This window comes from Pagrus pagrus (assembly GCF_965226575.1).
Source record: "Pagrus pagrus genome assembly, chromosome: 18".
NCBI classification, from domain to species: Eukaryota; Metazoa; Chordata; class Actinopteri; order Spariformes; family Sparidae; genus Pagrus; species Pagrus pagrus.
The window spans coordinates 20,960,275-21,063,748 of NC_140202.1; the positions used below are offsets into that span (position 1 = coordinate 20,960,275).

At 43.1% G+C, this 103,474-nt stretch overlaps 8 protein-coding genes across 12 annotated transcripts; 3 read left to right on the forward strand and 5 right to left on the reverse strand.

The window, feature by feature from the left end:
• The first annotated feature begins 9,863 nt into the window (after positions 1 to 9,863).
• On the forward strand, positions 9,864 to 15,421 carry LOC311273877 (solute carrier family 35 member G2-like). Its single transcript, XM_084381166.1, has 2 exons — positions 9,864 to 10,230; positions 13,838 to 15,421. The coding sequence occupies exon 2, from the start codon at positions 13,858 to 13,860 to the stop codon at positions 15,229 to 15,231; it is 1,374 nt and encodes a 457-aa protein (XP_084237292.1). The 5' UTR covers positions 9,864 to 10,230; positions 13,838 to 13,857; the 3' UTR covers positions 15,232 to 15,421.
• Positions 15,422 to 17,862: 2,441 nt separating this feature from the next.
• LOC311274070 (pentraxin-related protein PTX3-like) lies at positions 17,863 to 19,658 on the reverse strand (the record flags this gene model as incomplete). Its single annotated transcript, XM_084381493.1, has 2 exons — positions 17,863 to 18,582; positions 19,523 to 19,658. The coding sequence occupies 2 exons, from the start codon at positions 19,656 to 19,658 to the stop codon at positions 17,978 to 17,980; spliced, it is 741 nt and encodes a 246-aa protein (XP_084237619.1). The 3' UTR covers positions 17,863 to 17,977.
• A 5,032-nt stretch (positions 19,659 to 24,690) lies between these two features.
• On the reverse strand, positions 24,691 to 31,336 carry LOC311274156 (endophilin-B1-like). The gene is made up of 10 exons (XM_084381596.1): positions 30,466 to 31,336; positions 30,204 to 30,345; positions 28,870 to 28,998; positions 28,639 to 28,772; positions 28,355 to 28,447; positions 28,097 to 28,180; positions 27,969 to 27,992; positions 27,587 to 27,676; positions 27,398 to 27,498; positions 24,691 to 26,973 (listed from the first exon to the last, which is right to left on the reverse strand). The coding sequence occupies exons 1-10, from the start codon at positions 30,520 to 30,522 to the stop codon at positions 26,385 to 26,387; spliced, it is 1,443 nt and encodes a 480-aa protein (XP_084237722.1). The 5' UTR covers positions 30,523 to 31,336; the 3' UTR covers positions 24,691 to 26,384.
• A 262-nt stretch (positions 31,337 to 31,598) lies between these two features.
• LOC311273828 (serine/threonine-protein kinase ATR-like) lies at positions 31,599 to 48,141 on the reverse strand. Of its 2 annotated transcripts, none has more exons than XM_084381090.1 (48): positions 47,941 to 48,141; positions 47,699 to 47,790; positions 47,247 to 47,399; positions 46,225 to 47,129; positions 45,989 to 46,128; positions 45,540 to 45,716; positions 45,231 to 45,394; positions 44,810 to 44,962; positions 44,519 to 44,717; positions 44,185 to 44,441; positions 43,878 to 44,074; positions 43,668 to 43,768; positions 43,283 to 43,454; positions 42,967 to 43,122; positions 42,652 to 42,846; positions 42,147 to 42,242; positions 41,950 to 42,039; positions 41,711 to 41,806; positions 41,426 to 41,556; positions 41,099 to 41,242; positions 40,370 to 40,463; positions 40,145 to 40,270; positions 39,815 to 40,021; positions 39,615 to 39,728; positions 39,411 to 39,526; positions 39,193 to 39,313; positions 38,810 to 38,947; positions 38,547 to 38,718; positions 38,155 to 38,321; positions 37,826 to 37,990; positions 37,439 to 37,530; positions 37,159 to 37,250; positions 36,876 to 37,053; positions 36,590 to 36,775; positions 36,225 to 36,384; positions 35,838 to 36,017; positions 35,509 to 35,651; positions 35,316 to 35,413; positions 35,000 to 35,229; positions 34,554 to 34,688; positions 33,937 to 34,137; positions 33,616 to 33,759; positions 33,331 to 33,481; positions 33,080 to 33,236; positions 32,774 to 32,927; positions 32,449 to 32,600; positions 32,174 to 32,279; positions 31,599 to 32,029 (listed from the first exon to the last, which is right to left on the reverse strand). In XM_084381090.1, exons 1-48 carry the CDS (start codon positions 47,991 to 47,993, stop codon positions 31,856 to 31,858), a joined length of 7,824 nt encoding a protein of 2,607 aa, XP_084237216.1. In that variant the 5' UTR covers positions 47,994 to 48,141; the 3' UTR covers positions 31,599 to 31,855. The 2 variants fall into 2 exon arrangements, with proteins under 2 accessions (XP_084237216.1, XP_084237215.1); XM_084381089.1 differs by having other exon boundaries at positions 36,876 to 37,056.
• Positions 48,142 to 49,952: 1,811 nt separating this feature from the next.
• LOC311274149 (plastin-1-like) lies at positions 49,953 to 57,852 on the reverse strand. The gene is made up of 16 exons (XM_084381589.1): positions 57,763 to 57,852; positions 56,664 to 56,755; positions 54,781 to 54,941; positions 54,563 to 54,692; positions 54,281 to 54,413; positions 53,804 to 53,885; positions 52,956 to 53,121; positions 52,480 to 52,622; positions 52,301 to 52,396; positions 51,992 to 52,187; positions 51,626 to 51,704; positions 51,169 to 51,283; positions 50,943 to 51,076; positions 50,737 to 50,860; positions 50,507 to 50,640; positions 49,953 to 50,421 (listed from the first exon to the last, which is right to left on the reverse strand). The coding sequence occupies exons 2-16, from the start codon at positions 56,731 to 56,733 to the stop codon at positions 50,283 to 50,285; spliced, it is 1,902 nt and encodes a 633-aa protein (XP_084237715.1). The 5' UTR covers positions 56,734 to 56,755; positions 57,763 to 57,852; the 3' UTR covers positions 49,953 to 50,282.
• A 3,703-nt stretch (positions 57,853 to 61,555) lies between these two features.
• Positions 61,556 to 71,373, forward strand: LOC311273961 (glycogenin-1-like; the record flags this gene model as incomplete). The annotated part of the gene is made up of 7 exons (XM_084381308.1): positions 61,556 to 61,697; positions 64,614 to 64,749; positions 64,846 to 65,020; positions 65,237 to 65,399; positions 66,435 to 66,561; positions 67,230 to 67,467; positions 69,004 to 71,373. The coding sequence occupies 7 exons, from the start codon at positions 61,556 to 61,558 to the stop codon at positions 69,169 to 69,171; spliced, it is 1,149 nt and encodes a 382-aa protein (XP_084237434.1). The 3' UTR covers positions 69,172 to 71,373.
• A 637-nt stretch (positions 71,374 to 72,010) lies between these two features.
• LOC311273960 (helicase-like transcription factor) lies at positions 72,011 to 81,120 on the reverse strand. Its single transcript, XM_084381307.1, has 25 exons — positions 81,015 to 81,120; positions 80,113 to 80,315; positions 79,856 to 80,022; positions 79,548 to 79,693; positions 79,309 to 79,400; positions 78,902 to 78,973; positions 78,275 to 78,466; positions 77,952 to 78,026; positions 77,724 to 77,784; positions 77,550 to 77,607; positions 77,238 to 77,302; positions 76,866 to 76,913; positions 76,649 to 76,759; positions 76,459 to 76,550; positions 76,134 to 76,283; positions 75,860 to 75,992; positions 75,604 to 75,739; positions 74,726 to 74,905; positions 74,478 to 74,593; positions 73,894 to 74,075; positions 73,673 to 73,795; positions 73,287 to 73,399; positions 73,017 to 73,197; positions 72,617 to 72,697; positions 72,011 to 72,402 (listed from the first exon to the last, which is right to left on the reverse strand). Exons 2-25 carry the CDS (start codon positions 80,308 to 80,310, stop codon positions 72,259 to 72,261), a joined length of 2,916 nt encoding a protein of 971 aa, XP_084237433.1. The 5' UTR covers positions 80,311 to 80,315; positions 81,015 to 81,120; the 3' UTR covers positions 72,011 to 72,258.
• Positions 81,121 to 81,679: 559 nt separating this feature from the next.
• Positions 81,680 to 95,543, forward strand: LOC311273825 (serine/threonine-protein kinase PAK 2-like). 4 transcript variants are annotated; one of them, XM_084381081.1, is made up of 15 exons: positions 81,680 to 81,936; positions 87,223 to 87,416; positions 87,498 to 87,604; positions 88,880 to 89,027; positions 89,120 to 89,136; positions 89,242 to 89,355; positions 89,592 to 89,715; positions 89,814 to 89,877; positions 90,006 to 90,054; positions 90,867 to 90,979; positions 91,066 to 91,183; positions 92,056 to 92,155; positions 92,244 to 92,440; positions 92,572 to 92,709; positions 92,861 to 95,543. In XM_084381081.1, the coding sequence occupies exons 2-15, from the start codon at positions 87,239 to 87,241 to the stop codon at positions 92,945 to 92,947; spliced, it is 1,554 nt and encodes a 517-aa protein (XP_084237207.1). In that variant the 5' UTR covers positions 81,680 to 81,936; positions 87,223 to 87,238; the 3' UTR covers positions 92,948 to 95,543. The 4 variants fall into 4 exon arrangements, with proteins under 4 accessions (XP_084237207.1, XP_084237208.1, XP_084237209.1 ...); XM_084381082.1 differs by lacking the exon at positions 81,680 to 81,936 and adding an exon at positions 83,974 to 84,086; XM_084381083.1 differs by lacking the exon at positions 81,680 to 81,936 and adding an exon at positions 85,187 to 85,405.
• The last annotated feature ends 7,931 nt before the right edge of the window (positions 95,544 to 103,474 follow it).

Here is a 103,474-nt window from a genome sequence, read left to right on the forward strand (position 1 = left end):
ACACCAGAGGAGATTAAAAGATATATTCATGAGATATAATAGAGCCTGTCTAAACTGCAGGGCTGCAAATAATTATGGTTTTTATTCTTTATCTGTGTTAATTTCTCCATTTATCACTGAGTGTTCAAAATGCTATAAAAAAGAAAAATAGAGCCCAATCAATATATATGTTAGCCAATATTATCGACCGACATTGTAATCATCTTTTGCAAAACCACAGGTAAGTTCAAACGTTCCTGTGTTCTTCTGTTTCTTCTCTTTCTTTATGTTGCAACCTTTATTTAGGTTGACTTTTCTCCTTCTCTCGTCGTAACACCTCTTGGTCAGGCTTAGGAAAACATCATGGTTTGGCTGAAAATGCCTGTTTTGTTTGCCGCAGTCACATATAAGCATGGTCCGTCTTCCCATGAAAAACAGCCGCTTTAAACACCGCATAAACAATAACCCCAGGTGTCCTTAAAAATATCCCCCTTGTGTGACTCGGACTGCCGTCTGCCATTTAGCGGCCTTGTTGGAGGTAACGACGCCACCGCCGTCCCCTCCATATCCGGATGTAAAAGTCAGCCGATAAGTATATAATGAGACTGTGATTGATACAAATGTCAACCTTGGATGTATCTGTGTTTTTTGCAGAAAGGTTAATTCCTAACGTTATATCCTGCATGGCGACTGGGCTGGGTATTGGCTTATTACGGATTTATTTGGTATCTGGAAATGTTGCCCGATATGCATCGTTTTTAAAAACTCTTGTAGAGATTATAAATTAGTTATCCCAGTAATTTTGGTGTTTCAGTGCAGGGTTCGATTCCAACCTGTGGCCCTTTATCATATCATCTCCTCTCTCTGTCTCTGCCCAATTTCCTGTGAAACATTTTTTTCTTAAATAAAGCTAAAATATCATCTTTAAAAAACAAAAAGTTTATTGTTATTTGAGGTATCATTGCAAAAAAATGAGTATATAACAGCAAATATATCGATATCTCTTTTTTTGCTACCTAAAATTGGGAGCAGCATCAGCCCCAAAATCTAATATCGGTCGTTCTCTAGTGAAAAACAATAATCACACTTTTACGGAGGCAAAAGCGAGGTCTTCAGATGTCTTGATTTGAGTCCAAAACCCCAAGAAGTTTTATTTATGTCGAAGAAAAGCTGCAAAACTTCACACTGAAGAAGCTGGAAGCAGTAAACGTTTGTTATTTTTAAAGTGACTGAAACAATGAATTATTTATCTAAGTAGATGCAGATCAATTTTAAATTTTCGCTCGACTAATCACTGCAGCTCTAATAAACTCACTGAGCGCATGTCCGCATAGAGATATGAAGGATTTTTCACCCAGCTTGCAGAGCACATCAGTGCATCAATGACCTTTGACCTGAGGTTTATGTTTGATGCTTTCTCCACCTCTCTCTCTCTCTCCGTCTTCTTCCACCTATGTCTCTCAACATTAAATGGAGAGAGGAAAAAGTAAATAGTGAGCGTGTGCCAATGGCCAAACTCCTATGCCATTCGTCTCCATGAGGTCTTTGGGCTGGAATTGGACGCGCATAAACCCAATTACAGAGTCTGGATGTGCGCACATTACTCAGACCCGCTCACGATGGTCTGATACTGCCAGAAAGAGAGAGATAGAGACAGAGAGGCTTCAGTTAATTATATTATTCCCACTTGAGAGTCATTAAGCAGAAATCAAACACCTGCATTATGAATGTGTGTGTGTGTATGTGTGTGTGTGGGTGTGTGTGTGTGTGGGTGAATGAGAAAAAACAAAGGATGACAAAAAGTCTTTTTTATTTCCATGTATCTTTGTAATAGATAAAGCAATGACGCACACACAAACACACGCAAGTGTACCGGGTGGTGCTTCATCTGACGGACGCACTGTTGTTTTGCCATAGCAACAGCACGTCTTCCTCATAAAAGCTGCAGCCAGATCCTCCCCTCAGGGTTATTTCACACACACACACACACACACATACAGAAACACACACACACACACACACACACACGAATATTCAGACATTATTATTGTCTGATATTCTGGGTAATGAGGCATTCCACAGGTGCCGTGCGCATTGAACGATACAAAAAGCAATTATAAAGCTGCTCCTTTCATAATTCTTTTGAATAATCCTTTGATTAACATTTTCCAAAATAATGTGTGTATATTCTGACAAAACAAATGGGAAAAAGATGTTATAAAATATTTATTGTTTATTTTGTTTATTCTGAAAACCCTGCTCATGCATTAAAGAGTATTGCTGAGTCCATTTTTTTTTAAATATATTTTGGTGTCTGAAAAACTAATAGGTGCAAAAGTTTTGTAAAAGTTACCGTGCATTAAAAGGTTAGATCGGAACTAAACTAACCTTTTATAAGACACACAATAACAACAAACTAAAGGTTTCCAGGCAGCGGTAGACCAGCAACTCACATGTTCTGCTTGGTAAAATGCCTGATTTTGTCTACGGAGTCTGGTGGCTTTGAAAAGAACGATATAATAGCTGTTTTCGGGTTGAACAGAAAGGATTTGACTCTTTAGCAAAATGGTCCTGTTGTCAAACACTCAGAATAACAGTTTGAGCCTTTCAGTGGCAAAAACAAACACTGTTAGTGGGCGGACTAAGACGACAATTGCCCCACAACATTATGTTGCAGCCGCTGGATCCTGTTTCACGGCTGCTGTTTGAGGCGCTCCACTGGGCCAATTTCAAATGCTGTTTTTCATTACTTGTTAGACTTACACACCAACCATTTTCAAAAAAAAATAGGGCCAGTGCTTAAAAAATACCAGAGTTAACCTTAACATATATAGTATGTGAATGATATGACACTTTAAATACCTGTTCTGTCTCTGCTGAGTACACATGCTCACTTACAGAAGACCGGTTCACTCACAAGAGCCTGCTGTCTGGAGCTTTATGGACAAGTGCCTCGTGAAAGGCCACTTCAGGGAACGCCTCAGTGATTGATGGCCAACATTTATATCTCCTCAGTTGCTCTGGAGATCCAAACCAGTGGAATAATCCACATGTCTGTTGTCTTGACGTGCTCTGTTGATTCACGTAAAGAAAACAGCACAGCCCTTCCCCTTTCCTCTAATTACTGAGAGGTCAGCGGAGCGTATTTGACTGATTTGTAGTCAATACCATCTCATAGCACTTAATATAAGATGCAATCACCTAGAAAGAAGCACTTCAGTGAGATATATGGGAGCTGTTATTAAACCATTTTCACTTGTTCCATTGGCAGATTTCTTTTTACTTATCACAAACAAGAAATAGCTTGTGTTAATTGTTTATTTCAGTTTTTGATGTGTTGTTTTTCCAGTGTTACGCCGGATCAATTCAGCAGGTCTGAGGCTCAGATGGTGGATGACTTGTTTATCGTTAGCTTGTTTTTATCTTTTTGCAGGTTATATGATCCATAAAAGAAAAAAACATTAATTCTCTAATCCTCAAATCTCAAGGTAGCTGCTCCCGATGAAAGAATATCCCACTCGAGAGCAAATTACATTCTGTTCAACAACCAGAGGAACCAAAGATGCAAGAACTGGGTCAGAACAGGAGAGGTCACCATGATGTCTTTGTCCATGAAAATGAGTTACATCAGTGCCAGAAATTGATGTTTTTCGCCAGGCTGGAGGAGGATCTGGTGCATGTCGGAGTATCAGTGATAAGATGCTAAAATATCTTTGTATCAGCTGTGTTCTGAAACCATCTGCACACAATTTTTATTCAACAATATTTAATCCTCAGCACATGTAGAAGTTGTTTCTTGACCCAGGTTCGAATAATGACATTGTACCTTAAGAAATCTTCAACAATATATCAATTTTGAGACCAGGAGTGTCATTATTGAACACGATCAATATCTGTATGTTCTAAATGTAAAACTACACTTACACATATTGACCCACAGCATCGATGCAGTTTGAACCAACATACATTCATGAACAGATGAATAATTTAGTTGCATATTTATAACCCTGCACATTTAACCTCTTGCTGCATTCTCTCGTTTACGTCTGTGCGATTACACAGTTAATGTCTAACCTATATGCACTACTTGTGCGAGACTGTCTGGCTGAATATCCTCTTGTGCATTTTTTTTTCAACCACGTTCACACAAACCTAGCAAAGGGGGCTGTCTGTGCAGGGTGTTGCAATGTATTGCAGGGTTTATCTTTAGTTATGAGCTTTTCATTGTCCCCTTGGGCCCAAATCCTCAACATTACCTCTTAAACTCATTCTGCCAACACTTGTTAATATCAAGGTTAATCTGATTCACATCCATCCAGTAATGTAGGCGCTAACATTCAGACTACACCTTATCTTTTAAGCATGCATGGCGCGTGTTTATGTGTCGGGGTTACATAACCGGTAGACTTCCACGGTGTCTGCATCCAAACGTCTGGGTTGCGAGAGACAATTTTTGCCATACTCAATCAGAAGCATCCTCCATAATCTACAAAACTTATCCCAGGGCTGTAGCCATGGCAACAGAGGCTGTCTGGTGCGGTGTCAGCGCAGCGAAACCCTTTTAGGCTGTCAAGGTAATCACAGGTTATCACTCCAATAGTCAAGAGGACTGACAAACATCTCAAAACACAGGTGTCCGCGGGGGGAGGTGATGACGCCTGCATGGGCTCTTTATGTATGCAGGAACACTCTCGCTTGACGTAGTGAGAGGTCTGTTTTATCCCCTGCTCTGTCTCATCTCTGCCGAGGCTGTTGACTAACTGAGAGGCTTTACGTGGCCGTTCTACGTCTGTTCTATTTTTAATTTTTTACTCTGACCTTGCTCGCAGCTTTTCCCCCAAGGCTTTTTCTTTTTGTCCGCTGCTTTTCTGACACCCTGTTTCCAACTCCTGTCCTTCTGCCCTCTCTCCTCCTTTCCACCACTGTAGTGATGCAAAATGTATGAGGAGGCTGAGTGCTATATTAGCTGGGAAAAAGCCATTACAGTCTATCACAAACCTCACTTGTGAACCAGGAAGTCACATCCACCTCCCTCACTGGAACACACACACACACTTACAGATGGTCTAGTGGACAGAGCCAAGATTTATTTTTTTTTTGCTGCAGTGTGTGTGTGTGTCATACACCACCAGCCCATAAGGCTCCTAATTTTGCAGAAGATCCTCATCTTAATCTCAACAGGGGTGTTCTGTTCACTTTTCTTTCCTGCTTCCCGTCTTCCTCCCCTCCACCGCGGAGGCTCGTTGATGAATGTGACCTGTCTGCGGCTGCGGTTCGCTTATTTCTGCTCTCATCAGCTCATGCTGTAATGAGAACAAGCGCTCAGACATCCAAGGACCCAAGCTTTGAATAATGGCATCCTGGTTATGCTTCATAAACACCGAACACCCCCAAAACAGGCCCATTTAATCCCCTGTGGCAGTCAGGGCGAGAGGATATTGATTGATACATCAGTGAATAGCTCCTGTTTATTTATTATAGAAAGCATCACTGTTAATTAAACTGTAAATTTAACGTCCATGATATGGGAGCCTATTTCAGCTAGTTAAATTTATATGATCATTTTGACTTTTTATGTCACGATTTCAACTTTTTATCTCGATTATGAATTTTTTATTCCATACTTCCATACTGATATGGTATACATATTTATCACTTTTTTTCCTTTAACTGGCAGGAATGGGCTTCCATACCATGAATATATGACTGACAGTCTGAGAATCATTATGTGGCCAACAAGTGTGAAACTGATAGAGAAACATCCCAGCTTACATGTGCTAATGTGTGAACATAAGTGAGAAACAGACATAGATGATATGTGTTTGTGGTTTCATGCATGAAAACACAGATGAGGTTGCAGCAAAAAAGTGAAAGACACTAAACAAAAAGGCCAAATTTAGCGCAACGAAAGTCGACTTTTCCCCTTCCAGCTGCGGCTCTTTCCTCCACCACACTCTATAATTCATCTCATCCTGAGCAGACATGGAGTAAAGAGAGGCAGAGAGCTTCTTGATTCTGGTTCTCTCAAACTCTCCACCCCTCCCCTCCTCCTCTTGCCTCCCTCATTCTCTCCACTTCCTCCCTGCTGTCAGCTCATCTCTGCTTCACTTAGCATATTCTTATCCCAGCAAGTCACCAACTCCTCCCCGGAGGCTGCACCTCCGAGTTCTGGATATGATGAACCGATTCCCAAAACCTGGCCGCGGAGTAATGGATGGGATTTATACAATGCCCTAAATAGATGTGTCTCTTATTCATCGTAACCATGGAAACACTAGATATTCCTCCTCATCCTCAGAGAAACAGCTGAAAGCAAATGCACGGATGATATGAAGAAAGAAAGAAAGAAAGAAAGAAAGAAAGAAAAATAATTGTTGTCAGTTAAATTCTGGACCACCATGCATCTCTCCGAGGAGCATTGCCGCTATGAAAACAGCCCCAGGACCAGGGCCAGCTCACGAGTACATTAACTTTTTCTACCAGTGCTCCATTTGTCCATATTGAACTCATTTTGAACAGCCAATTTGGGTGGCATTTCCAGGCCAATTATGTGATAACTTCACCCCCGTTGTGTTAAATAAGTAAACAGCACAACTTTAGAGTCTGACGTCCCTGATTTACATAATGCTATTTGTGATTTTTAAGGAGAGCGGGCCTCCTGAGGGTAAGCTCAGATTCTGTATTCTGAATGAGATGACGCACAGTATTCTTGAGCTCCAGCTTAAATTTGTCTTTAAATGATCGCCCATGATCCCTTTTATAATCCAACCAGACAGCAGATCTTTTGAAGGGTTGATAAGATATTCTCGAAGCGTTTTTTGTGATATGTGTATGGCTGCAGACCTCTAAGAAGCCCATACAATCATCTCATTCAGCTTGTATGGAAAGATTGGACAAGGCTGCCTGTCTGTCAGACCACGTACCTTTCTGCCTCCTGGCGCTCTGTACTCAAAATGCATGACTGGAGTCTTCCAGAAGGCTAGGTGGATATTTTTGCAAAAGCTATTAGCAAGCTAGCCGCACAACACTGGCAGAGAAAGAGCAGCAAAAATGTCCAATCACTAACAAGCTAGCTTGACAGCGGTGAATCCTAACAAAAGCCATGTTCGTTCATCACAATAATGTGAGGTGTTTTTTGCCATGTGCGTGACACATGAGGTAGTTGGATATGGTTAGCGATGACAACTATGCGCTGCACTCACAGTACACAGCCGCTGAGCTGGTTGTTCAGCAATCAGTAGCACAAAGCACTCAGCCCCTGAGTCATAGAATGAGTGAGCGACAGTGACAGACTTGTTCAGCGGCTAACATTAGCGCACAACACACAGCCCCTGAGCCAAAGAACAGACCCCCGGCAGCAGCAACAGCATTGTTCAGCGGCTAACGTTAGCACAAAACACACAGCCCCTGAGCATGGCTTACCCTGTAAGCACGAAGCACACACCTTCCTCAGTACATATTAACTGTCGCATCGGGTAGCCTTTTGGACTGAGGTATGTTAATGACAGCTAATTTGCTAACAGAGTTGTTTATTTATGTATTTTTTAGACTTAAAAAGCGTAAAGCGAACTAGCCGCTAACACGCCATCCTGCTGGCCAGCAAGAGCTATACGGCAGTCTCTCTGAAGGATCTTTCAGTTTGATTCATCAAAATTTAGCTTGCTCTTGCTGTTTCTAGAATCCTACCAACCCCAGCTTCAGTCAACAGTAAAAATGTGACCAGCGTTTACAGAGAAAGCTTTAAAGCAGCAGTGCGAAGAGGCTTGCAACGCATGGAAGTGATCTAAAAATGGCATCCTCACACAGTTGAGCAACTTAAAGCTGCACTTATCAATATTTTTAAATCAATAATGGCTCAAGTGACCATGTGTAATTCAGAAGGGGTCGATTGTAGTGACAAACCCACAGAGAATTATCACCTGACTCAGTTCTCCTCAGCTCTAAGGAGCATTTTAGCATCTGTAACATCAGTTCACTGTTTTGCTTCAGTCTCACCCGTCTTGACAAATGCATTTTCAGCTACAACAGGCAGCTGTATTCGGTAAACCCCGACTGTGCACTGCCTGCTCACAACCAAACAGCAGACAGACAAAATTAGCAACTAGCTGGTGAACATAGTAGAGCATTAAGCTGCTAACGAGCCAGACAACTCCCTTAAGGAATTATTAAAGCTCAACCAGAGTTTGAAGGGAAATTAAGATTGGATTTACAGTTGTTGGGGGGGTCAGAGACATGACTCCAAATAACTGCTAACATTGCACTGTGTCTGCTTAATGTGTAATTAGGCAACTGTTTGCTTAGTGGTAAAAGTTGCCTCATTATCTGCAATAGACAATAGCCTGCGGCACAGATTATCCGTTAAGTGTTTGCAAATATAAAGTGACAGTGGTATCTGCACTGGCATCGTCACAGAGTGATGAGCTAATTAGTGAAATCTCCATTAATTGGTTGGCAAAGAAACCTGCAGACTCTCCATGGTGCTCACTTGGACAACACAGAAATAGAAAAAGCACAACATGTAGCGCAGAAACGGTTTGTTCCAACAAATGTTACTGACATTTATTGGCTGTATTATTTGTACAATCCAAATATCTGGGGCAATTAGTCAACAGAAAGATGTCTTTCTTCCCATCATATGCTCATGGGTTCATACTGTATTTGATCTTGTTATTGACTGTTCTGCATCTCCCAGTGGTCCCAGTGGAGGAGTCAGTCTCCCGCGCTAACAGCGAAGCAGCAGCCGGAGGCTTCTCGTTTCACAGTACGATGGTCCAACCTAACAACAGTGAACCCAGGTGTATTTGACAAAGGTTAATACTGCTCGGAATACAGCAGAGCACGCAAGTGTTTTGGCAGCAAAATGTCAAAGCAATTACTGTTAGCTTGCAGAAAGATGAAAGTGTCAGCGATTCTTCTGCGGTTGTGAGTCGAACAGAGGAAAGAAAGTGAAGAAACTGAGCTCCGTTCTCTCTTTATTCAATCTCGTCTCACCACCATTATCGCTATTACATTCAAATCGCCAGGATAAAATCACATCAAGAGATGGTAAGCGATGGTGGAGTGGAGTTACAAATGAGAAGGCTGCCAAGCCAGTGACCACAGTTCAGTACTGTGTTTCAACATTTGTAAGTTTTTTTTAGTCGTCCTTCCAAACTCAACTTGAAAATGTCTCTGTAGAGACCTGGAGACATCTCAAGCTGTGATTGTGGAAACCAAAACAGGTATTTTAAGCCAAACATGATCTTTTCCGAACCCTAACCATGTAATTTTTTACAAGCTTACAAGGTAAAATTGTAAATTCAACCTAAGAAATGTAAAGTTTCTACATAAAAGTGGTTTGCAGACACCTACATTGCCAATATTTAGTCTTTGCTGAACTACATTACGTAGCCAAGGTCAGTGGACAGACACCCAAACATGTTATCTATCTATAATAGTTGACATATTATTCCAAAACCCACTAAGAAGCTGCTGTAACAGCCTCATCTTTTCCATGAAAGGCTTTCCACAAGATTTTGTAACCTGGTAGCACAGGATTAGTAGCCAAGCAGCCATGAGAGCATTAATGAGGTCAGCCAAAGAAGTTGGGCGATGTGGCTGACTGGCTCATTGATCCAGTTCATGCCAAAGGTGTTGGATGGGGTTGAGGTCTGGGCTCTCTGCAGACCAGTGAAGTTCATCCAAACCAAACTGGGATAACATTGGAACAGCTTGTTTATTCAGTTATGGAAACAAATGAATATTTCAAACACACACACACACACATGGGTTGACAGATAACATACAGTGACACAATGATGAGGGGTGTGTAGTGCTGGTGTTAGTGCATGTCACGCATGCTCAGACGTTACGATTAGTCCCCCTCTTCTCGCGCCCTCTCCCTCTCCCTCTCTGTCTGTGTGTCTCTCTCTCTCCGTCTCGCTCTCTGGCCGAGCTGAGGAGGAGCATCTGTATCAGTGCACAGAGGGATGGACGGGCAGCAGGTCGCCATAAAACGCACGGTCTCCTCCCGCAGAGCTGAGTGAGGTGAGGTGACCGCAGGTGTCGCGGTCGGGCCGGGGCTGAGAGGCGCGTCCGTCCGTCGCGGTGCCCTTGAGGAGGAGGAGGAGGAGCAGGAGACTTGCCGCAGGACAGAGAAGAAGACATGGAGAAGAAGAGGTGATGGAGCTCATGGAGATGCTCGGCTGATGACTGAGGCTGACCGAGAGTGAAGTTCAACCCGGCGGGATCCGCTGGTTTGCGGGAAAGCAGGTGAGCTGAGGCTTTCTGTGTCACCATTAACGATCCACCTGGTGGTTTATTGATCGGACTATATTATGTAGATATAACACGAGATTCAGTGGCAGGTGACTGATTTGGATCTGAGGACTCAGTCGGGGTTCATCGATTGAGCCACCGTGTGCCGATCTGCGGGCGCATGCAGAGCGCAAGCGAGTGCGCGCTTGTCTCCATTCAATAATTCGTCATGGGTCACGGGTCTGGCTGTCATTGTAGGCTACAATATTACACACACACACACACACACACACACACATGCTGTTTGATACATGCTGTAAAACACCTTACAGAGTGTGCCAGGGGCGGGGATCGTACCGCGGTCTTTGCAGGCGACCAGCAGAGATATGATGCTATATTTATTTATTTTGTGAAATTTTATTGAATTTGAGTGCGACAACACATGCTGCACAACCCCTCTGTTTGCCTCCGTGTGTGTGTGTGTGTGTATGTCCGTCCCTTGGCGTCACTGGGGCGCATCACTCAGGAACCCAGATAACCTTGAGAATAACATCTCCAGCCAGACACCCACTGACTTAAACACACACACACACACACACACACACACACACACGGGTTTACATAACATTCAGTAACCCTCAGCAAAGAACACACACCCACCCACATAAATATATAATTTTAATGTATATATTTACCTCCACAATAACCTACAGACATAAATAACATATGACAGCTGCATAAAGCTTTCAGGCTGCTCAGGAGCACCAGTGACAAATTGATTAGCCTGTTAATAGTCCATATCAAATATGTTATTGCTCGTAAAAGCATGGGAGTCTTTAGAGGATGTTAGTCAAATGAAATATAGTAGGAGATGGATATAAATACACCAGGAGGACAGTGTACAGTTAGGTTTTTCTGCTGCTGGGCTCACCTTTTCTTTTCTTTTTTTTGGTGTTGGCTCGTAGCCGCTCACTTTAGGGTTGTGTAAGGTGTGAAACAAGCTTTTGAGAGCAGCAGCAGCGGCATTGCAGAGGTAGGCTGCATCATCCACAGCCGTAAATATTACCGACTGAGAAGCAAAGAGTCACACAGGAACGTTCTGATCTCTTCTTTGCTCCTCCCGAGCAGCAGATCAGGCTTCTATCTTTCCGTCTACCTTTGAGAAGTGAATGACTACATCTTCTCAAATGTCACCAGTGCAAACTCAAGCCTGTGGCTATTTTTTACTTCATTCAGCGGGCTGAGAAGTTGTGTAATCGAAGCCACAGTTTCATTCAGTCCAGATTCATCGTTTGAGCGCAGGCACAGATTTACAAGTTTGGGAGATTTAAGAAGAGATTAATTAAAGCTGAAAAGTTCAATTTCCTCAAAACCAATATTTTCAAAGACAAGTATTTATATCCCACTTAAAATAATTGATATTATGATATGATTTAAAACAGCACTCCACACTATGACCCTCCTGTCTGTTTATAATTCAGGCTCATCCGTGGGACTACTCGACACCTCCAGAGAGGGTAAAGGCCTCCTAGCTGGCCACAGATTCACTCGCGTCCTCCTGCTTCCACCGAATCAAACAGACTGCACCACCGAGAGTGTGAGAAACAGCAGCGAGCTGCTGAAACTGCTGCAGTCAGATCGTTCATCCAGACCTTTAGGCTGAGCAGGAAAAAATATAGTGAAACTGAAGAGCTGTTTCACTAGTCTGATAAAACGTGACTTTGTCTGGCATGTATTGGAATTGTCAGAGTTGGGTGATATGAGGAGATGACGTCAGCGAGTAGATGCAGGTTATATTGTAGTGTCCCTGAACAACTCCGGCAGTATGAGGTCAGTGTGGGCAGTCGATGTGCAGGACTGTCATTGTTTTTTTAATGTGACTTTTGCATTAGTGTGATAAAGTACTTTTCAGGTGTTTAATTAGCATGTTAGCACGATGACATTAGCGTGTATCTCTGCCTAAGTAGAGGACAAAGGGGTAAGATGAGCCACTTTTTACATTTGATTATTTTGCTGCAAAATAAAAGTGTAATTGTTTCAAATAATAGTTACTATGTATACCTCAGGTTGTTGTGTACCCATGGAAATTATAACAAGTTATCTAACTATGATGGCTTCATAACAATGACCGATCAAAAAAAAAGTAGTCCTATGGCTGAACCTGCCCCAACATCTGGTACATTTTACCCAACAACCTCCATTTGGAAGAAAATGCTTCACACAATGGCTCAGATCCACAATTATGCTAAGTATATGACCTTGTTTTGCTTACACTGACATAAATTAATTTGCAATAATGTCAAAAACATATCTGTTTTATTTGGTTAGATGTTGATATGACTAGACATACTGTATATGACTTTCAGGTCTATTTTTGTTGAGAACCGCATTCTTGATGCAGAAAAATAGACGATGCTCTGGATGATGCGCACTGTGTGGCTCATGCAGGCTGTTAAGCAGGCGTCAGTCTCGTCATTGAATTATTGCGGACATGTTGTGATAAAAGTGTGAATGGCCACTTCGATTGTGTGTGTAGCTTCAGTATATCAAAAAGTCAAGCGACGATGTGGTTTATTTGCTGTGGTTGTGTCGCATTCAGTTCAAGAAGAAGAACTATTGCAAGAAAAAGCCAATGTTTTTATTTCTGTTCATAGCAATTCTACAGAGTGCAAGCGCTGTCAGTGTCCACAGAGGACATGCTTGTACACTTATTGTACATATATAAGGCTTTTTTAAATTTCAATATAGACAAGAAAAGAGGCCAAATTACTGTTGAGTAATGGCTTACTTTGCAGCTCCTGGGAAATAACTGAGCACTGTGCTCCATATGCCTTTACATGAAAAATAAACATTACACCGTGTGAAAGTATTCCCCGTTCCCAGAGAAACCGGTGGACTGCTGAGAGTTTTACAAGCTGAAATGCAGCAGTGTGCCATACAGCACCTGCATGACCATATCGTTCTGCTGCAGAGGGCTGTTACTACGTCGGTAATAGGTTAGTCATCCGTGGAGCGGGAGGACCTTGAGGGGAAAAGTTGAAGAGACGGAGAGGAGAAAGGAGAAGGAGAGCTAAGATGAGACATGGGATGCACAATTCATAGACTATTATAGTTCTGATTTTCAGTGCTTGAATGTGTAGAGAAAGGGAAGAAGACAGAGGGAGAAAACATAGTTAGACACAGAGATAAAAGACAAATGAGGCAGTCAGCACTTCCTTATGTAACTGTCATTGCCAGCAATCTCTAACCCCCCTTCAAGGTTGCGGTGTCTAAGAAGACTGAAAGGAGCAATAATGGCTTTGCTAATCTGTCGTTCTGGTTCTGTATGATTCTGCTAAAATGAACTCAGTGTGAACTCTCAGCACACAGAAAAAACAATTATACTTGTGATTGCTCAGACGGGCAGCGCTTACGTGCATCCCCTGTCAAACATGCAGGGCACATGGGAAGATGTGAGTCACATCTCCTGCTATTATTATCTGGGATATTAAAGATATATGAGATATCAGGCAACATCCCAGAGAGAGAGAGGCTGCTGGAGGGTGAAAGTAGAGAGAGGTAGCAGTTGTGTAAAATTTATGTTGTATGTGGCTCTAAAAGTGTCCTTTCTCCTCCCTCGCAGGTCTTCATTGAGGTTTAAAAATGGAGTCCACTCACCTCCTGGGCAGCTCTAAGAAGAGAGTAAAGATCCACCCTCACACTGTCACCGCCAAATATGCCACGCACACCCCCTACTCCCCACAACCTGGGGTGCACACACACTTCCCCCAACCCGGGGACGAAGGCTACGATGATGCTCCGTCTTTTGAGGACTTTGGCTCCTTCCTGGAGGAGACGTCAGACAAGAAACAGTTGACGGAGTCCAAGAAGTGGCCTTTGACTCTGTTTGGCTCCAAAGACAAGGACACGAGCAGCAAACCTCAGGCTGCTGCTGCTGCTGCTGCTGCTGGGGGAGGAGATGGAGGCGAGGGGGCAGCCAGAGGGGCAAAGGGGTCAGGGAGAGGGGTAGGGGAACAGCTGGCCAGTTTCGGGGAGGCGTCTGTGTCGGCGTCCCGGCTCACCTGGGTGGGGCTGGTTGGTGCGGCGCTGGCTCACGGCTGTTTGATCGTCCTGACCCGCCTCGCCTCTGAACGCTTCAGCCTGGGCCCCCTGTTTCTGCTTTTGGTTCGATCCATCGTCCAGCTGCTGTCTGTGGCTGTACCACTGCACAAGGGGGAGAACCCTTTTGGACCAGAGGGCTACCGCCTACGTCTCCTCTGCTACGGCATCGCCTATTCTCTCTCCCTTTGCTGCGCCTACTCCTCATTAACCTTCGTCTCTCCTGGAAATGGCACAACGATGTGGCGCCTAGCAACCACGGCGCTGTCGGCGACCCTGGCCTTCCTGCTCCTGGAGGAGAGGCTGGGATTGGCTGATGGGATCACCTTAGCTGCAGGACTGTGCGGTTTGGGGCTTGTGTTGCTTCCCACAGATGACGAGAGCAATTCAGACGCACCGACCGACCCGGTCGTGTTCTGGAGGGGTGCGTTCGGCTGGTCTCTCGCGGCCCTCGCAGGGCTGTGGATGGCTCTGGCGCTGGTCGGGTATCGCTCCCTGAAGGAGAGGGTGGGAGTGGGCACGGCTTTGTTCACAGTCAGCTGGACGGGCTGCCTGCTCGCCCCGGCCTCCTTGGTTCTACTCCAGGAAGGCTGGTCCTGGCCTACGAGTGCCCAAGCCTGGGGTCTCGTCCTTGGCCTGGTCGCCTGCTCGGTTGCCGCCTTCCTGGGTATGACGCACGCCCTCACACGACTCCACCCGGCTTTGGTCTCCGCCTCTCAGAGCCTGGAGATACCGGTCGCCATGCTGCTGCATCTGGCCGTGCTGCCGTTGGCTCCCACTGCGCCGGAGGTCGTCGGGAACGTGATGGTCATACTGAGCGTCGGTTGGCTGGTGGCGATGAAGCTGCTACCCTCCCGCGGGGCAGGGCGCCGCCAGAGGGAGGAGTATGAGGAGATTCTGGACTCACCCATTAAATAGACTTCTCTTCACACCGCCTCCATCTCTTCCCGTCACCTCATGAGATTGTTTCCAGTGTACATAAGAGACTGCTAAATGTTTATTGGAGCTTTATCTATTTTGTATTGTCCTCTTTGCTTTTGGGAAAGTGCCAATATTGTTGTCGTCTGTTCCAGTACCTGTGATGTGATATTAAAATCTCTCAAACACATTCTTGAAGCCACTTGTAATCAGTATCTCGCCTCCGTAAGAGTGAGTGTGCGTCGTGTGTGCGTACATTGGCTACATTTCACAACAGTCACTCTTACCAGCCAGCTGAGGGTTAGCCAAGGATTGATGCCATCTATTCAGCTGCTGGCGAGAGAGAGAGGAAAAACAGGGGATGGGAGGAAGGAGAGAAGAGCAAGACACACAATCAGAGGAAGATAAATGGGGGCAGAGGGAGAGGAGATGATGGGATTGGCATACAGATAAGAAGCAGGGGGAGAAAGGAGAGTGATGGCAGATGACGAAACGGAGATGAAAGAGAAGGAAGCCGGGGCAGAAAGCGAGGCTGATGGCAGCTGGGTGTTGTGCCGCGTCTCGCCAGCTGGCTGGTAAAAACACTGTTCTGTGTGAAGGGAGCAGTCATTACGTCTAATAACTACCTGTCAGACACATAAGTACTGTCACTCTCTGGGTCTCTCCTCTTGTATTTTCCTCATCATTAGCCTCCTGTTTCTCTTTTTCTCAGGTTCAAAAATTAATGAAGCAAAAACAAAATAAAAAAAAAAACGAGATGATACAATAAAGCGCACACAGCACAGATGGAGACTTTTAATGAAAACAAGTACCACCAGCATGTATGTGTGCGTGTGTGCGAGTTTTTTCAGGTGTTGTTGGCAGTCTGGACATGAGCTATAGCTACTATGTTTGTTACTCCATCCTCTAGGCCAGAAAAAATGTAAATATAAAAATCTGATCTTGCATGAAAATCTCCACTACGCTACAGATTTATAAGGAAAGGTGCACACACACACTCACACACACACACACACTTACACAAAGTATGCATTCATGCTTCGGCTGTAAGCCTTTCATTAGTGGGAATACTTGTGTGATGTCAGTGCGCTGGCCTAATTAAACTCACATACGGTTCATATGTTCTTTTGATGCAACACTTTGCTCAGCGGTGGAAAGTCATTACGTACATTTAGTGAAGCGCGTCTTATGACTTTTACCTTACTTCCATTATTGCCGCTCCATATTACATACTACTTTATAACTTTGTAGAGGAAAATGTTGAACTTTTTTAATCCATGGCGTTTATCTGACAGCTATAAATACTGGTTAGGTAACACGATTCTTTATAAGAATAATCATAAGAATAATCACTATCACACCAATTTCTATAATTCTTTATGAACTATATTTTATTAGAATAATATCTGTTTCACGGCATGTTGTCTCAATATATATTTTTTCACTTTACTTAAAGCAAACAATGACCACTTATTGAATATTTATAATTGTTTATAATCAAAAGGCACTCTAAAACACAATATAAGTTTGTTGTTAATGGTTTATAGACATCGGCGTCATAAGGAGTTATGATTATTGATATAAAGAATTAATGTGTTAAAAGTGCATTATTCTGCATTACAAGTATGCTCATAATGTGTCATAAATCATTATAGATATGGACTTCATACAAAGTGTTGCCTTGAGCTACTAATTTAAGATATAAAATGGCCTGGACGATTATCAGAATAAGTGTTTATTTATCCAATTGCAGATTAAATACATTCATTTAATAATGCGCTATTTTGGCTCTGCATGTAGCAAACAATCTGCAAACTAACTAGTTACTAAAGATATCAAATAAATGTAGTGAGTAAAAAGTACAACACTTTGAAAATTTAGTGACTGGAAGTATCAAGTAGCAGGAGGTGGAAATACTCAAGTGAAGTGCAATTATCTCAGAATTATACTTAAGTAGAGTGATTGAGTAAATGTACTAATCACTGATTTTTCTCTCTTTCTCGCTCTTTCTGGTTTCTCATTTGTCGAATTTCCCTTCCAACTCTCACAAAACAAAAATATAAGCACTTTTAAAAATGAATGATGACTGTAAAAGACATGGAAAGTACCTCCAATCAACACCAGCCACTGTGTGGGTTCATAACAATGAATGATTGTGTGTGTGCGGCTGTAGGAGGGATGGGCGGCAGCTTAATGGCTCTGGCAGGGCAGGGTTTCATAAATCATAAACAGTCAGGGGATCGTAAGTCGCTTTCTCTTAGCGTACAGACCCTTAAAGCAGCTAATGAGAGGGCGAGACCTGCCCACAATTAAAACACGCTCCAAAACCTTTCACACACTTTATGCGGTTGTGGGTATTTGCAGACATCACCACAACTACACAAACACTGAGGTAGTGGTGGTGGTGTCAACTCTGGCATGTGCAGGAAAGCATAGTGTCCATGCACATGAGTCAGACAGATGAAAGTGTAGGCATGTGCATGAAAACATTAGCTCTGTAAATGAGTTGATTGCTGTGTAGGAGGAGGGAGGAAACCTTTCCATGAGGCTGATTAGGTTGTTTAATAAGTTTTTATTCATTAAAGTGAACCCACAACATTTACGGTACATCTAAGTTTATTGTCACCAGAAATAAACAAACTCACATATTTTTTTTAAAAAAGGCCCTTAAAAATGAGTATGTGCAAAATCGTTATCACTGGAGTGTCCCCAGCTTATCTTTTATTATTTTTTCCCTGTGGGCAATTCATGTGTCTCCTCTGTCCTTCCTCATTGTTCCTGCCTGCTCGATCACTTTGCTCAGCTGCAGGTGAACCTTCTGCAGCTCTGTTGCTATGGCAACCAGGGCCATTTCCATTGTGGCCATGTCCGTTGGTGAAGTCACCTCCTGTTCCTTCAGGAGAGATGGGAATGACTTCATCCCCCCTAAACCTCCCGGTCTCTGCGTCGGTTGGTGTCCGAACCTGCTGTCTGATGGTCCTGATGTTTCCTCCAGCCGCTTCAGCCGAGCGTTACCTTCATGGCTACTGTGCAGGAGTTGCTGCAAGGTAGTGTTCAAGCTCCTGTCCCTCGCTGCTTCCTCCTGTCTGAGCTCCACCAAGCCTTGCTGCAGCCTGACTCTCGCCTGCTCCGCTTGCGCCCTGCACACTGACTCCAGGCTGGGCAGACACTGGTGGCATGTTCCCTTAGCCAGCCTGTCCACCTGCGTCCTAAGAGAGGACATTCCTCCACAGCATTGCTCAAGAGAGTCCAGCAGCATGTTCTGCCTCATGTGGGAGTTCTCGAGAGCGATGAACAGCTTGTCCCAGCGGGAAAAGTCTGCAGTCTGGCATGGGGTGGTTGGAGTTTCCCCTGTTGACAAAAACCACAGGGGGTATTAATTATACAAGTCCCACTGTCGGTTGAAAAGTTATTATCAAATACCAAATGTTACCAAAAATATTAACAAATCTAAAATATTTTCATAGTTTTATAGGATTACTGACGCTTTGGTATTGTACATCGGGCTGGCTGCCATCCCAAGAAGCCAACTTTTCTTGCAAACGATACCATTAAAACTAGCTTTCCCTAGCTCTTTTTGGCGTTAAAGTTTGAATAACCTGTGACCTGACATTACACTTGTTTTTTCTTACACATTCTGTTTTGATGTTATCTGAAAGCAACTATAGTTTGGGAATTTTTAAGATAAATGAAGTAAAATGCATATCACTTCCATGACAGCTAAAGATGGCATCATCTGCATAAAAATGTACATTACAACGTGGACCGGCACAGATGTATTTTTAAGCCTTGTTTCCACCAATGTATTTTCAGTATAGTAACCCTTGAACAGTACATAACGTGGTAACTGTACCTAAACGTGAGATCCGGTTTGCATTGCTTCACACTCGCTACTTGCAGCTATACGGCGCACAAGTGTGGTTGGTTAATACAACAAGGAAACAAGCTTTTCGTTCTTTTGGTAACATCCACAATTTAAGATAATGGAAAGGCAAAAACAACTGTTCGTATGTTTAACAAAATGTGAACTGAACTGAACCAAACAGTTTGTTGGGAGCAAGGCTCATGTAGTGAATAGAAGTGCACCAAGAATAGACGCCTGCAGGCCACCTTTACTTAACTAAAGGAAACAAACAAATCAGTGTATGCTGGTGAATTTTTAATCAAAACACATAAGACTTATTTTATTGGCTTAGTGAAATCCGGCATGGCAGCTGATTCTTCACAATGAGCCATCTGTTCAAACAAGCAGGGAATAAAAGAGGCAAAAGGATAAATAAACAAAACTCACCCCCCTGCTGGTCCTGAGAGATCTCGTTGTCATAGCTGTCGGCGTAGTTCCCTTCATACTCCACCTCGTTCCCACACAGTGATGCACCCACCAAACCAAGCACACACAGCACATGCCAGACCCCGAACACATGCATGATGTTACGCTGAATGTGTTGCTTTTTAAAAAAAAAAATCACAAATCTCTTCTCCGTGCCCTTCACCACATGCAAGGCTCCTCACACTGAGCCAACTGTTGCGGGTGCTGAGTTTATAACGAGGAAAGAAGGCGGGAGGCAAAGGAGGGTTGGGACAGAGGTGGGGGTTCTGTGGAGGTTTGCTTCAGTGGAGGTAACGTGTCAAAAGTCAAACTGAGTGGGAAATAGGGGCATTATACCGAAGAGGAGCATTACAGGGTTACAAAGCTGGGGTGAAAAGAAAGGGATGGAGGGAGGAGAGGAAAGAGAAAACACGGGAGAAAAGGAAGACCCACCAGGCAGAACATAAACAGTTTAAATGTATTTAGGTTTCAGTTGCTTGAGAAAACTTTCTATTGAAACAAGACTATGTAATATTTGAGAAATGACCATTTCCTGTGTAGCATTACTTGGTCAGGCCCGACCTGTAGCTTATGGTGGCTAAAGTCTGCAAAAGGTATCGAACTTTAATTGTACTTCAAGTAGCTTTTTACTGGTTATGAAACAGTCTCAGTTGAATACCTCTATATGACCTACATAAGCAAACAAGACCATCAGGAAGAACAAGGATAAGTTCACCAAAAAAAAAAAAAGAATACTCATCCTCATGCTGATGGAAAGCTGGATGAAGTTTGAAGTCCACGAAACATTTCTGGAGCTTCACAGCAAAATAGCGTTGGAGAATTATCCGAAACAACTGAAGTAGATGGGGAACTGTTTTAAAACTTAAGTTCAGCTGGTGCACCCACTTCAGACGAGGTATGCATTAAAGTGAAGATTTGGGCTTTTTAAAAAGGTGTAAATAATTCCTTTTTAAATCAGTTTGGGATTTTAGGGCTCCCAAGACCTGGATCACAAGCATTAAAACCAGTAAAGGTTCAGCTTCGTTATTATTATACAGCAGAGAATTGCACTATGAAATGCAGTTGTGCCTTTATGCTTCACAAACAGTAATTGCAAAAATATTACAAAGAAATTAAATCATAACAGGGTAAATATTTATACATTTATGTAGATAGAACATGGAAGGACAATGTTTAAGTAGTTGTAGCACTGAAGGAGAAAAATACTGTACTAGGAAACGTATGTATTGACCTACAAATTTGAATTGTGGTTTTCTTCTTTTCTGACAATGACATAAATCCAATGATCCCTAAAAATATTCATGTTTATGATTAAAAGAAATTGCAGAAATTCATTCTTAAAGCCTCAACAGCCATATTAACATTGTTTCCACAGGACATTTCAGTCCATACTCTTTTCTGGGACCTTTTTAACCTTTTTACTGATGAGTCAGAGTCACACCCTGTTCTGTGCAACAACACCAAATCCCTTAACATAAAAATAAGTTGCAACATTGCAGAAATGGGGTTTTGTTTTAAGCCTTCGATTAGTTTGTTTTTACCACATGAAACTTAATTTTGTTGCCATGTGATTGTGTGAACTTGCTTCTGGCTGCGATTTTATTTTGTTGATGAAACATTCCCCAAGGAAGCATCAAGATTTATTGGACTCCTAGCAAGGCCACATGACCTTATTCTTATAGACTGAGAGCTCTGGTCAACAGGTGTTGGGGTTAAGCAGCAGAAGTAGGACATGTCAAGGTCAAAGGAAAAGCCCCGACCTTTCTTCTCTCTGCAGACCTCCAGACTGAGCTCCCCCTGCACATGTCAGCATGTCTGCCAGTCTTCTCTGTCTGGCAGGCTGTAATGGCAGCAGAGGGACTACTTTTGGTGAGAGTGGACAGGTTTATCTCAGGAAAAGAGAGAATCTGCAGAGGAAGAGATGGACATAAAGAGAGTTGGGAGAGGTGGAGGAAATTTTGATTATTTTTTCCTTTCCTTGTTGCAGCAAAAATACCTCACTGTGAGCTCGAGTGTGTGCACTTCCTTGGCTAATTTCCATAAAAAATGCAAGTAATTAGGATCCCTTCAGGACAGCAATAAATGTATCTGTGTGTATGCATGTCAGAATCCGTTGGTGTCGTCACCTTGTCCTCTTTGGTGCCCATCTGAGGCATTTCCACCATTTACTTCTCGCCGTAGGTCATCTTTCTATTTAGGTCATTGCTCTATAAAAGAGGAGCAACATTTATCAGCAGCCACGAGACGCTGTTTACCACCCCCACCTGCACACCACACCTACAGTTTAGCTGTCATCCAAAACAGTCCAAGCCAGCAGTGAGGGGGAGGAGGAGTGATGACAGATGAAGGATGGACAGAGAGAGGAAGACGGGAAGGGAAAAGAAAGAGGGATAGAGCATAAAAGTTGCATTGAGTTTATTCACAGTAGAGAGAATTGGAAGAGAAATAGATCCTGACGAAACCAGGGATGCGATGGAAAATGGGACAATGGGTGGTGTCAGCACAACTTAAACTGGCTAAAAACAGACGGTTTAAAACAGCAACAGGACTTTACTGATGAACAAACCACATAGTACCACTAACATAGCAACCAAGTCAGCCAACACAGGCCAGTTTTATGAGAACTGGGTGTGTCCCTGTTTTATCCTCAGTATGTAGGACGAGGAGGAAAACATGGAGATATGACTGAAATACCGCATGGGGATAAAACAATGGAGCCATTGTCAGAATATAGCCCACTTATAATGATGTATAATGATGTTAAAATGGATTCATTAGTTGATGATTATGTTATGGCTCAATGTTTTTTCTAAAAATAGCACAGTGAGAGACACAGGATTCAAGATAATTGATATCTGAGCTCGGAAAAAGTCTGATACTGTGGAATATGCCCAGCTGAATAAGGGCACGGTTAGATATATATGGGAAATAAACAGTGACGAATATTCACCTCGGTTTGCTTCCATTCGTTACGAGTGAAGGGGCATATAAAACATTGTTGCAGCCACAACGAATAGCAAATACATGTTTGTGGTTGACCCCTAAAACGGACCACAAACCATCAAACTGAGTTCTGTCTTTCTCACATCTTGCACTGCACACATTCAGCGTCACCAGGCGAAGGTCATTTATCTGCATTTGCATTTGTGTGACTGTACCCTTTTGCTTTATAAGGTAATGTGATCTGGCAGTAGAGTGGTTTATCAATTACCTCTCGGGTATTACTCCATGTGTCAAAGTCAGGGCATGCAGTTCAAAGTGGCTTACTGTATGTTACTAAACGGAGTACCTCAAGGCTCTATACTTGGCCCACTTTTATTTTCTTTTTACATAAATAGTTAAGATGTTAATGAGCATGACGCTAATATTCATTGTTAGAGTTCAACTCATTGATACTCAGTTTTTTGTGGCTGATGCAGATACTGAAATTAGGGGGAATAAAAATCTGATATGAATATATCAGCTGATACACGCATATTTTTTGCAGTGATCCCTCAAATGTGGTTATCAAAAACTATTGACAGATATGTAACAGAGGCAGGAGATTTTATAGTTGAACAATAAATGTATTGTCTTAAATGACATCAGTGGGAATCTGATAATATATGTTATTGGCCAACTGATACATATTGTGTCTACTCCTGTACATTTGCCTATAATAACATTTATTTCTGTATTATAATCTGTAGCTGGTATTTCTTTTACCTTCTGTCTGATTTTGTACATTTTGTCTGCATTTTTCTATGCCATCGTCTTGCCAAGGTCTCCCGTGCAAAAGAGGTTTATATCCTCTGCGGGATTTACCTGGTTATTAAATGACAAATAGAATAACATACTGTACTTATCCATAAAAATATTGTCTGTCTGTGCCCCTCAGCTAGAGGAAAGGACCAAGCCAAAACATAATTAGAAACATCTAAATTCCCTTTATCTGCTTTCATAACTCACTCATGTCAACCAGACCTGCAAAACATCATCCCATCTTCTGCATCCTTCCTGTATCACACATGAGCAGAAAATCACATGAAGACCAGAGACAGAGAGAGAGAGGGAGCTGCTGACAGACAGGGCGCATACAGGAAATTATAAAAATAATTTGGAAACAGAACAGGGACAGACTGAGCAGAATCTATTCTTGTTTTGCTGAGTCACAGGAAATCAACATGAACGAAACACGATTTAATCAGCCTTTAAGCACAGGCCATGTGCCTCCTGTGAGGCCTCTCATAAAACGTAGAGCCGATATAGTGGCGTGATATAAGTCTTTATGGTGTTATTGAACCACGGGCCTCCTCACTGTACTCGAATCGATATCACTCCAACCTGCGCTTAATCCATCTAATCTGTTTGCACAGTCTCAGACAGGAAAGAGGTGAAGAAGAGGGAGCCCATTATGGGACACACACACACACACACACACCATTTCCTTTAGGGTTTTTGAAGTAGCATCTTTAGGATGTGTGCATGTGTTCAGGTTATGGTGGTGAAAGTTAACGATCCTGTTATAATTAATTAGTATAATATATGATGAATATAATTAATAATGCACTGCACTCAGTGAAGATTCATAGTGTGTCAGCATGATTTAAAGCATTTACCGATTTAGCAACATTACGTAACCATTTCACATCAAAATAACAGCTTCAAAATCATTTTAGTGTTGCTTAGGGTGAATAGTGACTCAGCCAATGAGTTTGGTGAAATTGGATCATATTATACTGAAAACATGTTTTCTGTTCTCCAGTTTCTCTGCCTTCCTTTAAGTTTCCTGAAAGCAACCACTGCGTACTGTAGCTATGAGTTAGTTCTGCTCACAGCGGCTTTGGAGGGGGAGGTCTTCAGGTGCGGGGTCAGAATGGGCACCGGGACTTAATTGATTAATTGTTACAGAACCTGAACTTGTTTCAGATTTGTTGGGGGGCGTGTGTCAAAGACGTCTATGCAATGTGTTGCATAAATGTCAATTCTTACATATTGCACCTTTAAAATATTACCAGACTTGGCCTGGGAAGCCTGATCAAAACCTCAGCCTGGAAATGGTTGTTGTTTGTAAATCCAGGTCAGGAGGTTTGGCTGCTATAACAAATGCATCAGCAGCAGAATGAGGAAATAACAAAAACACCTTGACATCACTGTTTGCATATTTATTTCCACATCTTTACATGAATCAAGTGAAAACTCCGACCTCACGCTGACATCGGCTCAATGTACATGTGACTCAGTAATGACTGCATTTAAAGCTGGCAGCAGCTACAACTGTGTATACTGCAGTCATCCATACACACACACCTTTACGTATTGGGACAAAAGCGTAGAGCTTAGAGCTGGTGGGCGATTACATCAGTAGGACCAGCGCTACATTAATATGCGTGTTTCCATCCAGGGTCCCCAGAGTAGACCGGCACCACAGTAGAGCAGGGCTGCCCTCATGAAGGAAAATTAACAACATCTGGACTTGGAAACTTCTACCCATTTCATCTAGTGGGGGCTTTAAGGGGGTAAAAGGGTAAAAGTGAATATGTGATTTGACTGTGTGTTGGTGGGGAGACATATTTTAAAACCCGGCATAAAGGTCCTGTTCAGCTCGGACTTCCCGACACACATAAGTGGCATGTTTCATATGGAAAATGACCTCAGCTTATAGAAACACGTGTCAAGAGGTGGCAGTCACATACATATATATACACACACCTCTCTTTCAAGGTGTCACAGGTTTGGGGGCGCTGTAAACACAGGTGAGTGCACACGGGTCACTGACAGACATGAACACAAACATACAGACGCCCGCACGTGAACGGACGTTTTCACACGGACAAATATACAAACATACAGTTGGCACAAAGCTTTGTTAGTTCTCTCGTTTAGCTAAATGTAAAAATAAAGATTTAGTTTCACGGACTGAAAAACAACTTTTCATAAATCGCACATTGCAAATATAACAGTCAGTCAGGCCTCGTCTCCCAGCCACAGGCTAGGAGATATTACAAGGGTAGACGTCCATTGCCACAAGAGGGGACTGATACTCAACAGTCAGCATTTTCACACAACATGAATAATATATGAATTTGGCTAAAGGCTAAAAGTTATTGTGGCACTATATCACGTTTAGAAAAATAAGCACTTTTACAACCACTTCACATCATCTTCCCTATGGGATTAATTAATGTTTTCTTAATCACACGACATGTTAATAATGATTGTGTATCTGCGCCTTTCTAATACAGTCTGTATTCTCCAATCAAAGTCCATCGCAGCTGACGTGTCTTTGGCTCGATGTCACATCAGCTCTCACTAAAAAACTTGGTATTTCGCCTGGATGGGCGTGGTGACCGTCTCAGCCCGTGCTCGAGGGCACATTTTTCAATCAACTGGTTATTTGACCTCATCCCATCTGTGTTTGGGTGGTCATATGAGAAGTTATCTGCTGGAAAGCCTTTAGGAAAGTATGATATGGTATAAAAGTGGACAAGTAGTGCTGGACGTACAGATCTTGCATACGACTTCCATGCAGCTGGAGTTTGTGTCCCATATGTGGCTAGAGGTTTTTGATTTTTTTAGTTTTCAGTTGCAGTTTGGTTAGGTTTAAGCAACAAAACTAGTGAGAAACATCATGGTTTGGATTAAAATAATAATAAATCTTTAGCTTCTGGGTCATTCGGTACATGATGAGTGATTGATCACAACAAAATAAAAATCATCTCTTTGACAGGTGGCAATATACCCAATCCGAGCAGACAAGAACGCACATCAGGCACTGTTTCAGGTGAAATACAAAGTTTTTATGGAGTGCCATGTCACATCCCCCGCCACCAGACATTAGTCTCTACTGAACCCCAGCCTGACCGTCCATCGATGACTCCTGAACATCTTCTGCATTAATGGTGGGCAGCTCGCTTGTGGTACCATTGGTTGTTTGGGTTTCAGTAGCCGTGCCATTGGTTGTCGAATTCTCCGGATCCATGTCAGCGGTTGTTACGGTCTCACTAGCGGCTGTATCTGCTGTCTGAGACTCGTTTGACGTTCCACTGAGCTCAGAAGGTGGGGAAGCTGTTGTTGTTAGACTATCTGCACCGTTGGTTCTGCTGAGTGTTGAGATCTGATCTGTTGGGTTACCATCCAGGTTTGATGTACAGACATGATGGTCGCTCGCTGAACAGCTGGTGGTTGCCTGACCATCGGTGAAGAGGGTGTTGTTATTGTTGTTATTTGTCTGATTAGCTGGCTGTGTGTTTACAGAGGAATCTGCTGGATTCACGGTCCACGAGTCCTGGTTGAATTCTGGAAGTTGGTGGACGATTACGGGAAGTGGAGTGACTTGATTTAACCCGACGGCCTCATTGGCTACATGGTTGCTTGTTGATGGCTCATTAACTGCTGACTGCCAGTTATTGGAGCAGAGGACTGCTGGAATGCTGCAAGGAGAAAAACAAATTCATAACCAACCAAAAATGTATTTTTGCTTTAAAACTTATTCTCAATAGTCTTGTGTTCTCTGTGAGCACAGATGTCTTGGCTCCTAGAAATGGTAAAAATTGGGCATCTTCTTTGCCAACTGGGTTATAGCGTTGACTGGATGAAAAAAATGGATCCTATGTTGTACTACATTTGCTTTTCAATCTTGTCAGTGTCCAACAAAAGACTCATACCTCAGCTCCGAATTTTAGCTCGGTAATGCTTTGTTGGAAAACTGTGAAAAAACTTCATTCATAATTCATTTAAAATACCTGAGGCATAAAAAAGAAAAAAAAAACAATGTTGGTATTTCCTAAGCAATGAGGGACTTCCTTGCATTAGTTTAGCTCTACTAAAGATTTAGTCTTCAGGTTGTTTACAGACCTGGCCAGCTGTTTCTGAAGGTCCTGAGCATGTTGGTGGCACTGGTCGAAATAACAGGCCTGAGCCTCCACAAAGTCAGTCAGGGTCCGCATGTGGTTGATCTGGAATAAAAAAGACACAACAATAGCATTTTGCTGGGCATTTTAAAGTTCATGTTACAAATTTTATCGCATGCATTTATATACATACGTGAATGTTGCTGATTCCTTCTGCAACTTGTCTTGTCATTTCCGACTGACGATCGAACAAACTCTGACAAATCCTCAGCTCCATCTCAGCCTACAACACACACACACACACACACACACACACACACACACACACACACACACACACACACTAAGCCTTTTATGGGTTTTCCAATTATGCCCAGCTATTTTTCTGAAAGTTTCCCATTAGCAAAACCCATATCCCCGAAGGGCTTAACTCTAAATGAACTAAACAACAGAAAACTATTACTGCAACTAACAGGGCCGTACTCAATTCCACAGTATAACTGCTGGAAGAGTCAACGTAGTCTCACTCTATTACAGCAGAAACAATGTGCAAGCGAAGATAAACATGGACTCACCTGAGAGATTTCTTGAGCCCATATCTGATTGGATGAGAGAGACGGAGAGGGACAAATGACTTGATCAATGACCAAACAGCAAGCTTAAGTGTGCCTGTGGATGTTCATGTCACTTTAGCGTCACTGACCTTCAGCCATTTAACACGCAGGAAGCTGAACATGTAGGAGACATGAGCGATGTAGTCGTCATCCAGGGGGTTTGCATTCAGGTTCTGACAGAGACAGGGAAAAGCATGAAGATGGGATGAGAAGATACTGTATGTACTGCATGATTAAATAAAAAAAAAAAAAAAGAGTGTCAGTTTTTGGATCGATCCCAGTATGAAACAGGTATTAAAAAAAAAACTGTTCTCGTTTCTAAATAAGAAAAGGTTATTGGAACTCACTCGGGCCTCTCTGTCAGCCTCGTGGGCTTTCCTCACTCTGGCAATAGCGATGTCCAAGTCCAAACGCTTATTTACCAACATCCTGCGCTCATCCTATGAAAGAAAACAAAACACACACACACACACACACACTTTTTAATAAACCATGTTTACAAACAATCTGTAAACAACAGACTGGCCCTGAACGAAAAAAATACAGATTAGAAAAGCAGTTACTGAGTGTGGTGCCCAAACATACAATCACAATGGTGGTGTGTACGGGTATGAGTTCAGATGTGTGTCACCTGTATAGCTTTGTACTCCCCCTCAGAGAACCTCCTCAGAGGGTTGAGAAAGTGGATGTTGGTGCTTTGGACGAACTTCTTCTCTGCCTCGCCAAGCTGCTTCTGAGCTTCTCCACATCTGAGCAGAGCCGTTCCTGAACAGAGAACATGCTGCTGTCTCAGAACATTTCAACATGTCCGTACTGGAGAAGAAAAGTGGAATCAACATTATCCATATTCACGTATACTCACCATAGGGTGTATTGGTCCCAAACTCCATCCCAGCCTGGATCATCTGGTCTCCCAGAGCCTCATTTGCACGAGGCCGTGGTGGGACGGTCCAATCCAGATGCCCATACAGCCGGTCCTCTAACCGCGCTCCTGTTCATCAGGGATCAGAAAGCTATATTCAGGTTTAAGGGTTATCCTTTCTAAAAAGCCACTGACAAAACATGGGTGTCAAAGCAGATGTCAGTACAATGCATGCTATTAACACACCACTAATCAAGCTACCTAACTCCCTGTATAGAATCAATATTTCAATCTACAAGGACAAGTGATAAAAACCGACATTTTTATAAAATAATGTGAAAAAAACAGTTTGCAATCCCTCGTCAGAAACCCGTGTGTACAAGAAAACAAAAATGACTCCTCACAGAGATTAAAGACATGATCTGCAAACACATCCTTAATAAATCGACGTATGAGATTATTGCTTCTGGCAGCTGAATGCTCCTCTTATTTGATAGATTACAGACCCCATCCACTCATGAATCCATTAGCTGAGGTAATTGGATTCAAACAGGCAAAAGAATGACCGTTCCTATTCATCACAACAGGCCAATTACAGTCAAAGCAAAACAGAAGAGCACATATATTGTAGGATGGCAAAAAACAGAGCTGAAATACGGGGCTTGGGGAGCCAGAGGTGAAGACTCATGGTCGTCATCATTCAGTGGTTTTAAGGAGACCACAATGACTAGAGCCCACTTGTTGGTGACGTCTACGAGTGGTCGTGGTGTGATGCAAACGTGTCTACGTGTACAATACAACGTCTTGAATGTGCAAGTATTGTTGAAAACATCATGGATTTATAAACTGCATATACTCAGTGATATCACAGCTCCTACCAACACCTTTAATCAGACGATTTATGCACAATTAATATGTAGGACAATTTCTAAAGGGTCGCGAGGATGAATTAAAGGTGCACTATGTAGTTTTAGGGAAAGAAAGATTCTCGTTTAGTGATTTATTAAACAAACTACATAAACAAACTATGTTTTCAGGACTGAATAAACTGAATAGCCAATTTCATACTGTTTCACTTTGTTTATATGTGGCAGACCCTGCCACCTTTCTAAATTCAAACAGTGATCTGGGGACCTTATTTTACCTCTGAGAACAGCTTGTTTATTCACATATGAAAAAATTATTATGTTGTCATTAATATTGTAAACAATAAATCTCTGGGTTTGAATTTCTTCTCCAAATCTACAGACTGCCCCTTTAAGACTTAATAAATGAAGCACTGCAGATGCAGACAACTTCAATGAATAAATACGCACAGATAAACAATATCTCACCGGGGCTGGGCTGCAGTAAAACCTCAGTCTGGGAGACTATCCTGTCCGTCCAGGTCTTGGTTGCGTCTGCCCGGGCCAGGAGCTCCTCCAGCCCGGGGTCCAACTCTGTCTTATCCGCCTGACCAAGACTCTCCCCGGTGTACTGGAGCGGGATTACAGACTGAGATTAACACCATGCAACCACTTAAAAAAAACGACAGTATTGCAGACACTCGACGCGAACTGAATACAATAGTGTGTTTTATATATATTTTTTTTTTACCTGAACAGCACGGTTGATGAACTGACCCGCATCCACAGCCAGCCGCGTCAGGTCCATGTCTGCGTCTGCAAGGTCGCGCTGCGTCCTCCCCGGTGGTCCAGCAGGACGGAGCTTGGCGTCAGCTATAAAAAGCCCGCTAACCCACGACAACTACAGCAACAGCAGCCAGTCGACCTCGTCATGGCCTCTCAGCCTCCCTTCTCTATGAACCTTAGCCAGATTACAGCCCGCTAACGCCGACCAGCCCCGCACATAGACGAAGGCGACGCAAGTGGAGGCACCTGCGTGTGCTGCTCAGTTTATCCTCCGGCCATGCTGGATGCTCCAGACACCAGGGTGTTACACAGCAAAACAGCCGTCAACCTTTAGACTTTGATAGCCGTCTTAAGCTGCATTAAAATACTGACAAAAAGATGAAAAAAATATATATCTTAATGATAGATGAAGCAGAGCATCCCATACTTCCGGCGAAGGCCTTCAAAATAAAAGCATAGCCTGCACTACACAATGACTAAACATAAAAAACAAGATAATCAGATGCAAAAAAATGCAACTAACGTTCAGTAGTTTTCCGTATTGATAATTGTTCTAATAAAAACGCTCCTTCGTCAGTCAAAGCCACATCATTGTACAGCTCACAGGTCATTGTTATCCCAAAGAATAGCTCCAGCATATTGTTGCCATGCTGCATGATGTAAAAACACAGAAGTCAGTCATTCCCAGCCTCCAAAAAATGCATGTAATCCAGTTCCGGTTTGAAAGCTTTCTATCCAAAAGCAACCTGCAAAAGCAGCCATGCATTAACAAGAATGAGAAAAACCATGATGAAAAACACAGCCACTTTTTGTGTGTCGGAGCCCATGACTGGACGCTGTAAAGATATTCAACACCACTAACTTCACCTAGTCTTCAGCCTCATAAGGATTTTCACAAGCAACACTTAGCTCCTATTGGTGGTCCTGTGAAAAAGGTGAGCTGATTGGACCGTTAGGTATGTGCAAGAGGAGAGACACACACACAGACACAGACACACACACACACCGAGAGGAGATTTAAACCTACTGCTTAAGAGAATCTAAGCAGGGTTAAGAGATTAGACGACACAGGTCTCACAGACACATTTACTGGCAAAATCAAATCTGCAAAACACATCCTTTATTATGAGAGAATGAACAGAAATGCAAAACAAGTAACCTTCGTTTCCAGAAAACAGGAAACTGAACAGTGATGAAAGTGCTGTAGCAGAAACTGGCACTCGAAAGAGCCTTCAACAAACATTCATGGGTAAATAAAAGTTTTTGTGTTGTAATTAATTTCTTTCTTTTATCATAGGAAAGCATTTTAAATGACTTTCCTCCCTTTCTTTTTTTTTTTAACTTCAGTGCATGTTTTACAGGTAGGGCCCCCAGCCCAGGTACATCAGGCAGAGCAGTTTATCGTCTGTGGCTTCCTGTATGAGGTAGTGGACGTGTCCCTCTATAGACAGCGGTAGACCCAGCACTTTATTCCTGCTCTTTATTACTCCCTGCAGACGCTGCTCGATGTCGCAAACGTGGGTTTTAGCCTGGCAGAGAAGAAGGGGAAAGATAAGACAATATGGTACTACTTACACTAAAAATATGACATTTAAAGGTTATATTAGACATGCATGCTGCTCTAAATGTATGTAAACATACTTACAGCGGCAAAATCAAAGAAATACACACACCTTTTCGTTAACTATCTCTCCGGTCTCGTTGGCCTGAGCTTTAGAAAGTCCTTTGGCTTGTTTGCTCCACTCCACCAGCGGGTCATGAAGGAAGGTCTTCAGCACACTTGGGAGACAAATCAAAATACAGAGAGTTAATCATTAAGTTTCTGTGACATCATCACATATATATCATGTTTTATGAGTCAAGTAAATTAGAAATCCATTGGTTTTTCAAGCATGGTTTTAGGTTTTAAGGAATATTTGATAATCATGAAATATTAACGTGTGTGTACCTCATGAGTGGTTCTCTCTGATCTCTCATCAGTCTCAGGGTGACCTCACAGGCCTGTCTGAAGAGACCCTCGGTGCCCATGGGCCCCATGGCGTGGACCATATTCTGGGTCAGACGGAAAGGAACCACCTCTGGCACATCAAATGTCTCCCCCTAGTGGAGAGGGAGAGAAGTAGCATTAGAGAAATTTGGAAAAAGGGAGATGAAAAATGGGAGTACATAGAAACAATATATAAAACAATTTTCCTGATTTCTGTTTAAAGATTTATAACATAAATTCCTCATAATTAATCTAGACTTTAAGACGATTCGAGAAAAACACAAACCTTGTTGAAGAGGCAGTTGAAATCGACGTGAACACACTCCCCAGTGAAAGAGTCAAAGAGGATGTTTTCTCCGTGGCGATCTCCCAGACCCAGGATGTAGCCGACCATAGACATCACAGCAGTGGAGCGACAGTACGCAGAGCGACTGCTGTACCTGTAAACACACGCAATGAGTGATTTACATATATACAGTACATCCAGAGTTGAGACTGCTCCTCTCAAATTATTATTATCGACTTTGCTAGTGAAACAGTGGACCTCAAACATGTACAGTAATTGCAGAAAGAATTGTGGGGTGGGTCGTACCATGACGTGGGGTCAGGGAAAGTCCGGAGGAACCACTCGTGGAAGACCGGGATGTGTCGAGCACACAGCACCTCCTTGTGGATTCGAATCTTCTCCTCAAAGGGAGCCGTTTTTGGCAGAATAAGCTTCCTGAGCTCTTTGCCTGACAGGTAGATACCTTGAACACACATACAAATATAATTCAGCACAATGGTTAAGCTGACAGTTTGTTAATCTTCTCTTCTATTTATTATCTTCATGTAGGAAAATACCTCTCTCCTTATAAAGCTTGGTGAGAATGTGTCGAAGTCCGGCGGTGTTGTTGACCCATTCGATGATGCCGCACTCCTCATTGAGAGGAATCACAGCGTAGGTTCGGATGTGTAGCTCCCTCCGCCTGGACTCAGCATCTTTACGTAGGCACTACACACACACATACACACATACAGTAGAATAAAATTAAAATATTGATTTATTAACATATTAATGAATGATAAAACAAAAAGAGTGTACAAGTATCCTTGTGAACCAATAAATCTTATTGAAATATCACCCACCTTGTTGATGAGGCAGTTGAACTCCATGAGTCTGCAGTCCTTCCTCAGGTCATCTTTAGGTTTACACATCATGGTGTAGCTCCGCCCATCTGAACCCTTCAGACTGATCTTCTTAGGCTTCTGTAAGGAAGCCAAGATCTCCACCTACACACACACAGGTCAGGTTTACGAGGCTTGTTCCACCTCAAGATGACTTTCGAGATCTTAAAATCTGATTTTCTGAGATCATGTCATCTTTGTAACCATGGTTGGTGAGATAAAATCATAAAGTATTCTCAGGCACTCTCCAAGCAAACAACATCTTTTCCCCCTTTCTCTTACAATGTCTTCAAAGCCGTCCAGGTACGCCCAGTGTCCGGGAAAGGCATCATGCTGTGTGTTCGCCCCGCTGGTAGAGGGCAGCGTGGGGATGAGGACTGACTGCAGCGGGATCAGGATCTGGCTGAAGGTGGGCTCCTCCACCAGACGTTTCAGCTGCTTGAAGTGAACGCTCATGCTGAGGGTGGTGCTGTTACCGTCCACCTGAAAGACACATTCACGCAAACATCAACCTGGTGCTCCCTTTCTTTTGTTTTATCCGTCTGCAAACACTCCTGTCCCTGAAGGGGATCAATACATGTTTATTTGATCTATGATAATCTAATCTCGTCTAATGTTGGTCCTGAGGATTTGAGGAATAAACAATTCTTAGATGCATCGCCATGCAGAAGTAATTATCAGAAATTTAAAATTGATTGTTGCTTTTTAATCCCATTGTAGGCCTTTAAAACAGGCATTTATCAAAATAGTAGTAACATTAACCGTGCAGAAGAACATAGTGTGAACACATGCTTTATCACTTTTATGATGAACTTACATTTATCAACACTAATCCATATTGAGAATTTTTTATCAATTTGTCATCTTGAGTTAAAAAATGAATTTGTGTGTGTGTGTACCGGCTTGTTGCAGAGCTCCAGCAGCTTGTCCGTCAGCCTGTTGGCATCGCCGATGAATTTCTCCAAAGAATACTTGAGACTGATGGCTTTCTTAAGGATCTGATTACAGCGATTCATGCGCATCGGGTAGGAAGACTGAACAAAACACAACAAAACACACAGTCAGGAGTACATATATGAGGTATTTTCATAAAAACAATTCAGTAGTCTTGCGTGTTTGTGCAGGTGCCACAACATTTGGTCATTCAATCACACAACTTTTTTATGTTTGTACAGGAAATGAATGAAATGTGTTGTTCACACACAGTGACATACATACAATTACATGGTAGTTTAGATTTTGAAAGTTCTTGAACATGCCCTGACAAATGGAAGTGCAAAGATTCAGTACACAAAACCCTGATTGTTTTGAGGAGACAGAAACACACACCGACACACACGCCTACCTTGGAAACAGCAGTCATTAACCACATGGCCTGTTGGGGGTACGCCAGGAAGACTTTGGCCACGATGGTCATGAGGACGCTGAAGACCTCGTCGCTGGAGTGACACACTCTGGAGATGAGCTGGGAGAAGGCGGTCAGGAACTGGTATGGTGCCAAGTTGGCACAGTTCTCGCTCACCGCCGTGTTGATTTTCGCCAGCTCCTGTCGCATCTGTCTGTCAGCCCGCCCGGCTGTGGTGGAGGATAAGGTAGACAACATTTGAATGTGTTTACATATTTTTCTGTCTCAGCTGTTACAATTATTATTCACCACCCACCTTTCTCACACTCGCACACTTTGGCTCCAAAATCCAGCCAGAGAGACAGCATGCGAGGCATGGCCTGGTAGATGTACTGGTTCCCAAACTGCAAAGCTCTGGAAGGGAAACCCAAGTAAATTATTAAGGATGAAACTAATGAGTCTGTGGTCAATTAAAGGGCTGGGTATCAGAAGCGATAACATCAACTTACTTTCCAAAGTATGTGACAATGTATCGGATGAGGTTCCCCTGTTTCTCCAGCTTGTTATCCGTCACCATTGGCATCACTTTGTCATAGTACTTGGCCAAGTAGAAGTTTCCATCTTCCCACTCAGGCAGAAGGTTGGTCACATCCTAAAACACACAACACACTTTTAAAATAGAGCTGCAACTAACATTTTCTGCACTACTGGGTAATTATTTTTATTAAACAATTACTTAACTGGTCTATAAGATGTCAGAACATTTTGAAAAATGACCATCACATTTTTCCACCTGGAGTAATTCAGTCTACTATCATACAAAAATCATAGCTTTTACCTTGTATGCCTTCATGATGGCGTTGGACTCGAAGTTGGCCGTCTCCTCCATGAAGCGTCCCACCAGCAGCATGGCCTTGCCTTTAGTCTGCAGGCTGCGAGGGTCCGTCAGTGGCTGATCGTCAGGGAAACACTGAGCCACGCCCTTCTGCAGCACGATCAGGGCCTGATGCACGTCGCCCTGAAATTAGATCAACACAGTGGTGTTGTTTTGTGTATTTGTATGGTTAAAAATCATATTTCCTTACAAAGTAACTGAATGCATGATGCATACTTATGAGAGTTTACTTAGAAATCAAGAATCCAAAGTATGCAGTGCAAAAAGATATACATAATTTTTTTATCTGCTTCTTGTTGTTAATTGGCTGAATTTACTGGTTGGTTTTACCTTGGACCAAAGCCACTTGGCCTTCTCTGTGACCAGCTCGGCCAGGTGTGTGTTCTCCGCGTTCAGTAGTGCATTGAAGGCAGTCTGGTGATGTCCTGCCTTTCTGGCCACCCGGGCGCTTTGCAGCCAGCACTCCCCTACCAGCTCCGTGCTCATCGGTCTGCAGCGCAAACACAAGGCCCGATTTGTGATTTGGCCTAATTGACACTGGTTTTGTTCAAATGTATATCTTCATCAGGAGCTCAGATGGCTTTTATTCCACAGTACACAAGAAAGACACAGTTGCCTGAAATAACACAACTTAGTTATTTGTGGTTAACTAAGCTAATAGCTGTTTTGGCTGCAGCCATTTTCTACATCCTTACTGTGGTCCCAGGCTGAACAGGGCACGACGGAGGGCCAGGATTGGCTCCTTGGCCCTGAATGAATTCTGGGTCATCTCCAGGCGGTCAGACCAATGAAGAGGCAGCTGGCTGAGACTGGGGGCGGAGCGTTCCCTCTGTTTCTGGAGCTCAGTGAAAGTGTGCTCCAACTCGCTGAGCATGTGGAGCCTTATCAGATATACACACACACACACAGATTTTGGATTCACAAGTTAATGCCTCGGACAAAGTAGGAAACATAACTGAGTCCATGAATACACAGACAGACCTGACGATGTACTCGTATCCTCTCTGGTAGGTCCCACACTCATAACTGGCAGCTGATAGAGGGACGACCTGTTCCTTCCTCACCAGCTTCAGCTTCTCGTAGAAAGTCTCTCCATCCTGCTTCTTAGCCGACAGGAGTAACTGGCCGAGCCGCACACCCCAGGTACTGGACTGACGGTCTGCTGACACAACAGCAGTTTTTGTTTTTTACCAATAGATATCTATTGCTGCCACCAACGGTTCAAGATGTTGCAGCCTTTAAGGACATCTGTGTATTTTATTACCTGAGCTCAAATAATCCTCCAGCAGGTCCCACTGCCCGAGCTTCCAAGCTGCCTCCACTCTGTAGGTGTTCAGCTCCGACTTCCACTGCTGCCTAAATGTGTACAACACAGCTAAATTCAGTGGACCATAACTGACTTACTGTTTAGGTATAAAACAGTCTAGTAAGAAACCATCAAGAAGTCAAGTCACAAGACTAACAATAACAAAAAACAATGTATTCCTCCTATGAATCATAAAGCACCTTAAGTGAGAATGAGATGGTGTTTGTGTGTGTCTCACTTGTTGGCCAGTACTCCATTGACCTGAGTGATGACTGTTGACAGCTGTCCCAGGCCGAGCATAGAGGTCATCACCCCGTGATAGTGACCAATCTATACACAAGAGGCGAAATGGCAATGAAACAGTGAAAGAACTACAGAAAGATTCAACAGCTAATAGCACACAGTTATCTTCCTACACAGAGCTTTCTATGAGCTCTGGCATGCCTTGATAAAACTCACAGGCGTCAATAAAAACAATAAAAGCAATAATGACTCTTAATCACAAAGCTCTGATTCCTGAAGTGGGGAATAGGTGTGGTTTTAAACATTCAAAGTAAAAAAAACACTAAAATATGGTGTTTTTGTGTGTGTGAGCTTGTGTGTGTGTGTGTGTGTGTGTGTGTACCTGGTCTGACTCCAGCTGTATGGCTCGGTCGTAGCAGGCAGTTGCGTCTCGGAGCAGCCCGATGCTCTCGTGCTCCAGTATCTGTTCCCGTAGCGACGGCTCCTCCCGCCTCAGGGCGTTGACCCCCCTTACTCCGTCGGGCTCATGCATCGCAGCGTACAGAGTCTGCAAAATTAAATAAATAAATAAATAACATTTTAGTTTAGTACATATTTAATTGCTTTGAACGTCAGTCTGATTAGTTAATATATGATCCTGCTTGAAAAGAAATGCGCTCACACACGTTATCCAGGAAAGAGATTTAAATGACAGTTAATTTGTTGTCTGACCTGCAGGAAGGTGAGATGGTCCTGGATGTTCTCCTTGTTTTCTAAGATGTAGGCTTCAAAGTGCATGAGGGCACGAGTGTACGCTTTGGAGCGCAGAGAGGCCTTCGCCAGAACGTCCTGTGGGATACCCTTTAGGAAGGCCACCACACGCTGGTAATCCCCACTCTCTGCAATAAAACATGTTTGTTTGTTACTTCAAGCCTTTATTAATCATGAATGTAATCATGCAGATGTGTAAATATTTTCCATATTTTCATCTAAATAATTGTCTGTTCTGTTTTTGCTGACTTATGTAACACAGATGATTTCAGAACAGTCTTCAGATCTCTTTGAATAACACTCAAGATATGAACCAAGGAAGAAAAGAGTGTGTTTTTGTTTTGGTCTCTAACCGTTGTTTTTGGGTTTGGAGTACAGGATGTGGCGACTCCACTGCATCAGGTGGGACAACATGCTGAACACAGTCTGAATGCTGAGCTGCGATAGACTGGAGGCAGTCTCCTGACACCGCCCTCCTCCTCTTCCATCACCGTCCTTCAACACGGCCAGCATCTCCTCCGTTACCTGGAAGCAGGCGTGTTATTATTACTTAAAAACTCAGCCAGATCTGCAGGAACTTCTTGTGCAAGTGCACGTGATGCAGATGTTTCCTCACCTCCCGTTGCTCTGAAGGTGTGCAGCCAAGCAGCATGTAGAGCAGAATATGAGGCAGCAGGTAGATCGTGACCTTGTAGTCGTGTTTGATGATGAAACTACAGCAGGTGAAGACTCTGCTGGCCAGCTCATGTCTCACCTACAAAACAACAAACAAACAACAACAAATGCATAAAAAATGTTAAATTATTTTCCTTAAATGTGTTTATTTTGTTGTTGGTCTTCATCTTCATAATCTGTGAAAAAAGGCCTACAGAAAGCAGGTATAAATCCTATAAAATGTGACAAAACTGCTAAATATCTGACAATTTGTAAGAGATGATACATGATCCCACTGATGTGCATCTGTTTGGCCTTTCAAAAGTGAAGGATAAATCAGCTGACCTTGCTGATGAGGTATCCAGCCCAGGTGGCCGACCAATCAGAGAACTTGCTGCCTGCCTTACTCAAGTACACTGGCTTCTTCAGTTTGGACCAGTTAACCTCCCTCTGGCTGCTCTTATACCTAAAGACAGAGAGGGAAAAGAGAAGAAAAGATAATTCGTATTTGATTTGCTGAATTATGTGTGACAGGATCAGGGTGTGTATGTAAACTCTAGTACCTGCTGTTGAGGTGTGGTTCCAGTATTTCTTGAATCTGCTCTGGGAATCTCCTCCACAGACGGCGCCCTGGTGAGTCGGTTCGACCCTCACGACACTCAAAGATGGACAGCAGCTCCTGCAGTGCACCAACACATGATGTGAGAACAGAAAGGGTAATGGAAGGTGCACACAGTATCAAGTATGAGTGTAGCGTGTGTGTGCACCTGTATTGCATAAGCAGCAGAGTCCTGTGCTCTCACGTCATCAGCGTAAGCCAGAAATGTTCTGGTCAGCTCAGTCAGAAGGTCGTAGGCGAAGTTGGGATCATCAACCCCACTCTGTATAAAGAAAAATAGACTTTTATCCTCAATCAAACAAATGTTTGCCCTATTTGCACGTACAGCTTCGGTCTTGTCTAGCTTACCACGAAGGTGTTGCGGTCACCATGGGTGTGTGTGTGTGACAGGTCCAGACGTCCGGGGTCTACGGCCCCCAGCTCCCCCAGACACTCCCCACAGAGGAGCCGGGCCTCCGGGGCTGAGTCCTGGCAGCCCTTCAGCAGCACTGACACCAGGTTGGAGATGACCGGCTCCACCGCCTCACTCGCACACACCTGCCGCAGCAGCCACTCCTGCACACACGAAAAGGAAAATTTATGGTAGCGGATCAAAGATTGCAAACAAGAAGCTTGAGCTCTTGAGCTCTGGTCCTTTCTGAGGTGGCTGTCTTAAAATGTGTGTTTATGTTTGTGTACCTGCTGGCTGTGCATCATGTCTTTGAGGCTGGTCAGTGCATGAATCCTGACGTCAACGTTTTCATGTTGCACGGCCCTCATGGAGAGCTGCAGCGCTGCGGCCAGGTCACTGCTGCTGGCTGTCAGCTGCAGGGAATCGCATATTATATCTTTAACATCACTGATGATGTCACCATCAGCGTCCTTCATTTACTTCATCGCCATCGCCTTCTTGTCCATACTAACCTTCTTGTAGTTCTGCAGAACAGTGTGGATGTCTTTCAGCTCAGGGTGGTCTGGCAGGAAGTAAATCTCATGGAGGTAGTCGTTCACTTCTTCCCTGTGGGAAAATGACTGAATTAGATCTCTGCTGTCGGAAGTCTTTAATTGTCTGCTCATTTCTAAATCAAAACATGGGCTTTGTTCTCAAATTAATTATATCATTATCTCGGGAAAACAAAGTTTCGTTATCTCGAGATAATTATCTCGTTATCTCGGGAAAACGGCTGTTGAATATCGAGATAATAACTCGAGATCTTGAGGAAACAAATGAAATTAACTCGTTATCACGGGAAAACGGAAGAAATAAAATGTATGAATGCATGGCCCTTTAGAGATTTCGTAGTTTTGTGTTTATTTGATTCATTTTATTTTTCAGTGTAGAAAAACTCAGGTACTATTTTTTGAGGTTATAAAATGTTGCTTTGATGTAAAAAGTAACATTTAAACTAAAGCATGAAAACAATGAAAATTATTTTGGTTCTGAACTTTACAAGTTTTGATGTGTAACATTCTCAACAGGCTTTGTTTGGTAGTTTTTCCACATTCATCTTAATTTTATTTGGGATGCATGATAATATCGGCAATTTGTCGTATCAGTGAACAAAGGCTTTAAAATGAAATATCAGCATCGGCCTGAAATGATCATTTCTGCCGATATGACAGCCGATACATGACGGTGCTTTAGTGTGTTACCTGTTGTCCAGTATCAGGAAGCGGATAATAGCAGCAGTTTCTTTGGGCTGCAGTGGGATCAGGGGCAGGAGTGCAACGATAACATGACTCAGGAGAGGGCCCAAGTGTGTCGGCTCCACGCTCCTCACAAAACACTCCCACGTCCTGTTCAAACAGGAAGACGGATTTAATACACAGAATCAGACACAGGCGTTTGTGTAAATCACAGTATCAGTTAGTTAATCAAGTATTTAACAGTTAAAAGTTAGGAATTGTCAGTCTTTGGTTTTCAATAAACTAAAAAAAGGTAACATGTCAGGTTGAGTGTGTGTGAGTGTGTTCACTGACTGGCAGCAGAGCAGAGGGAAGTCCTCTCTGTATCGAAGGCCCGTGCGGAGCGTCGTCATCATCTTTACTCTGACAGAGCTGATGTGTTTGGAGCCCATCAGTCGCATTAGAGCCATCACACTTGTCAACGCCTGCACACAAAAGAGGTGGACACTTTTACATTACACAAGCTAAACCAACTGTACTAGTACTGGCTTCAAACAGGACCTCTGCGAATCCTCTCACTGAAAGGACATATTTTAAAATACAAGGTATTAAATGAGTTGTCAGCTGTGGATCACACACCAGCTTCTTGCGATCCTTCTCTCCTGCGCTGGAGCTGAGCAGCTGCATGTTGAAGAAGGCGAGAATTCCCAGCAGCTTCGGCTGAAGGTAGTCCGCCTGTCATACGAGGAAAAATACAGATTCCTGATCATTGATCCTTTTTGTTTTAAAACCCTGTTTCCCTGAATACCCCAGTACACGTGGACAAGGCCTTAGTCAAAGCACAAGATGAAGCTGCACCATATCTCACTCACACATACCATGCGTTCTGGTATAGTGATGTCTCTGGGACCTTGATACGGGTCGTCATTGGACGCAAAGGAAGCCAGGATCGCCAGTCCGTTGAACACCTGCAATGGTAAACCACATCAAGATAATTAATTACTGAGAAGAATGCACTCAAGTGCTGCAGGAAGATATGCTGAGAAAGGCTGGATTTGTAGTTGAACTTTCTGACCTGTTGATAGTGTTCTCCCAGGCGCAGCAGCAGCTCATTGTGAAGACCCTGGAAGTCTTGCCTCAGCAGAGAGCCCAGTTCAATCTCTGTCTCACTCTGGCACATCATTAGGAAAACAAACATAAATCAGTCTGCTAAACTTATTCATTACTATGGAGCAAAGCCACTTCAGCACCATTGATTATTTATCAGCCTTGTCACACAGCTGGGACTCACTCCACTGCCAAAGTGTCATTATCTGATTAATGCTCTTGAGAGTTTTGGCCGACCTTAATATTAATTTCTTCCAAAGGTTGCTTTGCCCCCGTGCTTTAAATCATACAAGCTGTTTCATTAATTTTGGTGACAGTGACACTTAATAATGAAATCTGTCTTTCGTTTATATGATTTCTTTCTTCTATTAATATGCAGGTTATTTTCGATGGGGATGAGAGCTGAGAAATGTAGATTCTGTTTACAATTACTTTGCTATAGCGTCAATGTTCAGACAATGACAGATTAATACCTGTAGGTAGTGGAAAGCCCTCTCCAGCTCCTCCTTGGTGCAGGAACAGACCAGATGGCTGAAGATGTACTTGAAGTTGTTGATCAGGATCTCTCTCCTGTTTGCCTTCAGCTCATTGGCCAGGGTACGGATGAGGGCGGAGCCAGTGGAGCTCGCCTTGGCTGCCAGGTAGGGCAGGAGCACCTGCAGGGTCCTCTACATGCACAAGTAGGGATAGAAACGTATTAACTCACGGTCACACATGCACATATACATAAAACAGTCTTATTGTACTATCGCTCAATTTGATTTTGTATAGTTCAGTGTTTGACATACAGTGAGGAAGCGGTGGAGGTCCGGGAAATCAAAAGCATGTGCGATCTGAGCCAGGATGTCCAGGGCCAGCTCTCTCTGATTGGCCGATTCACTGCCCTGATCGGGAGTGCTCCGCAAGGCTGACGCATGACGTGAATGTAGCGACTCCACCAGGAACTAAACACATCGAAGAAAGAACAAATTAAAACCAGTATGTTTATATAATAACTAATTATTATCCATAATATTATGGATTGAGTATTCAGGTGACAAAATGTGTAAATTGAACACTGTCTTATAGCCCAAGTTTACTGAAGCAGCATTAAAGATTTTATACCTGGCAAATTGGGTTCTTGTACTGGCTGAAGAGGGTCTGAAGCTTGAGACCCTTGGCGGTGGCGAGGGCTCTGATCTGAGCGTACGCAGCCACAGACACCGGGGACGACTTGGACAGCAGACAGTGGAGCAGCCGCAGCAGAGAGAACGACACCAAGCTGCCCTGAGACGCTCTAACAGAAGAGGAGAGAGATTAATTCAACCAAAACAATATCTTTTAGATTACTGCATAGTCTGAAGTTTCTTGTTTCTTGTCCCTGCTTTCTTGTTTTGGTCATAAATAAACATACTTTTTATGCTGAGCAAATTAAGGTATATCTGAGTGATGACAACACAGCTGGTGATGCTACTTTTTGCTCTTTGCAAAGACGAAAGGTGACCCGTACCTGCCAATCTCTCCAGTAGTGAGGATGAGAGTGTTACGCAGCTCGTCGTCTCTGTTGAGTTTAGCGTTGTTGAATGCCTCTTTCAGGCGGGCAACCAGGAGCTTGAACAGCGAGAAGACACACAAACACATCATCAAAAAACTATTTTTATAAGTAATAATCCCAATATTGTGAGGTCTTTTAGATGTGTAAAGTACAGGTAACTCTCACCTCGCTCAGAGAGTCCTGCTCGGAGTTCCTGGTGGTCTCTGTCAGCAGAAAACGCACTGATTGGCTGAAGCGTATCCTGACCACTGGATCTGAGTCCTCCATTAGACCAATCAGAGCACAGAGAACTGCCCGGGAGTCGCTGTCTCCACCAGCCAGGTTCACGTGCCGGCAGAGGTGAGGCAGAGCTTCTAGGAAAGCTAAGAAAGCAAAATGAAAAAGTAAGTATACGTTTTTTTTAATGCCTTCTGCAAGATTATAATGGAAGAAAACAACAAACAAACAAACAAACAAACAAACAAAAAAGTACCTTGTTTAACACTACTTGGAGCTTGCCCTCTGAGCAGTGGCAGGAAGGGTTTGACAACATTCGCCCTGAGGGATGGCGAGGTGTTCCCAGCATGCTCTGCTGCTAGGCTGATTTGATGGCAGAGGATCTCAGGAGGACGACTGAACTCTGTGCGGGTGTCACTGAGCTGGGAGAGCCCTGACTGGATACAACTCAGCTGACCAATGATCCTGGCTAGCTCCGTCTTCACCTTCTCTGAACCGTCCTCCAGCCTGGAACTGCAAACGCACACCATGAACATGATGACAAAAGTCTGCGATTGTGCTTGTGATGTTATAACTTTAAATGTGCGTACAGCAGAGTAGTCCCGATGAGGTTGTGGTGTTTCTTTCCCAGGTGGTGAAGAAGAAGAGGAAAGGCCCTGACTGCTGCCGCTCTCACCACCTCATCTGCACTCTGCAACGTCTTGGAAAATACACACACGCGCCACGTGTCACACACACCGGGAAGCAGGAGGGCCAGGAGTGACACACAGTCTGCCTGGATCTCAGATGCTAGAAAGAAACACACAGTTTGACGTCAATTTGGAGTTTTTACAATGGAAATTGACTAGTGAACTGCTGGACCAGTGAAGTCAAATACTCACAATAGCAGAAGCTTAGTCTTTGAGCAAAGGAGGGCAGCCAGGAGGGGAATCCTGAACTCTTATAGGCTGACACAGACTTGTTCTCACACACCCAGGGTAGAGAGAGTAGAACACACACTCGCGACTGGATCCTGTCCTCACTGTGGCTGCTCACTAGACACAAAGTCACACATGATGATGCAAGTAGATAATGATCAATAAACTCTACTCGAAAAGATGCATTTTGGGGGTTTATTGCTGCCACAGAATTCAAAGTAAAGCTTGTTTTTACACTCAATCATGACAAATAATGTCAAAAATAACTGACAATATGCTTTTGTCATGACATGAATAAATAAATGGCTTATAAATACCAAAGCAAGCAAATAAAATACATAGGAACAGCATGCATAATGTGATTTTTCTGAGTATACATCCTTACTCGTCAGGTAGAGGATGGAGTCCAAGATCCCAACAGTAGTCTGGACAGTGGACTGGAAGTAGTCCTGGCTTGAGATGGGTTGAGCGCCTCCTTCTAACACTGACTGACAGCTCTTCAAGGCTCTGCCCAGAGTCTCAGGGGGCACCCAGAGAAGAGGAGAAGGGCTGTAAAGAAAGAAAGAAAGTAAATTATGCTCAGTGAAAGAATGTCACAAAACTGCAGTGCAAAGGTAGTCATTCTTACAAAGTTTGAATTTTAGTGTGTAAGAAAGGAAAGGAAAGAGAGCATGACTAAATGTTTGCGTATTACCTGGTGGGAGAGCAGCAGAGAGCTGCCAGGTGGAGGATGAGGGCCACACCCTGCAGGGCAGCGAGAGTCTGTGTGGTTTCCTGTTCCCCAGAGTCAGAGTTCAGTAAGGTCAGCAGCTCCTCCAGCCGACTGTTCACCACAGCCCAGACCTCACTGTGAACACGCATGTCAACCTCACTAAAGACAGAGACACATAAACATTTAAATAAAGATTTCACAGGAAATTTTATTGATTAGTAATACAGCTTTACAATACAGGTTTGTAAGGATTTTAATTTGCTTCAAACCACTATCTGAGTAAGTGAAAGTTACACATTATTAGACAACCTAAAACCGCATTTTTCAAGTAATAATAATCTCTTTCATATCAGCGCATATAGGACAACATATATGCTGGTACCGATATATCTGTGATAGGCTATTATCGATGTTAATGTTTATAAACTCACTCTGATATTGATTTGGCTGTTTTGCTGTCACTGGTGGCAGATTTGCAGGATTTCTTCGCAGGAGTTTCTCCGTCTCCTGACTTCTGCACCACAGCCACAGTCTCAGCCTTCAGCGCAGCTTGGAGAAATCCCTCCACGCACTAAAGAACACGAAGAGTGAGAGTAAATTTGTGACCAATGTTGTCAAACGTAAAAGCAAGAGATTTTACAAAGAAACATGAAGAAGAGAATCGTACTTCTGCTTGATTTTCTGTTCCGACGGTGCTTGCCAGCATCCGGCAGACCTCGGTGACTCGCTGCCTTCTTAACAAAACAGCACTTTCATAAACTGCTCCAACAGATAGCAAGAAGCTGAAGAGCCAGCAGAGTGATTCTTTAACCTCTGTCCCCAATTTGACGCCTGCCCCGCCAAGAGTGCAAACGCATTCGAACACCTGCGAGAGATAGATGGGCTCAAAGTGTGAGTGAGAGACACCAGACGACTGAAACACACAGCGAGTCAGGTGTCGCAGCTCTCCTTCATAGAGATCTTTCCCATCCAAGTCTGTGTTTGCTGCGTGTGTGTAGGAGTGTGTTTCCAGCAAGTGAAGGTAGGCCGTGAAGAACTCGTGGCACTGCATCTGAGGAAACCCTCCCAGCTCCACCAGGTTCCTCAGCATCACCATGGAGGTCTTCCTCAGCCTGGTGTTGCCGTTGGCCAGGAAGGCACAAGCCGTCTCCCAGGCCACACTGACATCACGACGGGAGACAACCCCCCTCAGGACGTCAGTTACGACTGCGATCGTCATGGCAGAGAGCGACTCCAGGGCAGCAGGAGAGGAGAGCGCAAGGGTTGAGGGGGTGAGGTACGTGGAGGCACAAACGGAGGAGATCCTGAAGCACTCAAGTGTTACGGGCCACTGTTTTTGTGTGCGAGTGTGTCCCTTTCCTGCCAGCGTGGCAACATGCGTGTACAGGATGTCGCCGAGTTCCTGGCACAAAAAAATGAGGTCCCGAGAGAGACCGCTGCAGATGAACGGTGCCCGAACTCTCAGAGTGTGAAGTAAGGAGCACAGCACCGCAGAGACCCGCCTGTGGATCATGTCACAGTCTGGAGCTGCTGCCACACGAAGCAAACGCACCGCCACCCACTTACTGAAGTCTGAATCAAGGAAGGAATGAGGAGACGTCAGAGGCGGAGAAAGAAAACACATAAAATTCTAACATAAATAGCAATTTTTCACATTTTTAAATCAGATTTTTGAAGAGCAACTTGTACCGGTGCAGCTCTGCGTGGTGTCTGGGTACTCGGCAGGCTGGCAGGCAGGGTTGGCAAACATCAGTGACGAGGATTTGATTATATGCTGCAAAAAGTCCAGCAGCATCACGCAGGCCGGCTCCGAACTGGACTTCTTGTTCAGCCCGAGGGCAACTGGAAGACACACAAACAATTCTCGAGTCACAAAATGATCAAATGCAGTCAGAAAAGAAAGAGAAATGTGTTTTTTGTGTGCTTTTATTGCTTTAATATTTAATGCAACCTGCAGCAAGAGGACACTGATTTGCTTTGAGGAGCCACAAGCAGTCAGGGATTGTTTGAACGATTCAAAGTTAAATAGACACACTCTTGAAGCTTTTATAGTTTTACTAAGCTGTGTTCGACCTCTGTACTGGGCTTTACTGTCAGGTGTATCTGATATTGTTGAAGTTGTCCACCTCATCCTGACTTACCGACGTCCACATCCGTCAGTATCCTGTCAATGAACTGACAGAGGATCTGTCGAGGTTTCTGCACCGCCTGGTCGTACTCAGCCGCGCTGGCACTGCACACACCGACAGAGTGTAAGGTTATTTATGGAAACGTGACACAGCGAAGGTTTTAATCAACTTAACTGAGGTTTATACGGCTAACTTCAACTTAGAGCAGCTTCAGAGTCTACTGCTAGCAGGTTAGCTTAGCCAACTTTCCTCACCTGGCCAGCTCCTGAAGAGCCGGTATCATCGCAGACATCTCCAGTCCCTCCATCTTTACAGCAGCTTCGTGTCGCTATCTGAACGACGTCTTTAAAAATATAACATGACGGATTTGTCAGGTTATTTTAAGCAGCATACGCCTCCACGTCCTGTCCATCACGTCAGGTCTTTCGAAAACTTTCGCTCCAAAATGACGTTGTGTGTTTTGGTACGGCAGCCACCGAGGGCCATTCCACCTGAAGAAAAACTCGAACTACACTGCGCCCCCTGGCGGAGGAGTTGTTAATGACTTACAGTGGTGGAAGAAGTACTCCTTTTACTTGGGTAATAGTAGCAATACCACAGTGTCGATTTACTCTATTACAAGAACGATGACATAATCAATAGAGGAAAAATAGTATTAGTATCAAAACATCCCAAAAGTACTATAAAGCATGAATCATGCAGAGTGGCCCATTTAATAATAATATTCTATTAATGTATTATAAATACTGATGCATTAAAACAAGTCCCCATCTACTTCTGTTGTGTTGGAGAATGCTGCAATGCTGTTTTGATGTGAAGCTCCAGAAATGTTTTGTGGACTTCACTTCAACTTTACTCGACTTTCCATCGGCAAGGACGTGAGTATTGACTGAATTTTCATTTTTGGCTGAATTTATCGTTTAATTCATCAATAATTATAATGAATATAAGTATAAATAAGTATTTTGATGTTAGTACTTTCACTTAAGTAAGATTTTGAATGCAGGACTTTTACTTGTACTCGTATTTTTACACTGTGGTATCACTATTTTACTGAATTAAAGGTCTGAGTACTTCCTCCACAATTGAAAAAATACAACAGAGTAAAAAAGTTAAGTATTTTCCTCCAAAATATAGTGGATTGGAAGTAAAGAGGAGATGGAAATGGATGTACTCAAGTTCAGTAGTAAGTAATCCACAATAATCCGAATAAAAGTACTCCTGACTGAGAGTAATTGTCTCATCATATGGTTTTACTTCACATCACAAGCTTCAACCAGACTGTTAAAACACACAGTGTAAGATTTTCTTTAAAGGGCAACTGGTAACATCCACCACAAGGTGGCGTAGCCTGCACACCAGACTCAACCTGTGCTGACAACACCACAATGGCTTACTTGGTTATATTTTATTTTATATTTTATTTAACCTTCAAAATAAATGTAGTAGAGTGAAGAAGTACAGCATTTCTCTCAGAAATACATAAGAGTGAAAGGGTAAATTAGCAGAAAATGGATTTACTCAAGTAAAGTACTTTTGAAATGAATGAAAATGTGCCTTTTATATATACTACTTTTTTGTCAAAACAATTGTTTTTATACAGCCCAGTATCACATACAGTATTCTTTTAAGCCCCCAGCAACAAAAATGTTTGTTTCCTTAATGCAAATGTGCACAAAAATTACTAATACTAATGAAAGTTGACTTTTACATTTCCTTAAGTTGCGTATTTTTAAAATCACTTCACGGTATGTTGTAGAATAAAAGAGAATAAGCTCACTTCACAGGGTCACATTCAATTCTTCCTTGAAATGTAGCTCAGTATCTTTAACTCAACATGTGAGTATATTGTTTATCAAACCAAGCAAAAGTCCCATTAGATTCTGATTTTCTGATGCATATGCAAAATTAAACTAATGGTAAAAGAAAGAGTTTGTAGTACTTGAGTTGGAAATTGTGGCCTTATTCTCTTGCAACCACTATTATATAATAGGGGAATCAATTAATTGCCTCTCATTTCAAGGTTGTTTTCTCCGTGGAGCTTTCAGGGACACCGTGTCTGATTTATATTGATTAATCATTACACAAATAACACATGGCTTCAGTTATATTTTATGCATTTATGGACTAACAGATGTTGTGATCTACCTGGTTTAACTTCTGAGAGTTCTGAAAGACTTTGTATCCGGAGACAACACACAAGAAAAATTAAGAGATTCTCTTTAATAATTAAATAGCAATATTCAATGCACAACATTTACAGAAATAAAGCACGGGTGTGTGATTCTGCTTTTCCTTCTGACATATCTTGTTCTCTTGTCATATAACAGAAGAAGTAAATGGACGTAATTTCCTATTAAATACAATCGCGGATAAACAAATGCGATGGCTTTGCTCATGAGAGATTATTTTGAACTTTAGGCAGGCTTATTGTTTAACAGAGAGTGAGAGGTTGTCCTGCTCCCTCTGGTGATCATGCAAAAGTTAAATAAAGGTCAAAACAAGGAAAATTACAATGTTGAGAAAAAGATGAAAAGCGTATAGGAGTGGGATAAATGTCGGTGGTTGGTTTCCATTTGGTTTGTTCGTGTCGGTTTCAGTGGTCGGCCTTTTTCAAACCGTGACCCATGAGGCAGGCGAAGAGCGTCAGCACCATCTTGGGATTCACCTCCACCAAATCGTCCGGCAGCGCGTAGACACGAGCTCCGATCTTACGAGCCAATGAGATTGCGTACCTAGGAGAGGAACAGGAAGAGGGAGGAGTTAGGAGATGAAGACCTCGTCACAAACATGTTGAAGGAGGAGAAACAATTATTTTACTTGGCATTGTTGAGTTTGTCGTCCGCCGTCATCACTCTTCTCTCTACTCTCTTCACCATGTCCCACTTGACGGTACCGGGAGCGATGACGTCGATCAGATCGATTACTGGCAGACTGGTGCTGATCAGTTGGTCCTGCGGGAAACAGAGAGGCGGCGTCAAATGCAAATGCAGCCTTGTGTTTACTCAAATACAACAAGCACTCTCACACACACACACACACACACACACCTTGAAGCTTTTGATCTGTGTGTCCTTGCGTTTCTGGCTCAAGGTGGTGTTGACCCAGTTGAGGATGATCAGATCTCCAATCTTTTCTCCATCACCCAGATCTGACAAAACCCGCACTGTGTACCTGAGGGATGACAAGCAAAATAAACGACTGAAACCACTTAACAGCAGGTGACATGTCCCAAAGCCTCAGACTGTTCACGTACCTCCTCATCAGCTGCCAGACGAGCGCCAAAGTGTGCATCTTACTCCCCTGGTTCAGGTTATCTCCTCCGATGCCGACCAGAGAGAACTGAGCGAGGTGCCTGCCCAGGTCCACAGCGTAGTTACAGTTCTCCAGCTAAGACACACGAAGAAAAACAACGTTATGGCCCTTTTACTTTCCCATCGCAAGCTTTCTGTTTCTTTAATATGTATGCATAGCACGCACACCTTCTTCATGTTGCCCCCCAGGATAGGGTAAGGCGGGTTGTTGACTTTCTTCCAGTTCACAGGCACATTTATCTTCTCAAAAAGCTGCAGGATCACCAAACCGTTACACAGGTCACTGTAGAGGACAGAGAACGTGAGGTACTGTGGACATCTCTCAGGAGCTCTACAGAGTTAGATCCAAGTATCACTGCTGCAACAGTTTCATTTTTAGTAACAGGCGCACGTTCAAAGAAACCCATTAGAATAAAAAATAGATTTTTCAAAAACATGATCAAACGGTGCAATAAAGATCAGATAAAACCATGAATATACTCATGAGAGCATGTGTACTGTAGAACATACTGTGCGTTTGCTCGGCATGGCCCTTGGTTATAACTCAATAATTGTAGGAATGTTAAGGATCCAACCCTGCTTCCTTGATAAGGTTTACCACATTGGCATGTAACTGATGACCTACCTGTACAGGTGGTTCACATATGGAGCGACGCCCAGGGAGTTCATCCAGTTTCTAAACGTTTTCTCTTCTCTGGTCTCAGCTGGTGAGACATGAGGACATGATAAAGGAGCCATACAGTTGCTGTCAGCTGATCAGAATGTTTTAGGTTTCGGCTATAGCTCACGGTAAATACGGATTTATGGCTGCCATAACTTGTCACACCTTTAAACATTTATTGCCTTGGGCTTTTTACTGGGCTAAGACTCAATGTGTGTTGAGAATTGCATCACATTCACATTATGATTCACTTTCTGGTATGTGTGTGTCTGTGTGTTTGTCACTCCCGTAGAAGATCTAGTTGCTCAGTGAGTTGTATGTGCGTCTCACCCTCGAAATGTGCACCCTCCAGGCCGTTGATCTGAGCATTCTGCAGAGAAGGATGCATGTTGAACAGGTTGGCTACGAAGGCCAAGTTGAGCTTGCTGTTTCCAGATGTGACGTCTTGAGGAGAAACAAACTGTCTGCAGTCCAGCCGGGCCGCCTGTCGCAGCATCAGCTCAGCCCTATGGTCCAAATGATGCTCCTTCACGTACACATGAAACATGGACAGGGACGTTACAGACATTATGTACATCATGTAATCCTGCCAGCATCAGTCGCTCAAAGTAACCCTTTAAAAAAGACAAACTGACTCACGTTGAGCCCGCTCATGTCAATTTTGATTTTCATTTTGAAGTCGCTCTCTTGATGTTGAGCAATCTGGTCCAACAGGTAGAAGTAGGCTCGCGAGTCCTACAGTGGTACAGTACAAGAAGGGGTTAAAACCCATGTGTTTGTGTAATTTTGTGTGTGTGTGTGTGTGTTCTGAAGTGTACCTTAATATCCTCGCTGAAGTTGCTGATGGTGTTTGTTCCTGCGTTTTGTAGGTGATAGTTGACCCAGCGGAGCAGAATATCCTCACGGGAGAGAGACAGCAGGCGCTCCAGCTGCTCCCCATCTGACAGGAGGCCGATCAGACCTACAAACACACGTGAAAATGTTCTCATACAAAATGCAAATGATCATGTTTGCTTGTGTAGTGATTTTTCTATTAATATATCAATGTGCCAACTTGACATGAAGGCTTGAATTATACAGCACATCCTCATCATGAAAAACGAGCTGTAGGTTGACTGTGAAAGCTTATTACGACCCATATTTGCATTTCTTTTTTAGGCGGTGACCTCTAGTGGCCATGCTTATTATTACAACTGCAAAGGAGGAAGTCACGTACTGATGCTTTGGGATCGTGGCTGACTCGTCCTACAATCTCAGTGTGTGTGCGTGTGTGTGTGTGTGTGTGTGCACTGACCTTCGTGCTTGCTGAGCTCTATATCAGCAAAGAGGCCGACCTTGATAATCTGCCAGAACAGTCCCAGGACCAGATGGGGTTTCCCAGCTATCAGATCATGGGCGTCGATGCTCACCACCATGCAGCCGATCGCTGAGGCTGAGTTCAGAGCCAGAACCAGATTCTCCTACGAATGCAAATGAATCGTGGGTTCGTTTTTGGTTCAGCAATTCAACAGCTGAGCAAAAACAGGCTCGTGGCCTGAATCCAATAATAACTAACTTATTAGAAGTAAAACGCAGCACTATATTCTTGCTCCTTTTAGGAAAGGGATGGCTTTTATGGATAAATATGATCCAGCGAGAATTAGAAGACCCAGTTTGTTCAGACTATGATTTTCTTTTCTTTACTTCTTTTCAGAGGAGGCAGCAAGAGCATCACAAGCGATATAAAACAGAAAAAAGAAGGAAGTGGGCAGTACAAAGTTAATAAATAACAAGCTGTTTCTGCACAGTCCACATATTCTGTCTCAAAGATCCACACTTATAATTGTTACTGTCTTAGCTGATATCCATACATACAGTAATATAACTTATTACATGTTCGCTACAGGAATTATGTGGTTAACTGCTATAAAAAAACATAAAATCTGCAGTTTATTGGCTAAATCAATCTTCAAGCTGCAGCCAGCGGCCGGTTAGCTTAGCTTAGCATAAAGACTGGGAGCATGGGGACACAGCTAGCGCGGCTCGGTCCAAAGCTAAAAACTATTCCTTTAGTTGATGATAGATCTGGTGCTTCTGGATCTTCTGTGTTTGAAGCGTACAGGCGTTATGGATTTACTTAACATAAATGAAGCAACGACTCACTGTCATTTTGAAGTGGGTCAGTTTCTTGGTGTTGATGACTCTTTCGTCAATCGTGTCGGGCTGAGACAGGTTGATCATTTTGCTGAAAGAGAACACGGAGCGTGATGTGAGTCTCAGCGAATTGCCTAATGTCGTTTCAGATGTGTGTTATCTCTGTGTACTCTGTCCGTCACGTGGAAGCGAAGGAATGAAAGTGAATAAGGAGGATGCGTGAACTACTATAACAACTGCAATAAAATAGGATCACACCACTCGTGCTTTAACCTTTGATGTCACAGAAAGAATAAAGTTTACTGTCATTGTCATTCCAAGATAAAACAAACTATTTAACATTTGCAGGTACCATAGTTTAGGCAAGAATTACAGGAATCTATAAAACAGAAAAGAAAGGGTACTTGAAGTAACAGTGACATGAAGGTGGGCTGTCATAAATCACTTTGATAGAAAAAAGTGTAACACGCTGTGTGTGTGTTTTACCATAACACTATGCCGTCACGGACAGAGTTAAAGAGGCTTTCATCGTCAGGGTTCATGGGCAGCAGATGTTGGCAGTCTTCATCCTTTGCCAAGGCTTTGTTGATCCAGTTGACAAATGCCACCTTCTCCTCATCTAGACACACACACACACACACGCTTAGCACTTAAATCAGCTTACAACTACATTGTAGTTTGTTGTGAAACATATTTTAAATGATTACTACTTAGGAATGCTAAATAGGGGGACACACACCAACACACACAATGCATACTCTCCCTCACCAGAGTAGGAGTGCTGCGTCCCCTCGCTGGAGATCCTTGACATTCCTCCGAAGGAGCGGATCCCATCTCTCCTCGAGATGGTTTTCCTAAACGACTCGCTCAGCTCCTTACTCTTCAGCTCCTGATAGATCTGAACATGGACAGGCTGTGTCACTCCACGTGCGGTCAGACGAGCGAGATCATACATTTGCTCACGCAATCTTTGTATCAGAACTCACAGACACAAACTCCTCGAAGCTGATCTTCTCGTCCTTGTTGGTGTCCCCGGCGATGAAGGTCTCGATGATCTCTCGCACCTTGTACCCCGGCAGGGAGTAGCTCGCCTCTCTGAACAGCTCCTGCAGCTCAAAGTCGCTCACAAAGCCGCTTTTATCAATGTCTGAACACATAGAGAAGCACACACACACACACACACACACACACACACACACACACACACACACACACACACACACACACACACACAGATCCAGTGAGTCAATTTGCTTGACAAATATCAATCTAAAACTGGTGGGCTCAATATTTATGGGTGCACACAGACGATAAACGCTAGCACAAACAAAAACCTGGTAATGCTTTAGTAAGAGGTCTGTAATTTCCTAATGATTTCCCAACTATATACTTCAGTGCTTATTACAGGGAGAACCAAGAATAATATTTGAGTTTAATTAGTTGTGTTGAGTTTATGAACAGTTATTGCTTTATAAATAGTTACTGCTCCATTTAAACCTGAACACTATGTTCTCCATGTGATGAATTGTGATTTTGCCTGTGGACAAATGTCACATTTTTTAACTAACCAAGTTTTTTCTGCCTTCCTGGATTTTTTCATTTTCAAGCCTGCAGAGGTCAAAGTATCCGGACATTCATGATCCCCAGAGGATGATTTTCTAATGACTTTGTTAATCCCCTAACTTTTCCTCTGATGACCCAATCAGGTCAAATATTCAAATAATCCCATTCTTATCAGTAGAGCTGGGCAATATATCGATATTATATCATTTTAATGACATGAGACCACATATTGTCTAAGATTTTGGACATCAGTGTATGGTAATATGTTATGTGTTTCATTTTTCCTGTTTTAAAGGCTGCGTCACAGTAAAGCAATGTCGTTTTCTAAACTTAAACTGTTCTACTTGTTCTCATACTTGTCTTTACCCACTTAGTCATTATATCCACATTGCTGATATTTATCAAAAATCTCATTGTGCTAATGTTTTGTTAAAGTACCGATAGTCAACCCTCCAATAATAATGCACAATCATTTTTGAGGTATTTGGTCAAAAATATTGTGATGTTTGATTTTCCCTCACAGTCCGAGTATCTATGAAGTGCTTTTGAGGAGATTTTATTAACATCAATATATATATATCGTGTATCGGGATATTATAGCCTTAATATTATATATAATTAAGGCCATATAGGGCAGCTCTACTTATGAGTAAATACTTGCAAAACTAATGACATTCCCTTGTGCTGTAGTATTATTTCTCTAGCTCATTCTTAACATCTCACTCAACACTATACTGTATATGATAGATCTGTATAAATCTCACATGTTGACCTTTCTGCTTACACCATCATCACACAAATAAACCTAAAGTTTAATGCTCACGAGATGATAATTATACTCACCCTCCAGATATTAAAGCAACAATATGTGGAAATTGTCATTTTGTGTGGTTTTACCTACAATTAGTACAAAGCTACATAGTCTTAAAGAAGCTTTCCTACTTTTAATTTTGCTACGTGTCAGTTGTTTTGTATGAAATGACGTTCACTGGAGTGTTACAGCTGAAACTGAACAAAATCTCACCCACCTGTTTATCTTTTGCATATCATACTGTAACACAAAGGTTGTATCTTTATTGCACACTATCATCAGCATCTTTCTGTAATTACACCGACAAAAATCTGGCAACGTCTCGTTATTACCTTCAAAAATACCTCACACAGAAAGTACATACACTCAACAACCCGAGCCATAAAAATCTCTTACATAAGACTCATACTTTATGGTCGGCTGTAAAACTCTTACTTGGGTCACAATTCCCTGTCGATACATTTTGCAGGGCGTGTGTGTGTGTGTGAAACTGACCAATTTTATTAAAGGCCTCTCTGAGATCGTCCAGGTTGTCTCGGGAAATCTGTGTGATGTGATTTTCCATTGTGCCTTCTGCCTTGGTACACCTGAAACATGCACACAGATGATAAACACACACGTTTTGGATTGTACTGAGCACAAGGAAGAAGGTGATTTTGCAAGATTAAGCAACATGTGGAAAGTTACTGAGTACATCTACTCAAGTACTGCACCTTACTTACCTTTACTTCCTATGTTATGCTACCTTATATTTCTTTTCCGCTCCACTTCTGAGGTAAATATTTTACTTTTTGCTCTGCTAAATTTATCCGACAGCTGTTGTAACTAGTTACTTTTCATATTTTTTCCAAAAAAGCAAATATCAGTCCAAGCCCAAAGTTCAAAAAATGAACGAGTGAAATGAATGAGTGTCAGAACGTTTTTGCTTCTATTCTCCCATTAATGATCTCACAACCCTTTAGATTTATCTGCTGACCCTATGGAGGGTCCCTGACCCTGAGGTTGGGACCAACTCCTGCAGCTATAATCGCAAAATGATGCTCATACATTGATTCATCAGTATTTACTGTCTAAATTGCTTTATAAAATATATTATAAGTCACATGGGAGATTTTATTGCACAATGCATGTTTTTACTTGTGATCTTTTAAGTACATTTACAGCTAATACTTCTATATTTTTACCCAAGCAAGATTTTAAGTGCAGGACTTTTACTGGCACAGATTTTTACATTGTTGTAATGGTTCTTTAACTGAATAGAGTATCTGAGGACTTCATTTTTATAATACTGCAAACACTTGATGTAGAGATTTAAAACCATTTAACCTCAGAAACATAACTAACACAAGCTGAGAGATGGCATAAAGGAAGAAGAAACATCACAAAGTGTCAGGTTATAAACTGGGATTTGTCTCATTGTCTTTAGAGCACTGACATTTCTTCACTCTACACCGATTATTCACACACATTCGGACACATTCACACACCTGAGGTCTCCCATAAAACCCCTGAGGTCTTAGCATTTCGCAATAAAGTTGTTTCCCGAGGAGACGACAAAGGAAAAGACAACATGAGACGGAGACAGAGCCGATACCTTCATAAGAATCTGTGTGTTTCCTTGAGTTGTAAGCCTGTGGGTGCAGATCCCTCCGGGCTGGCTACAGGAGTCGAGTCTTCCACAGCTCCAGGGACAGAGCGGAAGCTGGATCCCAGAGAGTCTGGAGAGCTGGTTATCTCTCCTAGGAGGAGTCACTCAGGAGAGGCGCAGAGAGGACCTTTGGCCTGCCTGGACCCTGGGACAGGCGTCGTCAGACAGTTAACATTTAACACCTCAGCTGTGTCATCATGTTGTTGTCTATAGAGAGAGACGGCTTCATCCGTTTGTCTCTGCCGGCCAGCTGATCTGCAGTTAAAGTTAACATCTGACTTACAGTGCATCTATACATTTCAACCCTAAAATGATAAAATGAAAGATCAAAATAAAAAGTAAAGAACTAGATTAATTTTAATATACTGCTTGTGTGGCAAATTTACACCCTGGCATGCCACCAACTTGTCAGTGTGCTGCTATCATGTCTAAGAGCATCATATCTCTGAAGCTGTAAACAAATTTGCTCTTTTATCAGATTGATTTTATCTTAAGCCTTAAACATTGCCCAAGACTTATCCATATACAATTTAAAGGGCTATTTGCCCTGCCAAGATTTAGATCGAAAGACGGACTCTCATAACATGTCTGTACATGAATATGAGAAGATGGTTAACTTGGCTTGAAGACTAGAAATAGGTGGAAACAGCTATCCAGGTGCAGTGACTTCCTGAAGTTTCCTCTGGAAAATCCACAAAACCACTACTTTCTTTTCTATACTTTGTTTTTTGCATGGATGATGCAAACGTGTTGGTAAGTGAGCTTTTGTGGTAGTGGTCGACAGACTTTGTTACCATGTGACTGACTGGCTAGCTGTTTCCTTTATATTAAAGACGGACAACTTTTCCTCACTGTTTCCAAGCGGTGTGGATCAGTAGCCACTACCAACAACACAGAACAAAACATGAGGCAATTAATTAATTGGTCCATAATGGAGACATAAAAGCAGATAGGAGTGTTGGCAGGTTGCCAGAGGGCCTGCTGGCATCACTCTGACATCATTATGACATCACTGTGACATCATTCTACTTAAACATCATTCTGACATCACTGTACTATGACATCAGTCATTCATCACCATGACATTACTTTGAAAAAACAACAAATATAGTGAATGAAAGTGGTCCAAATGGTCAAAAAAGTTATTTATAAAGATTAATATTCTCATAAAGAATGACTCATTGATAAACAGCATTTTAAAATACAAGGTGGGTAAAAATAGAGTAAGCTAAGTGCTGCCTGTAAGACGCAGCTCAGGGCACTGACAGATTTCAAGCAGTCAATTTTGTTGATTTTATAAATGAATAAATAAATAACACTAACAACACTGTGTCTGTCCTCTTGTTGCATTTTGTGGGAAAACAGTATTTAGTATGAAGTTAGTGTTCCTAGTGTGGCGCACATTTTTTATTTCTGTCAGACATGTTTAAAACATGAGGCCTGTGTTTGTCTGCATCGCTTGCCTCACTGTCACACAATGCCTTGTAACCTGAGGCACTGAGCCAACTGCATCACTTAGATTAAACTGCCCCGCTTCACAGCGACAGTGACATTTACCCCAGCGTTCACTCTTTATACCAACACACAGAAAAGTTTAAAACCGTTGCTGATTATTTCGTTTTCTTGTCTTTGTGCCTTTTTTAGTCCTGGATCTGTGTCATTTGACCCTCGAACCTCCAGGCAACTTTTGCCTGTTGAGCTGAGTTTGCTGACTTGACATTGTGCAAATAAGTTGAGAATTTTGAGAATGGTAAAGTATAATGTAAAGAAACAAGAGAAGTAAGGAGCTTACATTCAGTTGCAGGCAGGCTGAAGGAGCTTACAGTCCGGAGCGGGGCCAATCCAAAGTAGTAAATCAGCTTTTTGCCGACTCAGAATCGGTTTTGGGGCCTTTTCTTCCGTATTCTCCTTTCCAAGCCCCTCTTTCTCACTTTCCCTCTCTCCTAACCTTTTCCTTTTCTTCACGTCTCCCCTGTCAGCCTCTCACTTCACCTCTAAAAAGACACAAACAGTCCCATAATCAAGCCTAAAATCAAGACACAAGACTCACAACAAAGTAACACAGCACTAAATTCTGAGCCTGCACACCTCCATCATGTCTTTCTCCCTCACCTGAGACACCTGATCAGCCCAGTTTCACTCTGTGACTCTGAGGTGCTCTCCGGTTACCCTCTCCTCCTCATCGTCGCTCTCAGGTAAGCGCTCCACCTCCAGCCGTTGATGCAGCAGGTTGCGGACCCTGAGCCAGGATCAGCTGTTGCTGGTGTAAAAGTTGTAACGGTCGGCCAAAGACTTTCTCATAAGCCTCCTGCATTATTCACTGGCATCCTGGAGCACATGCGCAGGGAGGTGGAAAAAAACCACACAGACATACGCACACAAAATGCACACAAGGTGGATTTATGTCATTTGTTTGAATGCTTTGGGCCTTGCCACATCTGTTTTGGAAAACTGAGTGTTGACTATTAAAGAGGCGATACAGTCTGGATTTATAGACATAGTTTGACCTTAAAAGTATTATTTGCATAGACAAATGTTGTTCCTACTTCACTGGTGTATGAAATTCCCCTTTTCTGTGAAAATCAAATGTTCCTTTATTATCTGAAAGAGGAAATGTATTTGGTCAGCGGTGCGTACAAGAGCGAAAACCAAAAGACCTTCAGAAGAAGAGAAAGGCAGAATTAGTCATTCACATACTGTTACACCAGTTAATGATTGCACGGATGGATACGGGTGTTAAATGCTGTGACAGCAGCAGAAAGGAAGGATCGCTTCTTACATCTTTTCCTCTGTGACTCACCTCAAACTGCTGATGAGTTTGCACCGAGCGTCAGCAAAGAAAAGCCGTCTAAGAAAACAGAAGAAGAAGAGCGCTTCACTGCACATTTTGTTTTTTATCTTTTCTCATACATACTGGATGTAGTTACAGCTGTGTGTGAGATTAGAGCATGTCAAAGTTTGACGCTTCATTCGGCTGTAATGCAAAGCCATGGCCACACAGGGGCAGCGCTGACTCAGACTGATGGAGTAAGAGGATCTTCCTGTTTTCTTAGAAAAGTAAACTGCACCGAAGGTCATCCTGCTGCTGGGCTGCCGCAGACGACATAGTTTGCATACTTCTTAAACTGAAGCAAACAGGACACTTGTTTTGAATAATTATATCACAGGAAGTAAAATAAAAACAAAAAGCAAAAGTGTAAAGAGTAAAAGCAGTTTTGTGGCTTCCTGTTTTTCACTGATCTTATAGATTTCATAAGTAGCTTTACTCTTTAACAAGGGGAAACTTTGAGGACTGTTGCCTTGTGAATACAACATATATCTACTTACCTTTTTAAATATTAAGTTAGATTTATGTCATTAATGGAGAATATAATAAACAAATAAAAGATTATTTATAGATTAAACTAACCAGCAGTATGATGAACGCTCTGAAGAATAGATGATTAATTACAGTATATCTATATTTATATATATATTAAAGTATATTTTGATGCTAATGTGCAGTTTATAGACTGTTAAACACGTTGCTTTTAATTGTAACAGAGCATTATTACACTGTAGTACCGCTTCCCTCTACCTGTATGGTTTCAGTATCATTTCTGCAGAACAGCCTGCCAGTGTTGCCTAATCTCCTCTGTTTTCCCATCACTCATGATAAAGTGATCAAGATAAACTGGAAATAGAGAGAGAGAGACAGAGAGAGAGAAGGCTGGGGGGCGTGTCAGCTGTCAGTGGTCACATGACCCGGAAAATGTGGGGCTTAATTCCTGTGTTGGACTGCTCCCAGCTGCTGAAGCTCTGCCCTTCGCAGTGCAAACCCTACATCTGCCGCATCACGACCCCCGCGACCCGGTCGGGCTCTCCTCACGGCACCATGTCAGGTAAGGGCTCCGACGACACTCACGGCCGCCGCACTGGCACCGGAACACGGCCACACTCCGGACCGGACCGGGGCTGCGCGCACTGCACTCACCTCCCGAAACATCGCGATTTTTATGTGCAGGCTGCAGAAAAACAGCTGCTGCTGCAGTCAGTGCTGCTGCAGTGTGGACACGAGGCGGGGGTTGTAATGTTTGTTACTGATGGGAGCGTTTTCAGAGGTTTTGGTTTTGGATGTGATGAGCTGCTGCAGTGGTTTGGACCAGAGTGAAGCTGGCGAGCGACAGGAAGAGCACTTCCGGTTGTAATTTTCAAAGTTAAAGCGTGTTTTATGCAACTGGTGGAGAAACTCAAAATGTAGAAAATAGGAGAATTAAATCTCTTAACAGATTTGTTGATGAAGATCTTTCAAAAATGCTTATAGGATTTTGACTAAAAGTAAAGATATTGTATAAAATATTACTGAGGTAAAAGTATAGTAAGTCGCCCATATGGAGAGTATTTTAGAAAAAGTCTTTAAGTATCTGATATTAAATGTACTTAAGTATCAAAAGTAATAATAAAAGTAAAGTATACCTATATTTACATGTATGTACTGTATATACAGTAAGCTATGGGTGAACTGATTATTGGATCTGAAATTAAGGATTTTTTGATTATCAGTCTGTTTTTTTTTTTACTCGAGTAATTATTAAAACAAAACAAAACAACCCCCAGCTACTTGATTCTTGTCAGATAAATTTAGTGAGTGAAAAGTACAATATTTGCCTCCAAAACTTAGTGGATTAGAAATATAAAGTTGCAGAAAATGGAAATACTCAAGTAAAGCGCAACTTGTAAAGCTGTCGATACTTAAGTAAATGTACTTAATTACATTCTATCATTGGATATTTGGACATTTACATTTTTTTTTTTTGCTGTCAGTTTTAGGTCAGACATAACTTTGCAGAATATGAGCATGTATTTAATGAAAAAATATGGATCTAGCTCTAATGTTGAGGTCTGAGTCGGATGTGCAGCCACAGTGAAGTCAGAGTGTGGATTGTGACACTGCACGTCCCGGTGTCACAAAGTGGGCCAGTTGAAATTACCAACATTGATTTCTTCATGCACACACTGCGTAAACTGAAGATCTTACCAAGTGTAATGATCTTATATATAGATTAAAAAAAATTTAGCTGGTATTGTTTTTAGTGTAAATGGATTATCTGGTACTTTCAAAATGAGATTCTTTGACTTGACTCAAGTGAAGTCCTTGGTGTCACCCAGGTGACTTTGCCAGGGTCCAAATTCGTGTTTGGACACCGATGATCCGACTTTAAGACGTTTGTTCTAAGATTGTCTGAAAGTTAAGAATGCAAAAAGACTTGGATTAAGAATAATATGTTCATATTCAGTCTATTTTACTTACTACTGTGCTGAAATCAAGTCTGAGCTCAAGAAAAACTTTAAAACTTCACTTTCTTCCATTGCTCATGTGGGCTTTTATTTTTTAAAGACCACACTGTTCACTTCCTGGGTTAATGTGAGGTCTTTGATTGCCTTGACTGGATGTTCCCAGTGCCTACGTGCGCCACAGTCTGTGGCCTTTTATAATACTATATAAGGCTTATAGTGTCACACTCTCTATTTTCTATTATTATTAATGTAGTCCCTTAAACGACTATACATAATTACTGTGTAATAAACTGTATGGCAGAGAGTTTTACATTTTTGCATCATATTAACATGAAATTGAATACAGGAAATAGTTTATTTGTTCTTCATAAACACTTTACAAGCATCTCTTTACATTTTATCTGCAAACAACCATACATTTGACATTAGAATATGAATAAATAAATATTTAATCAGATTATTACTTCATTATCTTGTACAATCCTGCTCCATTATCACCATTCACTAATATTTTAAACAGATTTACCAGAATCTGTTATTCATAAATATCTCTTCATAATTTGAGGCATGTCAGACCCAGTGGAGACGCAGGTGTGTAGGTCGTACTGTATGTGGCTTCTGATTACGCTGTGGGAAAAACAACACATGCTTCCTGTACGGCCTTGTACTAGAGACACGCCTCACACTCTTGCGTTAGTCACTATAGTTCCTTGAAAGAGAACTTAGCAACCGCACAACACCGCCTCTCTGATCAGGTTTCCCAGAAGCCCCCTCGCAAGACACACATTCGACTTGATGAATACTATCTGCTGGCTCCGGGCCTGCTTTTTCACTGTAGCAGCAACACAGTGTGCCCCCTGCTGTCGCTAATGTATTCATGGAGGGACACGTCAGACACTGGAGTTCACACAATGGGCCTGCAGATGAAGTCTGGTGCCAATTTGTCTGTCTTCACCACCAGCCTGATTAATAGGTCATCCGTTACTTTAACACCTCAGCATACAGGATATATGCTGGACAACAAAAGCAGTGTCAGTGAGATTCGGGGAAGCAGTTCGGCCCAGTTTTTAACATGAGCCGACTGACAGTCAGCACATCAATAACCCTGGTGCTGGTGAGCAAAATGAATAATCATGTTTGGTTTTGACCCGTCCTACTGTGATGTTACAGAGATCTGACCAACACAAAGTTTGCCTGTACCCCACTGTCCTTAAAGGGGCAAGAGGCTGTAAAGAGTGTACTGTGTGATTTATTTGTTATAGTGCTTGCAAGCAGCTTAATTTAACAGTTAACAGCTCTATTGTATGAAATTATTGTAACATCCACTATAAAATCCACTGTTTAGGTCATCGGACTGGCTTGTAGGGGTGTGTCTTACTAAAAAGCTAAAGCTAATAAGAGACTTTGATAGGCAGATAATTGACGGGTTAAAGACAGAAGACACATGAGTGACACTGATATGATAACATTCCAGTCACGTGGCTGATCACAGTGTGTGTTTTGTGTGCTTCTCCAAACAGACGAGGCTTTTGTGACGCTGGCGACAAACGACAGCTACGCCAAGGGAGCGATGGTTCTCGGCCAGTCGTTACGAAACCACAACACAACCAAGAAACTGGTCGCGCTGGTGGGGCCTCATGTTGCAGATCCGTGCAGGTAACACACAGAGCCAGTGAGGCTTTGGATGACAAAAGTGTCAAACGATATCCGACACACCCACTGACATCGCAAATCCTACTGTCTGTGTTGTAGAGATGCTCTACGCTCCATTTTTGACGAGGTGCGTGTGGTGGACGTTATGGACTCGGGAGATTCGGCACATCTGTCCCTCATGAAGCGTCCGGATCTGGGAGTGACATTCACCAAACTGCACTGCTGGACTCTCACGCACTACAGCAAGTGTGTGTTCATGGACGCAGACACGCTGGTGAGAAACAGACCTGACGACAGCAGAAAACATCCACCTCGGCAAAGAAAAATCAACCTAGAGTTAGATATAACATTTGAGCTACAAGTTGAAACACCTGAATTGCTTTTTTTCTCTACATTAGACTTCTGCATTTGTCAAGAATCACTATTGTGGAAACAGGAAAGATGAAACTAGATATATCTGAGTAAGTAACATTTGTTTGAATGTATTCAGGTTCTGTCAAATATAGATGAACTCTTTGAGAGAGAGGAACTATCTGCAGCGCCGGATCCAGGTTGGCCAGACTGTTTCAACTCGGGTGTGTTTGTCTTCAGACCGTCCAACGAGACACACGAGAAGCTGCTCGAGTTCTGCAGTGAAAACGGCAGCTTTGACGGTGAGACCGTGTTTTTTTTTATCTCCCACGGCCCATTAAAAGCGAGAAAGTGATCTGAAGAGGAAATGACACCAAAAAACGCAGGGAGACAGATGCTGGTACCTGATGTCTAGTCTTTACCATTATCAGTCAATCTCTTGACTGATAATTGGTTCTTACCGTAGCTTGTCTACACCAGATAACTTGTGTGACCACAACCAGAGATTTCTGGAGGGAGTTTGAGCAATTTGCTCGTAAATCACTTCTCATAGCCAAGCAACAACCATCCTGACTGAGGACTGAAGCTTCATGTTACCTATCAAGGCAGCCACACCGATAGAAACACCCCTCTATAAGCCTTAACGTCAAAACAGACAGTAAAGGAAGTAAAGGTGGGAATGCAAAGTTGGTTTCCTCTTGTTCAGTCTGCAGCCATGCGAGCAACTCTATGACAAGCATTAGCATGCTTCCTCAGGCTCATTCAGTGTGTCCTCGTCTTAACCCTGACTTGGTCCGACCTCGTCCTCACACCACCAGCTCACCCCTGACCTTTGCCTGCGTCAACAGTGTCACATACATCTGTACATGCTGTAATTCACTGTGTGCAGCATCCTCTCCCAGCGTTGTCAACACGTTTCAGTTTTTCTATTTATACTTGCGAGAAAGGACACGGTCTGTGGGAATGTACGGTATGTGTGTATGTGTGTATGTGTGTATGTGTGTGTGTGAGGCGTTGACCAGTCAGGTATTTGCTGCAGTGTGTCAGTCTGGATTTCAGAGCCCGAGCAGAGAGGCCAGATGAGGAAAATGTTATGAGAATGGAAAATTATAACTCTTTTAGAAAGTCCACAAAAACAGTTTAATTTCATTCATTATCTTGTTTTGTGTCTTTGAATCCCCTCTCGTCGCTCGCAGCAAGAACACAGAATGGTTTTCACATGACTGTTAACGTCTTGAATGAGGGTTTGTTGTATTTAAATGCCAAACGAGAGCTCCCAGCTGCTTCTCACTATGTCACGTCTAAAAATATGCGTGTGCGTGTGTCCGTGTCTGCAGGTGGAGATCAGGGGGTCCTCAACAGTTTCTTTAACACCTGGGCGACGGCGGATATTTCCAAACACCTTCCCTTCATCTACAACCTCAGCAGTATCGCCATTTACTCCTACCTGCCAGCTTTCAAACAGTCAGTACACTCACACACACACGCACACACATGCAAACACACATTCACGATCAGTGCATCCAGGGTTTCTTCCTGTGCAGCCGCATTATTGCCCCAATTCTGTAGCTTTCCTTGTGAGACTTCAGGGTGTCTGTGTGTGAGGAGGCATAAAATGTATCCAAGGTCAGTTCAAAGGTTGTGTATTTCTGTGTCTGTGGTTGGGTGTTGAATTACAAGAGGCCAATGAAACAACACACATCCTGCCTCAAGAAAAGAAGAGCTACTGTAAGTTGCACAGCTGCAAGGACTAGTCGATCTGGGGTGTTGCAATTCACCGGTAAGGAAGATAACCGCGATATTTATTGATATCGTGTTAATGATCGACGCCAAACTTCCGGTACTTGTGTGCGCACGGTTTTCTATTCTTGTGTGCTGCAAATTTGGTGAAAAGGTCTCTGGATTTCAGCCGTGTGGTGACAGTTACCAGTTATATTTTAATGTCATTAGGGGGAAATTGCATTTGTGCCATGTTCCCCAGTTAGTCAGGATTCCTGTAAGTCGTAAAGGAGTTAATATTGAGTTAAGCTTCTTTACAAATGATTTTTTAAGACCACAAGAGTCAAGAGTCTGCGTGTTTGAGCCTCTTTCCCTCTCTCCTCCCACCTGACGCTCTCTTCGCCTTTCCACAGGTACGGCCGTGACGCCAAAGTCGTGCACTTCCTGGGCAAGGTGAAGCCGTGGAGCCACTCCTACGACGCTCAGAGCGGCGAGGTCAGAGGTCATTCGCTGTCCCCTGACCAGTGCCAGCTGCACCCCGACTACCTGCTCATGTGGTGGCAGCTGTACGCCAAATCGGTGCTGCCCCTGCTGCAGCAGGCCTACGGGGACGCTCCCTTCAGCAGCGGCTGCGTGGAGGCGAACGAGGATGTAAGTCAGCGCGTCGTGCATGTGTTGAGACATAAATGGGTATGGCTGTGACTGTACGTTTAGTGTGTTGCATAACCATCATGCCCCAGCTGTGTCCAAACCACTGATTACAATGTTTATCTCTCCTTTCTGTGAGGTGTATTTAAAATATGTAAATCCATCATCGAGTGCAATTACCAAGTGGTGAAACAAAGCTTTTTTTTTTTAAGCTCCAGATAAAAAAGGTGGCTAGTTTTTTAAGTTGTCACAGTAACAAGAAAAAGTCAATTGGTTCCACATTCCTCAGCACCAGTCCGTTGCCAGAAGTTGTCAGGGTTGCTGCTGGTTATTCCAGTCCTCTCAGTCGTGTCCTGACTGCATGAGCAGCTTTCCGTTGTCAGTGAAGCATGAGTGGGGGAAGGCCGGACCTCAAACAAACACTTCACTAAGTAGCAGGAAGTTTCCAAGTGGTCTGTTGCGACAGCACAGCGGTGAAATAATCAAAAAAGTCTGCCAAAACCTGAAGCTTTGCCCAATTGCCTCAAGTTGTGCCATTTTGTGTCACTCTGACAAGTTTATACAGGCAAACACCCCGGGCTCAGCGGAGAAAGCTTTCAAGTCTTGCACTTGCTCAGGCGTAAGTTTCAAGCGAATCTTGAAGACTTTTTTCATCGCTCAAAGGGACGGATGACTTTTGTTCAACAGCAAGACTGTCAATTACTGGATAATGGCACAATCAATTAATATAACTTCCCAGAAGTCAGTTAGTTTTACATTTGCTTTAAAGACATCATTATCAAGCAACCTGAAGTCAAAGGTCAACTTCACTCAACTCACATTGATCCCCCACCACTCAAAAATTCCAACCATATTGAGCTGCTTGTTACTTGAGTGTTTGATCGTCACTGTGCAAAATGATCTTTGTACTGACAGCTTGACGACTGTCGTTCACATCTGCTAAAGGCAGGAAAGATTGACTTTGCTCACCCGAAATCTGGGTTGAAGACGTACAGTATGTGCAGTTACATGATTTTGTGACATCACGGTAGTGAGATTGTGCAACTTAAATGAGTGTGATGTGGAAACTTAAAGTCTCCGGTGTGCACGTTATGAGAACTGACTTGTCGGAGCAGTATGAGACATCTTATGTCCGGTTAAACTCATTGATTCTCTCCAGCAGAATCGTTTTTAACAAGGTATTTGCACTTTTTGTGGAAAGAAAAACACGGCAGAAACAGATTTTTACTCAAAAAGAGTATTTTCTTGTCTAAAAATCTGTATCTCTGGCAGAGATGAGTGACTTATTGAGTGTACACCTACTATAGGAAGCCAAACCTTTCTTGTTCTTCATGTTACAAACTCTTATCTGCCGCAAGTGTGTTGCAAAATCTCTCAGTTGTACTTTGACTCCTCTGACGAAACACCTGCTTGGGCTGATTGTGTCTTAAGGGTAAAACTGTGTTCAGCCGAGCAAGGCTGAACTCGGAGAAACCGGTCCTTATAAAGTATTCCTGCTGTCCCGTGTAATGATTCATTCATTCTCTCCCTCTCACACAGAGGAAGCTTGATGAGGATGTGAGGGAGCAGCCGACGTATTTTGCCCCGCCCCCCCAGAAGTTTTCATCAGAGGAGAGGAAGCAGCGCTGGGAAGCGGGCCAGATCGACTACTTGGGCGACGACTCCTTCGCCAACATCGAGCGAAAGCTTGACTCCTTCTTAAAGTAGCGGGCGAGGGAGCGTGATGGACAGAGAGAGCACCGGCGGAAGCTGCGTGTGGGTGGGGATATAACCACTGCTCGGCCAATCACAGGGGGCTCGATTAGCCTCCGTGCAGCGTTCAGCCTCACTCTCTGCATCCTGTCAGTGTGTATGTGAATGACAGAGAGTTTAACACTGTTCCCACACACTCTAATCATTCATTTTTCTTCAACGTTTTGGGAAAATAGTCATTTGCTTTCTTGCTGAGAGTTCGGAAGAGAAGATTGATACCATTCATTCATATTTATAGCGTATTTATAACGTATTATTCTGGAGAGACAGTAGACATTTGTGACAAATACTGTTATATGCCTCTGCGCCGGTGATAGCAGTGGCCGGCGCCTGGAGGCATTATGTTTTTGAATTGTCCGTCCATCTATACATCCGTCCGATTCCTGTGAGCACGCTTTATAAGAACGCCTTGAGGTAATTTCTTCAGATTTGGCACAAATGTCTACTTGGACTCAAGGAAGAGCTGAGTAAAATTAGGTGGTCAAAGGTCACTGTGACCTCACGATTCATATGAAATATTATGGCAAAATTTTACACAAATGTCTAATAGGACAAAATGATGAAGTGATGACATTTTATATCCAAAAGTTCAAAGGTCAAGTTCACTGTGAAGTCGTAGTATTCTCCCCAAAATGTTCAGAAAATTATCCAACAGCAGTTCACTAGCTAGCTTGCGGCTGCTACTGCCACATAAAATCATGATATGATCGTGACAGCCCTAATTCGGAAAGAGCCAGGCCAGCTGAGCTGTTCTACCCGTCTCGTCTTTGTGCCAGGCTGTAGCTTCACCATGCAGACATGAGAGGTACGATCTTTTCATCTGACTCTCTGGAAGAAAGCGAAATGTTACTTTCCAAAATGTCAGACTATTCCTTAAACGCACAGTATGTAATTTCTGCCGCTTTGGGGGGGTCTCACAGTCAAAACAATAACAAAAGTTGTAGTTTGACGACGGGGCGAAGCTTCATGGGATCGTAGCTAGATAGTTAGCCGTCGTCCTTCCTCACTGTCCGACGTATCGTCTAGTGTTAACAGTGTTTCCCTTGAAGACAGAGAAACTACAGAGGGCGACACGCGACCGAATGAAACACGTCGTCACCTTGAAAACAATTTTGGACATTGTTGGAATCATTTGGGAAAATGTTAAGTACACAACTCAATCAAATATTGTTGTTTCATTCACTATATCTAGTCATTTTAATGTGGAAATGTTACATATTATGCCTTTTAAGTGTTCTTTCGCATCCGATGGAGATGGATTTGGTCTTCCTAACCCGTGGAAACTTTCGACGGCAACACAAACTGAGGAAAAGGCCCGTGGGCAAAGGGAAATCGATAGATTTAAAAGTTGTGTCCTGCAATAAACCACTTTCGAGCAGATATGCAGTAACTGGCTCACTTCCAGCTTACAGTCCCACGCTCTCGCTGCTTTAATCAGACAGTGTTCACCTCACCTGAGTACATAGATAAACATCCCCTATCTGTGCCTCCGACACTCACCAGCTCCCTGTGACTTCAGCTTCGTGGCGTCTGGTATTTTGTTGTGTTGTATTTGCATGGCACAGAGTTCATACATGGGTCCGAAAAGTCCAACCACATCCTGAAGCGATGTTGATAGTCAGTTTTTTATGTAATTGTGTTTGTTCCAAGACATTTTATCTGTACGCGTGCCCCGCATGTTGCGTCTCTGCCAGACCCACATCAGTATATCTTTGTGCCATGGTCAGTTTCATCACTTCCTGTCTGTAGTGTTACCAGCTGCCTTATTGCCGTTCACTGTTTACAACAACCTCACTTACTGTAACTGCTGCTAGTAGCACAACTAAATTTGCTCAGTCCTCCTTTTCCTTGTTACTAATACCTCCTCTGCTTCACTCCAGCTGTGTGCCCTTAAACTCAACTGTAATCTTTAGCTCCTAGCAGCGAAGTAACTATAGCTCTCCTCACTCCATTAAACACACTCCGACAAGAGGCCGGCAAGGTTGAGATTTTCTAATCTTGTCAGCCTGCTAAATCCCGAATATGCATGAGTGTGGAAGTGGAATATAATTGTAGTGACATCGGTTAATTCAGGTCCGCCCTGTTCCCCAGCTGTTAACTGTTCATCCCTGTTGAAGCGCTAATAAAGAGCAGGTGGAAAATCACCTTTTATCCATCCCTTCTGTCATGAGTTGAATTTTATTTACACTCCCATTGTTTGAACCCAAGGTGACTTTTTTAAAATGTATTTTTTTGGTGCTTCATTTAAATTATTATAATTGATATAAGCCAGACTTTCTGGAGGAAGAAACCACACAGTTGTATCTGATTCTGCCAAAATCCAACACTGTTAACCGACAGGAGGAGAGCTCAGAGATTACCTTTTTACTTTTATTGTTGATTTATCTTCACTCGTGTTTATCAACCTGACGGCAACAGCGATCCAGCGAGGTGACCTCCATTGTCAGGTGTTTATGTACTGTAATGTAGACTGTCGGCCAGAGCAGGAGGGGAAGAGACTTAACTAAACAAATGACAGTACAGAGAGGAGAGGGGGTTGGCCGTTGCTCGCCATCTTACGGCTGATGTACAGTAAAGTAATCTGGCTGTTTTGGGTGAATAAACACTTGCACAAGTATCGTTTATGTGTGTTAAGTTCGGTCTCATTCGCCAACTTCTTTATCCTGGAAGTAGCAATGGGCGACCAACTGAACGTCACTTTGAGTAAACTTGTAGATTTCTCTGGGTTTGAACATTGTTGGAAACATTTGGGATAAAGCACACACTTCACTTCAAGTCTATAACAAAGGTCTAGTCGTTTTCTGACATTTTTATGCAGAATTCTTACATACTTTTATCTTTAACAAGACAAACAGGCCCATCACAAAGGAACAAAATCAAAAGGTTGCCTAGTGGTGCATCCTGTAAATGAGTTATTATCAAATGTTAATAAAAACAGGTAGAATTCAAATAGAACAATAATTATAAACTATGAAAGAAAAATATTAACTTCAAAATATGAACCAAAATTAACAATGTGTGCAAAAACTTGAACTGAGACATCTACAGCTCCATCAGAGCCTTGATGTCATCAATGCGAGACGTTTTTCTCTCAGAGTTCGTGGAGCCAAAAGCCTTCTCCACCAGGTCCTGCTTCCCCCTCTGGATCGCCACCATCTTCTCCTCTACCGAGTCTTTCACAATGAACTGTAGCAACAGACAGACACAAAATGAAAATACAGATATAAGCAAAATGTTCCAGTCAGTGATGTCTCCCACGTACCTACAAGTATGGAGTAAAATGGACAGTATAGAACTTGCTAAGGAAACCTGAATGCCTTTCCACAGACACGAAATGCACTAAGCTTTCGCTGCAGCGCCTAACAACACTACAAACACAACAGTGTTCTAGTTTTCTGACCTTGGTCACGACGACTTTCCTCTTCTGTCCCAAACGGTGGCAGCGGTCAATACACTGCTCCTCAGTAGCAGGATTCCAGGCCTAAAACACACAGTTCATTACAAGCGAAAATGCAATTCAGAAACACTTTGTTATTCAGCATCTCTTTCTGTGTGATCTAATTTTTTTATGATCAAGATTGTGTAGATAATGGCCTTAACATCAGGAGGTTATCTTTGTTTAATGGCTGTCCACACCAAGAAAGATTACTACGATGATAATGATAACGGTGTGGGCTTTCACACAGATGAACGATACGTTTCTGTAAACAGTGGTGCCAGGTATGCACTGTGCAATCCAGGTTTGTTGTTACTGCTGTGTGTACAAATAAAGTCCCAGAAGGGCCTGAACTAGTACTTACAGGGTCCATGAGGAAAACACGCGAGGCGGCCGTCAAGTTAAGCCCCACCCCTCCTGCTTTGAGTGACAGAAGCATGATGACAGGACTGTCTGCCTCAGTGCTCTGAAACTCCTCGATGACCCGAGTCCTCTTCTTTTGGCTCATGGTGCCATCCAAGCGCACAAAACTGAAACCATGCTCTCTGGTGAAGAGAAGGACAATTACTGCACTGCTATCAGATCTCTAGACCTCTGAAAAGGCCTTAACCTCCACTCTGAATGCGTGTACTACCTCAGTGGAGTCTCCAGAATGGTGAGGAAGCGTGTAAACTGGGAGACGACCAAACATTTGATGCTGCTATCTTCACATCGCAGCCTGAGCAGGTTTCCCATCAGAGCCTGCACCTGCAGGGACAAAAACAAACATGGAACAACACGGCTATCAGGCGGTAGCATACAGTACCCATTTTCCATTGCTGTCACACTGCTGAAAATGACTTTTTGAATGATTCTGAGACGAGAATTAGGGACAGTCGCAAAAAATACCAGTGTCAGAAGAGCTACTAAATGGGCAACAAGTTATGAAAAATGGCGGTTTGCATTTTTTTTTTAGAAGTCTACAGTGTTTTCACATTATTTTGTCAGTTCTGCAGCCTCAGTAGAGAATATGCAGTGTACCTTCGAGCTTGTCCTCCACTTCTCAGAGTTTGGAGTGTTTTCTTCCTCCACTTCCTCCTGTGGAAACTCCACCAGCTCACTGGTCTTGATCTCACTTCGACAGAGAGGACAGCGCGCCGTTTCCTACGCACAGAGACACAAAAGGAAAAGATGGATCTGTTAATGATCAGCAGCCTTGGGAAACTGAGGTAAAGATTATCCACTGAGAGCAACGCATGTACCTGCTCGGTGCTGATAACCTGGGCAATGCAGGGCCGGCAGTAAACATGGGCGCAGTGTGTGATGACGGGTAGACTGACTGAGTCCAGACACACAGAGCACTCCTCATCAGAGCCGCTGGCCAACACCAACCGTAGCTTCTCTATCAGACGCTCCCGCAGTTCTGCAGGCGTCGCTGCAGCACCTATAGACAAAAGATTAATACATTTAAACGTTAAAACGATGACAGAGGAAAGAAACCATGTATAGAGGCCAAAGATGTAGCCACAACTGAGGACACTGATGTCAAATTTGAAGGTTTACAATGACATAAAAAGGAGTTTATAGTCCGGGATTACACAGATTATACATGCTGGGTTGGCATTACATATTCACCTCCTCACAGTTTCTATGCTCATTAAACAGGGCTGGTAAGAAATATGCCTCAATTTTAACTTTGTATTCTCTTATCAGCTGCAAGAAGTGAAGAACCAAAGTTGTTAAGCAAAGACCAGCATGTGACAGGTGATTTTCAACAAATTATGTGTGGTATGTGAATGTATTCTGCCTTCTCCACCAGGTCCAGGGTTCAGAAGCTATACTGTACCCAGGTCTGAGAGTGTTTTTGCTAGCAGGTCTGGGTGGCAGCAGTGCTGTCGAAGCCTCATCAGGATGGCCAACACATCAGCGTAATTCCTCAAGACCGTCCCTTCAGCCATGTATCTACACACACACAAACAGTTAAGACAACTATGTCAAAATGGCCTCATCAACTAACTATTGTTGTAACGGATGATGATTTCTGTCATGTCGTCGATTCATTCAATGCACATGTTCGTAAACAATGACACATACTTGCGGATGGTGTTTCTTCCCTCATTGCGTGCCAGCTCGTACTCCTCTCTCTCCGTCCGGCTCAGCTCGACCTGCTCCACACAGACTGTCTTCTCAGGCAGGAACACCAGGGGGCGCCCATTCACCTCACTGGTCTTGGTCCGCCGCAGAGTGATGCACTTCACCAGTGTCTGAAGGTTCCTGCGCACAGTGTCAATTGTAGTATGACATATGCTTGCATGTTGACCACAATTACAACATTTCATCCTACCCTCGCTCAGGATGAGTGTTTATTAGCATATCCAGGTGCCCTTTAAAACAGCAAACAAGTCATAATCATAGGAACACTTGAAAGTCTTCAGTAGTAATGTTACAACTTAGATGTCTGATACATTATTACAACTTGAAGTGTTAACATAGACTATTCTACCATCTAAAATGAAAAAAAGTGCAGGCAGCACAGTCAGCACATTGGACATCCCCTTCCTCTTTCCGGTTCCTCTCAAATAACCTCCAAGATGCCTCCAAAGGGCCAAGACCGTGGAAGCTCAGAGGGCATGTCAGCCATGGACATGGTCACATTGGCAAGAGTAAGAGTTACAGAAAGCATCCTGAGGTCATGGTTATGCTGGTGTTATCACCACACAATAAACTTCAACAACCTCTAACATCATCTGGGGTACTTTGGTAAGGTGAATATGAGACATTACCGCCATCAACCTTGACAAGGCTTGGACGCTGGTGAGCGAGCAGAGCTATGGCTAGAAGCCTGAAGGATCTGCCCCCATCCCCCCCCAAAAAAAATCTGCTCGTCACTGTTCGCTTACAGCCAATAGCGCCCTCTATTGTATTATTACTACTCTGCAGCAGTGTAACATGATATATCTGTGGGCACTCACTGCACGCCGGCCCTGTCTCCCAGAGTAACAGGTCTCTGGATCACTCTGTTCCACCACTCTTTCACATCGAAGGGCTTCAGACGCAGGAAGGCCAGCAGCATCCACAGGTCCTTCACACTGTTCTGGATTGGCGTACCTGGAGGGATGGACAGTCAGTCAAAACTAGTGTTCATGGTGGATTATTATCATCGAGCCCAAGAATGTTTGTGTATTTATATGTTGGACTATCTATGTGTGTGTTAAGGTTCAGTAATACCTGACAAAATCCAGCGCCGCTGAGCTTTTAAGTCGAGCACAGCCTTACTCATCTGCGCATTGGGGTTTCTTATAATGTGTCCTTCATCCAGCACAATCCTCAGCCAATTGATCCCATGGAGCGGACTCTTAGTCTGAAAGGGAAATGAACATATTAACATTTCTCAACTGAAGAGTGACATGAATGAAACATACAGTCCATTAAATGATCAGTGGATCAGCACAGTCTGCACCACCACATTAGCTTTGTCTTCCATTTGAACACATTGGCTCACCTTGCAGCTAAAGTCTGCACTGAGGACGTTGTAGGTGGTGATCACGACATCCTGAGAGGACAGAAACTTCTTGCTCCTGTTGCGAGCTGAGCCGTAATACAGATACACATTAAGCTTCACGTCAGGGCGCACATGCTGCTCAAACTGGTCCTGTGCACACATACAAAAGGACAGAGGAGAAAAACATGACGCATGCTGAATCCAGGAGCTTTCACTTTATCCACCTGTATCATCAAGCTAATGAGCAGGACAGTATATAAAATAAATTCAGTGAGAGGATGAGCATCTTTTTTTGTGTGTTTTGCGGTGTTAGTTGTATTCCTACCAGCCAGTTGCTGAGCACAGACAGTGGGGCGATGATGAGAGTCGTTCTTGCTGATAAGTCTTCTGCACTTTCAATGATAGAGGATTCCACACCTGCGCATTCAAAAAAGTGCATTAACATCTCCAATACCACAACAGCATAAATGAATACAGTAAGTGAAAACAGCAGGTATAAATATACTCAAACTCACTGATTGTTGGAGTGGCTTTCTTGGCAGTTTTCTTCTTTTTTGGGCCTGCATCTGTCGCTGAGCCACCCAGTGCTGCAGCAAAGTCCAGATCCTCCAGCAATACTGGGGCCTCTACACAGGAAGAATAATGATTCAAACAAAATGTTAAAAAAACAATAGTGCCTTCAAGATACACATATTACAGTGCACAAATACAAGAAGATTACTGGTCTTGCACCTTTACTGGGCTTTCGCTTGGTGGCTTTCATCTTTCCTTTGCTCGTACCTGCAAATGGAGAAGTCAGGTAAAACATAAACCACAAAATCTGCGGAACAAGACAAAAGATGCAAACAGCAGGTACAGACATTTAACAGTTAAAAGGTGATATACATAGAGATGACACATCCGATGTCCTTTTTTGTTTCTTTTCTTTACTCTTTGAAAAAGCCTCCTGTGGACTAATGTTGCAAATTATCATCTCTCTATAACTAACTTGTACATCTGGTGCTTGTGCATGGTTGTATATTGCAGCACCAATGTTACTGTTGTGTCCATGTCAAATAAATCAACTAAACTAAAACATGGAGATGAGAATTGGTTCTTACTTACTTTTATCTGGCTTGTCCACAATCTCCACTACATCTGAATCATCAGATATCACCTCCACCTGAGGACTGACCCACACAGGACAATATCAGCCCAAGTAAGAAGAAACTTAACTGATTCCAGTGAAGAAATTCAGAGAGACAAAATACAAAAAGCGATGAAGGGAGCTAAATTAATAATACCACTCAATGGCCTCAATCATTGTTACATTTTACAGATCAGGAGTGCACTTGTATAGAAAGACTGATGGGAAAATTAATGGAAATAAGTTCAGATGCGATTCTTTTGCATTTTTTTTTTTCAAATAACACTTACAGGTCTGAGCGTAGAGAACCAGCTGCTGCTGTATCACTCGCTCCTGCACTGGTGCTTCCTGAAACAAAGATGCAACATCACACACACAGGCACAAAGAAAAATAAAGGAAGACTGAGGCATGAGGCAGAAAAAAAACAAACAACGGCAGTTAACTTATGGGAAGTTGTGAATACCTTCCAGTTTGGAGGCCATCTGTGATTTAGTTTTGGCTTTGGTGGGCGAGGCCTGCTCCTCCTGCACACATGTAAACAAACGATTTATAATGGTTGAACGCAAGACACTAAGACATGGTTAGTACAGAAAATTCAAGCACTTCAAGGTACCATAACCAAATATTTCTAGACTCTCAAAGCCCAATCATCACATCTAAAACAGAAAAAATAACAAACAGCTACACTTACACATTTCTCCACGGGAAGAGGCTTTCCTTGGTGAAAGTTGGTGAGGATCAGAGCAATGGTTGTCAGAGTTTTTCCCTGGGAAACACGAACAGGGGCTTTAGCGTTGAATTAGGTCAGCTTAGATCGCAGCAGTGTGAATACCGTTATTGTGGTAAATGTCGTTTCATCTTTTCTTCATTTAATTGGAGATAATCTGACCAAATCACATCACGGGCTAATGTACAAATCAACTTGTAATCCACCAATTAACCTCTTTTTAACTGTAATGATATTACATCACATAAAAGGAACACATTTAGAAAGTGGGTGTGTGTGTTACTCACCAGTCCCATGTCATCTGCCAGTATCCCCCCACGAACTCTCTCTGGTATTTCTTTGGCAGAGAAACAGGTGAGGCTGTTATAGTAAAGCTCGCCTCTCTTCTCCCAGAAGGGTGGCAGCCCCGATTTGTTTTCTCGAGCACACATCCAGGACAGCGCCTGCTTCTGGTGAGGCAGGAGAGGAGTACCAACGGCCTGCAGAGAAAAAGGGCTGCATGTTCACATTAAAGCTGCACTCTGATAGAAATGCACAGCAACTTTCAGACTAAGAGGTGAGAAGCAGTCTCTCCAAAAACTGAGCAAGAAAGAGAAGGGAGGAACGAAGAAGACATGCATAGTTTGTTTCAATTATGTCACAGACATTCAGCTGATGCTATTATCCACAGTCACCTTCAATGTGCCCAATTTTAGATTAAGCCTTAGCAGCATTACAAACGACCAGCAGCAAGGAGTCTTAGCTGAGACAGTTTCATTCTTTTAAAACAGACTTTTGGGCACTGTTTTCAATTAACTGGACATAATAAAGAATCCGTGGTTAAAAACGATAAGAAACATCATGCAATCATTCGTTAATGACCCAAATGCTGACCACAAAGAGATACACACAATGCAGACAGATCAAATAAATACCTTGGCTGCTTCTTTCTCTCCATCTTTACTCTCCATTAAGCCTTCAAAAAGGTTGTCAAATGAATTTCTCAGCTGAAAAGAGAAGACGATGTGTGTAAAAAAAACTGCTGGCTCATGCTTTACGCAAGTCTGTTTCACAATGTTTGGAATAAAACTGCAAATGTAAAGTCATCCCACATAATTTCAGCATAAAAACAACAATGAATTCTTTATGCACTAAAAAGTCTAAACAATAACAGGATTTTGAAAGCTGCAGTTAACTAACAATGATGTGTTTATACATTCAGCTGACTGTAAATATTTTAACTGGCAGTGCTGTTACCCAATTTTACTGTCCACTAAACCGAAATCCAGTTTGCTGTCTACCGTTTGCCTGAATCCATGTAAGTGCATCATTAGTATATTACCTCCTGTGCAGTCAGTGGGATTGTTGAGCCTTTTTTTGACAGCAATGCAAGGACACCTTGATTCATACTATTATAGGTTTTCTGAGTTGCACCTGAAATCAAACACATACACACAAATAAACAGTGACTGTGACTGAAAACTGACTGTTTTTAATGCAACAATGTGAGCTACACGGATAAATATGAGCGCTTTTACATCAGGAGGAAAGTGAGATTCAGACGGTTGAGTGTGTTTGTACCTGTTGTACCTCCGCTTCCACCTGCGTTCAGTTTAAATCCTCGACGTGCCATGAATTCATTCACAGTTGCTTTGCTCTCTTCTTTGCCCCAGAATGACAACATCACTGGCATGGTGAACGAGTTGTTTGTCCCCGAGGGCACCACCCTGAAAAGTATCCGCACAAAATCACACACTGTTTTCTTCCCACTGTAATCATGATGGACTTGAGCTTAGATATCATCTTAAAACCACTGAACGATAAACAGATATTCATTTTTAGCTGTCAATAGCAGCCATTTCTGTCCGTCTGTCTGACAATCTACTCACCCCTCTACTTTAGCCAAATTGTTGTCCATAACATAGGCCATAGCTGCTGCCAGCTCCCGCTTGATGTGACCTACTTGGTTGCCATAAATGTTGGCGACCATCACGGCATTCCTGTCATGTTGATTCTGGGGCTGTCGCACTAAACCGACCATTTCCCCTCGATTTACCTATGAATGAAACACAGATGAGTTTAAGGTTTGGTCAACCTCCACTAGGTGGTAAATACATTTTCATCAGTGACTCTGATTGATCCTCACCACCCCTGTGTAATATCTAAGGCCGACCACGGTGCCTCTTAGGTGGCCAAAGAGCACGCTGCCATCGGCCTCCGGCTCCTGAGATACTGCAGCTCTGAGGAGCTGTAAGAGAGTCTCTGTAGTGTTCTCATGGGGGTCTGTGAAGAGGTCCACCTCGCCGGACCTGTCCGAACCGAACCTCCACCTGCCGGAAAACATGGCACCTGGAGCACGCACAGAAACACATCCACAAACAGGCAGACAGAAGGTCATAGGTATGTTGAAGTAAACATGTACGTACTACTGTGATCCTACCCTCTCACTGAATAGTGCAGAAACAAGTGATGTTGGGGCGGAGTGGCTGAGACAGAGACACCATTCATCCTAATACAAGACACTGAACCATCAACATGATTTTATGTTATTTTAAGGTCAAAAAGTCACATGAGGATGCTTTAAGATAGAGCAGCATCAGCTGATGACACAAGCCATGACCACCTAACCTTTGGGTGGGCAGACTGTAGGAAAAGTTGAAGAAGCTGGTGCATACTTCTTCACATTAGACGCATAGTATGAGGTTTACATGCAGAAACTAGCATGAATTTATCCCTACACTGGAACAAAATGTTGTTGAACAGCAAAGCAAGCTGGCCAAATGCCTTACATGTGTTTCCCTACAGGCTTATGAGCTATTCAGTCACAACTGTGGTGCATAACCGCTCAGATAAGGTCGGCTAATGTTAGCTAGTTAATATAAGATAAAGAAAACTACATTAACATTAACGCTACTTGGAAGCTAGCTAACCTAACGTTTGGGTTAATAGGGTTTGAGGCTGTTAGCTGGTCGTGGGCTATTTCTACTATAAATGTACATATAAACAATTACAGAGTGTGTAATTTATCTCTTATAAACAACGTCTTACCTCCTTCTCCTCGGTGGTTGTCGACTTTTCAAAAGAGGACCGTAATTTGGTGCCTCAGCTCCGTTTCTGTTGCTAATGTTTTTAAATCTCGAAGCATCAAGTGACAGTTATAATACAACTTCCGGTAGTAGCCTCCAAAATAAAAGTAAACACATCATGTTAAAATAGTGCCTGAGTAAAAGTCTGAAAGTATCAGACATTAAATGTACTTAAGTATCATTTGTATTGTACGTGTAATGTAATACTCATTTTACAGCTTAATATTTGGCTTGGTTTTAGATGAATATTGTATTTTTGTTTATACTTTTATATAAATAAAATATGCAGCTGATGAATATCTTTGGATTTTGAATAATAAGCAATCGCAATATGTCAATCAAGAAAACAACAAGAAAAAATAAATAAATAATAATAATAATAATAATAATAATTTGTTGAAGCCTCTATTACTGACTATAAGAAATATTATTATAAGAATATATTTAAATCTGAAATCAAAGCTCCTTTGTTTCCTGTGTTGCGTGCGTGTAACTTCACAGCTCAACGCAGCGCACGCAGGCTGCTTCAGCCCTTTTTTTCGCCACTTGCATTGTGCGCGCCGTGCGTTTCGCCCAATGAGCGCTACGGAAGCCGCGAGGTTCCGATTCGACTACGACGTTCCGCTTCCTCTCCGCCAGCTCCTCCCCGCCCGGGCCGAGCAAGGAGAGCCAGGCTGAGAGTACATTGGGGGGGAAAGTGAAGAGGAATGAAGAGTGTACGATAAAAAAGACGATATCTTTTTGTTCCATCTCCCCGGGGAAGTCTGACAAATCTCGGCGCTGAATCTGGGCTGTGACCGGAGAGGACATCAGCCGAGACGGGGCGGAGTTTCGGGAGAGTTTGCCCGGAGTGAGCTTGATACTTTTGCGGTTGACAGCAACCGGTGAGTTTTAAGATTTACTCATTCAACACAGCCAGTGTTAACATAGAAAGTTGCTTATTTGATAATAGCTGACTAACGTTTCTTTGGCACTCAGACTGAGGGACATCTCCCTGCGTAATTGTTGTGGAGACTCTTCTTTCTGGTCTCTTGAGGGGATAAAAATAAAAGTACACCAGGCCAGAGATCCACATCCTAGTGTTAGTGGGATCTATGGTTTGCCCTCCTTTTTAATTTAACCCAAAGTAATGACAGCCTACAGGGACACTGTAGTATTGTAATAACATGTGATGTTAATACAAAACATCTGTAACAACAGCCAGTGGAGAGGCCTTTAAATATCAGAGTAGCACTTTCATAATAAAATGTCATTTTAAAGTCACAGTGTTTTCTGTGCAGCAAAGTACAACATGGATACAGTGTATTGTATGTGTAGCTGCAGTACACACCTGTTTATGAACTAGTGGTGGGTAATATGTCGATATTATATCATTATTGTGATGCGAGACGATATATCATATGAGATTTTGTGTTTTAAAGGCTGTAATACAGTAAAGTGATCCCTTCTACTCGTCTTTACCCACTTCAGCCATTAAACACACACCACTGATGAGTATTTATCAGAAATATCAGTGTTTATATGTTGTAAAAGTACCAGTAATCTTCCCTATAATATTGTCGCAGTATTGATATGGAGATATTTGGTATCCCTGTCCCTATCTATCGCCATATAGCCTAAAAGGCCCGAGTCTAAACATATTGTACAACTTCTTAGTTCATAGTCTTCTTCAGCTAAGAGAAGCAGTGAGCAGAAACGTTTAGAAGCGGTCAGAAAAGTATCGTTATCCTAAAAAATGTACCTTAATTTCATTTGGAGGTGATAATTTGGGTTTTTTCAGGGGGAGTTTGGAGTTATGGCCTCCTGATTTCTAAAATCTCGACCATCAGCGTGCATGCAAATGCATCGATATAGGCTGTGACAGTCCAGCCTGTAATCCTGCAGGTACACTGAACCAGTCATTCATACACTGCTAGACCCTGAAGCCAACAGACTTCAACTGTGAGAGCTGAGGCTAGTTTTGTACCTGGTCCAAGCTGGAGAGTCAAGTTTTGACAGCAGCCTGGGCCTTCAGGTTGCCAGGTTGGTGATTTGATTTGTCCAAATGTTGACACAGGCGTGAGGCAGCTGTTTGAATAACAGGATAAGGTGTTCAGTGTGGGTGTGCAGCTGGGCAGTGTGTTTACGCCTCACTCACTAGCAGACCTATAATCAGTGACTGTAGAAGGTAGTGACTGTGTGTGTGTGTGTGTGTACTTATATTACATATTTGTGTGCTTTTATACCTGTATGTTTATGTGGAAGTGAATGAAAGGGGCTAGAGTGTGTGTGAATGTGTGTGTCAGCTTCATCACTCCTTCCAGGAAGTCCTCCGCAGAATTTCCTTTTATAGAAGCCGAATACAAAAGGCTTGCTGTCCACTTCCTGTAAACAGCTCGGCGGCCGTGTTTGCTGCGCTCTGGTTGGCCGGTTGGGTCCTCTGACCCTCTGGTGCTCGGGGAGTTCCAGGATGAGGAAGTGGGCTTCCCCTGATGGCGGTCAGCCACAGGGAATAGAAAGTGTTCAGATGCAGCGAGAGAGAGGAGAATGAGGAATAGAGACTATAACGGGCAGAGGGATGTGACAGGCTCCGAGGCACAGCGATGGTGAGAAAAGAGAGGTCTGTGGATTGAGAACAGACGGGAGATCTATGTGGACGCCGTCTGGATGTAAAATAGTGTGTGTGGTGAGCAAGCACGCAGGGTTGGAGGGGATAAATTAAGCGTGGAGACAAGGATTTGAAGGGAAAGCACAGCCTGCAGTTGCAAAGGGAACATATCCACATTAACACAGCTGATGACTCAATACATTGATATGTGGAGTAACATTAAAGTAAATGACAATAATTTTGAGAATTATTTGAGTGACTTTTAAAACAAAACATGTTGTGGTTTCACTTTCATAAACGCCCTCATTACTGTGTTTATTGTTTCAATTAAGTTAAGGCCGCTGGCTTGTTCATACTTTTTCATCCGTCTCTGTTCAAGCAGCGCTCGGACATCCTTCCATCAGCACTGAGTTTGAAAGACAGACTAGAGGACAAGATATTAAGAAGGTAAACGTCGTTTACGGCCTCCTTGTCGCCACACTAGCCTTGTTAGTATCATGTGCATGTGCAGCTCTCAACAGAGATGAGAAAGAAGCGGGATGTCTCACTCCTTAGCAACTTCCATCATCAGCTCCGGTAAAAACAGTGTGTTTTATGTCAGAAGGCTGTCAATTAAGACTTAAAACAAATTTTAACATCTTCTGGATGGAGTCTGATCGGCTGCGTTCTATGGACTCGTCTTTCTGCCGTTTTTGTGACGACAAATGTCACACACAGGAAGAAAATACAACAGAAAGGCAAACTTGTCTACTGGCAACGTGAAAGGAGACAATCAACTACTTTTTAGTGGGTATAAACGTTTAAAAAGTCCAACATTTACACACTAATTAGTCTGTAAAAATGGTGTAAGTCTATGGGAAAAGTGTGTTTGGGCCAATGTGTACACTTTGGCTTTGGCTTAAAAGGGTAAAAAAAGTGAAAAAATGAACGCAAGTCTATATAAAGGCCCTCTTGTGACCTCTCAGATATATCTAGTGACCTCTTTCTGTAACTAGCTTTGAGGTTTCTTCTTGCTGAATGACTGGGTCAGGGTTAGCACTGTCTGTTGATTCAATAAAACCATTTTGGCAGTAATAGGGAGTGTTAATTTATACAGAACACTGAAGAGTGTAGCCTCCAGGGCTGATGTGCACCTGCCTGCTCCCCTCAAAACTTTTCTCTGCTGCGCTCAGCAAGCTTGGCTCCGAGCTACATAAAAGATGTTCAAGAGCTCACAATGGAGCCCCTGTTGGCAAGGGGAGTGTGTGTTTTAGAGCAGGGAATGTGTGTGTGAGATGGGGCGTGCAAGAGGAGGAGCCTTGTGTGTGTGTGTGTGTGTGTGTCTGTGTGTGTGTGTGTGTGAGAGAGAGAGACAGGGATGAACAGGAGAGCACGCCCAACCCCTGCAGCCCTGCAGCTATGAAATTCCTACTGAGAGACAACTTGTCTCTGCCTGGCCAGCCAGCACCCAACATTCAGTCCAACACACACACACACACACACACACACACTGACTTCGAAAATGCACATTAAGGCTGGACCACTGGGGCTAATTTTATCCTGTCGGGGCAAGAATACACTTGTCCCATCCCAGATCGCTGAGGAATGAGGCAGCCTGCTAAGACCTGCCCAGAGAAGCCTGAAAAGAAGGAAAGAAGAGTAAGGAAACAGTGAGAGCTAAGTCGGCAGATGAGCGCCAGAGAAGGAGCTGCATGCGCTTGCTGGGAATACAACAGTTTTTCATTGTTTACCTGGTCTTCTGTAAGACGCAGAAGAGGCACAAACAGGTGAGTACTTAGCAGCTTCTGTGGAGGAGGCGAGGGGAGTGAAAAGACGTTTGGGGGCGTAAAGAGAGTTAGAGGAGTGTCTCATTCAATGTAGGTGGACTGGCTTGTGTGGTTGTATTTTCATAATGGTGTTTAAGTACTTGTCAGTAGCAGTGATTGCTGGGATCGCTTCGGAAAATATGCAGGGAGATGAAAATATAGCCTTGAGTCGAGTTAGTGCTGATGTGTCTTTAACTTGTAGCCTGGAGTCTTGGTTATAACATGGGTCACATCAGCTTGTGTGAAATGGCTTTTTTCGATAACCCCAAAGGCCCAGTGTTGTGTGTGTTGTTTGAAGCATTAAGGAAAGTGTGTGTGGCAAGATATCTTCCCAGGTGGAGCCTAATTTCATTGATTTTGCGGTGTTTCGTGTCACGGCTGAGTCAGACCAGCTGAGCTCTTGCAGATGCAAGCTTCGTGTGTGAAAAGGAGGTCACACAGACATATCAACCTGAGCCACGTCTGTTATCCCGGTTTAATACGAGCTGTGTCATCAGCGGTCAGACGCAGGAAGTGAGGAAACCTTTGTTTGCTTCCTGTTTCCTGTCTGTGATGTCACCAAAAAAAGCAGGCTGCAGCTCAAGAGTGGATCGAACTGCTTGCTCTGCAAGACTGAAAGAGGTGCTTTTGTGGTTGAGCGTGCATTTGTGTGTGTCTGTGTGTGTGCGCGTGTGTCTACAATGGCAGTTTTCACCATATTAGGGTAATGGATAACACAGAGAGTGAGGAAGAAGTAGTCAAATCAAGAACCAATACATACATGTGAAAATGCTACACTTAAAATCCAAGTTAAGTGAAAGCACACAAGTACTATGCTGTGATTGATATGTTGTGTGACATTATTAGGTTATTCATACTGATTCATCAATAACTAAGGCCCTGTTCAGACCTGGTATCAACATCCGTCCTGAGCGATCCGATCACAATGAAGTAGAAGCCACAATAACAGGCACAATGGATTTCACACTGTCTTTACATGTGGCTCAGTGTAATGTAAATGTTTGGGCTCGCTTAACCTGCCAATGTCAGCAATGTCGTTTGTGAACACCATTGAACTAATAACTGAATATCTCCACACTCCCCCAGAGTCTAGAGGGTTAAAGTGTCCCCTTGGCTAACAACCCCAAAGACATCTGAACAATGAGGGGACAGTAGCTGCTGCTGGGCAGAAGCTTAGCAGATAGTAAAGAAGCCATTGTTTAATGTGAAACAATCATTGTGTTTTATAAGCTTCTCCTGCACTTACTGAGTACAGTACTTGACTGTTGTCTCTATCACGATTCTGAGGTTTCAGCTTCTCTTACCCAGACTTTAACTGAACACTGTCACTGTTACAATACCATTCTCTCTCTCTCGCTCTCTCTCTCTCTGTCTCTCTGTGTCTCTCTCTCTCTGTGTCTCTCTGCCTCCTTTCCTTCCTCATTAATTTGTAACACTGAACGAGACTCAACACGTCACTTTGCCCGTTCAGCGCTGCTTCCTGTTCACACTCTCTGTTCCCTTCGCTCCAAAACTCCGTGCCGATCCCCAGATCGTGGCATGGATGGACTAGTTAACTCTGCGTGAGTTTTTCTTGGTTTGTTGTTGTGTTGTTTCTGTCTTTTCATAAGGTAGGCTTGATCTGAACCCTTTTCTCAGGAGCATTTTTAGCTCAAAGCTTTTGCTAGCATTGTGAGAACTAAAAAAAAAAAAACAGGAAGAAGGGAACGAGTGATTGAGCATGCAACGGACTTACTGTGCTTCTTGTGCGCCATTGTCACCTCTTCTCGTCCGTGCAGGTGTACGTGTGTGTAGATGTGTGACAGCGGAGTGTGTGAGGACAAGCCCCCCGCCCCCCCTGTCAGGATGAGCAGCCAAGGAGGAGGACCAAAGGACTCACAGTCAGCCAATCACAGCTCTCGGCCACTGCCGTCTGTACCGGAGGAGAGGAAGTCCAGAAACAAGATCATCTCAATGTTTGCCTCAGAGAAAGGTGAGAGGTATCAAGTTTGACACAAAAGACACACATTGCAGTGGTTGATCAGCGCATTGACCCCTTGACCTTTACCTGCAGGAGGCAGGAAGAAGGATCGGGACAAGGACAGGCCTGAGATCTCCTCACCATCTGACTTCGAACACACCATCCATGTGGGCTTTGATGCTGTCACTGGAGAGTTCACTGTGAGTATCTGACCTTAAAGCTGTGCAGTGTGCTCGTTCAGATATGGGACATTTTACAGACTACAGACAGATAAAGAATAATTTCAAGCAAAACTTGTGGATGTCGTCGTATAAAATGCTAAAATGGGTCGCCAAATATGCTTGGACGGCCATAAATGTACAAGCCACCGTTCATTTAGCTTAGCATAGAGACTAGAAACGGAGGGAAACAGCTAGCCTGGCTCTTTCCAAAGTTTCACTCATTTACCGTACAGAAATAAAAATCATAGCAGAATTCTCATCTAACTACAGCAAGCAAGCAAAGTGTATTTCCCAAAGGCCCTCCAAAATATTCTTATAGTTTTACACCTTAATGCTGCTAGGAAACATCTAGTGCTCGGTCTAATCAAAAGAATGACCTGTGTAAACAGAGAGTCAGTGTAGCATCACAAGCTGCGACATAGATCCAAGAAAGAACCGGTATACCAGGAAACTTATGTGTTAAACTAAATTAGAGAAACGTGTTTGAGAGTAAGTACTAATAATACAGTTTGGCATGACATCAGTTTGTGCTTGATGATCAATAGCTGATGCTATTTGATCATCAAGTCTAACGTGTTTGGCCTGAAACATTCCTCTTTCGTTCTTCACTCTTAACAGAGATCTACTTTGTGTCCAGCAACTTGTTTTAATTTGGTGACGTGTAAAATCTTAACTTAATAAGCACTTTTGCTTTAACTTGGCTAAGTTTGAACGTAGGCAAACAGGAGACTTCAGATAACTTTTGAGTAACTGACAACCAATATATTTGCAGCTCTAGTTGTGCCAAGAGATTATTACAGTTGTATTAGTGAATCCAGCGAGGGCAACATGAGCTTATACAAGTGATTCAGAAGACAATTCACAGATGCAGCTTTACTTTTTTATGTATTTTTTTATGTCCAGTAGGCATACGTATTTTAAAAGGAGTGTCACTTATCTCCAAATCCCTGATACGATTAGGTTTTTGATAACAACAAAAAAAAAAAAGATAGGAGAGATAAGATAGAAATTCAGATTGTTACAAAGTCTGGTTCCTCAAATCTCTCCAGAGTAAACCCTCTTGCCCCAAACACATCAATAAAGGATCTCTGAAAAAGAAAATAAACCCAACCACTGCAGTTAACACTTAAGACTTGGCTAGAGGAGCTCCACCTGTGTCGTTTTGGTGCATTCACAGTATCTTCTTTTGTTTCATAGGTCGAGTTTTGTATATGTTTCTCACTGTGTATGTGTGTGTTTGTTTGTTTGTTCCAGGGCATGCCGGAGCAGTGGGCCCGTCTCCTTCAAACCTCCAACATCAGCAAATCAGAACAGAAGCAGAATCCTCAGGCCGTCCTCGACATCCTCAAGTTCTACGACTCCACCAGTGGAAAACAGAAATACCTCAGTCTTTCCGCGTCAGGTCAGTTTTTCTTTTGCTCAACAGATAATGAAAAACGTGATGTTGCAACTGCACACGCTCACTCCTCTGTCCTTATACTTTATCTCTTACAGATAAAGACTCACAGTCGGTGAGTACTTCCATCCATCACTTCTGCTTTAATAGCATAACATTGAACACATTTGTCAATTTCTGACTGAGATTCTGTTTAATCTGCGTGTGTTTGCTGTTGCAGTCAGGCAAGCAGGGTACAGCGACCTCGACAACAGGTGGCAAGGGTGGAGACGACGATGATGATGACGATACACCGCCTCCAATCGTGGCACCGCGGCCAGAACACACAAAATCAGTGAGTCAACGTAACACGGTTGTGTTTTTGAATATTTGAAAATGCAGGATTTATATATATTGAACAATATTCACAAAATTAAGAACATAGAATCAGTTGTATAGAGTTAATTTTAGTCTTTTTTTACAGCAAAGTAAGTGAATAAACTGCCAAAACTCACAAGCTGCCAAAAGCAATAAGGGCAAGATCACCCAAAGTCAGTATTGCTCAATTTTTCTTTTCCTGTTCTGTGTCAGGTGTACACGAGGTCGGTGATAGACCCAATCCCAGCTCCAGAGGGAGATGCCGCCTCTAAGGCAGCCGACAGACAGAAGAAGAAGGGAGGCAAGATGACCGATGAGGAGATCATGGACAAACTCAGTATGTCTAAACATCGGAAATTACACATCGCAGGCAAAACCACAGCTATTTTAGGCTCCAGTTGAGCTGACTTAACAATTTTTTTCTATGTCTCCTAGGAACTATTGTCAGTATTGGAGATCCTAAGAAGAAATACACTCGCTATGAGAAGATCGGCCAGGGGTGAGTCAGAATTCAGGGCAACAGGAGTCTGTTTAGCCGGTTGCTGTGCCAATAGTTTTAATAGTCGGAAAAACAAACATGGAAAATCAATTTATTTCACCTCCACCATTTTTGTTTCTAACTTTCAGGGCCTCAGGCACAGTTTACACAGCCATAGATGTTTCCACGGGTCAAGAGGTAAGGTTACTTCAACAGTCATCCTGGTTTCCCCTCATTGTGATGTGAAGGTTGGACTGAGCTTAAAAAAATCCCAATTATTAGTAGAAGGGCTGAAGGAGTACCTGTGATTTAAACATTTTTACCTCCTGTGAATGTATCGTTCTTTTTCTTGGCATAATTGATTTCTTTTCAACTAAAAACAACAGATAACTAACTATAAGGTTCTGTTTATTCTTTATTATTTTGTTCATGTCGTAATAGATCAACAATTCTTCTTAAAAGCAGATTTTTTTTAAGTTAGAAAAACTTAACATTCTTAGTTTTAATACATTGACATTACAGTAAAGTGCGGTGCTGCAGAGAAGGATATCCTGTGGCATGCAGTCACGCGGGTGTGTTGCTTCCCTACTTTGAGTAATGGAACAATTTACTTTTGCAATCTGTTTTGTTCAAACATATTATAAACAATATTTAAACCCACAGCTGGACTGTAAGTTTCCTTTTTTTGCTATAAAAGTAACTGGAAGAAGTTGGTCGGTAGGTTGAAGTGGTGATCGTGTTATATTACTGTAATTATAACATTTTAAGGTGAGCCTTTTAGCATGATAGTTGCATAGAAGAATAACTACAGTTTTGGAGAAGAAGTCTTAATAGAGTTATATTTAACAAAACCTGATTTATCTGTGATTTCTCTTGGCAACTTAAATCTTCGGAAAAAACGAGTTCAAAGTATGCTTACAGTATTGACAAGTAGCACTGAAGGTTAGTTAGTTTCTGTACATTGCGTGTATTGGTGGTACTTGATTTACAGGATGTTGTGTTTTCTGCAGGTGGCCATCAAACAGATCAACTTGCAGAAGCAGCCAAAGAAGGAGCTGATCATCAACGAGATCCTGGTCATGAAGGAGCTGAAGAACCCCAACATTGTCAACTTCGTAGATAGGTAACGCCGTCACCGCACTGACAAACACGCACAGTAAACACGCATAGCACCAACTGTGATTTGACTGTGCGCGTGTGTATTTCCAGTTTCCTCGTAGGAGACGAGCTTTTCGTGGTGATGGAGTACCTGGCTGGTGGCTCCCTAACCGATGTCGTGACGGAGACGTGCATGGACGAAGCTCAGATCGCCGCTGTCTGCAGGGAGGTAGGATTCTTTTCAGGCAGCCGAACTTACAAAACCTGTCAAAGCACCTGCGTCACACAATCAAGGTCATATGTATCAAATGAACGGCTCAAAACTTCCTTTGTCATTTTATAGAACAATGAAACCTATTTGTACTGCAATATGACACATAAACCACTTACCTATCAATTTATCAAGAGTGTCAGAGAAAGAAAAGAAGCTTTACAGGCCAAACACTTTCAGGGACATATTTTTTTCTCCTACTTCGAGTTATAGAAGTGAAATCACTTTGTAAACTCTCTGAACTTGGTTAGGAAATTAGTCTTTTCAATGCTTAGGAGCGCTCCAGAGGTGCCCTACCCTGCTAGGATTTGTCAGGACACAGCAGAGACATGTGCACACATACCACAGGAGGAGAGATGTTCATTTATGAAATGTTGTTGAAAGATACCGTTTTGTCGTGTCAACAGGAAGAAGGCAGCTTTGCAAACGTTTTGTGGCTATAAACATTTACGATTTCTGCAGTTAGAAACCAAACCTTGATAGCTGTTACAGCACGTCAGATATGCATTCATTCTCAGTTACTTACCAAAAAACATATTGCGTGTATCCTTGAGATCTAACAAACACGTTGAATGCATCGACTTTATTACATTTTGAAGCCTGCGTTGTTTACATTCAATTATTAGTTTGCATTCTTCTTTGTCTTCTCTGCCTTTGATGCAACGTTGATGTGTTTATTTGTGCTTTACTGCCATCTGTAGGTCATTAGAGTAGTGTGAGACGATAGTCAGGAATGTGTTTCATACAATGTGAGCGGGTCTCTAAGAATTCTTGTTTGTACAGTGCTTTAACTTTTGTGGATCCTCACCTTTCTCCCTCTCTGCGTCCAGGTCCTCCAGGCTCTTGAGTTTCTTCATGCCAACCAGGTCATCCACAGAGACATCAAGAGTGACAACGTATTGCTGGGGATGGACGGATCTGTCAAACTTAGTAAGAGAAAGCACCGGCGAAGATGAACGCAACGCAACGTGGCCGTGAATAAATTGATCTTAACAGACATTTCTTTCTCTCTCTGCAGCTGACTTCGGCTTCTGCGCCCAGATCACTCCAGAGCAGAGCAAACGCAGCACCATGGTGGGGACCCCGTACTGGATGGCTCCAGAGGTGGTGACCAGGAAAGCCTACGGACCCAAAGTGGACATTTGGTCTCTGGGGATCATGGCGATAGAGATGGTGGAGGGAGAGCCTCCGTATCTCAACGAGAACCCTCTCAGGGTGAGTGTGTGGATTTTGATGTTCGTAATAAATCTTCTGTGTGGTGATACGGAAAGAAAACAGAATGAAATTAAAATGCTTCAGGATTATTTTACACTGCTTTTCTCACCATGCTGTTGTGCTCGTCGTAGGCATTGTATTTAATCGCCACCAATGGGACTCCTGAGCTGCAGAGTCCAGAGAAGCTGTCCCCTGTCTTCAGAGCCTTCCTGTCCCGCTGTCTGGAGATGGACGTGGAGAAACGAGGATCAGGCAGAGAACTGCTGCAGGTAGAAGAGGCTACACACTCATACCGAACATTAGGGCTGCTTTCAATACTCAGTTATACTTTTGTGTGTGTGACCAACAGTCCAACACATAAAGATATTAAGATAACTGATGTCCATGTTTTCACTCCTCTTTCACTCTGTCTCTCTGTAGCATCCATTCTTGAAGGTGGCCAAGCCTCTGTCCAGCCTCACCCCGCTCATCCTGGCAGCCAAGGACGCCATGAGGAGCAACCGCTAAATCCCAGTCTCTAAAGACTATAAGTGCTAATGCCATTGACAGCCAGACCAGCCATCATCATCTGCTGGTCTACGTATGACGACCATCAGCGACCTTCTCAAAGATTCACAAAATGCCTCTCCACTCTTTCCAGTGTTTCTGTACTGATGCCAGATGTATCTCCTTTGTGCCTTGTTCTAAAGCTGCACACAGCCATGATGTGTTTTTCTATTTCTTGCAGCCAGAGCACGTGTGTGTTGTTGATGTTGACACTGGTTGCTACAGTATGCATTATCAGGAATGTGCGATCACTGTTGCAAAGGTTCAAGACTCTTCACACACCAAAAGCCATAAAAAACAAATGATCTCTTCTCACCTGTAGGAGTTACCTGTTCACAAAGCTGCTGAATGCAGCTTTTACTGAATAAAAGAGGAACTCCTAATGTTGCCACTGATGACATCATATTTAATAAATTAATTGAATTTATATCTCTGCAGTGATTGGTTTATTGCTCAAGACCAGGGGTTCCCAACCTTTTTTGAAAACATGGACCAGACATGAGCTATAATTTTAAAGGCGGACCAGGAGGTGGGCGTGTGTGACCCATACGTGACATGAACAGCAAAATGTTTTCATTGTCATACTTACACTGTTACGTAAATAAAATCAGTTTTTGAACATTTTATGTTAAAGGAAAGTTATCTGCCCCGTGATGTATGTGAAGGTCAGCATTTCCAGGAAAATACATAACAAAACACAATGCAGTACATAAAATCTCTTAGTTCCTACTGGGTTTTCGCGGCCCCCGTACTGAACGACCCAAGACCCAGTACTGGTCCATCGGCCAGAGGTTGGGAACCTTCTTCTCTTAATCTCTCATGGGCTAAGGAGCTAGTTTTAGTGCTGAATTGCTCTGTGAACTGCTGTTGGACAAAAACATCAGGTCTTAAAGCGTGGACAGACACAGCTCAATGTTCAGTTTCTTCTTTTAACTTGTCAAGTTACAAGGTGCTTTCAGCTTTAGGATGTATTGTGAATAAGGAATATAGGTGATGAGAAATGAGAGATGACGATCAAGAGGATTATCGCTTTGGTGTGTGGAGAGACTGTGACCTTTGCAATTGTTTACTGGTCGTTGTTGCGATGGTTACACATGTGTCAGGGTCCAAAAAGTTGTGAAACTGGCATGGAAAACTAAAATGTGCCAATACTGTGCTGTACTGTGGCCCAGCATTGGACAGTATGATCTTTGTTCGGGGGAAAAAGCCATACAAGTGTCCTTGTTTGACCCTGTATCTCACTGAAAATTAAAACCATTCCAGTCAAAGGAATGGGATTCGAGTTTGTTTTTGTCCATGAAACTTTTTTTTTTAAATAGTAGTAGAGTGTCAAGGTTTTGTAAGTTGAGAGTTTCAGCCCCTGCTGGCAGTTTGGGGTATTACCAGGCACCAAAACACACTATCATTAAAGGTGCAATATGTAAAAATTTGGCCTCCTGTTAAATTCATACTAGGGCAGCCTATATGAGTATAGCTCCTAAATGCTGCTAACTACATTCTGTTTATACATCCACGATTGTAGTTACTGTTAGCTTGTTAGCTCAGTTAGCCATGCAGCTGCCATGTTGGTGTTAACACTAGCACAGGAGTGAGAAAATAGGTTTTTCAGGCCTGCGTCTAGCTGGTGAGCACGCTAACTTCAGTAGATATGTCTGAGACACAATAAATAACATCAAAACTCTTTAATTTTTGAAAGTTATAGACAAAAAATCTAACAAATTGCACCTTTAAAATGAGTCAGACTTCTGCTATCAAACTATGCTATGCAAACTATGCAAACCCATCTGAACACTGATCGGAAAAGAAAAAAGTCACATTTCTATTACTATGATGTTTCTTCTTCTGTTTGTCTTTAGCTGTGCCTTTTGCCTTACTGTCAGCGTGTTGGTGCGAGTGCAGCACAAATACTGTTTGAAATCGTCTGTCTGTATGTGTCGAACTGGAGGAAGACTTCGCATTTTGTTTTGTATATTATGTATTGGTGATGTCCTGTATTTTTTAACAGCTTTGAAAAAGTATGTATATCATTGTTTTATATTTGTAACTAACAAAACAGAAGACAAATATGTGTTTTCAACTTGTCATTGTGAACCAATTCATCCTCAGTTCCCTGAACTTTGCGTTTATGGACTCAAACCATAAAATGTATCGATAAGCCTGAGACACTCAAGCCAGACCTGAGTCAAGCAGTATTTGGGAATTATTGTTTGTTTTAACCTGCTTGGAGTACCACATGTGATTGGTTTACACCTATTTTTTCTATAAGTTTAGACAATCACTGGAAAGCATTTAAAAATGCTTATTAAATGTGCCTTTTTAAAACGTATGGTACTCAACAGGTTGACACAAACACTGAGTACTTGCATATAATATTAACAGGCCGGAAGACACAGTTGTGTGGCTTTTGACCAGAACACACATTCCAGTTTTACATGTAATATGAGTTATTGCAGACTTTAAAATGAATGTGTTATGTTCATCATGAAACCCACAACTTCTGGTGTTGAATACAATCCATACAGTTTGTAAATTATTATTAAACGTGGACCTAAATAGGCTTGTGTCTGGTTTATTAAAGGGCATGAGGGGTGAAAGCCAGCTACAAAGCTAAAAATGACAATGTCAAACAACTTCAAAGAGACAGAAAATAGTCAGAGACCACAAAGCAAATTAAAATGAATTCAAAATGACTACAAGAGTTGAAAAATAACCACAAGCAGAAGACAAAGAAACAAAATAACCTAAGAGATGCAAGACGACTTCCAAGAAAATGATTACACACACAGACAAAATGACATAAAGAAACACAAGACAACTTAGAGGCAAAATGAATCTGACGATCCAAAATGACCATGAAGAGACAAAAAACTACTTTGAAGAGATGCAAAACAATTTCAGGGTGACAAAAACAACCATCAGGAGACATAAAAAAAGCACAAAGAGACTCAAAACAACTTCAAAGAGATGCAAAACGACAGCTGAGACACAAAACATGACTTCAAAGAGACTCAAAATGACACCAAAGAGATATAAAAACAGCTTCAAAGAGATATAAAACAATTTCAAAGCGATATAAAACAATTTCAAAGTGACTTCAGAGACACAAAAACAATGACACAGATGCAAAATCGCTACAAAATGATGCAAAATGGCACCAAAGTGATGTTAAACAACTTAAAATAGACAAAATGAGATTCAAAACGACCACAAAAAGATGAAAAACAAGCAGAAACAGACCACAATTAGACAAAATAACCACCAAGAGATGCAGACAACTTCAAAGAAGCTCAAAACAACTACAAAGTGATGCAGAACAAGGGAGATGCAAAAGACTTCAAAGATCCAAACAAAACACAGAAAAGACATAAAACGCCCTCAAAGAGATCCAATACAATCTCAAGGTGACTTCAAAGAGAGACAAAACAATGACGGAGATGCAAAAACACAACAAACTGAAGCATATCGGCCACAAAGAGATGCGAAACAATCATAAAGATACAAAACCATCGCAAAGAAATACAACTACCAATAGTCTTTCCCCTATAAAAGAGAGATGGTGGGAATGTACATGTCTGTGTCCTCAGAGGCTCATCATCATCTCATACTTCGTCCATGAAGTGACATTTTCCTGTTTTGCCACAAGAGAGCAGCATTCGTCTTTACTCGGCCAAAATGCACACACAACTCTCACAGGAATAAGACATTATAATTTGAATATCTGTTGTGCTTCCTCCCACGTCACATGTTTTAAAGGCACCAAGTCTTGTGCAGAGTAAGCCACAATTTTATCATTTTCTCACACACAAACACACACATCCATATTGAAGATGTCACCGGTATTCCTGCTGATACTGGCAGCCCACATTCAGGGTGAGATAATTGAGCTGACCTTTCTATAACTGATGCAGGGTTGTAGTTTCATTTTTACATTGGAAATGTCATTTATTTTCTGCAGGATCAACGGCCAGTCCAACTGTGATTCAGTCTCCTGCGTCAAAGTCTGTTGGTGTGGGAGAGACGATCTCTCTGAACTGCACAGCCAGTACAGGAGTCGATGATGATCTCAGCTGGTACCTGCAGAAACCTGGACAGACTCCCAAACTGCTGTTTTACAAAATAAGTAGCCGTCAGTCTGGTACACCGAGTCATTTCATCAGCAGTGGATCTGAACCTGTGTTCACTCTAACAATCGGTGGATTCCAGGCAGATGATGCAGGAGATTACTACTGCATGGGAGTGTATACAGGCCTCCGCACATAGTGATATAGAGCCGTACAAAAACCTCCCTCAAATTAGTTGCAGCTGTGACCCTTTGCAAGAGATTCTGATACGCACCACTGCTCACCTGAAAATAGCATAGTCACACAAAGTGCAACCACAACTTACAGGAACTTATGGTAGCTCATCGTCAGTCAAAGGAGAACTGAAACTTAGATTTCCATGTCCCTCATAGTCAGTTTGTTCCCTTTTTGCAGCTCCAGATGTTCAATTATGCATCCAGTCTTGATCACTAAGATAAAAGTGTCAAAACAGAATCTAAAGCACACTCTGTGACATAGATTACTGTGCCGTACATTTTTAAGCAGTCGGGAAATAACACAAAATGCAGACTGCATTTGTGTCCCACATTGCCTTCAGTGTGTTGAGAGCAGAGAAATGATTTCCATAGAGAGGAGGCTTTGCATGGTCAGCTGATCCTCCAGTGAACTGAGAAGGTTTATAGTCCTGTGAGTTCAACACTGCAGGACTCAGATCTGTCAGTCAACACAGCAGAAAGCACAACCACCATGACTCTCATCACCATCCTCATCTGGACGCTGGCCTGCTGCTGTTTTACAGGTTGGTTCACTCAGCAACATTTCAGACATGATGTGCTGCCTTTTCTCTCATTTATTTCTGCTGATAAATCAATGATTTGTTTTTGTGTGCAGGATGCAGCGGTCAGGTGACTGTGACTCAGCCTCCAGTAGTGACATTTACTCCAGGATCCACTGTCACTCTCACCTGTAAAACCAGCCAAAGTGTTACTTCGTATTGTGGTAGCAATTTATGTCTGCACTGGTATCAACAGAAATCTGGACAGACTCCAAAGCTCCTAATAACATCTGTGAGCACACGTGTATCAGGAACACCAGCTCGGTTTAGTGGCAGTGGAAGAAGCTCTGACTTCACTTTGACCATCAGTGGAGTTCAGACTGAAGATGCAGCAGTTTATTACTGTCAGAGTTACCACAGTGGTGGAGTGTTCACACAGTGATTTGTCGTCGTACAAAAACCTCCCTCAGTCAGACTGCAGAGACACTGAGCTGTTACAGCAGGAACCGACTGCAGCTGCTGAAGAGGAAGAGACTCTGACACAGACCACTGAACACAGAGCTGACAGGAGCCTCACCAAGCACACAATACTTATTAATATACATATATTAATATATAAAATATCACATTCAAAATTAACACTGTTATGATAACCAACATCCCACAATGTTTTTTTTCACCTCATATTTTCAAGATATGAAATAAGCTGAATATATGAAAAGTGAATCACATATAAATCCAAATATACAAAATCCTGTAACATAACTTATGTAACTGGTTCTCATCACAGAAAGGTAGAAGAACAAGATAATTCAGAAAAACATCACGTTTTCAGTATTAATGAGCTAGTGCTATCAACATTATGTCTGCCAATACATGTTAACCATAAGCACTAGCTAAGCTGGCTCGCTAGTCAAGCTAATCAGGTGAGCTAGAAAGCTTGTCTGTCAGTGTACATTGCATGAAGCTTTACTGTACTCGTATTAAAAAAACAAACAATGGCTATTTAGGGCAGTGTAGTCTAATTCATAAATTTGGCTTTTCCTCATGGCTGTTTAGTCTCATCTGGTCCCAGGGCTGAGGCCATTGTTTCCCACAACTTTGTCTGAGGGCAGGTGAATCCCTCCTGGTCTCAGGGCAGAAGTCCTATTTTTCTGTTCTCAGGGAAAGAGACGTCCGAAGAGACATCCGAAGCTACTTCACCATAAGTAGTAGCCTAGCTGCTAGGCTGTTGTTAGTTAGCTAACTACCCACACACACACAATGCAAGCCTCCTAGCCAAACATTAACACTCATTCTACTATGGAAAAGTGTTATTAAGGTGTTAGTGTAGTGAACATGGGCTAGTATTGAAGCTAACCGACTTTGAGTTCTATAATGTTTGCCGATGTTGTATCGAGCTCTGTTTCCTCGTCCAGATTTGTTTCCCCTCGTCCCGCTCCCGTCCAAAATGGCCCGAAGATGAGTTCCCCCTGCTGTAATGGTCAGATTTAATGATATCAACCTGAAAATCACAGGACTTATCTGTTGTGGGGAAAGAAGTCAGCAGTATGAATTTGAAAGATGTGTGAGCCTCCTTCCTATTGAACAGAGGGGGAACAGTATCTGACAGTGATATTACAAGCTGTCAGGATGCGTTCTCCCTGCTGTAATGGTCAAGCCTGAAAATCAGGTCAGTGTCCCTACCAAAGCTGAGACCAAATGTATGCCCTTGCTTTTTAGTCTCATCTGGTCACAGGGCAGAGACCATTGTTTCCCAGAATTGTGTATGAGGGCAGGTGAGGAAGTCGTATTTTTCTGTTCTCAGGGCAACGTAGTTGGAGAAAAGGGAGTCAACTGTCTCCTCTGGTCTCAGGGCAGAAATTGTCTGAGGGCAGGTGAATCTCTCCTGGTCTCAGGGCAGAAGTTGTATTTTTCTGTTTTAAGGCAACGTGGTTGGACGAAAGGGAGTCCACTGTCTCCTCTGGTCTCAGGGCAGAAGTTGTTTTGTAGGATTTTCCTCATGGCTGTTTAGTCTCATCTGGTCGCAGGGCAGAGACCATTGTTTCCCACAACTTTGTCTGAGGGCAGGTGACTCTCTCCTGGTCTCAGGGCAGAAGTTGTATTTTTCTGTTTTAAGGCAACGTAGTTGGACGAAAGGGAGTCAACTGTCTCTTCTGGTCTCAGGGCAGAAGTTGTCTGAGGGCAGGTGAATCCCTCCTGGTCTCAGGGCAGAAGTTGTCTGAGGGCAGGTGAATCTCTCCTGGTCTCAGGGCAGAAATCGTCTGAGGGCAGGTAGTCCATCCTGGTCTCAGGGCACAAGTTGTCTGAGGGCAGGTGAATCCATCCTGGTCTCAGGGCAGAAGTTGTCTGAGGGCAGGTGAATCTCTCTTGGTCTCAGGGCAGAAGCTGTCTGAGGGCAGGTGAATCCCTCCTTGTCTCAGGGCAGAAATCGTCTGAGGGCAGGTGAATCTCTCTTGGTCTCAGGGCAGAAATCGTCTGAGGGCAGGTGAATCCCTCCTGGTCTCAGGGCAGAAGTTGTATTTTTCTGTTTTAAGGTAGCGTAGTTAGACGAAAGGGAGTCAACTGTCTCCTCTGGTCTCAGGGCAGAAGTTGTCTGAGGGCAGGTGAATCCCTCCTGGTCTCAGGGCAGAAATCGTCTGAGGGCAGGTGACTCTCTCCTGGTCTCAGGGCAGAAGTTGTATTTTTCTGTTTTAAGGCAACGTAGTTGGACGAAAGGGAGTCAACTGTCTCTTCTGGTCTCAGGGCAGAAGTTGTCTGAGGGCAGGTGAATCCCTCCTGGTCTCAGGGCAGAAGTTGTCTGAGGGCAGGTGAATCTCTCCTGGTCTCAGGGCAGAAATCGTCTGAGGGCAGGTGAATCCATCCTGGTCTCAGGGCACAAGTTGTCTGAGGGCAGGTGAATCCATCCTGGTCTCAGGGCAGAAGTTGTCTGAGGGCAGGTGAATCTCTCTTGGTCTCAGGGCAGAAGCTGTCTGAGGGCAGGTGAATCCCTCCTTGTCTCAGGGCAGAAATCGTCTGAGGGCAGGTGAATCTCTCTTGGTCTCAGGGCAGAAATCGTCTGAGGGCAGGTGAATCCCTCCTGGTCTCAGGGCAGAAGTTGTATTTTTCTGTTTTAAGGTAGCGTAGTTAGACGAAAGGGAGTCAACTGTCTCCTCTGGTCTCAGGGCAGAAGTTGTCTGAGGGCAGGTGAATCCCTCCTGGTCTCAGGGCACAAGTTGTCTGAGGGCAGGTGAATCTCTCTTGGTCTCAGGGCAGAAGTTGTCTGAGGGCAGGTGAATCTCTCTTGGTCTCAGGGCAGAAGTTGTCTCAGGGCAGAAATCGTCTCAGGGCAGAAATCGTCTGAGGGGAGGTGAGTTCCTCCTGGTCTCAGGGCACAAGTTGTCTGAGGGCAGGTGAATCCCTCCTGGTCTCAGGGCAGAAGTTGTCTCAGGGCAGAAATCGTCTCAGGGCAGAAATCGTCTGAGGGGAGGTGAGTTCCTCCTGGTCTCAGGGCAGAAGTTGTATTTTTCTGTTTTAAGGTAACGTAGTTGGACAAATGGGAGTCAACTGTCTCTTCTGGTCTCAGGGCACAAGTTGTCTGAGGGCAGGTGAATCTCTCTTGGTCTCAGGGCAGAAGTTGTCTGAGGGCAGGTGAATCTCTCTTGGTCTCAGGGCAGAAATCGTCTGAGGGCAGGTGAATCCCTCCTGGTCTCAGGGCAGAAGTTGTATTTTTCTGTTTTAAGGTAACGTAGTTGGACAAAAGGGAGTCCACTGTCGCCTTTGGTCTCAGGGCAGAAGTTGTCTGAGGGCAGGTGAATCTCTCTTGGTCTCAGGGCAGAAGTTGTCTGAGGGCAGGTGAATCTCTCTTAGTCTCAGGGCAGAAGTTGTCTGAGGGCAGGTGAATCCCTCCTGGTCTCAGGGCAGAAGTTGTCTGAGGGCAGGTGAATCCCTCCTGGTCTCAGGGCAGAAATCGTCTGAGGGCAGGTGAATCTCTCCTGGTCTCAGGACAGAAGTTGTATTTTTCTGTTTGAAGGCAACGTAGTTGGACGAAAGGGAGTCAACTGTCTCCTCTGGTCTCAGGGCAGAAGTTGTCTGAGGGCAGGTGAATCCCTCCTGGTCTCAGGGCACAAGTTGTCTGAGAGCAGGTGAATCCCTCCTGGTCTCAGGGCAGAAGTTGTATTTTTCTGTTTTAAGGTAACGTAGTTGGACAAAAGGGAGTCCACTGTCTCCTTTGGTCTCAGGGCAGAAGTTGTTTTGTAGGATTTTCCTCATGGCTGTTTAGTCTCATCTGGTCCCAGGGCAGAGACCATTGTTTCCCACAACTTTGTCTGAGGGCAGGTGACTCTCTCCTGGTCTCAGGGCAGAAGTTGTATTTTTCTGTTTTAAGGCAACGTAGTTGGACGAAAGGGAGTCAACTGTCTCTTCTGGTCTCAGGGCAGAAGTTGTCTGAGGGCAGGTGAATCCCTCCTGGTCTCAGGGCAGAAATCGTCTGAGGGCAGGTGAATCCCTCCTGGTCTCAGGGCAGAAGTTGTCTGAGGGCAGGTGAATCCCTCCTGGTCTCAGGGCAGAAGTTGTATTTTTCTGTTTTAAGGCAACGTAGTTGGACGAAAGGGAGTCAACTGTCTCCTCTGGTCTCAGGGCAGAAGTTGTCTGAGGACAGGTGAATCCCTCCTGGTCTCAGGGCACAAGTTGTCTGAGGGCAGGTGAATCTCTCTTGGTCTCAGGGCAGAAGTTGTCTGAGGGCAGGTGAATCTCTCTTGGTCTCAGGGCAGAAGTTGTATTTTTCTGTTTTAAGGCAACGTAGTTGGACGAAAGGGAGTCAACTGTCTCCTCTGGTCTCAGGGCAGAAGTTGTCTGAGGGCAGGTGAATCCCTCCTGGTCTCAGGGCAGAAATCGTCTGAGGGCAGGTGAATCTCTCCTGGTCCCAGGGCAGAAGTTGTATTTTTCTGTTTTAAGGCAACGTAGTTGGACGAAAGGGAGTCAACTGTCTCCTCTGGTCTCAGGGCAGAAATCGTCTGAGGGCAGGTGAATCCCTCCTGGTCTCAGGGCACAAGTTGTCTGAGGGCAGGTGAATCCCTCCTGGTCTCAGGACAGAAGTTGTCTGAGGGCAGGTGAATCCCTCCTGGTCTCAGGGCAGAAGTTGTTTTGTAGGATTTTCCTCATGGCTGTTTAGTCTCTTCTGGTCTCAGGGCAGAGACCATTGTTTCCCAACGAAGGCAGGTGAATCCCTCCTGGTCTCAGGGCAGAAGTGATGGGGATGATAAGTTAAAAGCCGTGTTCCTGACAGTTGTGGGCAAAAAGAATCGTACTTTGCTGATGGACTTGTGTGCGCCATTTAAACAGTCCGAGCACAAGTTGGCGGAGCTTATTTGTGTGCGGGGTTTAAAAGTGCAGAGCTCCGCGACCACATGCTGAATGCCGCCCATACTAAAGACTTGACACTGGCGGGAGCCTATGAGTGCTTGTAAAGAACTACAGGGGAGGGGAGAAGTGGTTGGATGGTGTAATAGCTGATGTTTTGGGTCCGGTAACATATTTGGTGTCGGTAAATGGAACATGTGTAAAAAGAAATGTAAATCAGATGCTGGATGCAAAGAGAAAGAATGTGACTCCAGAACAAACTGTGACTAACACTGAAGGAGTTTGAGATTACCCCATTGATCCTGGTGACACTGAGACTGTCACTGTGGTCTG

What these genes read in the sequence shown, in the direction of transcription:
- LOC311273877 (XM_084381166.1), top strand. Translation starts at nt 13,858, where the DNA reads ATGGAGTCCACTCACCTCCTGGGCAGCTCTAAGAAGAGAGTAAAGATC.
- LOC311274156 (XM_084381596.1), bottom strand. Translation starts at nt 30,522, where the DNA reads ATGGACCTGACGCGGCTGGCTGTGGATGCGGGTCAGTTCATCAACCGT. An exon ending in GGGCTCAAGAAATCTCTCAG is followed by an intron (nt 27,677 to 27,968) that starts GTGAGTCCATGT and finishes TGTGTGTTGTAG; the next exon opens with GCTGAGATGGAGCTGAGGAT. An exon ending in AAGGAATCAGCAACATTCAC is followed by an intron (nt 27,499 to 27,586) that starts GTATGTATATAA and finishes TTTTTATTCCAG; the next exon opens with ATCAACCACATGCGGACCCT.
- LOC311273828 (XM_084381089.1), bottom strand. Translation starts at nt 47,993, where the DNA reads ATGGAGGGACTGGAGATGTCTGCGATGATACCGGCTCTTCAGGAGCTG. An exon ending in AAGACTAAGCTTCTGCTATT is followed by an intron (nt 44,718 to 44,809) that starts GTGAGTATTTGA and finishes GTTTCTTTCTAG; the next exon opens with CATCTGAGATCCAGGCAGAC. An exon ending in GGATACGAGTACATCGTCAG is followed by an intron (nt 36,776 to 36,875) that starts GTCTGTCTGTGT and finishes ATATCTGATAAG; the next exon opens with GCTCCACATGCTCAGCGAGT.
- LOC311274149 (XM_084381589.1), bottom strand. Translation starts at nt 56,733, where the DNA reads ATGGAAAATCACATCACACAGATTTCCCGAGACAACCTGGACGATCTC. An exon ending in AGAGGCCTTTAATAAAATTG is followed by an intron (nt 54,942 to 56,663) that starts GTCAGTTTCACA and finishes CTATGTGTTCAG; the next exon opens with ACATTGATAAAAGCGGCTTT. An exon ending in TATGTGAACCACCTGTACAG is followed by an intron (nt 51,284 to 51,625) that starts GTAGGTCATCAG and finishes TGTCCTCTACAG; the next exon opens with TGACCTGTGTAACGGTTTGG.
- LOC311273960 (XM_084381307.1), bottom strand. Translation starts at nt 80,310, where the DNA reads ATGTTTTCCGGCAGGTGGAGGTTCGGTTCGGACAGGTCCGGCGAGGTG. An exon ending in AGTGGAGGACAAGCTCGAAG is followed by an intron (nt 73,400 to 73,672) that starts GTACACTGCATA and finishes TTGTCCCTGCAG; the next exon opens with GTGCAGGCTCTGATGGGAAA. An exon ending in GGAAAGTCGTCGTGACCAAG is followed by an intron (nt 72,403 to 72,616) that starts GTCAGAAAACTA and finishes CTGTTGCTACAG; the next exon opens with TTCATTGTGAAAGACTCGGT.
- LOC311273825 (XM_084381081.1), top strand. Translation starts at nt 87,239, where the DNA reads ATGTGTGACAGCGGAGTGTGTGAGGACAAGCCCCCCGCCCCCCCTGTC. An exon ending in GGAGATCATGGACAAACTCA is followed by an intron (nt 89,716 to 89,813) that starts GTATGTCTAAAC and finishes TATGTCTCCTAG; the next exon opens with GAACTATTGTCAGTATTGGA. An exon ending in ATTGTCAACTTCGTAGATAG is followed by an intron (nt 90,980 to 91,065) that starts GTAACGCCGTCA and finishes GTGTATTTCCAG; the next exon opens with TTTCCTCGTAGGAGACGAGC.